The sequence below is a fragment of the Eptesicus fuscus genome, chromosome 16, assembly GCF_027574615.1.
Source record: "Eptesicus fuscus isolate TK198812 chromosome 16, DD_ASM_mEF_20220401, whole genome shotgun sequence".
NCBI lineage: Eukaryota > Metazoa > Chordata > Mammalia > Chiroptera > Vespertilionidae > Eptesicus > Eptesicus fuscus.
This window is the reverse complement of record NC_072488.1, coordinates 2,771,649-2,899,868: the sequence shown is the minus strand read 5'-3', so window position 1 is coordinate 2,899,868 and position 128,220 is coordinate 2,771,649. Positions and strand designations below refer to the sequence as shown.

Below are 128,220 nucleotides of genomic sequence, written 5' to 3'. Positions count from 1 at the left end.
CTCCACAGGCGCATGTCTCAGGTTCAAGGGGCATGGGGTGTAGCAGGTTGTATGATGTCGCGGATGCTAAAAGTCTGGCTCCAGGGCCGGGCGCATGCCCAGGAGAGAGGAGCTGGCTATGTGGGCTGGGACCACTGAGGGGCTCCAGCGAATACCCCTCCCATGCAACGGAGGCTCAGACAGGCAGACCGTGAGGAGAGTCTAGAAGCTGGGACGGGCGTGAGGGGGTGGGCGTGGCCCCTGGGCTGCTGTACTTGGGGTCTAGGGAGATCCCAAAAGATAGCGTCCGTGGGCAAAGCAGAGATCAAAGCCCCCAGCACAGTCACAGAGACGACCCTCAGGGCCTGGCTCAGGCTTGGGGACCGGCCCCGGGCAGTGAGAGTGAGGCAGGAGGAACCAGTGGCTACAGGAGGCAGAGGCGGGATCTGCCGAAGGACCTTGAGGGGCTGTGGGCGGCTGCACGCATCTTATCAGATACACGTGACGGTACACGGCGAGGCAGCAGCGTCCTGGGCACTGATATGAGCCCCTCATGTTGGCCGGACCCATGCCTGGGGGAGGACGGATCGCAGGGAGAGAGACCAGAAACGGACTGAAATGCCCTGGGCTCCGTCTGGGGCTGACCACCCCCTGAGAAAAGCGCTGCAGACCAACTCGGCCCCCGGAGCTGGATGGCCGGGTCCTGGCGGGGCCTGCATCTGCCCGTGGCCATACCCACAGTGTGTCTAAGAGTCTTTCCTCTCCTCTCGAAATGTCACGATATCATTAGGACGTTCACAGCAGCTTCACTTACGTTAATGTTTGAGGACCACACACTCCGAATCCATCCGGGGTCTCTCATCATGGGAATCTGAAAAACGGAAACGCGGGCAATGAGTGAATGAAGACGTTCTGGAATTCCATGGCGGTAAGGGTCGCACACAGCCTTGTAAATATCCTAAACACCACTTTAAAAATATATATATATGTGTATGTGTATGTGTGTGTGTGTGTGTGTGTGTGTGTGTGTGTATCTTTTTATTGATTTTAGAGAGAGAGGAAGGGAGAGGGATAGAGAGCAAGAAACACTGACGGGAGAGAGAATCATTGGTTGGCCACTTCCACGGAATCCACGGCTGTGGAAGTGGCCAAGTTGAGACCCGACCAGGTCTGTCCCACCCCAAGGCCTTCGCTCTCCTCCTCTGTCCGATTTGCCTGCAGAGGGGCAGGGAGGAGGCACTGCGGTTCCTGCCGCAGCCCATGAGGAGGGCCTGAAGGGGTGGCCGCGGGCCAGGACGGAGAGAGAGCACAATGGGACAGAGGGCAGGATGGCAGAGGCCGCGAGGGCCACGCACGCCAGGATTCCGGGCAGCCCTGAGACTCAGCCTACCCACAATGCCCCGGGCATCGTGCACCTGACCGAGGCCCGTCCAGCTCTGGCGGCAGGGCTGTGCTTCTGCACTTGGGCAGACTCCCGGGGATCCCGAACCCTTGACTGCAGGTGACGATGAGCCCTGGACACCACGCGCCCAGCCCCCCGGTCACCCCTGATGCGTGGTGGCCGTGAGAAGCTGCAATTGGAGGGATTTCACCCTGCGCATCTTCCTCGGTGTGGAGTAATAACGCACACCTACTATGGGCCAGACACATAGTCAGCGCCTATCCTTCTTCTCTAAATGTCGTGGGTATTGCCATCTTCTTTTGACTGGAGAAGCTGAATTTCAGAAAGCCTGAGTGATTTCCCAAGGCCACACAGCGGGCATGCACGCGCCTTCCCCTGGGAATGGCACGGCCCCCCTCTGCCCAGCCGGCCAGCCCCTGCCCAGCCTCCCCCGCAGCTCCCAAGACGGCAGGCCCAGCGTTGGGCAACGCAGAAGCCAGGCCCCGACCCCTGAACTCACAAGGAGGCGGGTTCCACCCACCCAGACCCGGAGAACTCCCGCTGCCTCCGAGGACGGGAGAGCCACGTGCTTGTTCCTGCGTTTCTGAGAAGGGGCGGGTGGCCCGGGGGCCAGTCCGGGCAGCCCTGGCTCCGGGGAGGACTTTTACGTAAAGAACCCAGCGAGAGCCCTTTGGCCTCCGGTACATCCAGTTCCTTCTACGAACGCTGGTCTCCTGAGGCAGCCGCGGGGAAGCTGGGCCCGGGCCAGGCGGCGGAGCCGGGCAGGCGGGAGGGGGGGTGGCCCAGGAGCCGGGACTCTGCAGGACACGGTGTGCCCCGTCCTCCAGGCTCGCCCCGTGCCCGCCAGCTGAGCCAGCGGAGACAACAGACCCCACCCCCTGGGGAGTTGGCACCTGGCTGGGGGGGCGGGGGAGGCACTGGAGGAAAAGGTTGTCCCTTATTTGAGAGGAAAGGACAACACAGACAGCCCTGAACCAGGGACACCGTTGGCCACCACTGGCCCGCTCCCAGCCCAGGCAGGTCCACAAACAAGGCTGGGACCCGCTGGGAAACCGGCCAACAGCCAGCGCTGAGGAAGGCGGGAGGGGTTGGGCCTGCCCTCTCTGCCCCCCCTCCCCATTGCTGCAGGGACCTGGGGGTGGGGCTTGCTCCCGAGCAAGGCTGATGGATTAGATGTGAGGCAGGTGTTCAGCCTCAAAGGCAGCCGACCCAGCTCTCCTCCACGCCCCCTCCATGAGGGGTGCCTCTCCTGTCCTGGCCAGGCAGAGCCACTACCAAGGGCAGGCGAGGAAGGAGCCAGGGAGCCCCCAAAGCTGGGAGGCAACCGAATTCCCGAGTCGTGGTTCAGGACCGCAGGCTTTCAGGCCAACGCAGGGGAGCAGAGGCCAACGCCCACCCCTGGGTGAGCCCGGCGTGGCCGGAGGGGGCTCCTTCCCGTCCCGGCCCCGGGCCCAGGCCCCCAGGCGCGCAGCTCCAGCCCACAGACTCGGGGCTGCTGCACATGCAGGAGCTGGGCTAGGCTTCCGGAAGGTGCCGTTCTTTCCAGAAGCAGCGGGGAGGCGGGCCTGGGGAGCACACAGAAGCAGCGGGGAGGCGGGCCTGGGGAGCACACGGGGCCTGAGTCGGGGGCACTGGTTAACAACGCAGGTTCCGGGCGGGGCCTGGGCACCTGCATTTCTGATTGGCTCCCAGGCTGTGCTGACGCTGCTGCTCGGCGGAGGACCGCACGCTGAATAGCACAGGACTCCAGGTTCAGACCTGCTCAGACGGCGGCCCGTCGCTCCGTGGAGCGCCTGGGTCACCTCTGGGTCATCCTAGAATCCCTGCATCCGCCTGTCCCACAGCCGCACCCCAGAGTCACACTGGCCACTGGCTGACCGTGCCCACGGCTCCGGGCCAGAGATCTGACTCCGTGGGGATAGGATCTGGGGTTCCATGGAATTTACAAAAGGAAACGGTGCTCAGGGATCCTGATGCAGAGCCCTTTGCAAAGACCACTGCCCACCTGACCTTCCTGACCCTCCCACCGCCCCCCCTAAGGAGCTCTCTGCCTTTTCTACCTCTGACTCTCTAGCTCCACCTACCGGGTGTATCTGTCACAACAACCTGTCCACAGCGGGACAGAGGTACCGAGAAAGCCCGGGAGGGTGACTTGAAGGACATGAGGAAGGCTGGCCTCTGACCCAAGATAAAACTGCGCTTCCGCGTTAGCTGGTCTCGATCCCGTCCGTCTCTCAGGCTGCAACGCAAGCCCAGGATCTCAGGGGCAGGGCGCGAAACCTTTCCCTCTCTCCATCACGGGGCTCAAGAAAGAGGGGGAGCCTATAGCCTCTGTAAGTGACGGTAAAATTTAAGTGAACACTGAGCTAAGCATTGCCCTTTCTTTTCTTTTTCTCACAGAAAAGCCTCCTGGGAAGAGCAACTTAAATGAGAGGCATCTGTGGGACCCTCCCCATGGACACAAACTGAGCAGCATGAGGGCTCCGCGCGGGGGGGGGGGGGAGCGAGTCCGAGGCTCCCCCCACAGCGCACTTGCTAGGCCTCCGGGGCTGTTTGCTAAGCACGTTGCAGACATTACTGCTCGGGATGCACAGCTGCTGGCCTCTCGGGGTCAGCAGGAGAGCTCGCCGGCACTGCCCATGCTCGGGCCCCACGCGAACCTGCGGAGGCCGGACCTTTAGCGGCCTGGCATGTGGGATGCACCGTGTCACCTCGCTGAACCCTCGCGGCAGCCCGTGTGACCGATGAGGCCCCTCCCAGGAACTCACGCAGGCCAGGGCCAAAGCAAGCAGACAACGGGCCGGACTGGCCCCCGGCCTTGTCACCAGGAGTGAAACGATTCGGAATCCCGGGCGAGTGACGACGCCAGCGTCCCCTGGGGATGCCCCGGAAGGCGAGGTTCCATGGGGGGCAGGGTCACCACGTGAACTCAACCCCGCACGCCCCCCCCCCCCCGCAGGTATGGCTCCTAGCGTTGGAAAGCCGGGGACACGGGCAGCTGCCAGAAAGGGGCAGGCACCCAAATGCCGAAGGAACAACCCTGGCCAAGGAAACCCATTCGTCGTCATAGAAGAATCAGGTTCTCGGTCAGAGGAATTCCGGGCACACGCACGCGTGCCCAGGCACGAGGCGCGCCCAGACATGCGCCCGTGCTGGTGTCGACAAGGCCTTTGATAAAATCTCTCAGCGTGCCCTAGAGCCCTGGCTGGGCAGCGTGGGCTGGGTAATTTTGTAGTAAGTTCAGCCAGTGAAGCGAACATTCCTGCAGGGTGTGGAAATGGGCTTGGGCGGGCGATTTCCTGCCGCTGGCTCTGTTCTAGCTCTTTCCTTCTCACCTATTTTATCCATGTTGGGCTGACATAGAAAGATGTTCATGCCCTGGCCGGCGTGGCTCAGTGGATAGAGCGTCGGCCTGCGGACTGAAGGGTCCCAGGTTCGATTCCGGTCAAGGGCATGTACCTGGGTTGCGGGCACATCCCCAGTAGGCGCTGTGCAGGAGGCAGCTGATCGATGTTTCTCTCTCATCGGTGGTTCTAACTCTCTATCCCTCTCCCTTCCTCTCTCTGTAAAAAAATCAATAAAATATATTTTTTTAAAAAAAAAAGACGTTCATGAGTTATGGTCAGATTTCCAGATGTAACACAATCAATATACTGGATCCCAGAATTGCAGGAGCAGAGGGTTCGGCCAGGTCTGCCGGTGGAGGGACGTCTAAGACAGGGACACTAGGGCTCAGAGAGGGAACCGTATGCCTCCTGGTAGGGCCGTGACTGCTGCCTGCATAGCTTGCATCGCTTGGAAACTGCGTGACTGATTCTGATGTTGGGGGCTGAGAGCGACGATGAGGGCTCCCCCAGGACCAACTCTGAGTGCGAGGCCCATGACACGGCCAGCCCAAGGCCCCTTCCAACCCCGCAGTAAGGATCCCATATACCTGTGGTCGGCAAACTCATGAGTCAACAGAGCCAAATATCAACAGCACAACGATTGAAATTTCTTTGGAGAGCCAAATTTTTTAAACGTAAACTTCTTCTAATGCCACTTCTTCAAAATAGACTCGCCAGGCCGTGGTGTTTTGTGGAAGAGCCACACTCAAGGGGCCAAAGAGCCGCATGTGGCTCGTGAGCCGCAGTTTGCCGACCACTGCCATATACCATCAAGTCCTCCTGCATTCAAAAAGTTTGCAGGGGCGGGACTCATGGAGAACAGTGTCTCTCCTGCCACGTCCACTCCCCGCCCCCCACCATCACTCTTAGAAGAGGCAGCGGGTACGGGGACCAGCTGGAAATGGCCATCATCCAAGTGGGACGGGCCCTGCTGGGGACCCAAGTCCCTGCCCCTGAGCAGCAGGGCTAAGCAGACGCAGGCAGGCTGCGAGAAGCGGCTCCCGGAAAGGCTCGCGGGCACCCCTGCACACGCTCCGGGCAGCGTTTCCGTACGAAGAGCAAGGCTTTGGGAAGCAGGAGGGCGGTGCGGGGACCATGGCTTCATCGCTGCTCAGGAGCCCTCCGGCCAGTGAGGTGCGCTCTCTGCGCGCCTCTGTGTGTGCCTGGGGCTGACCCTCCACTCCCACGGCTCTCGGAGGACGGAGCAGACCCCCGGGCCAGTGCGTCCCGGGCACCAGGCACCCAGAAAGCACCCAGGGAACAACACACATCCTCGTGAACCCGGACGCTTGTCATTTCTGAAAGCCCTTTGAACTGTCCATAAACTGGGACTCTCTCCTATGTTTGCAAAATACCGTTCCACGAGACGGCTGTGCGACGCTCAGCGAGCGAGACTGGCCTTTCCCTTCCCGCTGGTGACCTCTGCCCCACTGGGCGCTTCTGATGGGACCGAACCCAGAAACCTGACCCCATCTCGCTCCACCCAGAACGGGGACGCGTCGGCCAGATGGCTATTAATAAACTCGCTTTCTGCCTCGGTCAAGGCAGGGAAGACGTCTCTGTCCCTTTCTCTTGAACACCTTTGCGTCCCTGTCACCTTGTCCTTAGACTGAGAGGATCCCCTGGAGGGTGTCGACAGGACTGTCGGCTGAAGTGCTCCACGGATGAATTCACTTTTCATCTGCCCCCCACTTCCCTGCAGCGGAGGGGCGGGGTCCCGCCCAAGGGTGCCTGGTCCTGGGTCCCAGTGGGACAGCGCCCTCTAGGGGGTATTTCTGAGCACAGACCACAGGGGCCAAAGGACAGCAGCTCCAGGCTCCCCGCCCCCCCCCCAGCTCCCGCCCTCTCATGGGGTCAAGCAGGACATGGCCGGGCCTGCGGAGGTGGTGAGGTGTGGAAACAGGGTCCTCGCCGCCCCGCCCGCCGTGCCAAACAGAACGGCTCCGCCCACCCATCGGGGGCCTGGAGACGATCGCTCCATGTTGCTCCAAAGAGAAGTCCAGCCAGTGATTCCAGAGTTGAACGGCCTGAAGGAGGGTCCCCCCCGCCCCACCCCACAGGGGTTTCCAGCTCCACTGCCCGGGCCCTGGTGAAGGGGAGAGGGACGGGGGGTTGGCCAGGAGGTGGTTCATGTGGGAAAAGGAGGCTGGCAAAGGACGGCAGCACGCTCACCGTCTTGGCATCTTCACCAGCTGCCCCGTTGTTACGTCACCTACAGGGAGGCGTCTGCCTGTCTTCCTCGGTAGCAAGGTTCCGTGTTGGGGAGGGCGGGTGCCGAAAATCCTGGTCAGGGCCCCTCTGGGCACCTGGATGGACAGGTGCCGGAAGGATCCCCCCTCCGACCGTCCCAGCGGGCCTCCGTCCAGAGCCCAGGCGGCAGGGTGAGCAGAGCAAGGTCCGAGTTCCAGCCCAGGCCCCCCCTCAGCACCAGGGTCCACGTGAAATGATCCGATTCCTCCTCCCATTACATTACAGTCCCACCCGCACCAATGGGCTGGCTTTTTTTTTTTCTTTCTTTCTTTCAGGTTCAGTGCTTTTACTAATAATAGCTACCATTTACCGAGTTCCTGCCCGTGTGACAGCATCAGGGACTGCCAGCCCATTTTACAGAGCAGAACGCTAAGCCTCCAGGGGAGCAAAGCTTGCACGTGGCACAACGGGGGCGTGAGCCCAGGCCCGACCCTCCCTCAGGGGCCTCCACCTTTGGCCCAGGGCAAGTGGTCGGCAAACTCATGAGTCCACAGAGCCAAATAGCAACAGGACAACGACTGAAATTTCTTCTGAGAGCCACAATTTTTTAAACGTAAATTCCTTCCAACGCCACTTCTTCAAAACAGACTCGCCCAGGCCGTGGTGTTTTGTGGAAGAGCCACCCTCAAGGGGCCAAAGAGCCGCATGTGGCTCGCGAGCCGCGGTTTGCCGACCACGGGCCCAGGGTGTTGGCTTTCTGTCACAGGCTGGACGCCTGACCGCGGTGAATGTCGCCCTGCGGGCTCCAGCTCGGGAGAAATAAAATCCCAAGCAGCCGAGGAGCGAACCCCGCAGGCTTCACTCCCGGGGAACGGCCTGTCCCCTCGGAGCCACTCTGCTCAGGCTGCGGCCCCGCCTCGCAGGCCCCACCCGGGGACGCTGCTGAAACCCTGCCCTCCCCAAGGCGGCCTCCAACGCCGGCTTCCCGGACACGCCCTCCCTGGCCCGGCGGCCGGGTTCCTCCTGACCGCGCCCCCGTGAGCCTGGCAGCCGGCGGGGGGCAGGTCCACCCACTCACACTGTGCCTTGACCTCCCACAGGGGGGACCAGGTCTCCCCGTCTCTGCACACCCCACGGGGCTCTGCACACACGTAGGCTTGGAGGTCAAGCCCGCAGGCTCTTGGAACGGCGGTGGCCGATGTCACAGGTGACGGTGCCAACGTGACAGGTGCCTCCGAGGGCGCACGGTGCCGCCAGCTTCCCTCGCCCACGCCAGGACGAGGCACCCCACCGTGGCCCAGCCACTCTCCTCTTCCTGGAGGCAGCCAGCCCGCCGGCTCCTGGCACGGCCGCCGCAGCCTCCTCCCCGCTCTCCCGCACGGCAGTCCGTCCCTCTGGGCCTCTGCCTCAGTTTCCTGTGCTGTGTTCCGTGCCGTTGTGCTGGAGACCCCTCTGGGCCCGGCCCTCCTCTGTCCTCAAGGGCTGGTCCAGAGGCCGGCTCTCCCCCTGGAGCGGCCGGTCAGGCTCCCAGTATCCCCACTGTGCAGCTGCCTCCAGCACGACTGGTCAGATTCTCCCAGACATGGGCACAAGCCCCAGCCAGGCCCAAGGTCCCAGCCCCTGGGGGCCCCGTGCCCGGGGCAGATAGCCTCGGGGGCCAGCCCTGCAGCCCCAGCCTCTGCCTCCCCGGCACCCTCCCGCCACGGAGGCCTGCTCCCCGGGAAGAAGTCACCGGTCACAGCGGGGCATCGGGCCACGTGGGGCCGCACAGGGCCAGTGAAGGTCTTAACCTGGGACTCTGGGCGGCCCCCGGCTCCCCCGGCTCCCCCGGCGCCACAGGATCTCGGCCCGAGCACCGGCAGTAAGAGGCCCTGAGTGAAGGGACGGGGCCGCAGCCAGGAGGCTCCGTCTGCCCCGTGCGTGGCACACGCCTCACGCTGCCTCCCTGGGATGCCCCGGGCACTCTCTGCTCCTGGCACGTGACCCTCAGTGCCAGCCCAGCCTTCTGCCGAGGAGGCCCAGAGGCGGGGGGCCCATGGACCCAGGCACCCCTGGGGTGGGTTCCACACGTATGCTCACGCAGCCAAACCCCCGGCCGTGGGAAGAAACAGCACGGCCCGAGCTCCAGCCCAGGCCCCCCTCAGCACCCATGTCCACGCGTGTCACCTGAACACCCCCTGCTCCTGCGTTGGGGCTCACATGAAAACAACTCCTCCTGAACATCCTTCTCGCCCACCCCACCCAAGAGCCCCAGCGTCTAGGATGAGGGCGACACAGGCAGGAGGGCATGGCTGCTGGTTCGGAGTCCAGTGGAGCCCATGGCACATAGCACACAGCACTCAGCACACAGCACACATAACACACTCAGCACACACAGCACACAGCACACAGCACTCAGCACACACAGCACACACAGCACACACAGCACACACAGCACACACAGCACACAGCACACACAGCACTCAGCACACACAGCACACACAGCACTCAGCACACACAGCACACACAGCACACACAGCACACACAGCACACACAGCACTCAGCACACACAGCACACACAGCACATACAGCACACACAGCACATACAGCACTCAGCACACACAGCACACAGCACACACAGCACACACAGCACACACAGCACACACAGCACTCAGCACACACAGCACACACAGCACACACAGCACACAGCACACAGCACTCAGCACACACAGCACACAGCACTCAGCACACACAGCACTCAGCACACAGCACACACAGCACACACAGCACACAGCACACAGCACTCAGCACACACAGCACACACAGCACACAGCACACAGCACACACAGCACTCAGCACACACAGCACACACAGCACACACAGCACTCAGCACACACAGCATTCAGCACTCAGCACTCAGCACACACAGCACACACAACACACACAGCCCACACAGCACACACAGCACACACAGCACTCAGCACACAGCACTCAGCACACACAGCACACAGCACACACAGCACACACAGCACACACAGCACACAGCACACACAGCACACACAGCACACACAGCACACACAGCACACACAGCACACAGCACTCAGCACACACAGCATTCAGCACACACAGCACACACAGCACACACAGCACACAGCACTCACAGCATTCAGCACACACAGTACACACAGCACACTCAGCACACACAGCACACAGCACTCAGCACAGACAGCACACACAGCACACAGCACTCACAGCATTCAGCACACACAGTACACACAGCACACTCAGCACACACAGCACACACAGCACACAGTACTCAGCACACACAGCACACACAGCACACAGCACTCAGCACACACAGCATTCAGCACACACAGCATTCAGCACACACAGCACACACAGCACACACAGCACACAGCACACACAGCACACACAGCACTCAGCACACACAGCACACACAGCACACAGCACTCAGCACACACAGCATTCAGCACACACAGCACTCAGCACACACAGCACACACAGCACACACAGCACACACAGCACACACAGCACACAGCACTCAGCACACACAGCACACACAGCACTCAGCACACACAGCACACAGCACTCAGCACACACAGCACTCAGCACACACAGCACACAGCACTCAGCACACACAGCACACACAGCACTCAGCACACACAGCACACAGCACTCAGCACACACAGCACTCAGCACACACAGCACACAGCACTCAGCACACACAGCACTCAGCACACACAGCATTCAGCACACACAGTACACACAGCACACACAGCACACACAGCACACAGCACTCAGCACACACAGCACACACAGCACTCAGCACACACAGCACACAGCACTCAGCACACACAGCACTCAGCACACACAGCACACAGCACTCAGCACACACAGCACACACAGCACTCAGCACACACAGCATTCAGCACACACAGTACACACAGCACACACAGCACACACAGCACACAGCACTCAGCACACACAGCATTCAGCACACACAGCACTCAGCACACACAGCACACACAGCACACACAGCACACACAGCACACACAGCACACAGCACTCAGCACACACAGCACACACAGCACTCAGCACACACAGCACACAGCACTCAGCACACACAGCACTCAGCACACACAGCACACAGCACTCAGCACACACAGCACTCAGCACACACAGCATTCAGCACACACAGTACACACAGCACACACAGCACACACAGCACACACAGCACACACACACACACAGCACTCAGCACACACAGCATTCAGCACACACAGTACACACAGCACACACAGCACACACAGCACACAGCACTCAGCACACACAGCACACACAGGACTCAGCACACACAGCACACAGCACACAGCACTCAGCACACACAGCACACAGCACTCAGCACACACAGCACACACAGCACTCAGCACACACAGCATTCAGCACACACAGTACACACAGCACACACAGCACACACAGCACACAGCACTCAGCACACACAGCACACACAGCACTCAGCACACACAGCACACAGCACTCAGCACACACAGCACACAGCACTCAGCACACACAGCACTCAGCACACACAGCACTCAGCACACACAGCACTCAGCACACACAGCACTCAGCACACATAACACACTCAGCACACACAGCACTCAGCACACACAGCACTCAGCACACACAGCACTCAGCACACAGCACTCAGCACACTCAGCACACACAGCACTCAGCACACACAGCACACACAGCACACACAGCACACACAGCACTCAGCACACACAGCACTCAGCACACACAGCACACACAGCACACACAGCACACACAGCACACAGCACACAGCACTCAGCACACACAGCACACACAGCACACACAGCACTCAGCACACAGCACTCAGCACACACAGCACACAGCACACAGCACTCAGCACACACAGCACACACAGGACTCAGCACACACAGCACACACAGCACACACAGCACACACAGCACACAGCACACACAGCACACACAGCACTCAGCACACACAGCACACACAGCACACACAGCACACACAGCACTCAGAGACACTCCGCCCCGAGCCCCTCCTCCGCCCGCGCAGACAATGCGAGGTCCCAGCACAGGCCTGGGAGCCGGAGGCCTCGGGGGCCAAAGCGGCACCTTGTATTTTCCGTCCAAAGCGAAGAAAAGCATCCCTGACGCCTGACCAGGTCTCAAACCCCTGTAAACGCAGCCTCCGGAACAGGGCCCGGGGAGCAGCTGTCCCCCACTTACGGACCCTAAAGGACACCTGTCAGCACAGACGGTCCCGCCGGCCCACGGGCACCCCTCTGGGGGGACGGCAGCTCGCAGGGGCCGCGCCGCCCTTACCCACGACCACGGCGAGTCCGAGTCCGGGGGGCTCTTGTCGGGCGGGGACTCCGAGCTGGAGCCGCTGGCGTCGCCCTGCTCCTCCATGGCCGGCCCTCGGGACAGCCGCCCCCTCACCACCACTCGGAGCTCTGGGGGGGACGCTGCTTTGCGGTGGCGGGCCCCTCGGGGAGCAGGAGCCGGGGAGACACTGCCCGGGGAGGCGCTCCCGGACGCCCAGGAGCCCCGCCAAGTCACAAGGCCAGGAGGGAGCAGCGTGTTGGATTGCAGGCCTCGCCCCCCTGGGACGGGCTAGCTCACAGCACGGAGACACCCCAGGCCCCAACGCGTGCAGGGGCCGCGGGGCCAGTGTCCGTGGGCGAGGGGCGAGGAGGCAGGCGGGCATGACCCCTGCTGGCCGGGATCGGTCCGTCCTCGCGGGCTGGAGGGGGTACTCTGCGTCAGACTCGGAGACTGAGGACTCCCCAAGGTCACGCAGCCCTGAAGGTCAGAGCTGGGATTCAGACCAGAGGGGATCTGATGGGAGAAGGGGAGACAGGACACCTCCCAAAAGGCTGTGCGGAGAGCACTCCAGGGCTTTGGGGGAGCCTCCCTGTCCCTCCGAGCTGCCTCCACCCCCTGGGAAGTCAGGAACTCGCGGGTCAGTGGGCCACCACCGGCGCTCAGCTGCCTGGTCATCACGCAGCTCTGGGTTTCCAGGCTCCCCGCACCCGGGAGCTCAGCAGTTAAGCCGGTGCTGGCATCTAAGGCGCCCAGCAGCGCTCTAAGGTTACCTCTAAGGTTACGGGTCAGAAATAGGAGCTTGAAGAACCGGCCCTGGGTCCCAACGCGGGAAGCGGCGACGCGGGGCCAGGCTGGCTTCCGCAGCTGTGCAGGCGGGCGGTGGGACTCAGGGTGAGGAGCCGGGGTGCCGGGGTGTGGAGGGACCGGCCGCCGGTGGGAGGGAGGCACATAGCTGGGCAGTTTCTACGAGGCCGAGGGCAGAGGCCCCTGCCAGAGGGGGTGCAGCGGCCCCGATCTCGTTGGACAGGGACAGAGCGGGGGAGGCTTTGCAATCTCACCCAGAGAGAGCAAGGGTGGTCCCCGGAGCACATGGCGGGGAAGGAAGGGGCTCTGGAATATTGGACTCTAAGCCTGGGGGCGGGTGAAGCCATGGGCCGGGCCGTGGAAGGAGGAGGGGCCAGAGAGAGGGCAGGGGGAGTGACAGGTCAGCTCCCTGACAGCTCTCACCACGGAGACCCGCCCCAGCTCGAGTCCCTGCTAACTGGGACGGGGACTGCCCTCTGAGGTCCTCCAATGCCACCCGCTACCCGCTACCCGCTGGCTCAGAGAAGCCCCCTCCCGGGGTCCCCAAACCCTCCCCAGCCGGGCCTTCCCAGGTTTCACCGCGGGTGCTTCCTCCCTCCAGAGGGGCCCTGACCACATATCCCACAGGCACCCTCTCCCCCGCCCAGACGGTGAGAGAAGTGCCGGACAACATGAGCAACGTCGGTGTGTCACTCACACAATGGCTCTGACTCCCTCCCTGAGCAGGAGCGGGGCCAGTGGCTTCCCGGGTCCTGCATCCAGTGAGGGGCACAGAAGTACTTGATCCCCGGCCTCCGTCACGATGCCACGGTCCTGGCCACACAGGCGTCCCGCCTTCCTCACCTGGAGAAGCGCCGAGAGTGCCAGGAGGGACCAACATGCACAGCCTCGCAGCTGGGTGCCCACCCCACCCCTGGACCAGCTCCCACAGTCGGACGCCCCGCTCGGCCTGAGGTGCCAGGGAGAACACGGCACACGAAGACACTTCTGCTGAGCAGTGTCACCACCACTCTTGCTGTTCTTAATTCGTCCTGTCGAGATATTTTAAGAACCTCATGACCAGCCAGTGACAGGACCGAGTGGTGATACCCTGCCGCGCTCAGCGTTCAGCCAGAAACCGGGTGGAGGCCAGGACGGGCACAGGGGTAGCTGCTCTGATCGCGGCAGAGCCAGTGTCTCTGTGCAGCCGGGAGGGGGACAGAGGGGGCGCAGAGCTCGGAGTCCTGGGCTGGCAGTGGTTTCACAGCCCTGAGGGCAACGTGTGCTGGAGATGGGGCAGGAGATGGGGCAGGAGATGGGGCAGGAGATGGGACAGGAGATGGGGCTGGAGATGGGGCTGGAGATGGGGCTGGAGATGGGGCAGGAGATGGGGCAGGAGATGGGGCAGGAGATGGGGCAGGAGATGGGGCAGGAGATGGGACAGGAGATGGGGCAGGCGGGCGGGCGGTTGGCTGGCCCGCCTCCTGCCTTTACGCAGGGCTGCCGAGAGCCGGCACCAGGCGCCTGGGACACACCGGGACGGGATGTGAGCGATGACAGGCTCCCAGAAGCTGCCCGATGAGTGAACCTCTGAGTCCGAGTCACACAGGCCTGGGCTCTCGGTCTGACTCTGACCTTTAGAAGCCGTCCTGACTCGGGGCAGGTCACTCAGCCTCAGGAGCCCTGGCCTCCTTATCTGGGAAACACGGGATAAAAATAGGCTCCCTCTCAGCGGGGTGTGGTGGGGGCGCTTGAGGCCTTGCACCTCGGCCCGATGCCTGGCGCCTATCAGACCTTCACGAAACGGTAGCAGCCAGGAATCCTCGCAGTCACCTTGAGGCAGGCTGTAGCAGCTCCATTTCACAGACAGCAAAACTGAGCCTCCGTTTTACTTTGGGTTTCCATCAGCTGCAGGCTCCCCACCTTCTCCTACAACAGGGCTCCCGGGGAGTCCGTCCCCGCCCCGGAGGACCGCGGGGCCAGGCTGACCTTCCCCTGAAACACTCCCGCCCTGTGTCCCCGGCCCCCCAGGCTCCCAGCACAGAGCCTGGGAGTCCCCTGGGAGCCCCCAAGAGCACTTTGGGGTTTGCCCTTTCTAAACCTTCGCTCATGCGATGACCTCTTCCCAGAATGCCTCTCCCGCCTCGCTTCCTTTTCCCACGTGCCCGCTCCCTGGGCCCAGGTGAGTCCTCCCGAGCCTTCCCTGACCTCTGCATCCGTGATGGCTGCGCCACCCTCCGGCCTTTCAGGGAGAGGACACGGTTGGCCGGACGTTTCTGATCCCTTCCACGTGCCAGTGCTTTCCCGCTCTCATTCTCAAGGTTAGGGCCATCATTCCCCAGAAGCGGAAACAGGCTCAGAGAGGCTCGCCTGGCCGGAGGGGTGGAACGTGAGGGTCAGTGGGCCATGCTGTGTCCTCCCCTTAGCGGACACGGAGCGACGGGGAGAGCCCTGAGTTCATGACTCAGCATCCCTGAGGGAGTTCCCTGAGTTCATGACTCAGCATCCCAGAGGGGAGCTCCCTGAGTTCATGACTCAGCATCCCTGAGGGAGTTCCCTGAGTTCATGACTCAGCATCCCAGAGGGGAGCTCCCTGGGTTCATGACTCAGCATCCCAGCCGCCTCAGGGGCTCTCGGAACAGGTTCCAGGCCCGACTCACCCTCAGTTCCAACAGTGCCCCACACCGTGGGGAGGACACAGCATGGAAAACAGTCACATCAGGTTCTTTTTCAATTAATAAACTAAATGTCTTGTGTGTTTACTAGTGGCTTTTTTGGAGCAGTTTAGGTTCACAGAAAAATTGAGCTGTAAGGAGAGTTCCCCTATGTCCCTGTTCCCACACCTAGACAACCTTCCCCACCATCAACATCCCACACCAGAGTGGCCCGTTTGTTACAACCGACGAACTGACATTGACACGTCGCTATCACCCCAAGCCCTAGGGCTCGTGCTGTACACTCCATGGCCTTCTAAAAAATACATTTTTATTGATTTCAGAGAGGAAGGGAGAGGGAGAAGAGATAGAAACATCAATGATGAGAGAGAATCATGGATCGGCTGCCTCCTGCACGCCCCCTACGGGAGATCAAGCCCGCAACCCGGGCCTGTGCCCTGACCGGGAATCGAACAGTGACCTCCTGGTTCATAGGTAGATGCTCAACCACTGAGCCACCTGGCCGGGCCATTCTATGGTTTTGACAACTGTCTAATGACATAGATCCATCACTGGAGTACCTTACAGAGTAGCTTCACTGCCCTGAAAATCCTGTGCTCACCTCGCCACCTGCCCCAGCTCCATGTCTTTTCATGGCTCAATAGCTCATTTCTTTTCGGCACAGAACCATCTTCCATTGCGTGGAAGGACCACAGTGCATTTATCCATCCACCTGCCGAAGGACATCTTGGCTGCCTTCAGGTTTTGGCAATTGTAAACAAGTCTGCTGCAAACATCTGTGTGATCTTGCGTTTGCTCGGGGCACCCTCGGGGAGCTCCCCAGTCTCCAGACCCTGAGAAGGGAGCGTAGGCTGAGGCAGGGGGATGGAGACCAGCAGCCCGAGGGGGGCCCAACCCCAGCCCAGCCCAGCCCAGCCCAGCGATGAACCTGGACTTCCAGCTGATGTGGGCACGCCCTCTGGGCACGGAGCTCCATTTGCTCATCTTGGCTCTAGGCTGGGAGCAATGCGCTGTCCACACCCCTAGTGCTGAAGCCATGGACACGGCTCCAAGGCAGCTGAGCCACCTCATGCTCAGCCCTGCTCTCTCTACACTGCTGCTGCTGCTGATGATGATGATGGCGATGATAGTGATGATGGCAACAATGATGATGATAGTGATGGTGATGATGATGATGGTGATGGTGATGATGGCGACAATGATGATAGTGATGGAGATGATGATGGTGGTGATGATGATGGCGATAGTGATAGTGATGATGGTGACAATGATGATGATAGTGATGGCGATGGTGATGGTGATAATAATGGTGGTGATGATGATATGATGGCAATGATAGTGATGGTGATGATGGTGATGGCACTGATGATGGCGATGATGATGATGGTTATGGCACTGATGGCGATGATGATGATGGTGATGATGATGATGGTAATGATGATGATGATGGTGATGGTGATAGTGATGGTGATGGTAATGATGGTGATGATGATGGCAATAATGGTGAAAATGGAGATGATGATGATGGTGATAATGATGATGATGATGGTGATAATGATGCTGGTGATGGTGGTGATGATGGTGATGATAATGATGATGGAGATGGTGGTGATGATGTGATGGCAATGATGATGATGATGGTGATGGTCAGCGTGCCCATGGAACTACAACCTCATGTGGTTACACTACCCTTGGGTCTCTGGAGACCTGGGCTGCTGCACCTACTGCTTCATGGTGTGCACCTATGCCCTGTGTGGCTGGCACAAGCACTAAGTGCTGCCTGGCCCTGTGCCAGCCCCTGCGTGCCAGCCACCTGCTGACATCAGACAGGACCTGCCCCCTGCTGTCCTCCTCCAGGCGCCTCACTAGGCCTGGCCTGGCCCCACCCATGGCTGTCAGTGCGGGGCAGAAGCAGGAGCTGAAGGCTGTGGATGGGATGCCACAGCCTGCCTCCTGCTTGCACCCCATGCTAGTGACTCCCGCCATGGTCCAGGTTTCCATCCAGATTAGGGGGAGAAGGGAGCAGACGGCCTATGTTTTCACCTCTAATCCTCAGGACACCCAGAAAACTGGGCCTCCGTTTTCCAGGCGAGGGGAAGTGTCGTCAGAAGTCCAGAATTTAAAATGAACTCAGTCTGTGCTCTTCCCACTCTCGCGGGAGTGGTGGCCAAACGTTACTGGGTGTAAGAATGACCTGGGGAGCCCTAGCCGGTGTGGCTCAGTGGCTAGAGCGTCGGCCTGAAGGGCCCAGGGTTCAATTTGGGTCAAGGGCAGGCTCCTCCCTGGCCCGGGCCCTGGTCGGGGAGCATGCAGGAGGCAACCAATCGATGTGTTTCTCTCACAACGATGTTTCTCTCTTTCTTCCCTCTCTCTTCCACTCTCCCTAAAAATCAATGAAAAAATATCCTTGGGTAAGGATTAAAAAAAAAAAAAAAAGGAATTACCTGGGGAGCCTGTAAAGATATAGATTTTATAAAGTCAAAAAATATTAAATACAAAGCTTGTCATGGAAAACGGCTGTCTCCTCCCTGAGTTATGTTCTCTAGTCTAGACACCCCTCTGGCCACGCTCTGCCTCAGCCGGCGGAGTGCGGGGAGTGTGGCAGGAAGAGCCGGGAGGAATCGACTCCTGTATTTCCCATGAACCTCCTAACAGAAGCCGCGGGTCCCCTTTCAGCTTTAGCCACAGGGGAGCTCAGAGCACCCCGAAAGCCACCGTCCTGCGTGGCACGCTCCTTCATACATGTTCAGCCACGGTTCCCTCCATGTCCACCTGTTTGCCTTCTCTCTCTCTGTGACTTCCTCATGTTACTCTGCCCCACCTGCGTGGGGTCAGTCTTATTTCCTTTCCAAAACTCTCTTTTCCGTCATGCTGTTCGGTTATGAAGCTGGCAGCCCTGGAAAGCAGTGGCCCCACAGCTTCCTCGCAAAAGGATGTCCATAGCCCCCGCCCCCAAAGGAACAAACGCGTACGTTTTATCTGCAAGACTGGAACCAACAAGGATATTCGTTTGGGGTGGTTTTTTGGGTTTTAGTTTAAATTAATAAAATGGGGAGAACAGCACAACATTGCCTATGTACAAAAGACAAATGTAACTAAAGAAGGTATGTTTTTATTCCAAAATAGGAATAATGACATGTACAAGGGGGTGGTTTCATAAATGTTGTTCTAAGTCTCTTATACTCATGGGCTTTTTATTTCCTAGGGGAGAAAGGGCTGGCATTCATTCTTTGGCATCATCTTGTAAAACAGCGTCTTCTCGCACGTTATCCATGAGAGTGCTTATAAGAGCCTAAGACGGGCAGATGACAACGCCTTCTAGGATCGGCTTTCCAGCATCGTCATGCGTCTCCTGCGGCGACAGGCGGCTCCAAGGGCGGGGTGGTGCGGGGAAGACGGGCTCTGGGCACCCGAGTCCAGCAGGGGGGCTCGCGCTCCTCTCCAGCGCTGTGCACTCTCCGCACCTCAACCTTCTCATCTTTCAAATGGGAGAGTCATTCCACCCACCCACACCGGCTGTGGGAAGGACCCATCAAGATCATCCGGGTGGTCCAACGCCCGGCCTGGAGGCAGGGCTCCACGACTCTGGTGTAAAAGCATCTGGCCCTGGCCTGCGGGGCCCAGCTGGTGGGGCACCATCCCACGCAGCGAAAGGTTGCCGGTTCAATTCCCGGTCAGGGCACAGGCCCAGGTTGCAGGCTCGATACCTGCTCTCACATCGATGTTTCTCTCTCCCCTACTGTTGGAAGCCGCCCATTGCCTTCACCAGCAGAGGTGTGGACCAGGAACCAGGAAGGCTGGTCAACCTTGAAGCTCTGAAAGGTCAGAGCCAACCACCCACTGTCTAGTTGAGACAAAGGGAGCGGAAGCTACTTCCACCTTCTAGGTTTATGTAAATCCTTGCTGATTGGCTATTATTGGAATTGCCTGCCTAAGGGCTATGGGTGGATCCCATAGTCTTAATAAAAGGGATAGCAAGGCCAGAGCGGGGTGGAGTCCTTCCCCTTGAGTTGGGCTCCTGCCTGGCTCCCAATATTCCCAAATTGATATTTTCTAGTCTCTTTCTTTGTGTGCGGCCTCCTCCAGAGCCCGAACCCTGAACCTGAACCCTGAACCCTGAACCACGCAGGTCGTGGGGGGTGGGGGGAGACGACACACGCACCCTACTCCCTGCCTCTCTCTCTAAAAATCGAAGTATTTTTTTAAAAACATTCTGGCAGGTAAGTGAAAGTGTATCATGGAACATCCCTACTGTCATCTGTCTGCCCCCCTGCCTCTCGGGTCAGCGACCCAGCATTCGTGAGAAAAGTCAAGCTGTTTAGGAACTAAAAACTGAGCTTTAAAAAATTGTGGTCAGAAGTCTAGTTCTTACCAAGCCGAGGACATATCCCTTTGGTTGTTTTTACTGTTTGTTTCAAGTAAACCATTGGTCCTCTTTCCTTTGTAAGGCAGATCCTGTGTCTTAAGGTCAGCCCACCTCTGTATCCCGGTTTCCTTCCTGCAATCTTTTCAAGAAAAGAGTTTCTCCTCCCTTTCGCCCTTTCTAAGAGGTAGGGTGTCTACCCTATACTATCTGAATAGACTCGTATTTGCTCTGAAGTAAAACCATTTGTTTTACTTGATTCAAGTTGATACCTTTGGGCTTTTTAGAAAGCAAACTTCTAGGCAAGGACACAATTCTTATTCAGTGACCCACTGTTTTGTTTTTTCTTGCCTCCAGCCTTTACGGCGAAAGCGTTCTTTTTTAAAATATTGCTTTGTAGTAGACGGTGAGGAAACCTACGCGGCTCGCATCATCCCCATCGTCTGGAACACTGGCATCCTTGTGAGATGATCCGAGCGATTTGGAACTAAGAAAAGTCAGGTTTGTCCCTGGAAGCATACGGATGGCACGACAGGAGGCGGAACTTTGTTCTTCGTGAGATGGACTTGGGCGTGGCCCAGGGCGATGCCACTGGCCCGGGCCCGGGAGGGCGGGTGTGCGTGGCCGCCGCTCGCCACCCACAGATGCCCGTCCCTCTCGTGGGTCTCCATCATGCCTGGGCGTTGGGCGCGCCACGAGGGACTTGCCAGACAGTGTCTGGGGCGCATTTCTGTTCCAACACCCCATGGCTCCAATTCTCCCTTTCGCCTCAACAGCATGAGGTGCCGAAGGCTCCCCTCTTCCCGGAAACCCCGCGGGGTCCCCCTCAGATGTGCCGGCCGGTCAGAAGGAAGAGCGGCCGGTCCTCCTTGGCATTGGCGGTCTGGAACTCGTCGCGCAGGCGGAACTGCCACTCGTCTTCCAGCTCCAGGCGGACCACGGTCTGGCGCAGGGAGTTCCGGTCCTGACAGATCACGCACAAGGTCGCCCCTGCACGGACAACGGCAGAGGGAGGCGTGTGAAGACAAGGGGCGCGTTTATCCCGCGCACACCTACCGCCTGGGCCCTGCCGGCTCGCAGAAAGAAAGAGGCAGCTCTAACCGGTGTGGCTCAGTGGACAGAGCGTCGTCCTGCGGACTGAAGGGTCCCGGGTTCGATTCCGGTCAAGGGCATGCACCTTGGTTGCGGGCACGTCCCCAGTAGGGGGTGTGCAGGAGGCAGCTGATCGATGTTTCTCTCCCATCGATGTTTCTAACTCTCTATCCCTCTCCCTTCCTCTCTGTAAAAAATCAATAAAAATATATTTAAAAAGAAAGAGGCTGCGCTTGGAAGGGGGGGGCGGGGGGCAGATGTACAAGGGCCTCGCTTCTTTGGGAATGCTTCCCAATCTCAGCCAGAAAGACTCGGCGAGGCGATCGGCCAGTGAGATAGATAACATGGAGGCGGAGGAAACGTTGGCGAAGAGGGGAAGAGAGAAGGAGAGAGACTGGTCGGATGCAAACCAAGCTCTCTCCGCTGCAGCCCTACAAGGCCCACACCACCTTCTTCTCCCACTCGAGGCGACCAGCTCCCACCTGCCCCCACCTGCCCACCAGGTGAGTTTTCCCTCCTCTCGAATCCGAGCACAATCAAGACATCTTTCATGCCCACTCATTCCGTAGCTCTGGCTGTGTCCCTCTACCACCTACCTGTCTACCTTCCTCCCTTCCTCCTACATGGCCTGCCCTCCCTTAGACAAACTGTTCCCCCAGGGCCGTGGTCGGCAAACTGCGGCTCGCGAGCCACATGCGGCTCTTTGGCCCCTTGAGTGTGGCTCTTCCACAAAGTACCACGGCCTGGGCGAGTCTATGTTGAAGAAGTGGCGTTAGAAGAAGTTTAAAAAATTTGGCTCTCAAAAGAAATTTCAATCGTTGTCCTGTTGATATTTGGCTCTGTTGATGAATGAGTTTGCTGACCACTGCCCCAGGGCAGAGATGTCTGTAAGCCCCTGGCTACCCAGGGCTCAGCCTGTGCGGGGCTCAGGGAACACCTGCTGGACAAGGTCAGCGTGAAGGGCAACTGAGTGAAAGCACATCGGTCAGGGCCCTCCGCTGAGCTGGGTGTCGTCTTAAAGTCACACGGAATGAACGGCTGCCACTCCGAACACTCTCACAAGAAACCAACTGCAGCAGGAGAAAGATTCGCATAAAAGTCCAGAAGCATCCATATCCCAAGATGACGAGGAGGAACTCGCCTTCCCAGAGGAGGAGACATCTGTGGGGACCTGGGGCGGGTGTTAGGGATCTGCACTGAGCCCGGCCCTGTGGCTCCGTGGTTGAGCATCGCCCTATGAACCAGGAGGTCACGGTTCCATTCCCGGTCAGGGCACAGGCCCGGGTTGTGGGCTTGATCCCCAGTGTGGGGAGTGCAGGAGGCAGCAGACCCATGATTCTCTCTCATCACTGATGTTTCTTTTTCTCTCCCTCTCCTTTCCTCTCTGAAATCAATGAAAATATATATATATTTTTAAAAAGAATATACACTGAAAAGAAACATCTCTGCCTTTTGCCTAAAAGAAAGGATACGTCTCATCTCCACCTAAACAGGCCAGGGTGGGGGCGGCGGGGAGAGCGCGCCCCAGAACCCCGCCCCCACCTTCCCGGACGTTCCTGGAGGTTTCGGTCCCTCTCTGAGCCTCCGGCACCCACTGGGGAAGGAGGACTACGACCAGGAGCCACCTCCTCAGAGGCCGCAGGTGACAAGCACTGAAGTCAGGGCCAGGGTCAGCGGAGGGTGGGAACTTACCTTTCAGGAAATGGAACTTTTTCAGGAAGCCGGCCCCCACGAAGGAGTCGCAGAGGTAGAGCAGGAGCCCGCTGAAGGTGGAGTCGGAGCAGCTGACGTTCAGGGAGTGGGGCCTGGAGCTCACGTAGCACACGGAGATCTGGAAAACGGCCGAGGGGACACGGCTCTCCGTGACCGGCTCAGCCACGCCACGCCACGGCTTCGCAGCTAACGTGCCAACCGCTCGGCCAAGCTCAAGGTTTTGGGGGACCAGAAACCATATTGTTTGTATTATTTCCAAATTGAGCCTAAAACTCAATTCCCAGAGATTTATCCCGGTTTATCTATGCATTAACTCATCGGAGAATCGGAAATGTTTTGACACCCAGCCAGTACGGCTCAGTGGTTGAGGATAGACCAGGAGGTCATGGCTGGATTCCCAGACAAGGCCCAGGCCCGGGTTGTGGGTTTGATACCCAGTAGGGGGCATACAGGAGGCAGCTGATCCATGATTCTCTCTCATCACTAATGTTTCTCTCTCTCTCCCTTTCCTTTCCTCTCTGAAATCAATAAATATATATATATATATATATATATATATAGATTTTTTTTAAAAGAAATGTTTTGGCATCAGCGTTGGGTTTGATTCCTAGCATATAATATTGGGTTAAACCATTCACATGCTCTCCTGGGGATACATGAACACACGTGTACCAGATCTGAGACGGACTGACGTGATTTGAAACGGCTGCACCTGCCGTGTAAAACGCGGGTGAGCACTGGAGGACCTGAAACTTAGCACAAGAGAGAAAAGGACTCGACGGGACCAATTCCTTCAGCTGCTAATCCTGGGTGCAGAGCGCCTGGAAGATGGGAGGGGCCGGCTGGCGAGACAACCCGCTCACCTTCCCCGCGAAACCGATGGAAGGCTCCTGATGCGAGTACCTGGTGCAGAGGCCCCTGTGCTGTGCAATCCCTGTTCTTACTGCGATGGGACTGGTCAGGCTGCCCATGGGGAATGGACACTCCTGATTTTTTTTAAAATATATTTTATTGATTTTTTTACAGAGAGGAAGGAAGAGGGATAGAGAGTTAGAAACATCGATGAGAGAGAAACATCGACCAGCTGCCTCCTGCACACCTCCCACTGGGGATGTGCCCGCAACCAAGGTACATGCCCTTGACCGGAATCGAACCTGGGACCTTTCAGTCCGCAGGCCGACGCTCTATCCACTGAGCCATACCGGTTTTGGCCTCCTGATTCTAATAAGATTAGCTTTTACTGGTTGTGAAACAAAAACACCCTCTCAGCCTGTTTCACCCGCTGTGCAGGGGGTACCCCCGAGACGCAGGAGCCGAGTGCATCCCGAGCCCTCGGTCCCGGCGCCTCTGTCGGAGCCGCTTCCCGGGTGGCCGGGGCCGCGGCGCGCCGAGGGTTACCTGGGACCCCAGGTTCAGGTAGCAGTCGACCAGCAGCACGGGGTGGCCGTGGTTCCGCAGGGACAGCGGGAAGAAGCGGTGGCTGTGGTGCTGCAGGAACCGCTCCAGCAGGAGCTGCGCGGGGGCCGCCAGCGACGGGTGCTTGCTGTCGGGCGCGCAGATGTACTGGGCGGGCACGACGGCCACGGGGCTGTCGGACACCTGCGTGGGGAGGAGGGGCGTCAGCACCCCCAGCCGCCCCGGCAGAGAAGGCCCTCCCGAGGCTGCCAGGCTGGGGGGACGCGGGCCGGCGGCCCCGCCACGGAAGAGGGGCCCCACGGCAGTGCTGCGAGCTGAGAGCCCACCGACTCGGACAATCACCAGGTTTCACCCAAGGGGGGCAGGTGACGACCGACCGATGCGATCAGTAAAAATCGTCGACCTGGACCTTGCCACGTAGGACGCTGGCTGTCTGGTCGAGGAAAAAGTTTTTCCAAATCCAGGGATCAAACCTCGGGGCACGGCCAGCCTCCCCGGACCCCCAGGTCCCACCCACCCCCACTGCCCTTCCTCCCGACTGCCCGTCGAGCCCATGTCTTCCTTCCTCGCCAGCAGGTCCTCCCTGCCCGAGAGGCCGGGGACAGGAAGAAAACCCGTGGATGAGCTGTCACTGCCCCTCCAGACAGGGGAGTCTGGAGGTTCCCGCGGCAGGGCCCTGCCCACGTCTCCAGCTCCTCTCCGCCGCACTCCCCTCTGGCCTTGGCGCTTCCCCCGCGCCGACCTCCCTGCTCCTCCCCCTCCGCCTGGTCACCCGGGCCCTCCCTGAGCCGGGACACACCCCTCTCTCCTCCTCCAGGTCTCCGCCTTAACGTCCCCTCCCCAGGGACACGCACACAGATGTCACCCCCACCCCCAGCGAGGTGAGGTCTCCCCGTGACACAGGTGTCACCCCGGGGTGCTCATCACATGGGCACTTCACCCCACATTTACTTAACATCCCTCTCGGCCCGAGGCGACCTGCTCCCAACCAGCCAACACTGAATGAGTCAACCATGAAAACGAGTATTCCATTCTGAGGAAATGTTAAAAAGCACAACTAGCTTTCCTCGCTATACTGAGTGGCCGGATTATCATGATCTCTGAACCCATAGTAATCTGGCCAGAGTGAGTGAGTGAGTGAGTGAGTGAGTGTGTGTGTGTGTGTGTGTCTGTGTATTAGAGGCCCGGTGCATGAATTTGTGCATGGGTGGGTTCCGGCCAGCCTGGCCAGGGGGAGGGGACATGGGCGGTTGGCCGGCCTGCCTGCTGGTCGAACTCCTGGTCGAGGGAACAATTTGCATATTAGCCTTTTATTCTATAGCATATACACTGAGTGGCCAGATTATTATGCGTTCAGAGATCATCATAATCTGGCCACTCAGTGTATAATCACCATTAAACCTAAAGGGGGTAAATAAGACTGCGCTCAGAAGAGGAATAAAAACACCTAGTAGTTAAAGAATGCTCCTGAGGGAATGAAAGGAAAAAATGGTTTCCAAAGCGCCCGGCCCACGCCCACGGCCACGCCCACGGCCACGCACCTTGGCGGTGATGTGGAAGGACCGGTGCCCGCCCACCGCGATCTGCTTCTTCATGACGCTGAAGCGGTTGAAGCGGCACAGCAGGAGGCCGGCGCTGTGCACCCGCAGGTTGAAGTCCACGTCGTCACACAGGAACCTGCTCAGAGCCAGGGGAGGAGGCAGGTCGCACTGGGGGGCCCTCACGCCCCGGGCCGTGGCACGTGTGCCTGCTACCAGGGCGACAGGGGGGGCAGGCTCAGCCCTCCCTACAGACCCTCCTCCCGGAGGGCAGAGGCCAACAAACAGGGACCCGCCGGCTGCGACGTGTGGGCACAGGAGCGGCGGGCGTCCCTCCGGCGTACACTACAGAGGGCCCGGGGGCACCTGCAAACCCTTCCGTCCGTTTGTTGAAAAGAACAAACCTCCCCCGACCAAAAAAAAAAAAAAAGAGCCACGTTTTCAGCTGAGGAAAACGAGGCTCATGCAAAGCCAGCAAGTGGCAGAACCGAGACCCCTAGCAGGGCGTCCGGCCCCCAAACCCCTCCTACACGGCGCCTCAGGATGTGCCCCCCGCCCGGCCCAGGGACACTCGACACGGTGACTGGGTGACTGGGCTCCGCTGAGTGCCTCTGTGGCGGGACACGTGGAAGCCACGTAAGGAAAGGACATCACGCTTCCTTCGGTGCCAAGGCTCCTGAATGCTGTGTCCGAGGAAGCCAGACAGCAGGAGGAAGGACACACAGCACACGGCGAGTCCCTAAGTAAAGCGCCGTGGGAATCCACGGAGGAAGCTGAACGGCGTATGCAAGTCTCCCCGCCACAGAATTACACAACGGGAGGGAGGGAGGGAGGGAGGGAGACAGGCAGGAAGGCAGGAAGGGAAGAGAGAGAAAAAAAGAAAAAGGAAGGAAAGAAAAAGAAAAAAGAACAGGACAGGGAAGGGAAAGGGAAAGGGGGAAGGAAGGAAGGAAGGAAGGAAGGAAGGAAGGAAGGAAGGAAGGAAGGAAGGAAGGAAGGAGTGTCAACCTAGGAACCAGGTGGTCCCGGTTTGATTCCTGGTCAGGGCACATGCCCGGTTGCAGGCTGGATCCCCAGTGTGGGGCTCATTGATGTTTCTCTCTCTCTCCCTCCCTCTCCCTTCCTCTCTGAAATCAATAAAAATACATAAAGCTGACAGCAGGGGCCAGGCTGGTGCTATGGGCGGGAGACCTCTGGCTCCGTGGCCTCCAGGGCAGCGGAGAAGCGGCTATCGGCCAGGCCTCGGCTGCCCCTCCAGGAGGGAGGAGGGAGGGGACCTGTGGGTGGAGCTGGGCGGCAGCCGTGCAGGCGCTCACCGGTTCTGGTTGTACTGCACGTTCTGGGTCAGGTCCACGTTCAGGACGATGAAGTCGTGGACGTGGCAGCGGGAGAAGGGCTCGCGCACGGCGCGGCCGCCGGCCTTGCTGGACCACTTGCGCATGCCGATGAGGGCGTAGTGGGTGATGTTGGGGGCCGCCTCGATGTGCTGCATGATGTGCTTCAGAGAGACGTTCCTTTCCGACCAGGCGAACTCCCTGCTCGGAGGGAGAGGGACGTCCCGGGGCTGACGGGCACACACGGCAAGGCCCTCTGGACGGCCCGCCAGGACATGCTCTCCCGCTGCCGACACCCCGCGCGGGGCTGGTGCAGGTGGAACCCACCAGGGTCACGCGGAGGGCCGGCACCAGGCTAAGCACCACCTTCCTCGTCTCCCATCCTCCCAGCAACCCTGTGGCCTGGGTAAGCCCCCGCCCATTTCACAGATGAGGACAAGGAGGCTCCGAGCGACGGGCACGGGGTCACGCCACAGAGCCTGGATTTGAACAGCGTCTCCCAAGCCCACACGCTCCCCATCCTGCGAACCACCCCGCCTCCCAGTTTGCAGGTCTGACGGGACGATGGGGGAAAGAGCGGGTTCCACGGTGGTTGCATGAGAGAGTGGGGAGGAGGCAGCTTGTCCACCTCCCACCCCCAGGGGGTGTCCGAGGCCTGTGAGGGCAGCGAGAGGAGCCAGTGCCCGGGGGTGGCTCCAGGGCTGAGAGTCAGGGACGCAAGTCATGCCCACGAGGGCCCAGGCGAGTTGCCCAACTCTCTGCGCCTCAGCTTTCTACTCGCCACCTGCGGGGCTTACCCTGAACTCGCCAAGGGCCCCGCTGGGTCTGCCGCTCTGGGACGTGAACCGCGGCGTCCGAGTGAAACCCAGGAGGGCAGAAGGAACGCTTGGCTCTCCCCATCCCGGCCCCCGGCCCAGCTCCTGCCCGTGGGAGAGCGATGGCGAGAATGTTGAAAGCAAAGCACGTCACCCTTCTCCTAGGTTCCATGCCGTCCCGTCACACAGAGAACATTCCTTCCAGAACAGCGGCCGCCAACCCTTCGGACCTCACGGACCACCAGTGGTCCCCGGGCCTCCGGTTGGCGACGGCTGTTCCAGGAAACAGCGATTGAAGGCGTTACATTAGGATGTCACACGAAGGAGGCGAACTGACCTAACGTTGGCCAAAGATCATCAGAAGGGCTCTAGCCGGTTTGGCTCAGTGGACAGAGCGTCGGCCTGCGGATGGTCCCGGGTTCAATTCTGGACAGGGCACATGCCCAGGTTGTGGGCTTGATCCCCAGTGTGTGTGTGTGGGGGGGGAGGGGGAGGTGTAGGAGGCAGTCCATCAATGATTCTCTCTCATCGTGGATGTTTCTATCTCCCTCTCCCCTTCTCTTCCTCTCTGAAATCAATAAAAGTGTATTTTTTAAAAATACTACAGGCGTGAGGAGTTAGGCTGGGGGAGGGAGGGGGGCCTGGGAGACCCCCGGAGGGGTTCTGGGGCCGGAGAAGGTCCCCTTGCTCACAGGGGAGCTGGTTCAATGCACGTGTTCAGCTTGTGAAAGTGTCTGCACGTGTATGTTTTTCTTTCTGTTCACATTTTATATTGAATATATATGGTGTGGTTTCCTGTGTGTATTATACGTCAATGACGCTTTTTACAAACTTTCTGAACTCAAAGTAAAGCTTAGAACGGGAGTCGGCTGCGTCCAGGGCTCTGCCCCCTACACGCCAGGCTCTCTGACCGGAGTACCCTCCGGGTCCTCGCGGGGTGGAGGGGGGATCCCCACTGGAGAGCGCGCATCGGTCTCACTGTAGGCGCGGGAGGCGCTCACCTGCTTCTCTCCCCGCCGCCGTCCACGTCCACCACGTTCCACATGACGCAGGAGTCGTCGGAAATCACGATGAAGGGCCAGATGTCCTGCGGCTTGATGCCCAGCTCCTCCTGCCGGTTCCGCTCCAGCTCCAGGTTGTGGTAGGACAGCTCCTTGATCAGGAAGTGGGCGGCGCCTGCAACGGCAAAGCCACCGCTGACCCCCCCCCACCCTGGTCCCGCCGGACACCCACCCAGCACAGGCCTGGGCAGAGGGAGCGCTGCTCACCGAGGCCCCACCCCCAGACCAGCCAGACCCCACGGTCCTCGCCCGCATCCCTCGTCCACTCCTCTTAGCTGTTGATTTGGGAGAGGAAATTCTAGGGGAGAAAACACACCTCCCCCATTTGCACATACATCTGTCTGTTTATCCTTGCTTTTCTTTCTTATTTTTACTTTAATTTTATTTTTGTATTTATCTATTTTTTAATATATTTTTATTTCAGAGGGGAGAGAAAGAGAGAGAGAGAAACATCAATGATGAGAGAGAATTGTTGATGAGCCCAAAACCTGGGCATGTGCCCTTGACCAGAATCGAACCTGGGACCCTTCAGTCCACAGGCCTATGCTCTATCCACTGAGCAAAACCGGCTAGGGCTCTTTCTCTTTTTAAATCTTTATTGTTGAAAGTATTAAATATGTCCTCTTTTATCTCCCATCGACCCCATCCAGCCCACCCCCACCCCCGCCCCAGGCCCTCAGCACCCACAGCCGATCAATGATCCTCTCTCATCATTGATGTTTCTCTCTCTCCCTCTCCCCACCTCTCTGAAGTCAATCTATATATATATATACACACACACACACACACACACACATATACATATATATATATTATTATTATTCATTTTTTTAAGCCAACAGGCTTGGTGAAAAATGCTGAACTCTGTCAGTTCTAGAACATTCTCTCGGGTCTCGGTTCCCGGGACGCCAGCGAGGGGGGCGCGAGAGGAGCCTACCCACGCCGGCGCTGTTGAAGATGCTCGGCAGCACCAGCATGATGTGGTTGGGCCAGTACTTCTTATACACGGGCATCTCGTACTCCTTGACGACCAGCACGTGCAAGTGGCTGGCGCCATCCATGGCGTGGTACAGGTTGAAGAGTCCGTGCTCGTGGCGGCCGGTGGTCGGGGTGAAGGTCGGGCTTTTTATGCACTCGTGACTCTGGGGCGTAGAAGCAGGAGGGAACGTGTTTCTACACGTGGTCACCGTCATTCCCCTCCCTCTGAAACGTCCGTCCCGTCCTCCTTGAATCCAGCTCAGCCCTGGGACTCGCTTTTACGGATAAAGCGCAGTAAAAACGATGGTGCACCAGCCCCGTTGGCGTGGCTCAGTGGTTGAGCGTCAACCTTTGAACCAGGAGGTCACGGTTCGATTTCCAGTCAGGGCACAGGCCTAGGTTGTGGGCTCAGTCACCAGTAGGGGGCGTGCAGGAGGCAGCCGATCAATGGTTCTCTCTCATCATTGGTGTTTCTCTCTCTCTCCCCCTCTCCCTTCCTCTCTGACATCAATGAAAAAATAAAAATTTTTTTAAAATATATTTTATTGATTTTTTTACAGAGAGGAAGGGAGAAGAGATAGAGAGCTAGAAACATCGATGAGAGAGAAACATCGACCAGCTGCCTCCTGCACACCCCCCACCGGGGATGTGCCCACAACCAATGTACATGCCCTTGACCGGAATCGAACCCGGGACCTTTCAGTCCGCAGACCTACGCTCTATCCACTGAGCCAAACCGGTTTCGGCGAAAAAATAAAAATTTTTAAGTGATGGGGCACCAGCTGGGCCTGGCTGCAAAGGCGGGCCCATTCCGCCCTCTCTGACCCTCCCAGGAACAAGCCAGGGCCAGCCTGCTGCAGGGGCAGCGGCCACATGGAGCAGAGGGCGGCCACCGAGGCCCTCCTGGGAGCCAACGCAGACACACGAGCGAGCTCAGCCCAGCGGAACCCGCACGGAGCCGATTCCCAGCCCACGGGCTCACAGCTACTAGTGAGTAAACGTGGTTTGGAATCGGTTAGGCTGCCCAAACTAACTGGCATCCGTCAGCTGCCTCCATGCCTTCCCCTCTCCCTGGGGCATCGCACGTGGTGCTTGGAGCCGAGGCTGTTCCTGAGTGACCTCAGTCCCCATCACCCGCCCACACCGCCGGGCTGGTTACACCCTCGGCTGCGCATCTCGCTACAGAGAACCAGGGGTCTCCGCCTTCCCCTGGCAGGAGCTCTGCTCCCGCGGAAGTCCTCTCAGCACCGCCATGAGCTGTGACGGCGCGGTGCTCACGGCTGTGCTCATGGCTGTGCTCAGTGAACTCTGTCAGTTCTAGAACATTCTCTCAGGTCTAGAACGTTCTCCACGGACGGAAGTCGGTGGAAACAGGGGTGTAAATAAATCCTTGCCCACTGCACGCCCGACCCCAGCCCCCGGGGCGGGAGGCTCCACGCAATGAAGGCCTCTTGGGTGCTTTACAGATGCTTTCAGTGCTTGCTACGAGGGTCGGAAGGCTGGGTTCAGCCCCGGGTCCGGCCCTCGGCATCCACACCCAGCTCGTAGCGGTGACTGGGCCGTGAAAGGGCAGCAGGGCTGCTGAGATTGACAGTTGGAACTGGCCAATCACCCCTGGAGGAGCGGCTCCAGGAGGGCGGTCCCAGAGAGGATGGGTAAGAGCCATCGCATCACAAGAGGCAACGCAGCCTTCAGAGACACCCACTGAAGGATTATGGGTGCAAGGAGGCGATGTCTGCGCTTGGCTTCCAGATAACACAGGAAGGCGGAAGAGAAGGACGGATGGCGACACGGGACCGGCCATGAGTCAGTAACTGTTGGAGCTGGTAATGGGGGGCCCTGTTCTCCTACCACCTGGCCTGGCTGGGTGCGCCCTCGCGGAGAGCACTGAAGGACAGAGCGGGCGCCACCACCGCCTGCTCAGCACCTCTTCCAGCCGGGCCGGCGCCTTACGACCGTGACGCCTGTAACGCTCACCACAAGCTTTTGCAAGAGTTACGGTCGCCTGGGTCAGTGGTCGGCAAACCGCGGCTCGCGAGCCACAGGCGGCTCTTTGGCCCCTTGAGTGTGGCTCTTCTACAAAATACCACGGCCTGGGCGAGTCTATTTGGAAGAAGTGGCGTTAGAAGAAGTTTAAGTTTAAAAAATGTGGCTCTCAAAAGGAATTTCAATCGTTGCCCTGTTGGTATTTGGCTCTGTGGACTCATGAGTTTGCCGACCGCGGGCCTGGGTGAATGGATGGGGAAGCGGAGGCTCAGAGACCTCGACAACGGCAGAGCAAGGCTCCAACTTGACTCTGGGGGACCCCGAAGCCCTGGCGTTCCCAGCCTCCTCCTCCAAGGCCAGTGACCGCTCCGGGTCCCTCCACCAGGCCCCACCTGCCCTGGGCTCATCGGGCAGCTACGGCCTCTGGGTCTCCCGCTCAGCGGCCCCCGGCAGCCACACCGATCGGACGCCCGGGCCGAGGCCGGTACCTGGTCGGTGACGAGGGGCAGCCGCATGCTCTCCAGCTGGCCCCCGGGCTGGCTGAAGACGAAGTGGTGCTCCTTGGACTTGGGGATGATGAAGTGCAGCTGGATCTCCTCTCCTAGCATGGAGTAAGAGAAGGCAAAGGCGTGCAGGGTGGACTCATAGAGCTGGGGTGCGGGGGAGAGGACAGAGCCCGGCGTCAGCGTCCGGCGGAACCTCCCCGAAGACCCCAGGCCCGCCGTGGCCGCGCCGACGCGGGTCACGGCCACCTCTGCCCCGCAGCACGAGAGGCCCGCGCCCGGTGCCACACCCGTACGAGGTGAGGACACCCAGGTCTTGCTGCCGGAGGCCACGCCCACTTGGCCGAAGCCGGACCCCGTCGCTAATTCTGGTCTCGCTTCACCCAGGGACCTCTGGATCTGACCCGGGGGCTAGGTTATCTGCTTAGCACTCACCCTGGAGACCCATGTTCTATGCTAACAAACGTGTTTTTCCATCCTATGTAACTACACGTGTCATCGAGTGTCCATGAAACAGTAAGAAATGCGCACACCTGTACACCCCGGTCTCCCTACGCCCACCCCTCGGCCTCTCTGTACTATAATTAACGATTGCAGGAAGCAGGCCCAGCTCAGGGCTGTAAAAACTGGCACTCAGAGGTCTTCGGCTCACTCCCGGCCCCACGTCTAGTCTCCCCTCGTCACCTGGGCCAAAGAGCCCTCCCCTCCCGCCACAGCTGTGCCCGCGGTTCTCTGGCCTGACCTCCCAGCCCGGCTCTGCCCAGCCATGCGATGCCTCCTTCGGGCCTCAGCTCCGGCACCCACAGAGGGGCCTCCCCGACCCCTCCCCTGCCCGCCAGTGCGCGCCGTGCACTCCCGGCAAGGACAGGCCGAGGGGGCAGACGCAGGCCGGGCACACCAGCTCTCGACTCCTCCTGTGGTTCCTCTAGACCAGGGGTCCTCAAACTTTTTAAACAGGGGGCCAGTTCACTGTCCCTCAGACCGTCGGAGGGCCGGACTATAGTTTAAAATAAAACTATGAACAAATTCCTATGCACATGCACATATCTTATTTTGAAGTAAAAAAGCAAAACGGCAAAAACGCCCGCATGTGGCCTGCGGGCCGCAGTTTGAGGACGCCTGCGAACCACAAAGCGCTCTGGGAGCAGAGAAGAGGGAGCGATTGAGGCCTGGGAGGGAGCACGGAGGGATGCACCTGAGGAAACGTCAGGAACGGGCCCAGGGAGCCGTGCGAGGCGAGCGAAAGAGCAGAGGGAGCCAGCGTCCGCGCCCCCTGCCCGCCTGGCCCTCGGCAGACCTCCCTCCTCCTCTCCGTGCTCCCGCCCAGGACAGGAGCCTCATTCCCTAGGACAGCGGGGTCGGCAGCGGCGGTGCGTGGACCACTGGTGGGCCGTGAGGTTGAGAGGTTTATAGAACCGTGAAATACTGCCTCAGGGGTTTCAGTGAGAATTAAGTAAGAAGCTGGCCCTAGCCGGTGTGGCTCAATGGATAGAGCGTCAACCTGCGGACTGAAGGGCCCCGGGTTCGATTCCGGTCAAGGGCACATGCCTGGGTTGTGGGCTCGGTCCCCGGTAGGGGGCGTGCAGGAGGCAGTGCTCAATGATTCTCTCTCATCATTGATGTTTCTATCTCTCTCCCTCTCCCTTCCTCTCTGAAATCAATAAAAATATATTTAAAAAAATAAGAAGAAGCTAGACAGGACAGTTTCCTAACCCACGCACTTTGAATGGACAGGTGTGGCATGTATCCATTCAGGTGACCAGCCAGGGCTTGGGCCAGGGGCCTTATCCATGTACCCCGTGTCCAGGACAAAGGACGTTTTCCACCACATGGAAAGGCTGGGAAGGCCCTGGCCAGGTGGCTCGGTCATGACTGGAGCATCATCCCGCACACCAAAAGGTTGTGGGTTCTGGTCAGGGCACATACCTAGGTTGTGGGTCCCATCACTACTTGGGGTGCATATGGGAGGCAACAGATCAATGTTTCTCTCTCATCAGTGTTTCTCTCTCTCTCTCCCTTCCTCTCTCTCTAAAACCAATAAAAACATAGCCGCGACTGAGAATTAAAAAAAAAAAAAAGTAAATAAATAAAAGGTTGGGCAGTACTGAGCTATAACAATGCCCTGCAGATTGCCTGGCGCACAGTAGGTGCTCGTGACGTGCACGTTCCGCTCTACATAATTTCTGTGTTTGACCACACTGCTCTCCTTGCCGGCTTCCCGCTGCTCAGTGCTGCTCACGTGCATCTCCGTCCCACACCCCGAGTCTTGCGTATGGAGACACGGGGCGCGCTCAGGGAGTCTGCCGCCCTGAACGGCGGAAGCTGCTAGGACGCAGGCAGATTCGGACCCCTGCAGCCAGCTCGCCTTGCCGCTAGAACCCGTGTAACCTGGAGATGCCTGGTCTGCAGGGGGTCGGCAGCCGCTTCACAGATTACAGATGGGCACTGAAGACGCCAGCAGACCAGGAAGCAAGGCTTCCAGAACTTTCCACCTCCCACTCCGGAATGGAAACATAACCAGGGAAACAATGGCGCTAGCCCGGGGAGCAGGGCGTGCCCGGCGCCCGCCTACCTGGTAGCGGGGGTGGAAGCCCATGTACTGGTGGCACTGCTCGCAGTGGTGGTAGGTGTTGTGGGCCGCGTACTTGGACAGCCGCATCCGCGCCGTCTGGCGCCGCACGAACAGGTCCTCGGGCTTCCGGGGCGGCGCCCTGTCTGCAGGGAAGCCAGCGTCACGGAGCCGCACGGGCAGGTGAGCCCCTCCCGCCACTCACACGGACACGAGCCGAAATGCCACTGTGGGATGGGAGATGGCGGGCGAGGGTGGCCCCGGCTCATCCGGGACCCCAGGGGCCTCAGCGGCTCAGACACGACAGTCTCCGTGGGACACACTACAGACTGTCCACCCGTCATGTTACACGTGAGCCTGTGAATGTCGGATCAACGTTTACTCAAGGCCTCGCTACCTGACAACTGATTGCCAGCGCAACACGCAAACACTGCAATGCGGGGAAGCGCCCATCTTTCCAGTGACTTAGCGGGAGTGAGGCCAGCACTGGCCTTCCTTAGAGACGCCTCCGTGAGGGCCCCCAGGGACTGAGAGTGAGGGCCCCCAGGGACATGAGGGCCCCCAGGGACTGAGAGTGGCCTCCCTGAGAACCATGGAGAGAACATTCTCGTCCGATGGCCACTGGTGACGATTCTCCTCTCACTCCGCATCCCCCAGCTTTCCCGTCAGTGTTTGTCATCACACCGGCCACTAACACTGTGTCGGCTGATGGGGACCCTGAACTGTGGGGAGCCGGCACGGCCATGGCATCCTCAGCCCCAGGCGCCTTATGTGCCGCGCCAGCTCAGCCAGGTTCGGTGAGCCTGAGAGGGGGCGGTGACGGATGGAGGAAAGACAGAGAATGAAAGCTGGGTCTCTGTGGGACGCTGTCTTCTCTGATGGAGAGCTAGCGACAGTGCCACGGACTACAAGCCGTGTCTTTATTTTACAGCAGATGCCACGAGGCAAAGTGAGGGCGAGGTCAAGATGTTTACAACATTCTCGTGGGTTTCGATCCTACTCAACTACATGCACCTGAACTCTATCAAGCCCACGTCACTCAGGCACGTGGGGCCACGTGTTCGGACCACAGGTTCAAGCTCACAACCACAGCTGTTGGCTATCATTGTGCTGGGAGGGCTTGCACGTGGCCACGAGAGGACTGTGCCCTCTCATCAGTCTGCGGTTTGAACCTGTCCACACACTGTGGCCGCGCTCCACACTGAACCACCGCAGGTGACAACACGGTGACTGTCAGAGATCCCTGCAGCAGGAGGGGAGAACAAGAGACCGAGGGGGCAGAGGGACGACGAGCATTTTGTCACAATCCCAATTCACAAAGATACGTGTCGCCCTGGCCAGTTTGGCTCAGTGGATGGAGCGTCGGCCTACAGACTGAAGGGTCTGGGGTTTGATTCCGGGCAAGGGCACGTACCTCGGTTGCAGGCGCGATGCCCGGCCCTGGTCAGGGCGCCTGCGGGAGACAACCCGTCGATGTGTCTCTCTCACATCAATGTTTCTGTCTCTCCCCCTCCCTTCCATTCTCTCTAAAACTAACGGAAAAATATCCTCAGTGAGGATTAACCACAAAAAGATACACGTCTTTTATCCGCTCTTAACCAAGAGCTTTAGGACATCCTGACCGGACACAGCCCAGCCCGTGTCCTCGGCGTTCCCAGCGCTCGCGGAGCAGTACGCCGTCCTCCCTGGTCCCCTAAGAGGCCCGCCTGCCCGGGAGGTGCCGCCGATCCGCTCAGGGTCCCCAGGCGACGGAGCGCATCCCTCACGCGTGCGGCTCCTCCCGGTCAGAGGCCACTCCCACGGCCCTGGGAGCCGCGCGGAGCCTGACCTTCGCCCCTGGCGCTCTGGTGGTGAGAGCAGATGAGGCTGGCGTCTTCGTACTTGGGGTCGTGGACCGTGTAGTCGAAAGGCAGCTTCCTGAAGAGCTCCAGGTCCGGCCAGGGGTCGCTGCGCTGGAGGTAGCGCCACTCGGCTTCCTCTCGGAGGTCTAGGGGGTCGGGAGAGACCCGGGGGACACGTGACAAAAGGGGGACAGAGAGCGGCTTCAAGCCCCGGCTCCGTTCCCGGTCTCCCCAAGAAAGGCGGCGGCAGAAACGCCACGGAAACACGGAGGGTTTTCACGGGAACAACGGTCCACCCTGCGGGGACCGCGGGAAACCCAGAGGCGGGAGAGGAGACCCGGCTGCACCGGCTTCCGTGGTTCCGAACTCCCCCACACGGAGGCACGGGCGAGAGCACCCGCAGAAGTGCTGCGTGAGGACACGGGGGACCCCCTCTCCTAAGGCCGAGGGATCCTCGACGGCACGTGTTAGGACCACAGGCAATCGGATCCCTAACGGCCACTCGTCAGCTTCCCGCCACCGGAGAGCAAAGAGCCGCGGGGAAGAGCCAGCCGGACACCAGGAGTCAGAGCCCGTAGGAACGGGAACCGCTGAAGGCCCCGCTCGCCCGCCTGCGTCGCATCCGCATCCCAGGCCACCAGCCCCGCCCGGACCCACCGAGGACCGGGGCGCCCCGCCCGTGACTGCGCGAGGCGGGAACTCACCGACGTTGATCTCCTCCTCGTCGTACACGTCCACCTCCGTCAGCCGGATGAGCATCCGGGACAGGATGCCGAGGAACTGCAGGTAGGCGCCCGTCTTCCCGATCTGCGGGCACGAGGGGGTGGCGCCCCAGTCAGTGCACCCCGTCTCCGCGCCAGGGGCACCCGCCACGCCTCATGGCACCTCCCTCTTTTATGATAACTTTGTTTAAATCCTGAGGATATTTTCCCATTGATTTTGAGAGAGAGGGAAAGACAGAAACGTCGATGTGAGAGAAACACATCGACTGGCTGCCTCGGGCACGCGCCCCAACCAGGGTCCGGGCCGGGAAGGAGCCTGCAACCGAGGTACGTGCCCTTGACCGGAATCGAACCCGGGACCCTTCAATCATAGGCCAACGCTCTATCCACTGAGCCACACCGGCCGAGGAGGCGCCTCCCCCTTTTAAAGATCTCGCCTAATTAAAGCGAGAGCCGAGCCTGCGCAGAGATCGTCGAGGGGCAATGGGGCTAACGAAGGGGCAGGTGGGCGGGGGGGGGGGGGGGCAGGTGGACTCCCCAGCAGAGGCCTGCCTGCGTATAAACCATGGCAAAGGTGTCTCCGGCTTTAACAGCGGCATTTTTTAAGCTGCTGGAAATAGGACTTGGGCCTAAGCTGAAGAAAGGTTGCGCCCTAGCCCGTTTGGCTCAGTGGATAGAGCGTCGGCCTGCAGACTGAAGGGTCCCAGGTTCGATTCCGGTCAAGGGGCATGTACCTTGGTTGCGGGCACATCCCCAGTAGGGGCATGTGCAGGAGGCAGCTGATCGATGTTTCTCTCTCATCGATGTTTCTGACTCTCTATCCCTCTCCCTTCCTCTCTGTAAAAAATCAATAAGATATATTTAAAAAGAAAGAAAGAAAGGTTGCTTCGGAGAAAAGGAACTGCCAATATAAAACATCGTTTCTTCCGTCTTGCACAACTGCAAACTCTACGATACGTCTACGGCAAGAAAACAGAATCCGTCCCGCGAGACCTCGCAAGTCCGCATCCCCCCTGAGCCCGGGAAGAGAAGGCCAGCGAGTCTCCTCTCCTTCCTGCTCCTTCTTGTCGCGTCACGGAGTCCCCGCCCCTCAGGCGAGCGCCGGGCGAGTGCGCGACTGGCCGTGGGTTTGTGTGGGTCACAGCTGGTTCAACGGGCGCCTGTCGGGTCCCCTACAGGGCGGGGACCCTGACAACCTCCTGCCTCCCGGTTCCGCGTCCCCCACATCCTCCCATGTGAGAGCGCAGATCCCACAGACAGGCCACAGGGCCCAGGGAAGGGACGTGGTTAATGCCGAACCGCCGTCTGAAGGCCCGAGAGGCACCCCGAGAACCCGTCCGCCCCCCGCATCCTGTGGAGGAAACGGAGGTGAGAGGACGGAAGTCGCCGGGCCCTGACCCCCGTCCACTGCCCCCGTGGGGCCATCACAGAAGCTTCCGCCGCGAGAATGGCAAGATGTGCGTAAGGGGGTGCTGTCAGCCCTACGCCGCCGCTGGGCCTGAGCACAGACCCCCCCCCACCACCCCCGAGTCCAGGCCGCGGGGGTGCCCTCACCTGCGGGGGCCCGCTGAGCAGCAGCCTGCGCGGGTGGAAGCCGCCCACGCAGCCCTCGGCGCGGTTCCCGTAGTCCATGTGGCCGGGCCGCGGCGCCGTCCACTGCCGGTAGTACAGGGACTGCTCCGTGGACGTCATGGTCTTGCTGAGCAGCGGCCGGAAGGAGCTGGCCCACACGACCGAGGGCGCGGGCAGGAGCGAGGCGGCCTTGGGCAGGCCGCTGCCGTCGGTGGACGTGACCATGTCGTACACCAGCTTCGGCAGGAAGACGACGGGCGGCTGCCGGCGGGCCTTGGCCAGGGAGCACGGGGACGCCTGCCCCACGAGCGCCGCGGCCCGCCCCGCGGGCGAGGAGGACGCCCCCGCGGCCGGGAGCCGGCGCGGCGAGGGGACCGCCACCTGGACGCTCCTCTGGCTGGTCTGGGGGGCCGGCCCGGGGCTGTGCCTGCTGAGGGCCGAGGCCGGCCCCTGGCCGGCCCGGAGCCTCTGTGTGTCCTCGGAAGGGCCGCAGGGCTGCGGGGATCGGGTCTGCTCCCCCTGAGGGGGGCCCCCGGGCGGAGCCGAGGTCTCGCCACCGAGCGCCGAGCCTGGGGAGAGATGACCCCGTCGGCCACCCCGGGAATGACCCTCCCCGAGACCGGCCGGCCGCCTGCGGCTGCCGCACGCACTCCCTCCACTTGACAATCACGGGGAATTTTTGTCAACGAGACTCCGCCTCTGGTTAGACATAAGCCTTCTGTCCTCGACAAACCCAAGGTCTGCAGGGAGACAGCTGGGGTCCCCGCCGGGTGGGAGCTGGCCCGCAGCCCCCAGGCCACCCTCCCCCCCCATGTCAGAGGCCTTTCCAGCCCCTGCCTCGCCCGGTCCAGCTGCAAAGCCCTCACCCTCAGCGCTCAACCCAGGCCCATGCCCCACACGGCTGCTCCCAGCTGGAGTGGCAGCAAGTCGCACGGGACTCAGCAGGCTCTCTCTCTCTCTCTCTCTCTCTCTCTCTCTCTCTCTCTCCCCGCGCCCCCCCCCCCCCCCCCCCCACTCCCTCCCTCCCTCTCTAAAAAACACAGCATGGCTGACAGGAACCGGGGATTCTTCGGGAGCACCTACGTACTAGTAGAACCTATTTTTAATGCCCGGATTCAGGCATCAGCAGGCTCTCGGGAAACACTTGTGCTGTGTGTGGGTCCCGCCTGCTCCCAGAGACTCAGATAACAGAGGGCAGAGACTTTGGGGGTTTTATCCACACTCCCCTCCCTCCGCCCATGTGCACCTGGCCCCCTCGGTCTGAGACGCCCCGGGCCAGCCGGCGTCTCCCAGCGAGTCCGAGTCTCCCTCCCTGCACTCCGGACTCCACCTCGCTCCTCGCTCCCAATTATCCAAACCTGGAGCCCGAGGGCGGGCCCTCTGCCACCACCCACAGGGGCCCTCGCTGGGGACAGGCCACAGCGTCCGGGCAAGGAGCCACGGAGCCACCGAGCCTCGACCTGCCCAACTCCTCCCAGCCCCAGGCCCCGCCCAGAAAGCCCGGTTCTTCCAAGTCTCCCCTTCCCGGTTCCAGGGAAGATCCAGGCTCTCTCCGTCCACGTCTGAAACCTCCAAACCGCCCAGCGGCGGGCTCTCCCGCCGGGACTTACCGGACGCCTTGGAGGAGCGGCCGGAGGAGGCCGAGTCCCGGGAGCCGGACCGCTCCCTCTTCACGGGGCTCCTCTTCTCCGCGGCGGAGCCTGTGACCAAACACACACACTGAACACGCCTGTCGTTGTTGTCCCACACGGCCCCCCAGCGCTTTACACAGTCCATCACCCCTCCCCTCTCCCCCCACCCACGTCCCCATCCACCCGTCCGCCCACCACCTTCCCCGCCGCCTCTGACCGCGCGGAGAGGACGGGAGGCGGGAGGGCGGGCAGCTACAGGAGGGCGTAGACGGGCAGGGACAGGGGCTGAGAGCCCCGGCCAGGCTCCCACGCAGGACAGAGGCAGGAGGGGAGTGGATGGGAGGGGCGGCCCCGCCCCGAGTCCTGCAGGGCCAGCAGGGTCTCCAGGGAAAGCAGAGGAGAGGGAACTCTGAGCAGCCGGGAAAGCGCCTGTGTGGCCTCGGGGGACAAGGGCAGAGCACAGCCGGGGAGCCCCGAAGGCTGGGTGTGGCGCGTGGGCTGGAGGGTGGAGAGGAGGGCGCAGGGGAACTGACGCTGGGCGTGGGGGGTGCCAGGGACGCATCGCAGGGAGGTCGAGGCACCGCAGTGGAGGGTCACGCTCCTGCGTGTGAGTCTGCCACCGCACAGGGAGGCCGGCTGCCGGGCGGCTCTCTCAACGCCCATCGTACCGATGAGCACACGGAGGCCAGGACAGGCCACAGGCCCTGTCCAAGGTCACGCAGGTCGCAGGTGGAGGAGGACGAGGAGGCCCGGTCTCCGACCCCACCCCGTCCCTCCCCGACACCACCCCCGCCAGCGCTCTGCACTTCTTAGGAACAGCTCTGTGCTTGTTCTCGCGACCCTGTGGGCTGCAGCCGAATGCCCTGCTCTGACCGTGTCCTCTGCAATGCTGGGGTCAGGCGTTCACGTGTGCCCAGGACACCGGCCCGTGTTCGTCAGTCTCAGTCACGGGACGTGCTGTCAGGTTGGCCCACAGAGGAAATAAGCGAGTGAACCCTAAGACACCTCAATTCTTCTTCCCACTCTAACAATTCTAGAGCTAGGGCTAGGGCCAGGCCAGTGTGGCTCAGTGGCTGAGCATCGACCTATGAACCAGGAGGTCACGGTTCGATTCCCAGTCAGGGCACATGCCCGGGTTACAGACTCGATCCCTAGTGTGGGGCGTGCAGGAGGCAGCCGATCCATGATTCTCTCTCATCACTGATGTTTCTATCCTTCTCTCCCTCTCCTTTCTCTCTGAAATAGTGAACTTTTTTAAAAATATATTTTTATTGATTTCAGAGAGCGAGGGAGAGAGAGGGAGAGAGAAACATCATCGATGGGAGAGAATCATGGATCAGCCGCCTCCTGCATGTCCCCTAATGGGGATCAAGCATGCGACCCAGGCATGTGCCCTTGACCAGAATCGAACCGGGGACCCTTCGGTCCACAGGCCGATGCTCTATCCACTGAGCCAAACCGGCCAGGGTGTGAACTTCTTTAAAAAAAAAATTCTAGAGCTAGGAAGAACCTATTTGGACTTCTATTTCCTTACAACACCAAAAAGTGGGGGGGAGCTGAATTCATTTCCTTCTCTAGGTAGCTCCCCCAGGGCTGCTGGCCAGCGGACGGGCCCCAGGGCCACGAGGAATGGGGGCAGCTGTCTAGACCAGCGCAGGCCGCCCCCGAGGGTAGACGCAGGGGCCGACCTTCCGTCACCAGCTCCTCATCCTCGTTGTCTGTGCTGCTCGGCTTCTCCGCGTCGCTCTCCAAGCCCTCGCCCCGCGGCCCCTTCTCCAGGGGCCCCTCGCTGCTCACGAAGTACGCGGCCAGGCCCAGCTCCTGCTCCAGCGCCGTGCGCACCAAGCAGGAGGAGTTGATCAGGCGCAGGTCACAGTACCTCAGAGACCTGGGGGCAACACGAGGGGTCCATGCAGGGCCTCTGCAGGCAGGCACTGCACGCGCCTCGGAGGGAATCGGCGCACGGGGCCAGCACGGGAGCACCCGGAAAGGCATGGCATTCCTGCGAGCCTTCGCCGCCACGACGGTGCGGCTGCAAGGGTCCGGGGCACCTGCTGTGTAGTGGCCCGGGCTGCAGCTCCTACGGCTGTTCCACAAGCAAAGATGTGCAAGGCCCCGAGCATGACCCCCTGCCCTGCCCTGTGGGTGTGAAGTACGTCTTTAAAAGCCAACCTGGCCCTGGCCGGTGTGGCTCAGTGGATAGAGCATTGGCCTGAACGCGGACCGAAGGGTCCCGCGTCCAATTCTGGTCGAGGGCAAATGCCCGAGTTGTGGGTTCGATCCCCAGTATGGGCATGCAGGAGGCAGCCGATCCATGATTTTTCTCTCTCTTCCTCTCCCTTCCTCTCTGACATCAATAAAGATATATTTGGAGGGAAAAAAAGCCAGTCAGCCTGTCACCACCCATTCCAGCAACTGCCTTCCTGAAGGCGGTGCCCTCTGCCCCGAGTGCCTGCCCGTCTGTGTGGAGACCCGGGAGACGCCCAGTGGGCTTGCGGCCGCCATCTGCTCGGCGGTGATGGCCGGGCACCACAGCCTGAGACAGTCAGCCCTGGGGGCCGGAAGAACGGCTCCTCCCCTTTCCCAGGACACCTCCTGGATCAGGAGGGACCCGCGATCCCTGCAGCCTAGACACAGCGGGAGAGGTCACCCCGGCCCCCGAGATGACCCCATCCTGCCCTCAATGGACCGGCCATCCCTAACAGACGGTGACCGCCCTCCCCCTGCCATAGGGAGAGACCGAGAGGCATTAAATCCCGTCTCCAGCTGCAGGCCCCACCCGGCGCCCCGCCCCGCCCGCCCCCACAGGCACAGATGGTGCTGTCAGAGAACCAGGTCGAGTGCCCCCGGGCCCAGACCCACGGCAAGGCTCCCCCACTCACCTGGGCAAGGACTCGCCGTGCGGGTCCATCCCGCTGAAGATGAGGATGCAGGGCAGGCCCTCCAGCTCCAGGTACGTCTGAGGCCTCCACTCGGCATCCTCGATGTTCTGCCACACCTGCAGACCACTCAGAGGAAACGGAGCCTGAGACCCCGCCCCCCCGCCCAGCCGAGGGGCACCCCGACGGCCGCCTGCGGGTGTCAAGCCCTCGCATTGTGTCCTCTGGTAGCAAGGGACGCTCCTTGTACTGCCAAGTGGTGGGTCACCTCCCCTCACCGTGCTCCCGCCGCGGCGCGCTGCCTGGCACGCACGCGAGCTGCCGAGAAACACCTGCTCCGAGTCCCGGGGCGGCGGCACGACCCTGTGTGTCTACGGCCGCTACTGGTTCTCGGCCGTGGGGCTGCGCCTCTCACGCCTAGTCCCCGCTCGCTCCTGTCCCCATATGCTTTCTAACGCCTGTTCTGCCATTTCCATCGCCTGTCGGTTCAGTGAGAAGCTACCATAAGCCCGACACCGTGCCAGGTTTGGGAGACTGCGGCCTTTGGGGGTGCCCTCCATCGCCTGGGGGAAGAGCCAGATGACAGACAGGGAACACCAAGCAGCCCCAAGTGTGGGGGGAGGGCCCCATGTACGGGGGGGATGCCCCAGGTATGGGGAGAGGGCCCCAGGTATGGGGTGGGGGGATGCCCCAGGTATGGGGAGAGGGCCCCAGGTACGGGGTGGGGGGATGCCCCAGGTATGGGGGGGATGCCCCAGGTATGGGGGGGATGCCCCAGGTATGGGGGGGAGGGCACCAGGTATGGGGGGGATGCACTAGGTATGGGGGGGATGCCCCAGGTATGGGGGGGAGGGTGGAAAAGATGCCGATTGAGTCCCGCCGGCGACAGACACTAGCTAAGCAAACGAGAAGTGCCGTCCAGGAAGAAAGAAGGGCAGGCCACAGTCTGGAAGCTTAAAACAGCCATACTGTGTTTTGGGGGAGCAGGGAGGGGGTGGCCCTGATAATCTGGTGCCTCTGGACTGAAGGATGCAGGGAGGGAGGGAGCTGGAGGGGAGGCAGGTGCGGAGAGGCCCGACGGGCTCGTGCTAAGGAGCTGGTCCCCACGCGGCCTCCCGCCCCTCGGACCCCAGGCCCCCGCCCACCGCCCCCCCGCGCTCCCAGCGCCGCCGCCCCTCCGCCCCCGACAGAGCGCCACCTTGAGCTGCTTCACGAAGTGCTTCCCGACGGTGAGGCCGGAGCTGGGGCTGCCCAGGATGATCTCGAAGCGCTGCTCCAGCGCCAGCCGCGCCCGCACGTGCGCCAGGCGCTCGTAGGCCACGGCGGCCAGCGGCGAGCAGGGCACGCGCAGCAGGACCATGAGCCCGTGGCCGCAGGGGCACTGCTGGGGCGCGTTGAGGAGGTTCTGGGTGATCTCCAGCGTCTCCACCGACGTGTAGTTCTTCATCTGCGAGAGGCCGCGCACGGCCATCATGGCGGCCGCGTAGTGCTGCACCAGCACGAAGGTGCGGATCACGGCGCTGTGCAGGCGCGGGAACCTGCGGAGACCGCCGCGTGAGCCGCCCGCAGCCACCGGCCACGCAGGGCGCAGCGGCCACGGGCCACGCAGGGCACAGCGGCCACCGGCCACGCAGGGCGCAGCGGCCACCAGCCACCGGCCACGCAGGGCGCAGCGGCCACCAGCCACCGGCCACGCAGGGCACAGCGGCCACCGGCCACGCAGGGCGCAGCGGCCACACAGGGCGGCCAGGTGGCGCCGGGCTGGGCCGCCCTCGCACGGCACGCTAGCACCCGGCCCCCACCCGGCCCCCGCAGCGCCCAGGCTCCACACAGGCGGGCGGCCCTGGGCGGCGGCGGCGGAGGAGCCGGGCCCAGCGCCTCGCTTAGGGGCGCGATCCTGAGCTGCTCTGCGTGTCCAGTGGAGACGCCGGCTCAGGGAAGGGGTCAAGTAAATGCCTGTTCGTCTCGCATCAGCGTGCTTTAGTCTCCTCGGTTAGGTCACTTGCCCCAGGTTCCCACTGGAAGTGGGAGAACCACCGGCCATCAAATCCGTGTGTGAGCGCAGCTCCCACGTGCCCCCGATTTGGGGGGACCGTCCTGAAGGCACGTCAGTACATCCCCTTCAGGCACAGTGAGTCCACAGTTCACAGAAATGCAACGAAACAGGACCCGTTAGAGAGTGAATTACAAATCAGCACACACGCCCGGCTGGCGTGGCTCAGGGGTGGAGCGCTGACCCATGAACCAAGAGGTCCCCGGTTCGATTCCCGGTCAGGGGCACATGCCCAGGTCGCAGGCTCGATCCCCAGTGTGGGGCGGGAGGCAGCCAATCCATGTTTCTTTCTCATTGATACTTCCATCTCTCTATCCCTCTCCTCTCTCTAAAAATAAAAAATAGACCACACACACACACACACAAAAAAAAAAACAAATCAGAACACATCCCATCAGACCAGGAACCCCAGTCTTGCTTCAGAAGCCACGGTTACCACGTGAGTCTCCACACAAAGAGGTGAGCCCTCCTCCCACAACGAAATGCACCCAGAGCCCCTGTCCCCGTCTCAACAGGAGCAGAGACGGACACGCAGTTTACACGGATGCACATACGAGTCCACTTAGCTGGACTGAGCCCCCTGACGGAGGGCCTTGGGAGCAAAGATAAACTTCCCGACCCACCAAGTCAGGCTCCTCGACGTGGCCAGGCCACGCCACGCCACGCGCCCACAAGGCGGGCAGCTCGCCTGCAGCGGCATCGCTGGTGGCCTCCCTGCCCATCGCTCCCCTTTTCCTCCTCCTTTCTCCTCAGCGAGACACACACCACTGGCCCCGAACGCAGGACAAGACGTAACCCAGGGCCCTTTGCCAGAGGCCCTGGGTCACCGGAACGGCAGGAGGCGGACCCCCTCCCTGGGACGCCCTGGCTGCTCCCGCCTCCACGCGCCCTTGCCGACCGACCGGGCGTCTGAGGAACGTGGAGACGGTACCTTTTCCCCAGGGCGGTGACCATGGCCTCGAAGGAGCTGTCGTATCGCAGCAAGGGCAGGCTGTGCCCCGACAGGGTCGACTCGATGAACTCCGACAGCCCGAAGTACTTCCTGTCCTCAGGATACAAGTCCGCGCCCTGAGACGGAGAGGAGCCGTCACGCAGACATCACACGTGGAAGACGGAGGGTCACGGGCTGGGAGCACAGACCGCCTGGCCAGGCACCTGACTCTCCCCGGGGCTCACTCACAGCCCCGGGTGAGACTTTATTGCTTTCCTCCCCCTGCACCCCGGAGCCCAGGGCACTCCCCGCCTGAAGGACAGAGCGGCCCGTCGCTCGGGACTTTCCATTCATTCGGCCCCCGCGTGCGTGTCAAGAAGGAACCAGCCTTCCTGTGTAACATGCAACTCTCATTGTTAAGACTGCTTGCCGAAACCGGTTTGGCTCAGTGGATAGAGCGTCGGCCTGCGGACTGAAAGGTCCCAGGTTTGATTCCGGTCAAGGGCATGGACCTTGGTTGCGGGCACATCCCCAGTAGCGGTTGTGCAAGAGGCAGCTGATCGATGTTTCTCTCTCATCATTGTTTCTAGCTCTCTATCCCTCTCTCTTCCTCTCTATAAAAAAATCAATAAAATATATATAAAAAAAAAAAAAAGACTGCTTCTTTCCCACAATTTAAACTGGTTTTAGGAAGTTAACGCTCTTGCTTTCCACTGCTACTGAAACCAACAGAAGAAAGGTCCTGACCTAACCACTTTGACTCACACGGGCGTAAACTCCTCCCAAACCAACATCAGCGCTTCTCCAACTTCAGAGCAGAGCAATGTTGGGGAGGTTGTTCAAGCGACAAAGTAGTTCGCCCTGGCTGAGCATCGACCCATGAACCAGGAGGTCACGGTTCAATTCCCGGTCAGGGCACAGGCCCGGGTTGTGGGCTCCATCCCCAGCAGGGGGCGTGCAGGAGGCAGCGGATAGATGTTTCTCTCTCATGGATGTTTCTCTCGCTCTTCCTCTCCGATATCAATTAAGACATTTTTTTTTAAAAAAAAAAGATTCAAGGAGCTGGGATCCACGTGACCCCAGGCAGCCCAGGTCATCAAGATCTTTACTGAAGAGACGTCCTCCCCACGCCAGGGTCCCCGCGAGCGAGCCCGGGCCGCGGCCGGCACTCACGGCGCTGTAGGCGGCGGGCCAGTGGATCTCGTTGTAGGGGCTGATGAGGGTGTGCTGCGTCTGCAGCGCGTACGGGAAGGACGTCACGTGCAGGGTCACGATGTTGGGGGCCTCCTTCACCTCCCTGCAGTTGAGCAGTCTGTCCACCAGGCCCACCGACGGGTCGCCCGGGGAGTAGAGATTATGGACGGCGCTGCTGAGGGAGGACAGGAGACGGGGCAGTCAGCGGAACGGCCGGGGCTGACCCCTAACTGTGCCAGGATCGAGCAGTGGGGTGAACTTATAACTAGCCCCCCAACGCTGCCTGCAGTCAAAGCGTATGGCTCCGCCCAGACCAGGAAACAAACGTTTTCAATGACTGGCGTGCGAGGGCCTCCGTTCCAGGCCGGCTCTGCCGCAAGCACCGCCCGCCGCCCCCCGGCCCCTCGACGCTGAGCGGACGCTCCCCTCTCTGGCCTGTTTCCATAATGGCCCCTTTCGGAGGCTGCACGGCATGCCCCCGGGGTAACGTCCAGCTCTGAGGTGCTGAGACAGCCATGCACCTGCCTACGGGGGCCGAGCCCCGGCAGCGCTCATGTTTGGAAGGCCGTGCCCACCGCCCCGTGTCAGCCACGTGTCACCCCAGAGGAGGAACGCGTCAGCCCGGAGCCCCCCTCACCTCACGGTCCCAGTGCCACCCCTGCCATGCGCCAGAGCCCCCCTCACCTCACGAGGTCCCAGTGGGCGTGGTCGTGGATGAGGACGAAGAGCGTGTGCGGGTTCTGGAAGGAGTTCTGCAGGAAGACCTTGAACCGCGCCTGCGCCTCGGCGTCCAGCTTCAGGACGTACTGCTCCGCCCGCTGCCTGGTCACGTGCTCCTTGTCCAGGCCGAGCTCCAGCAGCACCCCTGCACCCGGCGAGCACACGGTGAGCACACGGCGAGCACACGGTGAGCACACGCCAGGACACGGGTCACCAACGCTGTCCCAGGCTCCACGCCCTCAGCAGCCAGCCATGAGCGCCGCTGGCCCTGTGCTCGGCCCCGAGGCCACGGGGTGCCCGAGACATGGGGGGCGGCTCCTCCACGAATGACTGCGGTGAAGCCGCCTGTGCAGGGCGGGGCCCAGAGACGGCCGGCCGACAGCCCGGTGTGCCCAGCAGCCGCCCGGGGCCCAGCAGAGCCGCTTCCTGGCGCAGCGGCTCCAGGCCCCATCACGGGAGCCGGAGGGAGGGGAAGAGAGGCCCCACCCCCACAAAACCAGCCCCCGCCGCCTGGCTGTCCCGGCCCTGGGGCCACCACCGTGACTCTCCGTGTATCTCATGTTCCGCTCCCTCGAAAGCACAGGGGAAGCACATTCAGGCAGGACACTGACACGCAGGTCACGGGCCAGCGTGGGGCAGGGTGAAAACCCGTCCTGCTTCTCCCTTTCCCCGAGTATAAACACTCGGGCGAGTCATTCTCTCTCAGCCTCGGTTTCATGACCTACAAAACGGGGTGATACCTCCTGCCCTGTCCGCTTTCGGCGCCAAGGCCGGTGTCAGACTCCAACCTGAGCTTACGCAGGTCGCAGCTTCCCCACGCAGACACCCAGCTCCCCCCGAGAGGCCCCGTACCCGAGTGCCAGACGTGGAACAGGGTCTGCTGGTAGGTCACCTCCGAGGGCGGGATGCAGATCAGGAAGTCCACCTTCTCGAAGGACCCCAAGTCCAGGTTCTGGGTGCTGGAGTCCGCGATGGAGCACACGTGCGAGAGGAGCTTCTGGGCCACGGCCAGCTGGAAGGGCCGGATGCGCGGCGGCTCCCGCCTGGAACCTGGAACCCGAGCCCTGAAAGGTGAGGGGCCCGGGAGCCGACAGCCACGGCCCGGGACCGCTGCAGGGAGCGGACATCGCGCCCGTCCGGAGCGCACGGTCACGGTCACGGGGCGGGCAGCACCCCCACGGAGCGCGCGCCTGCTCGGGGCGTTCACCGCCAGGTGCGCGAGCAGGTGACCTGCCCCGGCTTCATCGTCCGAGGACGAACAGCCCGGGGCACGGGGGCCGGGACCCCTCCACCTGGAGGGCAGGGCAGCACCTAGGGAAGCGGTTTGGGCTTTGGAAGAGGCTGCAAGTTTGCAGGAAGAAGAGATGGCGGCTCCTCGGGACGTAACAAGAATGAATATTTTAGCCATCATGGATCAGGGGAGGCTCAACGGGGAAAGGGGCCGTCTCAGGGTAAGTGGCCTCCATCACTAAGAACTAACATTAAAGCTCGGTATTAGGTCTACTTCAGGCGTCCTCAAACTACGGCCCCCGGGCCACATGTGGGTGTTTTTGCCGTTTTGTTTTTTTACTTCAAAATAAGGTGTGCAGTGTGCATAGAAATTTATTCATAGTCTTTTTTAAACTATAGTCCGGCCCTCCCACGGTCTGAGGGACAGTGAACTGGCCCCCTGTTTAAAAAGTGTGAGGACCTGGCCTGGGAGATGGGGGGGAGGGGGAGGAAGGGGGGCCCTGGCCGTCAGCTCCCCCTCCCACACTCACTCGCACACGCCGGGACCCCGCCGACGTCCAGGGACATGGCTTTGGTGACAGAGGCGGCAGTGGGCGAGGAAGAAACGCGGCCTTGATGTTCCTGATGAAATTTGTCCAGCAAAATGTCAATGTCGCCCTCTGCCCAAAACAGAAGGAACAACAGGCGTGGGTTTTCCATCGTGGGACACTCGGCCCACACCCAGGGACGCCGGTGATGGCCCAGGCGCCGCCCTGGGCCTCGGGGAGCAGGGAGGAGGGAGGCAGGAGGGTCCCGTCGCGTCCAAGCCTAGAAAGGAAATTACACAGGAACACGTAGCTGCTGGGACAGAGGGACGACGACGGGAGGACAGAGGGAAGGGGCCAAGCCCATCCTGGAGGAGGGGCCCGTGAGGGATTCCGGGACTCTGGGGGGCCCTGAGCGGGGAGCAGCCAGGCAAAGGACAGAGAAGGGCACACACGGCACAGAACCCGCGGCGTGTGGCACAGGGGACACCCGGCTCCTGTGAGAGGCTGCAAGCAATGGGGGCGGGGGGGGGGATGGTAGGAGCGGTGCAGAGACAGGCAGAGAGCTACAGGCTCAAGGCCCTCCTGCACCCCCAAAAGACAGGAACCACAATGCCCAGGAGAACCCACAGCCAGTGAGGAAGATGCCGGCCGGGACCACGCCAGGAACCACGCCAGCCGAGGCCAGCAGTGTGGGTGCACAAGCCAGAGGCCCCACCTCCATGTCTGGATCAAGGGACGCCCCGGCAGGCAGGTCAGGAGGGGCGGGCTCCCCGATGACCCCCCCCCCACCCCGTGTCTTTGTTTAATCTGTCTGATCCCCTCGTGCCTGGCCCCTGCCTCCCCACAAGCCCACCTGGACAGAGGGAGCTGAAGAAGGCGCCCAGGGAGTCCACCTTCCCCGTGACCAGCGCGTAGCTGACCTCCTTCTGGTACTCGGCCGGGGTGAGGAGGCTCTCGGACAGCACCCGGGCTTGGTACTTCCCTGGAAAACAGCAGCGCTCGTGGCCCCTCCGCTCCGCATCCGCGCGGGAGGTCCCGGGCGGGTCGGGGCCTGTGTCTCTATCCCTCGTCCCCAAGCCCGCCCGGCTAAGGGCCCGAGTTCCCGCCCAGCCGCTGGGCGTCCGGGCCCGAGCGCACCGAGGGCGGGAGGGCCTCACCGGTGACGGCGATGCAGGAGTCGATGGCGGCGCTCCGGCAGGCGCAGATGATGACCACGTAGTTGGTCTTGGCCAGCCTGCCCTCGACCAGCAGCCGGAACATCTCGGCGAGGCCCTCGGCCAGGGAGTAGGCGCACTCGATGATGTGCACGCTGTCGTTGCAGGAGCTGGCGGCCAGGCCGGCCAGCCAGGGCAGCTGCGCCGACGTGACGGGCGCCGCGGGGCCGGGCGCGGGCGGGCAGGGCTGCGGCGGCGCCGGCTGGTACTGCCGGATCTCCGTCAGGTGCGACTCGCGCCACGAGCGCAGGAAGATCTGCTCCAGGTCCTCCATCAGGGGCACCTGGTCCGCAGCTGGCAACATGGGCGGAACAGGCTTCAGCGCCGCCCCACGTGGAGGTCCTGTTCGCGCCCGCCCACACGCCCCACGTGGAGGTCTGTTCAGCGCCCGCCCCACGTGGAGGTCCCGTTCAGCGCCCGCCCCACGCGCCCCACGTGGAGGTCCCGTTCAGCGCCCGCCCCACGTGGAGGTCCTGATCAGCGCCCGCCCCACACGCCCCACGTGGAGGTCCTGATCAGCGCCCGCCCCACACGCCCCACGTGGAGGTCCTGATCAGCGCCCGCCCCACGCGCCCCACGCGCCCCACGCAGATATTTCAGACAAATACAGGGCAATTCTAAGCTCATGTAAAAACAATACAATCTGAGTTATTTCTGCTGCATCGTATTGCAGACAGCTGGGAAACGGGGAGAGAGGAGCAGCCATAACCTCACCATCCGAACAGAACCACAGCTATTCCTGTATGTTTCTCAGTACGTTCCCTCCGCGGGCAGTTTAAACCGCTGTGAGGGCTGTGGGCGTACAACCTCAGAGCTGGACCCCTTTCCCTCCCATCCCACCGGAATCCCGTCCACGCTGCTGACCATCTTCAGAAAGAGCACTGGCAGTGGGCAGGTGACGGTGGGCAGGTGACAGTGGGCAGCTGACAGTGGGCAGCTGACAGTGGGCAGGTGACCGTGGCAGGTGACGGTGGGCAGGTGACTGTGGGCAGCTGACAGTGGGCAGGTGACAATGGGCAGCTGACAGTGGGCAGGTGACAGTGGGCAGGTGACTGTGGGCAGGTGACAGTGGGCAGGTGACAGTGGGCAGGTGACAGTGGGCAGGTGACTGTGGGCAGGTGACAGTGGGCAGGTGACCGTGGGCAGGTGCTAATGGGCAGGTGACAGTGGGCAGGTGCTGTTCCATGACAGGGAGGCACCTGCACCTACTTAGCAACGCCTCTACTGTCCGTCCTGTCATTGCCTCCAGAGAATCGCCTTCACAGACAAGTCTGCAGTGAGCACCTGCCTGCAGAGAGCAGTGGTTCCCAGCCTTCTGGCCACGCCCACCTGAGCATCTCTAACATCCGGATGCCCCCCTCCGTGACACCTTATTCTTATTATTCAAAAAGTGACTCCTATTCACGTGGAGGAAGCCTAACAGGCTGTGAACTTGGGCGCGTCCCCCCTGTAGCGATCGCCCCTCAGAGGTCCCCGCGGGCGGGCGGGCGGGGAGGGACTCACCCAGCTGGACCAGGTAGTAGACGGTGAGCAGCAGCTGCATCTCCTCCGAGATGGGCTGCATGGCGGGGGCCCCGTACTGCTCGTAGGCTCTGGAGATGGACTGGGAGTTCTGGTAGCACGTGTACAGGAGCGGGCTCACCACCACGTCGTTCAGGTTCCCGCAGAGGTAGGGGAAGTTCCCGTGGCCTGTGGAGGAGGACCCCGCCGGTCAGCGGGCCTCGGGCACAGTCTGGGCCCCCGCCCCCAGCCCTGCCCACACCACCACGCCCCGCGCCTGCCTTGCTCCGTTTCCCTGTCAGGGTGTCCTCGGGGCCACCACGGACACACACGGCCAGGCAGAGACCACGGCCATGCAGAGAACACGGCCAGGCACAGAACACGGCCAGGCAGAGAACACGGCCAGGCAGAGAACACGGCCAGGCAGAGAACACGGCCAGGCAGAGAACACAGCCAGGCAGAGAACACGGCCATGCAGAGACCACGGCCATGCAGAGAACACGGCCAGGCAGAGAACACAGCCAGGCACAGAGCACGGCCAGGCAGAGACCACATACAGAGAACACGGCCAGGCACAGAACACGGCCATGCAGAAAACACGGCCAGGCAGAGAACACGGCCAGGCACAGAACACGGCCATGCAGAAAACACGGCCAGGCAGAGAACACGGCCAGGCAGAGAACACGGCCACGCACAGAACACGGCCAGGCAGAGAACACGGCCATGCAGAGACCACGGCCATGCAGAGACCACGGCCAGGCAGAGAACACAGCCAGGCAGAGAACACGGCCAGGAACAGAGCACGGCCATGCAGAGACCACGGCCACGCATAGAACACGGCCATGCAGAGAACACGGCCATGCAGAGAACACGGCCAGGCAGAGAACACGGCCAGGCAGAGAACACAGCCAGGCACAGAGCACGGCCAGGCAGAGAACACGGCCAGGCACAGACCACGGCCATGCAGAGAACACAGCCAGGCACAGAACACGGCCAGGCAGAGAACACGGCCAGGCAGAGAACACGGCCATGCAGAGAACACGGCCATGCAGAGACCACGGCCAGGCAGAGAACACGGCCAGGCAGAGAACACGGCCATGCAGAAAACACGGCCAGGCAGAGAACACAGCCAGGCACAGAGCACGGCCAGGCAGAGAACACGGCCAGGCAGAGAACACGGCCATGCAGAGAACACGGCCATGCAGAGACCACGGCCATGCAGAGAACACGGCCAGGCAGAGAACACAGCCAGGCAGAGAACACGGCCATGCAGAGAACACGGCCAGGCAGAGAACACGGCCAGGCAGAGAACACGGCCATGCACAGACCACGGCCAGGCAGAGAACACGACCAGGAACAGAGCACGGCCAGGCAGAGAACACAGCCAGGCAGAGAACAAGGCAAGGAACAGAGCACGGCCAGGCAGAGATCACGGCCAGGCAGAGATCACGGCCAGGCAGAGAACACGGCCAGGCAGAGAACACGGCCATGCACAGAACACGGCCAGGCACAGAACACGGCCACGCACAGAACACGGCCAGGCAGAGAACACGGCCAGGCAGAGAACACGGCCAGGCAGAGAACACGGCCATGCACAGAACACGGCCATGCACAGAACACGGCCAGGCAGAGAACACGGCCAGGCAGAGAACACAGCCAGGCACAGAACACGGCCAGGCACAGAGCACGGCCATGCACAGAACACGGCCAGGCACAGAACACGGCCAGGCACAGAACACGGCCAGGCGACGAAATGCGGGCCTGCATTTGGTTGGCCAACGGGGCCCCGTTCGAAACCCACACGTGCCCTCTCCTTCCTGCATACCCTGGCCACCTTCAGTTTTCAGGAGGAAGACCGGAATGCCCGCTCTGATTTCTTAGCTGTAAGATACCCCTCCCACCCCCTCCCACCCCCTCTCCTCTCTTCCTGCGAGCATGACACCACATACAGTAGTAACGCACTGAAGAAGGACCTGCCTGTGCACATGTGCATGCGTGTGGGGGTATGTGTGCACATGAGTGGATGTGCATGCATGTGTTCACAGATGCCAGCAGTGGGTGCCACCATCAAACAAGTCCTCACACTTCCAGGCCTCCCACTTCATTAGAAAAAGGGGTTTCTTCAGGTGCGCCCCGAATCGGCCTCCACGTGGCAGCCATCCATTAGCCCAGAGACACAAAACAGATGAAATCTAGTGTGGTGCCACGCTCCCCCTGGTGACCGTGGCTGTCCTTGCCCAGCGGAGTCAGACTTCACGGTCAGAAACACCAGCGGCCTCGGGCACCCACGGACCATCCCAGGCCGGGCCCCTGGTCCCTTCCATCAGCAGAGGCCGAGGTCCACCTCTAACCGGACGCTCATCACGCGGCAGGAGCTCAGGGAGGTCGCGGGAGCGAAGGAAGGAGAGGACAAGGGGACAAGCAAGTGGACCCCCCGGAGCGGAGCAGGGCGCTGGCCTGTGGTGGAAACTGAGGCATGCGCTCCCGGCTGGCACCTGGCGGGAGTGTCCGCTGATCTCGGGAGGACCCCCGGGATGTGACCTGTTCCTCGTGCCTCCCTCCAGCCGCCCCACCCCCGCCCCACCCCCGCTGCACTTGCCTTTAAATATCACCGGCTTGGCTTTGCATATTTTCAGCAAGTTGTCGGGAACGGACACCGGTTCCCCGGAGGCCACGACGGGAAAGGTGACGGAGGCTGGTCCCACCAAGCCGACCGGGGGCACGCAGGCCACGCCCGCGCTCTCTGGAAGCACACCGAGGATTAGGAAGACACAGACAAGGCATCCACCCCCCCACCCCCCCCAGACCAAGGTCAGGCCGGCCACCACATCTGCTACAGCCTGACCTTTACCCGCCCCCTCCACCCACGGGAGCACCCAAGTCTTGGAACCCCAAATTTCTGGGGCCAAAAGCACCTTGAAGGTCACTTGGTCCAACCTTTCCCACCCAATGACCCCACCTCCTCTTCGATATCCCTGACAGGTGACCGGCAAGCTCCTCTGAAAATTCCTTTGGGATCAGGGAACTCGCTACCGTGCAGGGATCCCAGGCTTTGTTAGCGACTCAGGTACACGGCAGGAGAGCCTTTGGCTGTACCAGAGTCAGCCTCACCAACACACAACAACACAGACCCACACGCACTCACACGCCACCGGCTGGTACCCGAGCCTTGATCTGGGGCAAGGCTCCTGTCACTCACCATACTTAGCTCTGTTCCCCCCACCCTGGGGGTAGCCGCCGTCCGCAGCTGAGGGAGACTCCGGAGACCACCCTCTGTGGCGCTTTTTGGGGGGCCCGGAGTTTGAGAAGATACCTAGACAACATTCAGAGGGAGGGTTAGGCTGTCACGGGCGGGGGGCGGGGGGCGGGGAGGGAGCTTCAATAAAACAGCCCCGACTCGCATGCAGAACACTCACTGATATTTCTTATTGATTTTTTACAGAGAGGAAGGGAGAGGGATAGAGAGTTAGAAACATCGATGAGAGAGAAACATCGATCAGCTGCCTCCTGCGCACCCCCCACTGGGGATGTGCCCGCAACCAAGGTAGATGCCCTTGACCAGAATCGAACCTGGGACCCTTTCAGTCCGCAGGCCGACGCTCTATCCACTGGGCCAAACCGGTTAGGGCTATATTTCTTAAAGTCATAGTTTGCAATGGGTTTTGGCCTCTATTGGCATCACTAGGCCTCAGGACACATCCTGTGAATGTTTCACTCCAAAGCTGTGCGGGTGCGTGAACTTGAACCTGGAGCCGGAGCTCCTTCGCCTTTAAAAGGGGAGATAAAACCTATCCTGCAAGGTGCTTTGATCAGGACTAAAGAGGATCTATGTGGCCCAGCCGAGGTGGCTCAGTGGTTGAGCGTCGACCTATGAACCAGGAGGTCACAGTTGGATTTCCAGTCAGGGCACATACCAAGTGTGGGCTTGATCCCCAATCAAGCAGGAGGCAACCAATTACTGATTCTCTCCCATCATTGATGTTTCTATCTCTCTCTCCCTCTCATTTCCTCTCTGAAAGCAATAAAAATATTTTTTTTTAAAAGAGAATATATGTAAAGCACAGAGTCTGGGCCCAATCAATGGTGGCCTGGGAGACCCACTTCGCAGCCTCTCACACGAGGAGCGGCCGCACATTCAAGCCACCACCACCCTTCACCACGTGGGGGCGGTACCGATCCACCGGTCTCCTCTCCCCCGCCCAGTCTAGAAAGCGAATTTCAGACTAAAAAAATCAAGGGCAGCAGAGGCCGGGACCCACTGCTGGCAATGAGTCACGCTGCCCACACCTGGTGACAGCACGCCCGTGACTCACGCTCTGTTCGTGGGTTATTCCCAATATCAAGAATTTTCGGAGGCAAAATTCCCCCTACCTTTACAGCTGCACATTCAATCCTGCCTGCATATTAAACGCACCTGGGAAACTTCTAGAATCCTCCACACCTGTTGCAGCCCCACCCCAAGGAAACCAGACCCCAGCACCTGGGTGGGGAGGGGGCCAGGTAGGCGGCTAAGCTGCCTGGTGAGTCTAAGGCAGTGGTCGGCAAACTCATTCGTCCACAGAGCCAAATACCAACAGTACAACGATTGAAATTTCTCTTAAGAGCCAAATTTTTTAAACTTAAACTTCTTCTAACGCCACTTCTTCAACATAGACTCGCCCAGGCCATGGTATTTTGTGGAAGAGCCACACTCAAGGGGCCAAAGAGCCGCATGTGGCTCGCGAGCCGCAGTTTGCCGACCACGGGTCTAAGGCATCTCCGGGGGAGAGGAACCGCTGTTCAGAGCACCGCTCCTCTACGCGTGCCCTGAGGAGCGGGCAGACCAGCTGGGGCCAGTTCAATCTGCCCGCACCTGGGCCCCACCTAGGCCGGCGCCTGGTCCCCGCCAAGAATCCTGTCTGGAAAGATCTCCGGAGAGCGAGGAAACGCCTCCTTCACAAGCGGCCGCCCGAGCTCACGGCAGCTGGAGACGGATTGCTTTCCAGTCTCAGAAAAGGGGTCCGAAATGCCTCTCACCCCTTCTGCAGACGGACAGGAAACGTGTTTTTAAAAGCGAGTGAAGAGTCCACGGCTGTGGCTCAGCAGCTGAGGCCGGCCCACCAACCAGGAGGCCACGGTGCCACTCCCGGTCGGGGCACGGGCTCGAGCCCCAGTAGGAGGGGTGCAGAAGGCAGCCAATCGGTGATTCTCTCTCTCTTTCTCCCTGCCTCCCTCTCTAAAAATCAAGAAAACATTTCTTAAAAAGTGAATAAAGAGTTAAAAACATAAAGTCCTCTGTTTACAAGGGGCTTTCCAACAGGGGGCTCCTTGCACGCTGCAGCCTCCGAGGCAGCTCCGGGTCTCGCTGTGTTGAGGCCACAGCGCCGGCTCCCGACCTCTGTCCTCCCGTGTCAAGGACAGAGCTCCCACGAAGACCCAGGAGCCAGCGCCGCTAAAAACGGCACTGAGCCCTGGCCGGTGTGGCTCAGTGGTTGGAGCGTCGGCCCAAGGACTGAAGGGTCCCGGGGTCGATTCCGGTCAAGGTCATGGACCTCAGTTGCAGGCTCGATCCCCGGCCCCAGTCAGGGTGCATGTGGGAGGCAATCCATCCACGTGTCTCTCCTGCATCCGTGTTTCTCTCTGTCTCTCCCTCGCCCTTCCACTCTCTCTAAAAATCAGCGGGAAACAGCCTGGGCTGAGGGTTAACAAACCACAGGGCGGCCTGCACCCAACTGCGAGGGGCTGGGCTGGGGGTCCGGGCTCGGGGCTCGGGGCGGAGGACTGCAGACACTCCCCCTTGGGCCTCACACCCAACAGGCTCCAGCCCATCAGTCTCCCCAGGGACGTCCCCAGCAGCTGTCCCCTGGTACTCAGTGTCTCCGGTGGAGGAGGGGAGGACCATGGGGTGTAACTTGGCATTCTGGGTGACACAGTTCTTCACCCCCCAAAGCCCTGACCCCGAGAAGGGCAGGCCCCCGGGCGGGCACCGCTACCTAGTGCCGAGGGCCGGGGCCCGGCCGGCAGCTTGCCCTTCGCCAGCTGCTGCTGCTGCTGCGGGGAGTCCTTGCCGTTGAACACCGCGGGGCCCGCCGCTGCGGGCAGGGAGGGGGGGTCGGAGCCCGGGCCTGCGAGAGAGAGAGAGAGAGAGAGAGAGAGAGAGAGAGAGAGAGAGAGAGAGAAGCACAGGTTAGCCCACCCACGCTCGGCGCGCCCAGCGCGCTGGAAATCACTGTCCTTCCATTTTCTCAAACTAGCTTTTCATCGGGAGGTCTGACTCCCGACACAGTGATTCTGTCCCTCTGAGAGAACACACACACATACACGTGCACACACGTGCACACACAGGCACACGCTCCTGCAGTGAGCACTCCCTGCTGGAAGGGCCGGAGGGACAGGGGTGGCCCGTGGGGCTCCGGGAACCCAGGGCTGGGCCGGAGACCGTCCAGCTTCCTCCCCCCTCTCCTTCCCCCCTCCTTCCCCCTCTCCTCCCTCCTCTCCTCCCCCCTCTCCTCCCCCCCTCCTCCCCCCTCTCCTTCCCCCTCTCCTCCCCCCTCTCCTTCCCCCTCTCCTTCCCCCTCCAGCGTCAGGTGTGCAGCAAACAGGCTCAGGGGAGCACAGGCGTGCGGGTGCCGAGGTCCAGGGGCTCGGGGCCTGGGGCTCCCGGGTGTGAGGACAATTCCGGAGGCCATCGTGGGTCCTGCTCCCCGAGGCTCACAGCACTCCCCGGGAGCCCCCCTCCACCTGCCTGGGTGTCGACTTCCCCACGCGTAAGATGGGGTCACCGCAGAGCCGCGTGAGGGTGACGGGAGTCTACAGACATCGCGTCCGCGAGGAGAGCCTGGCGGGCGGCGAGCGCTAACCCGCACCTGCTGGCCCTGCAGCCTGGCTAACTCTCACGGCCACCCTGCGGATGAGACGGCCACGACGCCCCCGACTTCGCAGATGGGGAAACAGAGGCGCCAAGGCTTGAAACGAGTCGCCCCCAGTCGCCCAGGGAGGAGGGAGCTGCCTGGCTCTGACACGGGGTGTTCGGATGCCCAACCCAACCAGATCACCTGCTGCCAGTCCTCACCTCACTCTGCCCCCTGCTGCCCGGGAGGTCCCAGGCCAGCACCGAGGAGCCTCGACTGCCCAGCCAGCACGGCGGGGAACAGAAGCCTGCGCGCCGGGGCTGGCTGGGGTTCGAGGAGCTACGTGCGGAGCCGGGGCACACTGGGCACACGCCAAAGGGCGCCGTCTGGTCTCGCCTGCCCCTCCCAGGTCCAGCACCGGCTCAGTGCCCGGGACACAGCCAGTCTATGCTGCAAACGGGGTGCAGAGGGGTCCCTCCACCCACCAACAGGGGGTCCGGTGACATGGCTGACAGGCACGCAGACCGCCTCACCCAGGGAAACGCAGAGCAGTCCGTGCTGAAAACGATTCCCAGTTCAAGGCGTTGCCGAGAAAGGGAACACAGCGGCCCGATGCACCCGGAAGGGCCGGCTGCACAACCAGCAGCCACGCGGGGGCTCCTCTGGGGCCGCTCCGTCGCCTCACCTGCCGGCTGGGCCCCCCTGGGGGCGCTGGGGTTCGTCCCGGGACTGGGCTCGCTGGAGAAGGCAGCTGGGGGCGCAGAGCTGTCCGGCGGCGGGCAGAGGGAGCTGGAGCCAGGGCCGGCGGGAGTCTGCCGGCCTCGGAACTCTACGGGACAAGACAGGGCGGTGACCCCCAGCTGAGGGACAGTGACGGTCAGGGGAGGACAAGGGTGAGCGTTTGGGGAAGAGAGAGACACACGACACAGGTTCTCTCTAGTCCACATAACCCTGTTTTTTAAATTTACTGTAAATGGCCCACACAGGCCAGTGGTCGGCAAACTCATTAGTCAACAGAGCCAAATACCAACAGGACACGACTGAAATTTCTTTGGAGAGCCACATTTTTTAAACTTAAACTTCTTCTAACGCCACTTCTTCAAAACAGACTCGCCCAGGCCGTGGTATTTTGTGGAAGAGCCACACTCAAGGGGCCAAAGAGCCGCATGTGGCTCGCGAGCCGCAGTTTGCCGACCACGGCGGGAGGCTGACAGTGTACACTGACTACCCGTCATGCTAAGTGGCGTTTTCATTCCACCAACCGCCCTCTCGCCCGCGATCGTGCCCGCTATAGAGCTGCCTCTGCCAGGTCCTGCTGACAGGCACCGAGGCCCGCCCGGAGGGCACCCCCCCCCCCGCCCCTCCCCTCGCTCACCGGAGCCTTTCCAGCAGATGAGGGGTCCCTGGGTCAGCGCCCCCTGTGCGTTGCGGACCAGGTAACACTTCAGGTGCTTCTGCTTCTTGGGCTGCGTGGTCAGCTTCAGGTTGATGTGGTTGGAGAACTCGGTGAAGTAGCAGAAGCCTTTCTTGCCACAGCCAACACAATTCCCAGAGAACCCTGGAGGGAGGGAGACACGGTGAGCCTCCCCCACGGCCCTGCAGAGTCCTCCTCACATCACACACCGTTCCCGCACATCCTCACATCACAGTCCTCCTCACATCACACATCACAGTCCTCCTCACATCACACACCGTTCCCGCACATCACACATCACAGTCCTCCTCACATCACACACCGTTCCCGCACATCACACATCACAGTCCTCCTCACATCACACATCACAGTCCTCCTCACATCACACATCACAGTCCTCCTCACATCACACACCGTTCCCTCACATCACACATCACAGTCCTCACATCACACACCGTTCCCTCACATCACACATCACAGTCCTCCTCACATCACACACTCTGACCAGCCACCAGAGCATCCCACAGGGCCAAGGTCCCCGTCCTCGTGGGCTGCCCCCACTCCGACCGACTCCCCCTGCCCACTCCCCCCACGCACCTGCCTCCGGGCGCCTGCTCTTCCTCCGTTAAGCGCCCCCTGCGTGCCCTCTGCCCATCACTCAACACTCCTCTCGAACGCCCCCTCCTCCAGGCATCGCCCCTGTCCCACAGCTGCCTCCCTGCTCTCCGGACCCCACGGCCTCCGACGCCTTCCGTAGTGGGGTAGTTACTGCGACCCCTGCCTTTTTCCCCGTAACCACCCCATGGGTCACAGTGTGACCGCGCGGGGGTGTGAGTTGCGTCTGTGTACGTAAGTGTCTGTGCACAGACGCGTGCTCGGCCTGCGGCGGATCGTCAGTAAACACCGGAGGAAGGAAGGAAACTGGAAACAAGGTAACTCTACGCGCGCACCCTGGCCGATTTCTGCACGCACGCTCACGTAACCGTCGAACACGGGCATTGAGCCTTTTGTCTCCAACGTGGGAACCCTGAGACGCACAGCTCGGCTGCCAACGCAGACGAAGGCCCTGCGAAACCTTCCACGCTCCCTGGGAGGGATTCTGACCCGAGTGTTGAAGCGATGGCTGAACGAGACACAGAGCCGCGAGACGGAGGACGCCGAGAGCCATTGGCCGAGGCCAGCACCGCCTTCCCGTCCAGAGACGGACGGAGGCCTCGGTCCCAGGAGGGATGTGGGCTGCGGGCCATTCCGGAAGCAGGGATGGAACCACAGGCCACAAGCGCGCCTCTGTGGTCCCGAAATGAAAGTGGGAGCCTCCGTCTTCCTGGTACGGGAAGCGTCTAGGGAGGCGGCAGGGAGGCGGCCCCCCGGCGCGGGCAGGCGCTTTCTGGTCGGGAGAATCCGCGGCTCTTCTGAGAGATGACCCTGGGCCGGGGAGGGCCCACCAGAACCACAGGCCGGCTTACCACCCGGGCCCAGGAGACGGGACGTGGTTTAAACCACCCCGGCTGAACACACGCCAGCATTCTAATCTTTCAAGGAACTGTCTGAAAGGCAGTACACGTGTTCATGAGGAAGAATACAGCTCGCCCTCTCTTTGGGACTCTCCCTTCGGACCCGGAGGTCTATGATAACCTCAGAAGACAGGTCTAGAAAGCATGCCGTAGAACCCGAGCCCCCAAATTCCTGCCCGGCACCAATGCCCAGGAGGAGAGAAATCAGTCCTTCCGTGTACTGCCCATGGGAAATAGCCCAGAACCGTGGTCGGCAAACTGCGGCTCGAGAGCCACCTGCGGCTCTCTGGCCCCTTGAGTGTGGCTCTTCCACAAAACACCACGGCCTGGGTGAGTCTGTGTTGAAGAAGTGGCGTTAGAAGTTTAAGTTTAAAAAATTTGGCTCTCCAAAGAAATTTCAATCGTTGTCCTGTTGATCTTTGGCTCTGCTGACTCATGAGTTTGCCGACCACAGGCCCAGAACAAAGAACCGTTCGTGGCCACACACGGCGGCACGCCGCGATCTTCCCGCGGGTCCGCTGTTGCTGTGGGCGGCATCTGTTTAACAGGCAGACCCTGCACGGGTGCCTGTGTGTGCGGCCACCAAGCCAGGCTCTCCCTTCTGCTGGAGAGAAAGCGTCTGTCCTCGCCCCCTTCGCTGCTGTGGAGCATGAGCCGGGGTGCGAATCCTGCCTCCCCGCTCCCGTGACTGTGGGCAGGTTAACGTCTCTGAGCTCTGGGTCTCTCGTCTGTAAACAAGATGAGAACAGCCAACATTTATCGCACGCTGACCAGGTGCCGCGCACTGAGCCAAGCCCTGGGCATGATAAATGTTCTCACGTAAACCCCCAGAAGCACTATCGAACGATTCTCAGGTTCCCCAGTTTACAGACGAGGAAATCCGGCAGAGAGAGGAAGTTAACTCACCCATGGCGGGTGGGGGAGGGGTAGGACAGGTATGAGAGTTAGGATTGAACCATTCTGCTATGGCACGTCCCCACAAAAATTCATCTTGAAGAGCATGAGGAGGGCAAAGTGCCTACTATGTGTTCAGCACCCAGTAGGTGCTCAGCAAAGTGTCATTCCTTCTCTCTCTCTTTCTCTCTCTCTCTCTCTTGGACAGGCACAGCTGTATTAGAGAGCAGAGCTCAGATGCGTCAGGTCAGGAGACTCAAGTCTGACCCACCGTAGGCCCTCACAGTGCCAAGGGATATGGGGGAAGTGGCTCGCTCTCTCCCGGTCCCAATTTCCCAGCCATAAAAGGGAAGGTGAGGGCTCCACGAACCCCGTGCTTCCTTCCAGAACCACAGTTACAGGATTCTTCTTTGAAGCATCCACAGTGGCTTCCTTCTGACGCGGAGGGCGGTCTCTGAGCACACGGCTAACGGCAGGAGGCCCGCCTGGGACAAACCCAGAGGGCTTGGTGGTAGCACACGCGGAGGCTCCAACCATCAGGAATGACCTGGAATCCTGCCACAGGCTCATCACCAGCACCCCGGCCTCCGTTCCTCTTTTAATGAACATCAACTGTTCGTGTGACCGCCAAGAGATCTTTCTAAAATGCAAATTTAAAACACGGTCATCGCCCGATTCGAACCCTCCCGGTGTTTCTTCGCCAGATAAACTGTGCGGGGAAAACGGGGAAGGAAGGGTGTATAAACGAGGAGAGAAAATAAACCCGAGGGACCTGAGCGACAGCCACCGCGTGCTTTGGGAGACTCTCGTTTGGATCCTCGTGGTAAAAACCAACTGTGAAAAAGACTATAAAATGACATTCGAGCACACTGGTGATTTGAGATTATTAAGGAATCAATGTCAAATTGGGGAGTGAGGGGGGGAGTCTGAGGATGTTACTGGATTTCCAACAAAAAAAAAAGCCCTTATTGCCCTTGCCCATTTGGCTCAGTGGATAGAGCATCGGTCTGCGGACTGAAGGGTCCCAGGTTCGTTTCCAGCCAAGGGCACATGCCCGTGGGGGAAGGGATATGGGGGAAGTGGCTCGCTCTCTCCCAGTCCCAATTTCCCAGCCATAAAAGGGAAGGTGAGGGCTCAACGAACCCTGTGCTTCCTTCCAGAACCACAGTTACAGGATTCTTCTTTGAATCCACAACATGGATTGAGCCCGTGTTGTGGGCTCAATCCCCGCCAGTAGGGGCATGCAGGAGGCAGCCAATCAGTGGTTCTCTCTCATCACTGATGTTTCTCTCTCTCTCCCTTCCTCTCTGAAATCAGTAAAAACATATATTTAAAAAAAAAAAAAAGCCCTTATCTGTTAGAGGTCCGTATTGAACCGTGTACAGATGGAATGGCACAGTGTCTGGGATTTGCCTCCGATAACTTGGAAAGTCGAGAGGAAGGAAGAGTTGGACGTGAAACCGGGCTGGCCGTGTGCGAGGAGCTGCTAACGACGCAAGACAGACACATTCGACGGTTCCCTCCCCCGTCCAACCCTCTAGTTTGGAAACGGCTGCCTGGGTACCTCTCCTAGCAGGACCCCCTGACCTCACGCAGCAGCCCCCGCCGGGGCCACCAGTGTCCGCCCCATCCCTCAGGCAGCCACGCTCCTTCACGCACCGCGTCCCTCCGCCCGACGTGCCCTTTGCCCGCTAGGACGTGCTTAAACCTCCAGAAGCAAGGTCATCTGGGTTCAAAGTCGGGGCAGCCATTTACTAGCTGGGTGGCCCTGAGCAAATCGGTTAACCTCTCTGTGCCTTTGTTTCGTCACAAATACAGGCTGGATAAGAGCGCTCCCACCCGCTGGGCTCCTGGCACAGGGTAAGTCGCCATCAAGTAGCTGCTGTTAGTATTCTTCTCCGGTCGGCAAAATTTGATTCTCTTTTCTTTAAAATACGTTTTTATTGAGTTTTTAGAGAAAGGGAGAGAGAGATAGAAACATCAATGATAAGATAATCATCTACCGGCTGCCTTCTGCACGCCCCCTAATGGGGATCAAGCCCACAACCCGGGCATGTGCTCTGACCGGGAATCGAACCCGAGACCTCTTGGTTCCTGGGTTGACGCTCCACTGCTGAGCCACACCCATCGGGCAAAATCTGACTCATTGCTCAGGGCCCAGCTCCAACACCACATCCCCGAGGCGGCTTTCCCAGCACGGGGCGCTGTGCGCCCTTGGCGGTCCCCGCCACGCTGCAACCCTGGCTCGAGTCCTGCCGAGATCTGGGTGAGCTGTGCCTCCGTGGGGGGTGCGGGCCCCGGAGTCCGGCTGCCTGGGGTCTCCCACCAGGTGCCGAGCCCCCAGAGAAGGACCCCGGAGAAGGACCGGGTCTGACTTGGCTCTGCGGCCCAGGCTGAGCGTCAGGCCCACCTTCCGTTCGGGGTTACACATTCCGAAAAGGCTTAATGACCTGCCTGCTGGGTGAACACAAAACTCGCTTACCCCCATCTAAAAAATGAGCACTCTTCTTACAGTGTTCTCTCTACACTGCCTCAGCCATCGGCCAATTTAGATGAGTTACCGTCAAAAAAAAAACCAACAAAAACTGAAATAGACACCTGGACTGTAATCTCTCCACTTTCTCAGACAAAATCCCTGTGGATCCGGTCACTAAAACAGACGCTCTCCGTTATCAATGACGGGCGGGGGAGGGGTGCCTAGCCGTTGCTTCCCCCCGGATGACCTGCAGTTCCGTTTTACAGCCACTACAAAGCCCGGAGCCCCGTGCAGACATCGGGGCTAATTGCAGGAAACCTGCACAGTGTGGAGTGTGCAAGCTGAGAGCATAAAGTTCCTTTACAAGAAGAAAGCCTAGGTTACTGCCCACCGGCCCGGGACCCACCTCCGAGGGCTTTTTGGCGAGCAATTAACAAAGACACCACTTCCTCCGCTCACCGCCTGAGGAGCGGGAACTGTTCCGGGGCCGGCGGTGAACGGACTGAAAGATCCTGGTCTCCACCTGGCAGGCCCTCCGGGGTTTACTGCCCTCGCAGTTCCTTTCCGGTCGCAGAGCGGTGGGGTCCGGGCGAGTCGCCACCCCCGGATCAAACGCAGGCCCCCCACGCCGGGCGGGCTCCCCGCACGTTCCATCCCCAGTGGCCTCAGAAGCAATGAAATCTGGGACGCCATCAACCACCCCGGAGCGGCTTTGGAAGAGGGAATTCCCCGGGGTTTCTCTTGTTTCCGAGAACTAGTTACCACAGGCCCATGAACCTGCCCAAGAAGAGAGTTGGCTTCAACTTTCCCTCTCCCTGGCGTCCACTGTCCCAGGGCCGTCTGTCCCTCCAGTCAGCATTCATCGGCCTGGCTTCAGCGTTCACAGGGGGCCGTGTCCCCCCACCCCCGCCCTCCGGGCAGGAGCTATTGCGTTTCCTTCTCTGGGTCGATCCTCCCTCTCCCCTCCCCACCCTTCTGTCCGCAGCACAGGCCTCAGACAGAAGATGTGCTCAGCAGATATCCCCTGCAGTGCAATCACCCGCCCTGCACAAACGGGACGTTTAAATGCTGTGCACACGGGAGGTACAGAAGAAACTGAGAAAGGAATTAACCCAGACGTTTTTCCCATAAACTCCCACAATCCAGCTGGCTCCTCCAGTGAAGCCGTCCCCGAGGCTATGTCTGGAATAGACAGATCATTACCAAGCTTCTCCTCCGGGGAAACCCAGGGCCGGGAGAAGGGGTCAGGAGAGGAGTGGGCATCCCCTCCCCCTTATGGGGGAGGACACTGAGGCCCGGCCACCACAAGCAAGCTGTGGTCACACGCAGGACTGGAACCCAGCTCCCTGGGCTCGGTCTCCCCTGATGGGGGAGTGTGCTGAGCGCAGAGCCGGGCACACCGTCAGAGCTCCGTCAACGTGGGAACCAAGAGAGCCAGGCTGGGTCAGCCTGGCCTCCACTCTGCCCGGGCAGCGGGGTCTCCGTGAGCCAGTGGTTGGTTGGAAGATCAAAGCCCCAGTGTCCCCCCTGCGGACCCAGACCAGGAGGCGGGACCGGGAGGTGTGGTGGTTCACGAAAGGGTAGACTTTGGAGCCAGGAAGAGCGCGTTCGAATCCTGCCCCTGTTGCTTTTCTCATGTGCCCCGGGGCAAGTTCATGAACAGGTCCAAGCCGACCCCCAAAACCAGGATGAGCGGGACACCTGTTGAGAGGTGCGAGGTAGGCCAGAGGAGCGCTGGGCGGGGGGGTGCCCCGCAGTTACTGGGATATGCAGGTTCTGGAGGCAGGAACACACTCAGCCTTGTTCTCCTGCCTCACGCCGATCGCTTCGGGGAGGGCCTAGGACAGAGTTCGGGTCCCACTCCTGACACAGGTAAGCACTCGGGAGGTTTCACGAATACAGGTTTTTTTGAAAAAAAAAAAAAGGAAACTAAATGATGGAGTTTCCACAGGAAGGTAGTCACATTTTAAAACAAACCTCGCCTGCCGGCGTGGCTCAGGGGTTGAGCATCACCCGGTGAACCAGGAGGCCATGGTTCAACGCCCAGTCAGGGCACACGCCCGGGTTTTGGGCTCCATCCTTGGTGGGGGGCGTGCAGGAGGCAGCCGATCCATGATTCTCTCCTCATTGATGTTTCTATGTCTCTCACTCTCCCTTCTACTCTCTCTGAAATCAATAAAAATAAATAATACATAAATAAAACAAATCTCACTTCCACTCCATTCCACAGAGATCGTCCACTGGAAGACGTACGTGGTGTGTGACATGCTGACGAGTCCCAAAGGTGGCCCATCCGCCACCACCGAGGCCCCCTGTGCCCGCCCGCCGTGCGGACGGAGCCGGAGCCGGAGCGAGGAGGAGGAGGGCAGAGGAGGAGCTTACCGAGGAGCGCGTTGTGCCCGCTGTCGTCCGGCAGGAACCTCCTGTCCACGGCGCACACCAGCAGGTGGCCCGGCAGGCTGGGCGCCTTGGCCCCCACGAGGAGGAAGCCCGCAGGGACGTCGATGGGCTCGCTGCCGATGGAGACGAGGCGCAGGTCCTTCCCCGCCTGGCAGAACCCTAGGGGGAAGGGACAGGTGTGCCGAGGGCTCCGGGGCCAGGACCGCCCGGACAGAGGGAGGAGGGCATGCTGGGCCTTGTGGGGACCCGCCTCCACCTCTGGGGGTGGTCGGCTTTGAGATCCACCCCGAGAGATGGAATTAGCCCCCTGGTTCCGGAGGACACTTAGCCCCATGCTCTCATGACCGTCGGTGTCACCATATAATCACGGCACAAGGGAAGCTCAATGGGAAACACTGCAGACAAACGACGGTAAAGTAACATGTACACAAGAGCGGGTTGGGCTCCGTGGACAGGGCCTCAGGTTCGATTCCAGTCAAGGGCACGTACCTGGGTCGCAGGCTCCATCCCCGGCCCCGGTCAGGGGGCGTGCACAAGGCAACCCATCAATGTGTCTCTCTCACATCGATGTTTCTCTCTCTGTCTCTCCCCGTCCCTTCCACTCTCTCTGAAAATTAATGAGAGAAAAAAAATATGTCCCCGGGTGAGGATTAACAACAACAAAAAATAAAACGGTGTCGGATGCACCCAGATGGGGTATTATTATGTTTTAAATGTATACAAGATAAACCCGCAAGAAATGGCGAGTGATCTGATATTTTCACACCCTGCATGTTACGGGTGTGAGGACAGGCGAGAGGCAGGAATAAGGGGTGAGGTCCTGGGGTCCTTGGTGGCCTCGGGGGACAGATCCGGGGGCCCGGGACCCAGGGGACACTCAGCGTTGACTTTTACTCTACACCCTTGGAACATCTTGTGCGTAAGAGCTTCTAAACACAGGGGTGGGCGGAAGTGGTAAGGCAAGAATGAAGAAATAACACAAAAATCAACTGTTTCGCATACTCACAACTGGAAACCCACTTCTGCCCACCCCTGCATCGCTCCTATTTAATAACTAAGTGTCCAAAATTGTCTGGGGGAAAGGGAAGGAGGAGGAACCAGCTGAGTTTTCTGGAGGGGCCTCCTCCTGGGGCGTCCTCGCTCCGCTTGTCCACCCTGATCCCAGATGCTGCTTCTATCGCTGGTTTCCGAGCGAGACGATGAGACCCCCGGCGACGCCACAACACCGCAGCGCTCTGGGAACGCTCTCCCCGGCGCACCTGCTTCGCCGTTTACAACGCACCGTCTCCGAGGGCTCCCTCTGCCCCGGGCGGGAGGCAGCGTCGGGACATCTGCGGGCCTACTGTGTGTGGCACCCGCCGGTAAGCGGCAAAGCTGCCGTGGGCCCCCGGGGGGACGTGCTTCTGCCCCAGTGTGAGGAGCTGGACATCGAGGCTCAGGGAGCCTACATGGTTGGCTCAAGGCTGCTGGGAGGTGGGCCCTGGGGCCGGGTCGGACCCTCAGGCTGGGGTAGTTCCCTTCATCCTCGTGGGGAAGCCCCGAGACTGAGGCCGAGCGCCCAGCGGGTCTTCACCCCCAGGCCCTGGGCCGCTCCTGCAGAGCTGGGGGACCGGCTGTGGGCAGTCGGGGTGTTCACTGCATGTTCCTGGGAATTCTCTGAACATCACCCTCATGACCTCCAATGGGGAGTCCACCGTTTTCTTCCTTACTCGCCGGCCTCTGAGCGCCTGGACGCTGGACGTGCTACTTCTTGAACAGCCAAGGGGTTGGCCTCCCTTTCCCTGGAGGAGCTGCCCCCGGGAGGGCCGATTCCCCCCCCCACCCCCTGTGGGCCATCCTGTACCCACAGGCCCGCAGGCAGGCTGTGCGGGGCCTGCACAACCCACCCAGTCACTCCTCCAGCCCTGCCTGCCCGCAGGCTCCTAGGCAAACACACTGCTAGCAGCTCCCCGAGCTGGCTATCTGCTCACCCTGCTGGGCCTTTGCACATGCTGTTCCTCTGTCTGGAAGGTCCCCGCTGCCCCCACACCGATTACAGCCTCCCGGCTAACTCCTGCGCATCCTCCAAAACCCAGAGGGAGGGCCACCTCCTGCAGGAAGCCCGCCCTGCCTGTGTCAGGAACCTCTCCTCTGCCCCCACGCACCCCACCCCGGCTTGCCCAGCCCACCCTACCAGCACCTTCCACGTCACGTGTGAAGTGGCTGCCTCCTGGGACGCTCCGTCAACGAGGGAGCTCTCGTACCTTCATTTCCGTATTTGCAGAGCAGGGCTCAGCGGTTTTAACGAATGAACTGACTAATCCCTAACTAGCGACAGCTCTTGACTGTCTGAGGCTCGGACGGATGAGCTCACAGGGGGTCTGGCCAGTGGCAGAGCCGGGAGCTTATCCGGGTGTCCCTGAGCCCCAAGCGGTCCCCCACCCGGCATCCCCGAGCCACAGCGCCCCCCAGCGGCAGGGATCACGTCGCTGGGTTTACAGGGCTCCTCAGATGACGCATGTCTGCTTTTTCAACAGTAAAATACCAATAGATGTGAGTTTATTCCTACCGATCAGTGCCTGGCCAAGCACCTCAGTGGGGGAGATATATGTTCATTTTAAAAAAAAACGAATGTAGAAAAATGACCTCCGGGATCTGAATCCACCTGTAACTTAGTCCCAACAGCGGCTGAGAGGCTGTGAGCGTGGCCGAGCCCACAGGGCCTGGGGTAGCCAATGCTGCAGGTACCGGAGGGAGGGCCCCCAGCCACTGCCCGCTGGGGGCCGTGGGCACGGGGACAGCCACGGACGCGGGGCAGCGGGCACCGCCGGGCAGGGCGGGCAGCTCACCGTCCGTGGTGCAGCATCCTTCGGGAGGAGGGTGCATCTGGTAGGGGTTTGGGGGACAGCTCGGCTCCAGGGCCCCGTCCCCCTCTTCTTCTTCTTCCTCATTGTCAGCTCGGCTCCCACCTGGAAGGGGAGAGAGGAGGGGGACAGGCAGAGGAGGTGAGTACCCAGCAGGTGACCGGCCCTCACCCCGCACCGCGGGCCTGACCGCCACTGTCTGAAGACGGAGAGCGGAGGCTCGCTCAGGTCCGTGACGATCCCAGGGTCACAGACTCAGGCCGGGGCCTGGTGTCGTGACCTCCGATTCAGGGTCACGTCTCTTCCCACCCACGAGGGTTACACGCGTCTGCACACGCACCGGGGTTCAGCCCGTATATAAAGAGTTGAAAAGGACAGAGCGGGAAACCTGTACATAGCAGGCACCCCAAGAATATCCGAGTGGGAGGCGCAGTGGTGTTAAAACAGACCATTTTAGCCCGGCCGGCGTGGCTCTGTGGTTGAGCATCAACCTATGAACCAGGAGGTTAAGGTTTGATTCCCGGCCAAGGCACACCCCAGTGGAGGGTGTGCAAGGCAGCCGATAGCCGATCAATGACTCTCTCTCTCTCTCTCCCCCTTTCTCTCTGAAATCAATAAAAATATACTTTTAAAAAGCCACACAGCCGGAACCGGTTTGGCTCAGTGGATAGAGCATCGGTCTGCGGACTGAAGGGTCCCAGGTTCGATTTCGGTCAAGGGCATGTACCTTGGTTGCGGGCACATCCCCAGTAGGGGGTGTGCAGGAGGCAGCTGGTCAATGTTTCTCTCTCATCGATGTTTCTAGCTCTCTATCCCTCTCCCTTCCTCTCTGTAAAAGATCAATAAAATATATTTTTTAAAAAAGCCACACAAACAGACCATTTTACAGACAAGGCCACTGAGGCTCAGAGACCCGCACTGGCCCACAGCTGCTCAGTGACGCGCTGAGCCGGGCGGCTGTCCCCAGGCGTCGGACGCCCACGCGGAGCCGTCAGCAGCTGCACTCGGCGGGGTGCAGGCCAGCGTGACCCGCCGCCCGGCAGGCGCGGGTGACAGGTGTCAGTGTTTACCCAGGGCGAGCGCAGGCATGGCCACAGAAACACAAACACCACCGGCCACGCCCACACGGTGCCACGCGGCTCAGGACGCCCGCCAGGCGCAGGCGGCTCTGTGTAAGGAGCTGGTGTTTGGGCAGGAATGTCAGGAGGAACTGCCCGGGGAGCCAGGAATCAGCCAGGAAATGCCGCGGCTCCCGGCTCCCGGCTCCCTGCGCGTGAGCCGTCACGCAGCATCTTGTCCCTCCCCACGGACTCTCGGCTCCTGGAGGGCGGGGGGCCCCTTCCTCACCTGTGACCCGGGCGGGGTGGGCACCCAGCCTCAGCGGCACCTCCCTCCCGCTCTGAGCGGGCACGGCGACGCCGCACTGACCAAAGCGTCGCGAAAGAAAGGGGCGCGTCCCAGTCCGTGAAGGACCGTTGAAATACAGTCCTTCTCACGTCTCTTAACAGACATTTTGGGTAAAACAAATATTTCTCGACTCGTCTTGAAACATCACTTAAGAGAGAGCACACCGATTGCTCCTGAAGCGGGGTCCGTGCGAACGCCCGTCCGTGCCCCACACCCGGAGACGCGGTTCCTCCTTCGCGGTGTCACGTCCGCTTTTCCCGCTGGTTCTCGGTGGCCATTTCTCCTGCTTTTATCTGCTTGGCCCTCACACCCTCCAGCCAGGCAGGGGGTTCGGCGGATTTAGGTCAGTGATGAACGCGTGTGCAGCGGGAAGAGATGGGGCTGGGAGTCGGGAAACTCCAGTGAGAGGAGTTGGGTTTGCCCCCGTCTGTGTGGCTGCAGGAAAGTTACTTAACCTCTCTGTGCGTGGGAGCCTGCAACCCCAAAGTGAGGTCCCTGGGAGCTGGGAGCGGCTCCGTGGGGAAATGAGGCCCTCGGAATCCTCGAGGTGTGATGTAATCGCACAGGTACCGGCAACAGCGCCTCCCCGTGGCCACTACTTTATTTTATTTTTTAAATACATTTTATTGATTTTAGAGAAGAGAGAAACATCAATGATGAAAGAGAATCATTGATTGGCTGCCTCCTGCATGCCCCCTGCTGGGGACCAAGCCTGCAACCCAGGCATGTGTCCTTGGCCAGAATCGAACCTGGGACCCTTCAGTCCGCAGGCTGACGCTCTATCCATTGAGCCACACCGGCCAGGGCTGGCCACCATTTTGAAGGTGCCTGAGGGACGAGAGGCAAGCCAGCTCCGACCCGTGGCCTTGGGACGGTCCCAGCAGGAGTGCAGCAAGACCCCTGGTGTCGCTGAGAGGACACGGAGGTGGCGAGAAGAGTGTGGAAGGCTGACCCGGGGGGGACGCAGGGGGCAGGACTCCCTGATGTTTCCTTCCTGCCATTAAATGCAGGCGGGGGGAGGGAGGGGGAGGAAAGTGGGGGGATGCCTGAGCAGAAGGTATCGTCACACCCAGACCCCAGGCGCCGGCCTCGCAGCCCAGCCCACCGTGGGCACTCTCACAGGCCTTCACCACCCACGGGCGGGTGGCAGAGAGCGCACGCCCTAGTGCCAAACCCAGACCACGCTGAGCCGGTGACCCCGAGGCGGGGGGAGGGGCTGCACGGAGCGGAGGGCCGGGGTGAAAGGGGGAGAACGTCTTGGGGGCGGAGGGCGCCCAGGAGTCTGCACGATGCCGCTCAGCCGGAAAGCACAGGAATGCAGACCCCGGAAAGCAGGCGGGAGGAGGTCTTAAGCCGCAGACGGTGGAAGAAAGCGCTCCAAATCCAGCCTCCAGGGAAGCGGGATTAAGGGTCAAAGGTCCACGCGAGGCGTCCCGGGCCTTTGATGGGGTGAGTCAGCCAGGGACCAGCCGAGGAGCCCTCCTAAGCGGAGGGAGAGCCCAGACTGTTTACCCAGGTCTCCGGGAGCGGGCGGGGGAGGGGGGCTCGAATGGCGCCAGACGCAGCCAAGGGGAGGGGACCTTCGCACGGGAACTGCGACAGGCCGCCCTGGGCTCCTGGGGCCCTGCTGTTCCAGTGAGCACCCCAATACTGTTCTCGTGCCACGAGAAAACCTGCACGGCATTCAGGGCGGGGGGCGGGGGGGGGGGGCTATAGAAATGTACCTGCATTCTCTTTAACAAATGCTTTCCTCAAAATGCTGGGTGGGGTGTCTTTAGCTTGGTTGGTCTTTCTGTTTAAAAAATAAATAACGCCCTGGCTGGTTTGGCTCAGTGGATGGAGCCTCGCCTGAAGGGTCCCGGGTTCGATTCCGGTCAGGGGCACATGCCCGGGTTGTGGGCTCAATCCCCAGTGGGGGGCGTGCAGGAGGCAGCTGGATGAATGATTCTCATCATTGATATCTCTATCTCTCTCTCTCTTCTCCCTGCCTCTCTGAAATTAATAATAATATTAAAAAATAAAAATAAATAAGTAACACATCAAGGTATTTCCCCTAGAACCGTGGTCGGCAAACTGCGGCTCGCGAGCCACAGGCGGCTCTTTGGCCCCTTGAGTGTGGCTCTTCCACAAAACACCATGGCATGGGCGAGTCTATGTTGAAGAAGTGGCGTTAGAAGAAGTTCAAGTTTAAAAAATTCGGCTCTCCAAAGAAATTCCAATCGTCGTCCTGTTGGTATTTGGCTCTGTGGACTGATGAGTTTGCCGACCACGGGGCTAGAAGGAGGCGGTAAGACCCCTCCCTGGAGAACCAAGCACCCACCGAATCACCGGCACAAACCGGAGACGCTGCCCGAGCGAGGGGGTCACAACGCTGTCGCTGAGGAAGGCCGGCGACAAGACCAGAGGCCTGCCCGGAGCCAGGCAGACCGAACAAGACGCGGCCCGCAGCCGGTTTATGGGCAGGAGCCGGGCCGCACGGTTTATGGCGACAGTGAGCAGACCGGAGAGAGGACCCTGCCCACCTCCGCGGCCGCTAGGAAAACAGAGCCTCCCAAGCCGTCTCTCTCCCGTCGGCCGGGCAGACGGGGAAAGCAGGAGGCCGCTCTGGTCTTCATGCCCGCAGGAGGGCAGAACCAGGGCCACAGCTGGTGGGAGCCGTCAGCACTCACCACGGGGCACTGAGGGGCGTGGGGGGGGGGCCCTCGAAACCGTCCCTGGACAGTGTCACCTGCCCAGCGCCCAGTGGGCAGGCGGGGCGCCCCGAGCGGTTAGAACGTTCGGGAGGCGGCCTCCCGTTAGAGGCCACGAGGGTCGGTGGAGGTCTTAGACGTAAAGGAAGCTGAGGGGACCCTCCTCTCTCCCCCCACGTGAGCATCCTCCAAAACATCAAGCAAACCATCCTGCCGTCTCCCCAAATCCTGGGACTCAGTCCCTCCCGCTGGTGGAGGTGAAGGTGCCAGTCCAAGGAGCCACGTTACTGGTCATTATTGCTCTCATCAGCTCATCGTTAGCAGCTAAGCCTCCCGCGGCTGCGAGGAGCTAAGGGCGACTGACCACTTCCCGCGTGTGTCCCCAGCCTTTCCGCTAGCCAAGCGCAGTCTGTCGGGCATTCTCCCGTGACGTCCCGTCTCCCACAGGTCCCAGGAGGGCGTCCCCTGCCGGACACTGGCCGTGCTTCCCATGGGAACAGGAGGGAACTCTCGGTTCTCCTACTTCAAGCTCCTGACCACCATCCGGTCTCTCTCAGACCCGGGTCCAGTTCCCGCGGGCGCATAGCTGCTCCCCACAAGGCGAATCCAGTGAGGACGCGTTAAAGGGGGACACGGGAACCCCTCCCGCCAGGCCAAGGAGGCCTCAGGGATCACAGCAGATCCCTGCCCCACCGCTCCCTACATCAGTGGTCGGCAAACAGCGGCTCGAGAGCCACATGCGGCTCTTTGGCCCCTTGAGTGTTTAGCAAAGGCCAGCTTAGGAGTACCCTCATTAAGTTAATAACAATGTACCTACCTATATAGTTTAAGTTTAGAAAATGTGGCTCTCCAAAGGAATTTCAATCGTTGTACTGTTGATATTTGGCTCTGTTGACTAATGAGTTTGCCGACCACTGCCCTACATGCAGCCCTCCATCTGCCTGCCCCCGCCCCCCCCGACACACACACCCACACATTCACGTGCACACATACGCACACATTCGCACACAGGTCCACATGCACACTGACACACACACACACACACACACACACACACACACACGTCACGACCAGCCCGACACAGGACCTGGCCCACGGCACGCTTTCTTATCCAATCAGCTCCCTGATGGTGGTTTTAAACCACAGCCCCGTGTCACGTCAGTCGCTCCGGGAAGTCTGCAGGGAACTTCAGGTGAAGGACATAAATGACAGAAAGAACTTCCATTACAGGAACCGTCTCGCGCTACGGATTGCTGTGGGGTCCCTCTGGCCGTAACAACACCCGAGAAAATGCAAACCCAAGACGGGAAAATGCCACCCCTTCATTCTCTGGGCAGCGCTGTCGGCGGGCCTGGAGATGATGCCGTTATTCCTGGCACACGTGACACCCATGAAGGTGTGTCCTCGGTTTTCACGCTTCCAGCGGACTCGCTCCTCCCTGCTATCGCCCGAGAAACCGCCTGGACGGCTTTGCAGGGAGACGGCCTCGCCTCGCCACAGGGGAGCGCAGCGGAGGGTCAGAAGCACGTTGAAGTTTCCGACCCAAACCTTTTCCTAAGTCCCCCCAAGGCGAACGCGCCCTCTTCCCCTCTCCGCTCGGCCCCCATGCCCCTCGCTGCAACCTCGGGCCGCCGCCTCCTTCAGCGTGAGCCGATGAGGACGCCCGCGCCACGGCCCTCCCCAGCCGTGCTTTCTGCCAGACCCCGCGTGTCCCGCCCGGAGCGGAGGGGAGGGGGCACAGCCCCCCGGAGCCCCGCGGGCCTACCTTCCAGGGCGGAGAGCTGCTGCTCGGCCTCCAGGTAGAGCTGCGAGAAGACGGGCCGCGGCTCCAGGCTGCTGGAGCGCAGCGAGGCCTCGATGGAGCTGTGCAGCGCCTCCTCGAACCGCGTGCTCCTCAGCTGCCCCGCGTACGAGTTCCCCATCCTCCCGGAGAGCGGGCGGCGGCTGTTCAGAACGGCAGTGCAGCTTCGGTTAGACACGCTGGCCGGGCCCACCAGGCCCCAAAGCAGGAGGCCACCCCCCACCTCCCCCCCACCCCATCCCACCCCCACCCGCTCAGCAAAGAGGAGGAGCCGGTGGGTCTCGGGCCTCAGCCACAGCCGCCCTGGGGCAATTACAGGAAGTTATATAAGTCACAGCTCTGGCTAATTTAGCACGAGGGGCGGGGGGCGGGGCCCCCCCGCACAGGCAGCCTCCAACACCGCTTAGGATTTGCCTGGAAAGGGGCTCCCAGACCCCAGCTTTTCCCCGAGTGGGGACCCTGCCCCTGAGAGACCCCAGACCAACGAGGCTTTATTCTCCTGGACTCGCAGAGGCAAGGCCCGTGCCACTGCGTGTGAGGGCGGCTGGCCATCGGTGACCGTCGGTGATCCGTGACCACCGGCCCGGGGCTGCGGGATGACTCAGCCCACCCTGGCTGCCCAGGAGGCGGCCACAGACTTCCTGGCATTGTCTTGGCGGCTAACGGGCCGATGATGATTCACGTTCCTCCTCTAGAATGGAATGGCGTTGGGTGTTTGGCTTATGGTTTATTACACCAGTGACACACCAGTGACGCAGGATTCTACCTGGAACTCTGGGAGTCACAAAGGAGGGTGGAAAGCAAGGAAAGTCGCAGGTATTTCCATCTCCCGAGGTACGCACTGTGATCTGCGGGTGGTTGTTTCTTTCTTTATTTTGGGTAGCGGCTGAGTTCAGATATAATTCACGTATCATGCCATCCACCCCTGCCTGGGCACAGGTCTCAGGTCCATCTCTCGTTCTCAGCGCAGCCATCGCGTCATCCATTTTATTTCCTTATTCATTTACTTAATCCTCCCCCGAGGGTAGTTTCCCAAGGATGTTCAGGGAGAGGGGGGGAGAGGAGGCAAGACCGAGAGAAACCTCGATGTGAGAGAAACACATCACCGGTTGTCTCCTGCATGAGCCCTGACCAGGGCCCGGGCTGTGGAGGAGCCTGCAACCAAGATAGGTGCCCTCGACCGGAATCGAACCCGGGACCCTTTTTATTTATGTTGGGTGTTTGGTTTTATGGCTGGGGGTCACCACAACATGAGGAACTGTATTAAAGGGGCACCGAGCCGAACCGGCCGGGGCCGCATCGTCAGTTTTAGACCATCTCATCGCTCCAAACAGAAGCCCCGTGCCCTTTGCTGTCATCCCAAACTCCCCGTCCCTCACCCCGCAGCCCCAGGCGGCTGCTACTTTCCTCTGTCTCTGCAGCCGCACCTGCTCCGGAGAGCGCGGTCTCCCGTGACGGGCTTCCCTCTGTCAGCACCTGTACTCGAGGGCCCCTGCCTTGTGGCAAGCGTCAGTCTGTCCTTCCTGTCCTGATGTGTTCTCCCCAGACTGAACTCCCTTCAGAACTGGGGGAGGGGGGGAGGGGGCCATCGCTGGTGCTCACACGGCCATGGTCGCTCCACACCACGATGTTCGATGCTTTCTTAGCTGGACGCAAGCATCTCGCCCCGTCCTCTTACCAACCGCTCGGAAACGGCTTTAACGGCTGCATCCGATTCCACCGCGGGAAGGGGCAGGTGTTTGCGCACACATTCCTCCGGGGCCAGGCGTACGGACAGAGCTCTCACCGTCGGTCCTGGCCAAGAGCTGCCGCTGAAACCTACGCTCCGCCCTAAGGTTCCCGCTGTGGGGAAATCCCGGGTCATGAAATCCAGCTGTTTGTGTCCCTCACCCTCTCTCTCCAGTTCCTTTTGGTGGAATTTCTTGTACTTTTTGCAAACTTCTTGAGATAATGACTTTATCGTCGTCTTTATTTTCCATCTTCCTTCTTTAGCCATGAAGGCGTTTACAGCTGCCCATTTCCCCGGGGGGGGGGGGACGGGGGGACGCGTTTTGCTACGGCCTGGAGGGTTAGTGCGAAGTACTCTCCGTCTCCCTGCTTCTCAGACACGGTGATCTCCGTTCCGGTTCCCTCTTGGATCTGATCGTGATCCAGAGCATTTATTTAATTTCTGAGCAGTCAAGTCCTGGGGAGGAGGGGGCCAGCCTCGTACTGTTTCTCTCTCATTTGTGTTGGATTATAATCAGGATTGTCGTCTTAGGAATTCTTTAAGTGTGCCAAGGGTTTCTTTCAGGGGGACACGTGATGGATTTTTACCAATACGCCACCAATAGGAGAAGAGAGCCCGGCCGGCGTGGCTCAGGGGCTAAGCATTGACCCACGCACCAAGAGGCCCCTGTTCGATCCCGGTCAGGGCACGTGCCGGGGTTGCGGGCTCCATCCCCAGCAGAAGGCGTGCAGGTGGCAGCCAACCCATGACTCTCTCTCATCATGGATGCTTCTCTCTCTCTCTCCCTCTCCCTCCCTCTCTGAAATCAATAAACAGATATTTCAATAAATAAATAAATATATAGAAGAGATGTATAAACCCTCTTCAAGGATGGAAGCAGCTACATTATTCAAATCTCCTATGGCCGTGGTCGGCAAACGGCGGCTCGCGAGCCACAGGCGGCTCTCTGGCCCCTTGAGCGTGGCTCTTCCACAAAATACCACGGCCTGGGCGAGTCTATTTTGAAGAAGTGGCGTTAGAAGAAGTTTAAGTTTAAAAAATTTGGCTCTCAGAAGAAATTTCAATTGTACTGTTGGTATTTGGCTCTGTGGACTAAGAGTTTGCCGACCACTGGCCTGTGGGAAACAGACGGCCTTGTATATTTGTCCACTTGACCGCTGACTTTCTAAGCAGCATTTGACTTAAACAGCGGCCCAGGAGGCCAGCTCCGATGTGACCACAAGAGAAGCTTCCGGTTCGTTGACAGCGAGCCAGGCGCTCTCTTGCACGTCCCTTAGACTCAAGCGCAGGGGAGAAATTCCCCGTCCTGGTTCGGCTGGGGGCAGAGCAATTTCAGGACGGGGCGGCTGGCGCCCTCCGGAGCGCTGCGTCCCTCCCGGAGGCGCACGGGCTGGCCTCCCTCCCCCGGACTCTCTGCCTCTACTGCACCCGAGCCTTCCCTCTTCCAACGGAAGCCAACGGGAACCATGATACGCTCCCGCCCGGCGCAGTCATTCCCGAGCTGGCCCCCGGTCGGCCCCCCTCCTCCCTCCGCGCAGCCTCGGGGACCGCGCTGTGGGAGGATTGCTCCAGGAATGAGCCCCAACAGAAAGGAGGTGCTCCCGAGAGAGGCCAGCTGCCCAGCACCTCACAGCTGACAGAAGGGGCTGCTGCTTTTCATCTTAAATCATAGAATAGCATAGCATAGCATACAATAACACGGAATGGAATGGAATGGAATGGAATGGAGTGGAGTGGAGTGGAGTGGAGTGGAGTGGAGTGGAATGGAATGGAATGGAATGGAATGGAATGGAATGGAATGGAATGGAATGGAATAGCATCAATGGAATGTAATCAAATAACATAGAATGGAATGGGATGGGATGGGGTGGGGTGGGGTGGGATGGGATGGGATGGAATGGAATGGAATGGAATGGAATGGAATGGAATGGAATGGCATAGAATAGCATCAATGGAATGGAATCGAATAACAGAATGGAATGGGATGGGATGGGGTGGGGTGGGATGGGATGGGATGGGATGGAATGGAATGGAATAGAATAGAATAGAATAGAATAGAATAGAATAGAATAGAATAGAATAGAATAGAATAGAATACAATAGAATAGAATAGAATAGAATAGAATAGAATAGAATAGAATAGAATAGAATAGAAGTAAAATAGAATACAATAGAATAGAATAGCATGTCTTTTTAGACAGTGCATGTTTACATTTATTAAGAACTGAAGGTTGCGGTTTAAAATAAATGAAATGCAGGATAAAAACGAACGATGGACAGACAGAATCTCAGGAGCATGGCGACCGGAGGTCGTGGAGAACCTCAGCCTCGGAGCACAGGACGGCCCCCTGCGGAGCGTGTCCACACCTCCTCTCCCTTAACCCGCAGCAATCCTGTCTGCGTGACTTCTACCCCCGCCGTTACCCCTGTGTTACGGATGAAGAACCTAAAGCTCAGAGAGGTTGTGGGCCTCCCTAATGACACACAGCAGTGCCTGGTCTGGCATTGAAAGCTCATCCCCAAAGAATCTCTCCCCTGAAAAGTGAGGTTCGGAAGCCTACACGAGCAGATACAACCGCTCAGCCGCCCTCCGGTGAAGGGTTATACATCGGTATCACCATTCCCTTCTCCTTGGCGAGGCACTGCCATCGCACAGAGCGCGGGGCGTTCACCTTCCGAAGGCAGCGCCCGGAGCTGCCTCTGAGCCCGAGCCAGCGCGCACAGCCGCCTCTCACAGCCGCCACGGGCCTGCCTCGTGGGCAGGGTCCTCGTCGTGTCTCTGGGAGCCCCTAAAATCCTGCGATCACTGTGGAAGGTTCTGCCTGGACGCACAGAACCACATCACCCGGCAGGCCTACTCCAGGACTCACAGAGCACAGATCCGTCCAAAGTGAGCCCCAAAGAGCAAGTACCAAAACCTCTGTTCAGACCTACGTTCGCGAATCAGTTTCATTATTTTTCAGTACGTGTTTTATTGTAAAGACGTATATTCTAGCCGAAACCGGTTTGGCTCAGTGGATAGAGCGTCGGCCTGCGGACTGAAAGGTCCCAGGTTCGATTCCGGTCAGGGGCATGTACCTTGGTTGCGGGCACATCCCCAGTAGGAGGTGTGTAAGAGGCAGCTGATCAATGTTTCTCTATCATCGATGTTTCTAACTCTCTATCCCTCTCTCTTCCTCTCTGTGAAAAATCAATAAAATATATATTTTTTTAAAAAGACGTATATTCTACACTGTGGTCCCCGCGTACCATGTATAAATCAATAAACATACAGAGCCCCCGCTGATTTGGCTCAGTGGATAGAGCGTCAGCCTGTGGACCGAAGGGTCACGGGTTCGATTCCAGTCCAGGGCACATGCCCAGGTTGTGGGCTCCATCCCCAGTTGGGGGCATCTAATCATTGATGTTTCTCTCTCCCTCTCCCTTCCTCTCTGAAATGAATATACTTTTAACCTTTTGCACTCGGATGTCGAGTGTGACTCGACACGGTTAGCATCGGTAGCAGCTCGTCTGTCGAATTGTATCGAATGTATCAATAATTTGAAATATAAACAAATCCAAATAAACAAGTTTGTATGAAAAGAAACTCCAGTTTTTTATTCTACTGCCGCGCTTTGTAAAATCTGGGGTATTTAAAAAATTAAATCCCGCGTAGAATAAAGGAATCGAGAAAAAAAGCAAGCGAGTGCAAAGGGTTAAAGATGAATAAAAATGAAATAAATACACATAGATAGAGAAGACCGGAGCTTGAACGAAAAGCTAAGAACCCCGGTCACTGCTCGGTACGTACTACGCGCCCGGGGACTGCGGGCGAAGAGCGGAGTGTGGGGTGCAATAGCACTGGTCCCCCATCTTCATTACCCCCGTCAGCCACAGAGGGCGCGGAGCCGGCTAAGTGCCAGCACGAAGCAGCTCCCAGTCCCCAGGGCCTCTGGGGCGGTGGCTGTTTGTCACTTTATTTCGCTTTCACCACAGCACTAACGCCACGGCATGGCTCTCATTGCACACACCGGGACCGAGAGGGGGGGCCTGCCTGAGGTCGCCCATCGGGGTGCCGTTTTAGAACGTCCAGTGATGACCCTGAGGCGGGGGGGGGGGGCTTTGCTCTCGGGGACGCCGCTGGCTTCGGAAAGGGGGCGCGCGTGAAGGGGGTGGCTGTCTGCGTGACGCCCGCGTGTCTGGCCAAGCTGCGACCTTCGCTCAGAAGAAGGGTTCCTTCGGTTCTTTCCTAACGGGGCTTTACCAAGGGGGGCCGCGGGGTGAGGACAGGACGCCTCGGTAATGAAAGGCAGAGCCCAGGTAAAAGGGCGTTTCCAGACAACAAGGAAAGCCGGGAGCATGCCGAGAATGTCCCTGAAGAGCCGGAGGGAGGGGAGGGAGCCGCAAATACACCAGCAGGGGCTGGGCCGGGCCGGCCTGGACAGTGTCGCCCCATCGGCCCCGCGGCCCGCCCCCTCCCCCGAGATTAAAGCGGAGACTGCGGCTCCAGCCCGTTCCCAGAGATACCCCCGAGCTGCCGCCTCTCCTGGGAGCGACTCCCCGCCCCTTTCTGTCTTTCTGTTCTTAAGACCAGGATATCAAAAGGGTTGCCCGAGATCCCTCTTATCTTAACAGGCGGCAGACACTCACAGCCGTGATGTGTCCGGGTCACTCTGAGCCGCGACTCCTTTCCTGTCCTTTCATCAGGCAGCCAGGCTCCTCCGTCTAAACCAAACCAAGGCCCGGTCTGTCAACAGCAGCCACTGAGTTCCCGAAAGGGGCTGGAGCCCACTTCCTGAGATCACGCCCCGCTGCGGACCCCACAGTATTCTGCTCATAAAAATAAAGCGGTCCCCTCCCCCTCCCCCAGTGCCCACAGGGATCTCAGCCACTTCCCGGGCAGTCCCCAGCACCCCATTTCCTCCACAGTCCCCCCGCTAGGTGGTAAACAGCATGGACTGCGGATGAGGCCAATAGGGGCTTAATTCAGGGCGACTGTCCTTCTCTCGCGCTGTGTGGCCTTAGGCAAGTTACCTAACCTCTCTGTGCTGCCGTCTCCTCATCTGTAAGACCAGACTAGTAAGAACGGCCTTCCAGAGCTGCAGTGAGGGGGAAAGGAAGGAACGCATGGAGGGCGGCTGGCACGCAGGGACGTCGATCAACCCTAGCCTCCCCTCTAAAAGTGGGGCTACCTGCTCCTAATTCCAGCGTCTGAATGCGAGCCAGGGGTCTTGACTGAATGCCAGTCGTTGTACCCCAGGGGAAATAACTAAACTCCCAGCTGCCTTAAGGAGTGCACCGGAAAGCGGATTCGCGGACGCCACCCTGCCCCGGGACCCCCTGAACTCACCTGTGGCTTCCAGTCCAAACCAGGTCTGGGGGTTGGGGGGTTGGGCGTCCCTTCTACGAGCGTCTGGGTACAACATGTGCCCTTGTGCTCTTTCCCCGTGGACACCTGCTCCACCATGGCCCTCGGTGCCTGCCCCTCTCCTGCCTGACCTCAAGGAAAACTCACGGCCCACTCTTCGCCCCGAACCCCAGCACCCTGCTGGCACCTCACGGGGCTCGGCGGCGTCCACCCTCAGGCCACAGACCGTGTCCGTGTCTCCCACCTCCTGGCGGCGGGTGAACTGCCGGACGCGCCACCGAGCCCCCTCGTGTCTCCGTTCCCCACGGAGCCCGGGACGGTTCCTCGTGGACAGCGGATCTGGCGGGGACGGCCAATGACCCCGCCGGTGACCTCCCATGGACCACCCCTGGGCCACCCCAGGCTGGAAGAGAAGGCGCGCCTGGGCCTTCAGGGTCTCAGGGCCAAGGTCACCCAGCGGGGTCTGCCCTGAGCCACAGAGAGACCAGGTCTGGCCCGCACTGGGCCTCCTCTGTGCAAAGCAGAGACTCCCTCCTCCAGGCTCCCGGTTCCGCCTTGAACAAAGGTAAGGAATCTAATTTGGACGCACGGCAGAGATTTCGCCCCTGCTTGGAGCTAAGGGTGAGAGTGAGACAGACAGGTCCCTGAGCTGAAGAAACCCGCAGGCAGGTGGGAAGGCAGGTGATCGAGGCAGCGCCCAGTCAAGTGTGGTCACTGTCTGAGCCGGCAAGAGGCAGGCGGCCTCCGATAGAGACAGGAGTTGGGGGGAGGTGAGGGCGGGGGGGGGGGGGAAGATCCTGCCTCAGGGCAATCTCGGAGGGCCTCCGGGAGGAGGTGAATCTGGGAGCATGCGTTTGCAGCTGGAAAGAAGAAAGGGTCTTCGGGGCAGAAGGGGGACGGAGCACAGGGCCCTGCCGAGGCCGGAGCCCAGGTGGATGTGGGGGAGCGGGGACAGCACAGTGACAGGGGCCAGTTCAGACTCCCCGTGGAGCCAGGAGGGCTTGGAGCAGGCCGGCGGCGATGGCACGGGGCAGGTCACCTAACTTCCGAAGGAGGGCCTGTCGGGGACCCTGCGAGGCATGTGACCCAAGGGGACACAGCAGCCCAGGACGAAGGTCCGACACAGCGGCCGGCCGAGGAGCTCAGGGCACAGCGTCCGCCCTCCAGCCACTGCCTCTGGCTGAGCCCTCCTGGGGCGACGCCTCGCCTGCTCGCTCCCTCGGGTCCCCGCTGGTCTGATCCTGTCCTCTCGCCCTCGCCTGGGGAAGTGGCCGTGCAGAGAAGGAGGGGGGGACTCCGGAGTCAAAGGCTGGAGCTCAAGTCCCTGAGAGAGAAACCCTCCCCTCCCGATGGCCATCTGCCTCCTGAATATCGTCCAAAACACCCCTGTCCTCCATCCTCCCAGCGCCCCCCTCTCTCTCTGGAAGACGGGCCCTTCCCGGGCCGCCCTCACCTTCCAGGGCCTCACAGGCAGGTACCTGACCTTCCCGGCCACGGCCATGGCGACACGGCCCCACCCGAGCGCCCCACACCCCCTCCGATCGGAGCCGCCACTAACCCCGCTCCTTCCTCCTCAGCGTCCCTACAGCGCAACCCGAGGACCCTCCAGCCAGCACCCCAGTGTGGAGACGTGTTTCTGAGGAGGAGTCCAGAGTTTTGGAAAACAAAAGCCACGCCCGCTGAAGGCAGCGTTTTCTGCCTCCAACTCAACTTCAGCGGGAGGGGGCGGGGGGGGGGGGGTGCTGGTCCCGGGCGGTCGGCCTGAATATACGATGTGGCCATAAACACATCCAGCGGCAGGAGGGTCCCCTATAAACCCTGTGATGGCCCCGGGCAGGAAGCGGCTTTCTCATGTAGATTCCGCCCAGGTTCCCCCCGGAACTCATAAACTCACCGGAGGGAGGAGGGAGGGAGGGAGGGAGGGAGCACAGCCAGGCCGAGGGCTGGACTTCAGTCTAACCCGCTTCTCTCCAACGGAGCCGGCCCTGCCTGTGGTCACCCCCAGACAGCTGTTCCTGCCTGTGGGCACCCCCAGACAGCTGTTCCTGCCTGTGGTCACCCCCAGACAGCTGTCCCTGCCTGTGGTCACCCCCAGACACAAAGCGTGTCTGGGTCACTCTCCCCACGGCGGCCTCGCAGGGTGGGACAGTGAGCGGAGGGCCGAGCACCCTCAGGAGGAAGCCGGGGCGACGTCCGGGGAGAAACACCTCCTGAGAAGCTCCCTCCGGAACCAGCCAGCAGGACCCCGCGCGCTGTCCCTCTCCTCCGCACATCACGTATGACGATGCCACGGCCGCGCGTGTTCGCCCTTCCCAACCCCCTCGGATACACCGCAACCCCGAGCAGAACGGACACTCACTCCCTGGGTGGAGTCCCTCGGCCGGCTGCCCCGGCCCCTTCCTAAAAGCAGGGGCTTTGCGGTTATTCCGCGTCGCGCAGGCCGGCGCCGTCCTCGTAATGAAGCAAAAGCCGGCACGCACCTCCCCACCCAACACGGTGCCCGCGGCCCAGGCCCAGGCTCGGCACCTGGTCATTGCAGGCAGCCATGCCCCCGCCAGCCGCGAGCCGGCGGCGCGGGAGCGTGGGCAGAGGTGGCCCTCCAGCACGCGGGAGCCTCGTGCCCCTGAGAAAGGTGCCGAGTGCTCGGCCGGCCTGGCCCCCCGGCTGCCCAGCCCGTGCCTGGGGAAGCAGAGGCCGCCACGCCGCCTGGCGAAAGGCTTCGAAGCCGGTGTCTGCAACCGAGGCTACGACAACCAGGAAAGAAAAAAGCAAAAAGAGGTCATGGGCGGACCGTCCACATCAGATGGCAAAGGCCACCGTTCCCACCCGGTCAGCACCGAAGCGCTTTGCCGGGTCAGAGTGCTCCCCACGCAGGTACATCGCGATCCGTCCGTCTAACCGCCAGCAATCACAGCGAGTCTCTGCGAGCGGGAAAGTTCCGTGCCTGGAGGGGGCTGTGCACTCCGGGCGGAGAACAAAGGGCCCGGCCAGAGCAGGGCTTTGCACAGGACACGGCAGCCGCTCCGCTGCCCCCGGAGGCCTGCCCCCTGAAGGGATCCCCCTCCGTGAATGCCCAGGGACACGCCCCTGAGAGCCACAGATGCCCGTTCCTGCACTCGTTTCACTTAAATCACTTCCACGATGGGAACCAGGCAGGCACAGCGTGGTCCGGCGCGTCCTACTCGTCCCTGTTGCCGTTAGCGCTTACAAATCCAGGGACCCTGCTCAAATCCCGGGGGGAAAGGAAAGAAAATAGCAGGGGCCCACTGGCTCCTATTAACTCTGATTGGCACCTTCTCGCCAGGGTCTTGTCTTTGCCTGCAAAGATGACGTGGCTAGGACCCAGGGGTGTCCATGTCATCTACCCCTTGTGACAAAAGTCAACGGCTGGGTTATACTTTTTTTTTTCCAGAGAGGAAGGGGGAGAGAGAGAGAGAGAGAGATAGAAACATCCATGATGAGAGAGAATCATGGATCGGCTGCCTCCTGCACCCCCCACACTGGGGATCGAGCCCACAACCCGGGCACGTGACCTCCTGGTTCATCAGTCAACGCTCAACCCCTGAGCCACGCTGGGTGGGCCACCAACAGCTTTTAAATGACACAGACTTAGGATATCACGTTCAGCTGGGAAAAGACTGCAAATTATTATAGAACCATAGAGCTAAAAATACACCAGTATACGTATATGTGATGTGGTATATGATGCTTTATTATACAGTACACAGATGTACATGTAAAGAGAGAGGGAGGAGAGAGAGCAGCTGAGTTTTTAAGAGAATGGGCTCTGGACCCAGGCTTGGGTTCGAATTCTGGCTTACTGGATGTCTGACCTTCAGCAACTTACTTAATCCTGATGTGCCTCAGTTTCCCCAGTCTGTAAAGAGGGGTCCAAGGATCTGTTTGCGAGGGTTGCTGTGTGAATTCCATGAATTACTTACTATGCAGAGGGCGCTTGGTCCAGTGAATGGCACACACACAGTATTTACTACACAGGTCACGGTAACAGTAACAACCATCACTACTAAACGTCCAACCTGCACATGAATAAACATATTGTCTAAAGGAGATGGAAACGCTGCCTACGGTGATTGGCTCTAAGTAAAAGAACTCAAGATTTTGTTCCTGCTTCTTTTATCTTCCCTATAATTCGCTAGCTTTTCAAATTGACACAAGTTGTCCTCGGCCGGAGGAGAAAATTGGCCAAGAAGGACCCGAGGGAGATCTGGTGACAAATGCCGGCGAAGTGCCCAGAAGAAGCCGAGAGGCCCGACAGTGCACCTCCATCACCCCAAGAATGTTATTTCTGGTGACCCCCCAATTTTCCTCCCCTGCTTGGCCTTCTCGCTGCACGGGCCGAGCCGGACTCTCCTTCGGGGACAGGGCCCAGGGCCCGTTGGCAAAGAATGAGATCTCCATCCCTGGCTTTTCCTCACTAGGAAGCAGCGGAGGCCGAGGGAAGCCACGGGGCTGGTGCCCGGAGTACCATCCCGGCCCCGCACCCACCTGTCGGCTGTGGGAGGTTTTACGGGCATCCCCGTCGTGCGGGCCATGACGGAGCCCCAGCCCCGCGCCAAGGAGGCTTGAGCCCCGACAACTCGGATCCCCCCTTCCCACGGCGCTGGGTCAGGCACCCCGACTCTCGGAGCTTTAGCCTCCTCCTCCATAACCAGGGACAGCAAGGCTTTCTCTCAGGGGGTTTGTGACAATGAAATACGACCAGGTAGTAGAGCAGTTAGCACAGGAGCTAGCACTTCATATGTGTTTTTCCATTTGCCTTTTTCTTCCTCTTCTTCTTTTTATAATATATTTTATTGATTTTTACAAAGAGGAAGGGAGAGGGATAGAGAGTTAGAAACATCGATCAGCTGCCTCCTGCACACCCCCTACTGGGGATGTGCCCGCAACCAAGGTCATGCCCTTGACCGGAATCGAACCTGGGACCTTTCAGTCCGCAGGCCGACGCTCCATCCACTGAGCCACACTGGTTAGGGCCTTCTTTTTTTTTTTTTTTTTTTTTGAGGACCAGTCAGGCTGATCTCTGCGCTGCTCACACACCTACTCCCTCGGCTGAGTCTTGTGTTATTTGCCTACATTGACATCCCCTCCCCCATTGCCATGTGAGTTTGGAGCTTAAAAACTGCAAATGTGAGACCTGGCTGGTGTTGCTCAGTGGTTAGAGCGCCAGCCCGTGCACGGAAGGATCACGGGTTCAATTCCTGGTGAAAGGCACACATCTGGGTTGCGGGTTTGCTCCCTGCCCCCCATTGGGGCGCGTGCAATGTGTCTCTCTCAAGACTCATCCATGTTCCTCTCTCCCCCTCCCTCCCTCCCTCCCACTCTCTCGGGAAAGCAGTGGGGAAAATTTTCCTCCGGTGAGGACTGACGACAGCAAAAGTTACAAAACTGAACCACGGGGAGACACAACACCTCTTCCTTTTGGGGCCCACTCCGGGGGCCCCTCCTGGCCAGGTTCTCTCCTGCCGCCTCCCCCGCCCCCTGGCTGGGCGTTGGCACGCCCTGGCTCACTCAGCCTTGGCGGGTGCCCTCTGCACCCTGGGTATGTGGGCGACGGAGCTGCCCAGAGCCTCCCTCCCCTCAGCAGAAGGCAGATAACAATGCTGATTCCACAAGGCTGCTGGGAGGCGTACAGACAGACACCAGGACCAGACAGCGGCTCTCACACGGCCCGGCCCACGGCAGGCCCGCGGCCAAGGGCAGGTTTTACGGGCATCCCCGTCGTGCTGGCCATGACGGAGCCCCAGTCCCGCGCCAAGGAGGCTTGAGCCCCGACAACTCGGATCTCCCCTTCCCACGGCGCTGGCACGGCCCAGCAGACCCTCCCCGCCCCCTCCCCCTCCGAACCCAAACACGCTGAGCAAACGCCTGGCTGGCGCCCGCACAATGAGTCCGGTTACAAACACAGCCGAGGGCCGGGCAGCGGCTGGCCGAGCATGATTCATCGCTGGCGGCTCCGGTAATTAGAAGTATTTTGGTTGGTTTCTGGGTCAGAATGACCCAGTTCCTGCATTTTTTTTTTTTTTCCCTCTGCGCTGCTAACGTTTGCGGTGAACCTTAAAACAAAAACAAAGGCTTCGGAGAAGATAAGGACCGTGGCTCTGGCCCAGAGCGGGGCCGTTATCAGCTCTGCCCTTCGGAAGCAAGGCCGTCCAGCAGGCCATTAGCGCCCCGTCTCTCATTGACGAGACAGACACACGGCGGGGTTTTCGTGCCCACCCCCCCAAGACCGAGCTCCAGAAGCCTCTCTCGCCATCTGCTGCCCCCGGGACCTCGACCTCGTACAAAAATAAGTAGCGTGAGAGTGTTTATCGGCAGAGTGCTCGCGGGTCAGGCTCATTTTGAAGAAGCAAGAAATTAAAGAGAAGGAATGAGCCAACCCCACCGGGCTGTGCTCAGTTCTCCAGGAATAAGTGAGCGTTCCTGACCGTATTCCCGCTAAGGCTGACTCATTCTCGAGGACAGCGTCTACGTATTTAGTACGACCCGTTCCCACAGCAAAACGCACGGCCATCGTCAGGGAAGGGGGGGACAGAAAGTTGTGTCCCTCACGTCCTCAGCACCCAACATGACTGTAACTTCTGTAACGGCACTGAAAAAAGACTGGCGGGAAATACACTCCAATGTGAACAGGGGGTGTTTGGGGAAATGGAATTAGAGACCTTTTTTTTTTTTTCTTTCTTTCTAAGTTCCTGTATTTTCCTATATATTTTTACAAGTGGCCACCTGCAGCCCGGCCGGTGTGGCTCAGGGGTGGAGTGTCAACCTATGAACCAGGAGATCACGGTTCGATCCCTGTCAGGACACAGGCGGCCTCGATCCCCAGGGTGGGGCGTGCAGGAGGCAGCCAACCGATGATTCTCTCTCACCCTTGATGTTTCTGTCTCTCCCTCTCCCTGCCTCTCTGAAATCAATAAAAATAAAAAAATTTTTTTTAAATGGGCACAATTTGTAGGAATGAATGGGGGGCGGGGGGTATAATCATGACATTCCATCAAACTCGAGTCCACGCAGGGCAGCGCGATACAGAACAGATGGAAGGACCAGGGCCCGGGAGTCGCACAGACCGAGTCCGCCACGCCCTGGCGGGCAGGGCACCCATCCAACCCAGCGCAGGGCGAGGTGGGCTCTTCAGCAGCCCTCAGCTCCCGCAGGGGAGAGCACTCCCGGGGGTGGTGAAAACCCCACTGGGGGCCGAATGGGGAGCCCGTGTCCCCCGAGCTGCGCTCCGGCCGAGGGCCGAGCCACTGTCTCCACTGTCACGTCCCGCCTGAATGCCTGAGCCACGGAAACGCCCCGGCAGAGACGTGCCGAGCGTCCAGCCGGCCAGCTTCCCGAGGTTCCCCTGGGGAGAGGGTCCCGCGTAAACGGACGGAGCCGTGTCGGTGTGAGCTCACCTCATCCATCGATAATCACCGGTGGTTGCGTGTTACAGAAACCCAGCCCTAGCCCTAACCGGTGTGGCTCAGTGGATAGAGCATCAGCCTGCGGACTCAAGGGTCCCAGGTTGATTCCGGTCAAGGGCATGTACCTTGGTGGCGGGCACATCCCCAGTGGGGGGCGTGCAGGAGGCAGCTGATCGATGTTTCTCTCCCATCGATGTTTCTAACTCTCTATGCTTCTCCCTTCCTGTCTGTAAAAAAAATCAATAAAAATATTTTTTTTAAAAAAAAAGAAAAGAAACCCAGCCCTGTGCTTCAGCCTGAGAGGGACTCATCCCTCCCAGGTAACAAGCCTGCAGGGAGGAGCCCAGGGCCCGGGAGCCACCTTGACCTTGACATCCAGGACCCAAGCTCCCTACTCCAGACTGGAGGAGGCGGACGGCAGAGGCCATCGGGGCACGGCCCCCCTCTACCAGGGGCCATGGGTGGCTGGGCAACTGTTCTCCCAGAAGCCCCCCCGAAATGACTTCTGCTTACGAAACACTGGCCAGAACGTGGTCTGAGGGTTCCCTCTGCTCCAGAGGAGCCCGGGAAACCGAGGGCTCCGCCTGGCACGTTGCTCTCCTGAACAAGAGCCGGGTTCTGTCCGTCAGGGGTCAAGGAGGGGCCGCACCGAGCGCGGGGTCGGTTCGGCCAGTGCCGAGACGAGGGACGTGCTCTGGAAGGCACAGCATGAAAAGTGATGATAAGACCAAAGCACACCAAGGCCAAATCCGCCCCAGACGGCGAGGTCATGCTGACCTTCTGGGGAGAAGAGGATGTGCAGGCCGGACATGGTACACTCACTGCGAGGCAGATGCAAAAATATCAAAGTGCTGTTTCACAGCCCTCGGAGGGTGCTCCCCCCCCGGGGAGGGTGGCACAGGCCCGCCCGCGAGGCTACGTCTGCTGGGCCTTCTACACGCCGCTCCGTGTCGCCCTCACGCAGCGCCGTGAGCTCACGGGAGAGGGAAGGGGAAGGCCAGAGAGACGGGGTCTGCTTGCCCAAGGACACTGGTGAGAGGGGGAGACGGGATTTGACCCCACGCCTGGGACCTCTCACCTGTCTCCATGTCCCGTCTAGTCTTCTGGACGCTGGACACTGGCCTGAGGAGATGGGCAAGGTGGCCTCTTTCTGCTCAACCCAGACCCCTGGCTCCTGAGCCAGACCAGACCTGCATGCCACAGCCACCTCCCTCTGAGGCGTCTGCCGGACCCACAGGCTGACCTTGGCTTTGTCCTCAAGAGTCAGAGCCTCCGCTCTGCCTGTGCTGCCACCCAGCCTCCCGTGATCTGTTGCTGACGCCGCTCAGGCTGCTGGGCTGTGACACCCCCCTCTGACCCTGACCTTGGGCAGCCCACCCCCTACAGACCCGGCAACCAGCTCTTTCCTTCTGTGGGTCTTCGCCAAGCCTCGTCAGTCACGCCCAAATTGCCTTCCACCGCTAACACCTTCTACTGAGAGGACGGAGAAGAGAGAAGGGTGGATTTCATATTTGGGTGTTTACTTATTAGGAGTACAAATTTCCATTGGCAAATTTTTTTTTTTTTAACCCTCACCCGGGGATATCCTTCCACTGATTTTTAGAGAGAGTGGAAGAGAGAGGGAAAGACAGAGAGAGGAAAACATCAATGTGAGAGAAACACATCGATTAGTTGCCTCCTGCACAAGCCCCGACCAGGGCCCAGGCCGGGGAGGAGCCTGCAACCAAGGTACCTGCCCTTCACCGGAATCGAACCCGGGACCCTTCAGTCCACAGGCCAACACTCTACCCACTGAGCCACACTGGCTAGGGCTCCACTGGCAAATTTAAATGCAATGTTATCGGGGGGGGGGGAGGGTCCCTCAGATACACTAAATTGCTATCCTTTTCTGTGAATAAAGAGTTCTTGGGCTGAGCCTGCATGAACCCCAAGAAAAGACTTGCCCGAGTACCTACTCACTGAGCCTCCAATCTGTGCCAGGCACTTTGAACCAGACAAGGTGGGACCGGGGCGAGTGACAGAGACCCCGAAACACAGTGGGGTCGTGCACAGCCGGGCCTCCTGGGGGCGTGTGGAGGGGGCGCCCGGTGCGTCCTCCGGGAGAAGCAGCAGGCGGGAGAGTGACCGCCGCCGCCCCAGGGCTATTCCCGGTCCTCGGGCCTCCCGGCTGGAGTGTGAATCAGCACCTTGGGGTCCCTGCCTGGGACGCTCCTGCCAAACACTTACGCTGAGGAATGTCCCTCCGGCCCCAGGACTGCACGGCCTCTGAGTCCCGGAAAAGATGCCGCGGGCTGTGCCGCAGGAAAACACTCACTCCAGAGGCCCACCTGCGTGAAGGCTCCGAGCGGTCCACGCTCCGCGCCCGCGGAGCCCGCTGGGGCATCCCAAGGCCAAACAGCCCTTCGACTCGGACAGACGGCACAGAGCAGCGAACGAGACGCGGTCCGCGTCACTGGCATTTTATACGACTGTCAAATAAATTTGCAGGGAGGCTTGCTTACAGGTTAACGTTTATTTTGAATAAGATCAAGTTCCATCTGATGAAGACAATGAAAGCTGGGCCTCCGGTAGCTGCGGTTGCTTTCCGTGCCCTCGCTATTTTACGGAGAAACCCGAGCAGACGTGAAATGGTTGAGTCTATCGCGAGGGAGCGTTTCCAATCAAGGTAAACATGCAAAGACAGATGGCTGATTAGGACACAATGGCTTCATCGTTCCAAATCGTAGGGTCTCAGAGAGTCCACACTTTTCTTCCCCGTGAATAGCATCAGTTATCTTCTAGGAAGACCCACATGAGTCCGCCCCTCGCTGGGTACGTGTGGGGGGCTCCACGGTGCACCCAGCACTCAGCTCAGCTGCTGCTCAGAGGAGGGGGCAGGCCGAATGCTTAAGAACGCCAGCACCAGCCCGGCCCCGTGGCTCCGTGGTTGAGCGTCGACCTAGGAACCAGGAGGTCACAGTTCGATTCCCGGTCAGGGCACATGCCGGGGGTTGCAGGCTCGATCCCCAGTGCGGGGCGTGCAGGAGGCAGCCGATCCGTGACTCTCTCTCATCATGGATGCTCCTATCTCTCTCTCCCCTCCCTTCCTCTCTGAAATCAATAAAAATATACTGGGTCCACGCATAGATTTTTATTCCGGTCAAGGGTATGTACATTGGCTGCGGGCACATCCCTGGTAGGGGGTGTGCAGGAGGCAGCTGGTCGATGATTCTCTCTCATCATGGATGCTCCTATCTCTCTCTCCCCTCCCTTCCTCTCTGAAATCAATAAAAATATACTGGGTCCACGCATAGATTTTTATTCGTAGGATACATTCTCGCAAAAGGAAGTCACCTCGGCTGCTGGAGAAGGTGAATGAGTGAACGCTGCCCCTCAGGGGTCTGAAGCGTGTCACAAAACTGAATGGAGAATAACGTCAACGGAATGAGCCTCCGCTCGCAGGTCCACGTGCCGTCACCCCTGCTCCGGAGGAGGGGCTGCTGGAGGACGGCTCTGCCCAGAGAACATCTGCTGGGTCCTTCCAGGCAGCGTTCCTCCTGGGGAGACGCAGGCGGGGACCACGGGCCACCTGGGAGCCACCAGGTCAGTGCCCCCTGCCCTGCCCTCCGCACGCAGCCCCGTGGGGAGCCTCCCGCCTCAAAGGGCTCCCGCAGAGGAAGCGCCAGACGGTGCCAGGGAATCTCAGAGGGCCGAGACATAGCGAAGGGGAGGCAGCCACGGGCTCCGCAGAGAGGGGGGCTGTACAGACTGGCTCATCAGACTCCCACGGGTCCCCGGTCCCTGGACTCAGCGGGTGACCGCCCACACCTGAGTGGCATTCCTGTAGCCCCGTGGCATCTCCATGGACAGAGCGAGGTTGCCTCGTTCAGATCCACTTCGTTTAAGATAAAGAAACAAACAAGTATCTTCTTAGAGTCACGGGCTTGGGGACAGTAATTTTTCATTCGGTTATTCTTTTTATTGACCACATTTTCCTCTCATTGCTCCTAGCTTCGGAGCGGTCGGGAGCCGGGTCTGCATCTGACTCGATCTCTGTGTCTGCGGCACTGGCCCTAACACCAGGCCCGCGGTGCTGCTCGGAGAGGGCCTCACGGAGGCCCGAGTGCGCAGATGGGGAGGAGGACGGAGGAGAAGGCGGGTGGTGGGTGAAGGGATGGATAGACAGGTGGGTGGATGGATGGATGAGTGGGGGATAGATGGGTGGATGGATGGTGGATAAATGGATGGATGAAGGTTTGGATGGGTGGATGGATAGATAGACAGATGGTGGATAAATGGATGGATGGATAGTTGGACAGATAAATGGATGGATGGATGGATGGATGGTAGATAAATGGATGGATGAAGGTTTCGATGGGTGGATGGATAGATAGATAGACAGACAGATGGTGGATAAATGGATGGATGGATGGACAGATGGATGGATGGATGGATGGATGGATGGATGGACAAATGGATGGATGGATAGATGGATGGAGAATAAATGGATGGTCAGATGGATGGACTGGTAGGTGGTTGGGCAGGTAGATGGAGGATTCAACCAACATCTCTTAAGTACCCACTCTGTGCCAAGCACAGTGCTAGGCATGGGGATACGGAGCTGGAGGGCACCTGCTCTCAGCTTCAGAGGAACTCACGGTCTAGCAGGGCGAAGTGCCAGTCACTGAGTCAGCACATGGCAAGTGCCATAACGAAGGGGAGGCAGCCACGGGCTCCGCACAGAGGGGGGCTGTACAGACTGGCTCATCAGACTCCCGCGGGTCCCCGGTCCCTGGACTCAGCGGGTGACCGCCCACACCTGAGTGGCATTCCTGTAGCCCCGTGGCATCTCCAGAGTTCATTCCAGCTCTTTCCCTCCAGGGGCCCTCTGCAGTCAGCAGCCCCCTCTTCCTAGACAAGCATTGTGGGGGCCCATCCCCTCCCCCGGAGTGGTTAAGTAGCACCAGCGCCGAAGACACAACACTCACAGCAGATGACAGAAATAAGGAGGTGGCCCGTGGTGCACGTTAGCAAGGGCGTGTAGTGAGACGGGGGTAGGTTTGGAGTCAGAGTGCCCGACGGGTGAATTCCAAGTTCAACAACACAGTCGCTGACTGGGAAAGTACCTGTTTTCACTGAGCCCTGGTTCGCCCGAATGTAAACGGGAACATGGGAATAGCCACACCTGAGGAGCATTTGGGTCAAATGAGAACTGCAGGCGAACACGCCTCGCATGGTCTCTGGCCCACGGACATCCCGCCCTCAGTAGCGATCGCTCGCCTCCCAATCCCTAGGGCCTGGGGACACCAGCTACTTCCCATCATCTTCTGTTGGATAAACCCAACTCTCTACCCCCTGGCTCAGGCTCCCGATCAAAAAGATTCCTTTCTCCACCCATCCCCACCCATCCCCACCCATCCCCACCCATCCCCACTCATCCCACCCATCCCCACCCATCCCCACCCATCCCCACTCATCCCACCCTTCCCCACTCATCCCAACCCATCCCCACTCATCCCACCCATCCCCACCCATCCCACCCATCCCCACTCATCCCACCCATCCCCACTCATCCCACCCATCCCCACCCATCCCCACCCATCCCCACTCATCCCACCCATCCCCACCCATCCCCACCCATCCCCACCCATCCCCACTCATCCCACCCATCCCCACCCATCCCCACCCATCCCCACTCATCCCACCCTTCCCCACTCATCCCACCCATCCCCACCCATCCCATACTAGTGAACTATTCGTATGCACCCACCTCACAGCCTTGAGAAGACCCAGTGCCCAGAGATCAAGCCCCCGTCACTCACCTCTGCCCTCTCTCAGGGGCCGAGAAGGTGGCCCCCACCTCCACCCGCCCACCACACACACATACATGCACACGAACACACATGCAGAGGGAGGAAGAAGACGGGGCTCTTCCGGCGAATGAATGGAGAACCAGAAAATCTCAACTGCGTTGCAGCCCCTGTGAATGCCTGACCCTCTCGCTCGGTCCCTTGACTCGAGGACGGAGCTGAAGCCAGAGCCCTGGGGGTCCCCACAGCAAAGGAAGAGGGGGCGCTGGTCTCTCTCCAGCTGCCACGGAACACGGCGGGCGCCTGTCAGGCGCTTCGGGCCACCGAGCGCGGCGCTGGGGCGCGGAGTGCATGCCCCCTACTCTGCCACCAAGGCCTTAGGGCCTGCTGCGTCCATGGTGCCCACACGTAACGCCCTCTCTCCCCCAGTGTTGCAGCGTGGACAGTGAGTTTCACGCGGGGGAGAGGGCAGGGGTCAGAGAGCCTCGTGGACAGAGGGAGGGTTCTTGGCCGGACTTCCCAGGGGGCAGGGTGTGGATAGGGGAGAGGAGGGAGGTCGCCCCATCCCTGGTCCTCAGCACCTCGAATTCTTGCAAGTTGCTTTGGGGAAGGCACCGTGGCGATACCAATCACGGCCGCTGCCGGGAAAAGCGCACAACTGGCGCCCAGTCCCCGGGCTGCATCTGGACCGGAGGCCCCGGCGGGCACCCGAGCGCCCGCGCAGGAAGCTCGAGGCCACGGTCCGGCCGCCAGCTCCACCCGCTTTGCCTTCAGGGCTGACGGCGGCGGCGCAGAAACATCACGTTTTCAGAGGCAGCTTGAAAAGACTGCGTTGGGAGGCAGCCTGCTGACCTGACCTGACCACACCCCACTCCCACCCCCACCCCCAAACGGCTGCCCACCAGCCCGCACACGTCCAGACCCCCCCTCCCCAAGGCGCTCGCCACACGCCCTGAGCCCACGATGCTCAGGCGGGGACCGGGTCGGGGCAAACCTCCCCCCCCACAGCCTTGCAGCCCCCACCCACTCATCCTCAGCTCAAGCTCCAGGCCAGGAAGGAACCGTCTCTGACTTAAATGACACTTTTGGAAGGTTCCTGTTAGCAGGCCGGTGACTTTGCTGACCACGGCTTTAGTTGGCTCAGTAAGAACTCCTGGCAATGCCCTCCCGGTCCCGGGTCTGTCTCTTGCTGCAGCAGAGATTGCCTCGGGCCCCTGTCCCGCGTGGCGTCCAGTCCCACCTGCAGGACCACCTCCGGGACCAGCCAACACCAGGACTCCTTTCTGGACTCCTTTCTGCCGACCACCAGGAGCTCCCCAACCCGTCAGAACCATCCCCCAGGTGGAGGCTGCGGTCCCCGCCTGGCCACCTGCTCTGCGGCCCCCACGCCTACCTCTCCCTGGGCTTCTGGCTCCCCCGGGACGATGTGGCTCTCAGGGCAGGCGGGCCACTTCCTCTCGAGGTGGCAGAGAGGCGTGAGGGCCTGAGCGTCTCTTAAACCCGCATCCTCTCCGGGGCGGGCGGAGCCCCCAAGGTGAGTGGGCAAAGCTCAGGACGCCGTGGAGGCCCCTGGCCTTGGAGAGGAGCCTGACCCAGGCCCTGGTGGAGCTGCAGGCCCAGGTTCCACCCGCGCAGACCCTCAGCTCTGCGACTTCCTGGGGAACCACTTCCGGGGCGAGGAGGTGACACGCATCCAGAAGATGGGGGACACCGGCCTCACCCCCGCAGGCTGGGCCCGGGCTGGGCGGGGCCAGTGTCGCTTCGAAAGGCTCGCCCTCCAGCGCCACCAGGAGCCTGTGGGGCCCCTCTGCACCCCTGGGGTCTGGCTCTTACCTGAGCCTCTCCCCGGAACTACTAGCCGTTCTTTTAACCTCCCGAAGCCCCGTCCCATGCATCGGACCAAATGAAACAATAGAGCTTTTTGCAGAAAAAAATAAATAAATAAAATTCTTTACTAACCAGGAAAGGCAACAATACCATTTTGGTTTGTTAAAAAGAAACAGTTGTGCCCTGGCTGGTTTGGCTCAGTGGATGGAGCGTCGGCCTGCGGACTGAGGGGTCCCGGGTTCGATTCCGGTCAAGGGCATGTACCTTGGTTGCGGGCACATCCCCAGTGGGGGGTGTGCAGGAGGCGGCTGATCGATGTTTCTCTCTCATCGGTGTTTCTAACTCTCTATCCCTCTCCCTTCCTCTCTGTAAGAAATCAATAAAATATATTTATTAAAAAAAAGAAAAAGAAAAAAAGAAACAGTTGTGCCCTGGCCATGTGGCTCAGCTGGTTAGAGTGTGGTCTATACACCAGAAGGTTGTGGGTTTGATTTCTGGTCAGGGTACATAACTAGGTTGTGGGTTCGACCCCGTTGGGGCACATACAGGAGGCAACCGATCAACGTTTCTCTCTCACTTTGATGTTTCTCTCTCTCTCTCTAGCGGTCAATGAAAGCGTGTCCTCGGGTGAGAATTTTTTTAAAAAAGGTTAACAATTCTATATTGTAAAGAAATTGCGTAGAGGATGTAAGATATCGAACTTTGTGTAGTCCAGTTCTGAGAGGAACGGCGTGGATAAAGGTTCCTGGCACACCCACAGGGAAACAGGGTGCCAGGATGATCGTATGTTTTTATAAGTCAAGAAGCACTCCCGCCAAATGCTTCAACGGTTATTTCTAGGTAGAGGAATTACAGTCTTTTGTTTTGAGTTTTTCTGTGTTGTATGTTTTCTGCAGTTAACACATGTAATGTTTTACCTTGGGGAAAAAAAAAATGCTTCCTAATCTTTTTTATCAGATAAGGAAATAAATTTTCCCCGGAAGAAAACAGGGGACTGGTGTAAATGGTTAATGCAAATGTTATTGATTGGCTCTTGCCCGGCGTGAATAGCATGATGGGAGCTCTGCTCTCCAGGGTTCCCTGTGGGGAGACCCTGACTGACACCGTCAGGGCAAAGGACGGGGCCAGATAACAGTGTTTGGACACGTCTGTGATGTCCTCAGCCATCAGCCCGGACAGCGGGAGTGGAAACAAAAGCTCGACCCGGCGGGCCTGGCCCAGCCCTGCGGGGTTTCCCAGGCTGACCCCTGGGCCCACACGGCCTCGGGCCTCCTCAGCCTCCCCGCCTGGTCAGTGGGCCAGAGCCTCTCTCCACACTCGGCCAGTGAGAGAACCTTCATTTTCAAACCAGCTCTGGGTCTTCCCGGCCCAGCTCAAGTGAGAATGAAGTGTTTACAGGGATTGTCTCAGGCTACGGGGATTCCAGGTCAATTTTAACTGTGCTATCTGCTTTTTCTCCAAGACACGTGTTTGTGTAAAACAAACACCTTTTAAAACAATGATAACGTTAAAAAGGTAAGCCCACACTCCAGCATCGCGCCGGAGTCCTGTGTGCTCTGTGCACAGGGTGTAGCCCGGCCGGCCGGGCGCGGGAAGCCGCGTGGCGGGGGGCGGGGCGGGGCGGGGGCCTCGCAGGGCTGACAGCTGCCATCAGCCAGAGGTCAGCAGGGCCGCAGCTGCCGGGAGACAAAGTGGGAGCCTGACCAGGTCAGGCCTATGCCCACCGCAAGGTCAACGCCACCCAAGGTCAGTGTGCCCCAGCCTGACCCGGGCGCCCACTGTCCCCACCCCTGCCTGGAGAGGAAGGCTGCCCAGCTGCAGAGCAGCCGGAAAAGGCCGCAGGAACTCAGGAACTCCGCCTCCCACCCCCCAGGCCCCCTGAGCCCCGGCCTGCACCCCCACCTCGCTGCCACCCGGTCCTGACCTTCAGCATCGGCAGCTGAACGGTCTATGGGCCTCCTGGTGCCTAGAATTGGCTATATGGCAACTCCAGTCTACTGTGCAAACCTGAGGCACTTTTATTTCTTTTAATCCTCACCCGAGGATATTTTTTCCATTGATTTTTAGAGAGAGTGGAAGAGAAAGGGGAAGACAGAGAGAAATGTTGATGTGAGAGAAGCACATCGATGGGTTGTCTCCTGCACGCACCCTGACCAGGGCCCAGGCCAGGGAGGAGCCTGACACTGAAGTGCGTGCCCTTGACTGGAATCGAACCCGGGACCCTTGGGTCTGGAGGCCGACGCTCTGTCCACTGAGCCAAACCGGCCAGGGCTTAGACACGTTTATGGCCCAATGTATTTGACTCACACCCATGAGCTCCTTGTTTTACCCGTGTTAATAAAAAGCACCAATTCTTAAAATCTTCTAAGAAATCAATGCAAAAGCAATTCGATGGAGGGAGGGTCGCCTTCTTGGTGCTGGAACAATTGAACACCCACAGGCAAAGAAATGGACCGTGACTTAAATTTTACACTTTATGCAAAAGTCAACTCCAAATGGATCCCAGGCTCAAACGCAAAGCATAACACTATAGAACTTTCCAGAAAGGACACACACACAGTGGAAAATGCTCGCGATCTAGGTGCTCCTTGCTCTGTTCACCAGGCATCCGAGTGGGGACAGGGCTGGGGAAGGCTCGCGGCTGCCCCTCGCCCTTGTGTCCTGGGAGAAACCCCCTGGGAACTGGCCAGCTTCATACAACACTAACGGAGATTAGCAGGGAGCACCCAAGAGCCTGGTCTGAGCCTGTTCCACGTAAATGACCTCAGATAAATATAAACCGAGGGGTTAAAAATCCCAACGAGGCCCTGGCCGGTTCCACTCGGTGGATAGAGCGTCGGCCTGCAGACCAAAGGGTCTCGGGTTCGATTCCAGTCAAGAACGCGTACCTTGGTTGCAGGCTCCTCCCGGGCCCGGGCCCTGGTCAGGGCTCGTGCAGGAGGCAACCAATCAATATGTTTCTCTCTGTCTCTCTCTCTCTCTTCCACTCTCCCCAAAAATCAATGGGAAAATATCCTCGGGTGAAGATTAACAAAAATAAAAATAAAAATCCCAATGAGGCTTTTTTTTTTTAGTTGTTTTTTTTTTTTTAAGTTCATCTTTTTTTTTTTAATATATATATTTTATTGATTACAGAGAGGAAGGGAGAGGGAGAGAGAGACAGAAACATCAATGATGAGAGAGAATCATTGACTGACTGCCTCCTGCACACCCCACTACTGGGGATTGAGCCCACAACCCAGGTACGTGCCCTTGACCGGAATCGAACCAGGGACCTTTCAGTCCGCAGGCCAACGCTCTATCCACTGAGCCACGCCGGCTAGGGCCCAACAAGGCATTTTTGTTCCCTTCCACGGTGACCAAATCGTTGACAGAAGGCCCCATTGGCGACACGAGTCCCAACCCAGGACAGGCTTTGCTCATCTGTGAAACGGGGCCACCGTTCCGTGCTCCCCAGGGCCCCTGTGAGAAGCAGAGGGCAGGCTGCACCGAGCGCAGAGGCACAGGAAAGACCTTCCTGCGGGGAAGGCCCCGGCCGCGGTGGCTGTCATCATTCCCGCGCGGCGATCGCTTGGACCTGAAAACCGTGGAACGAAAGGCGGGCGTGAAGCCACGGAAAACGCACCAGGTTGCGCGCCTCGCTTCATTCTCCTCCCGCATTTCCTTCTGTACTTCCCCCCGGAGTCTGAGGCATGGCTCGGCGCGAAACAGATGCTCTTCTTGGGCAGACGCAAAACTAGCTGACCTCTTGGCTCCGAGTCTCCTCCATTTGGAGTCAAGACCTCAAAATAGAACCCTTAATTGTCCTCTAATGGTTTCCACCAGCGTGAGGCGTGGCTCTCTAGCCAGAGTTCTGTCCGTTCCCTAACGAACAAAAGCTCATTCATCCCTCAGATACTTACTGAGCACATACTATGGGCCAGCCCTTGTGCTGGTGGGTGGGAGGGGAGGCCCAATGGTGAACACAGGCCCTCGATCCCTCCAGCCCCTGCCGTGCACCAGGGGCACATCAGACCTCCAACGAATAAACATGCAGTTACAACTGCGGCGTGTCACACGACGTGTTCTCAACCGACCTCTCCAATGAACATTCCCTCTCCATATCCCTCCCTATTCAGAAGTAGTTTATCGCACAATTTCTCTCCACAAATCTTCTTTCAGCCACCCCCACCCCACCCCCAACAGCTGTCAGTCTGTTCTCTGTATCTACGAATCTGTTTCTATTTTGTTTGTTTATTTTGTTCTTTAGATTCCACGTATAAGTGAAATCACATGGCATTTGTCATTCTCTGTCTGACTTACACTGAGTGGCCGGATGATGATGATCTCTGAACACATAATCATCTGGCCACTCCGTGTATTTGTGTCTCAAATGGGCACCAAAAGTATTCTGGACTTTTGCTGGAGATCAACCACCTGTTTGCCCTGAGCTTTCTACCAGCCAGTGCAAAGGGGAAACTGATCAGGTGCACGATTTATAGTATCTTTGATATCAAATAAATGAGGTACTCAAGAGAAGCACACTGAGTGGCCAGATGATTATGCGTTCAGAGATCATCATAATCTGGCCGCTCAGTGTATTTCCCTTGGCTTCATACCCTCTAGGTCCATCCACGCTGTGACAAATGGTAAGATCTGTTGGAGTCAAGAACATGTAACTAGTCATCAGGGTTCCTGATCGACCAAAGATCCCAGTCACCCCACAGTTAACACCAGCCTGCACGCAGGGAAGAAGTCTGCCATTGATCAAGACTTACAGACCGGTGCTGGGTCAACGCACCATTTCCAGCAGGCTTTCGTTTCTGGGTTTGTTTTAAGAGTTTACAGACCTCCTGGCTACCCTCACACGTTAGTGGTTGTCAAGCTCGGCTGCTCCTCAGAGGTACCTGGAGGACGGGTTCAACGGCAGAGCCCTGGCCCTCCGGCCCCGCACGCTGCTGAGCCGGGCTGGAGGGAGCCTGAGGATCTGCACGGTGTAAAGTTCCCTGGTGATGCTGACAGGTAGACCTAGACTGACAGGTAGACCTTCTGCTTGGACAACGTCACAGTAAGAAGGAAGCTAGTCGCTTACCTAGGCCACCCTCTCAGGTGCGCAGATAACCTGCGCCCAGAGGTGAGAAACTAGCCCCTCAAGGTCAAAACGCAGGCGTGAGGCAGGTTCGCCTAACTCACTCTCCGGTCACACAGCCTCCAGGCAAACCCACCTCCTGCTGAGCCCCCTCCCCTCCCCCCCAAGACACGCCCTTCTCATCGATTCCGAGGTAAACTCACGGTCAAAAACTAAGGGGTATGGAATACTATGCCTTGAATTTACAAAGAAACCCAGTACAGCTGCAGCGAGGAGAGGCAGAAGTTCGAAGAAACAAAAACTGACAAAACGCTGACAATTTCTGAAGCTGAGGGACGATGGCAAAGAAGTTCGTTATAATATTTTTCTACTTGGGTAGATGTTCCCACAGTTTTCCATATTAAATTAGTAGGAACCTGTTGGGTCAAGTTTGAGGACTGGGCTTTCCCACACAGTCCTGGAAATAGGCTGCCCCCCGAAAAAGAAGATTTTAAACATCTGTGACGTGCCAAGCCTCGGCTGGGCACTAGCGGAATTCAGACAAAATTAAGGCACAAACGTCTGTCCTCATTTGGCGGGGTAAAGAACACCCTGGATTCTCTAATTCAAATATTTTTTAAAATATTTTTTATTGATTTTTTCAGAGAGGAAGGGAGAAGGATAGAGAGTTAGAAACCGATGAGAGAGAAACATCGACCAGCTGCCTCCTGCACACCCCCCACTGGGGATGTGCGCAACCAAGGTACATGCCCCTGACAGGTATCGAACCCGGGACCCTTCAGTCCGCAGGCTGACGCTCCATCCACTGAGCCAAACAGGTCAGGGCTCTAATTCAAATACCGAATCCACCAACCGGACACAGTTTTCTTTAAAGGGGGGTTTCTAGCGTCCAGGAACGTGGTAATACGAGAGCGGACATCTACCGCGCCAGAGGCCAGTACATCGCTTACGAAATGAAAGAGTGACCAGCTTCATACTAAGCACGAAATTTTTGGACAGATTATAAACTCTCCTATTAAAAAAAAAAAAAAAAGGGAGCATTATCTCAATTCATTGAGGTTCTGCTTCCCGGCATATGTCGACAGTTTGGCTCCAATAAACTCACTAAAATTCTTAAAAAAAAAAAAAAAAAGGGGGCACAACAAAAATTCAGATATTGAACGTGTCGCTGCCAAGTACCCACCCAGTAGAAGATTACAGGTGTTGGTCCAACCGGCTATTTTCATCAACTAAGACCGTTTCCAGCCACAAACACGTCGTCTAAAAACCACCTGCAATAACCAGGAAGGCCAGGATGGCATTTCGGCTTACCCCGCGCTGCTTCTTACTCCGCGCTGCTTCTTACTCCGTAAAGGAGGCTGGTGCTGGCGGGAACAGCACAGGCCCTCGTCCCCGGCGGTGCGGACGGAAAACACCCCATTTCACACCGTCCACGCGAGGGAACCCGGAGTTCGGCACGAAAGGACCCGCAGGTACGTCTCCTCGCCGGTGGTGGTTTGTTTCATTGTTTCACTTTTGAAATTTCGTTTTTGTTTCCTAGAAACCAACTTTTCTGGAAAAGCCGGAGGAACGGTCCTCCGGAAGCAATAGCTGGGCGAGCAAGAACCCCTCAAAGCTGCCCGGAGATTTAAGACGTTCTAGGAAGCTAGTTAGCGCCAACTCTACTCTACACAGAGCTTGACACTCCAGAGTGAAATTTAAAAAAAAAAAATAGAGGTGGGATTTGAATTGGCCTTTAAAACTTCCAAAACCTTTTTCCTACGAAGTGGTGCTCACCGGGCGACATTATCACAACATTTCTATAGGGTGTCCTCCCCCCAAAGGTATACACACTTCACAGCTGACAGCTGGATGGATGGTTCTTGCTTCTCAGATTTAACCCCTTGGAATTAATCATTATTCAAAGTGTGTGTACATTTTGGGGGGACACCCTGGGTAAGATGAAGCTCAGGGCCCTCCTCCTCCCAGTATTAACTGCACAAATCAGAATGATCTCACCGGGAACACAAGTTTTTACTCAAGTTCAGTGTACACATCTCTTGTTTCACAGAGATGCCAAGAAACCGCTCAAGCTCCGAAGCGCACTGACCTTCCCAGTAAAAGTTTATAAAGGAAAGTGTCAGCGTGCAAACCAGCAGCTCCTCTGCGGGTCCTCAGACCCGGGCTGACCGCCCCGGGGCCCAGCATCCGCCAGGAACCCGGCGCCCGGCGGCCACGCGCACACGCGCGCTCCCTCCAGGACCAGGGAAGAGCCTTTGTTCCCAGATCCCAACCCTGGGGTGCAGTTTCTCAGCTCCCGCCGCCCTGCAGCCGCCGGTCCAAAGGAAGGCGCCCCTCCAAGGCGGTCCCCGGGGCGCCCTGGGCAGAAGCCCACGTCCTCCCGGGCCCCAAATGCTAGGAGATGGAGCTGCCACCTCCGGCTGCAGGGCACACAGAGGCGCACGCGTGCACGCGCACCCTCCCAACAGTGATCACTGCTGTCATTGTCATTGTGTTAGCTCTCACCAATGGAGCGCCGCTTCCCATGTGCCAGGCGCTCCTCTCTCCCCCTCTCTCTCTCTCTCTCCCTCTCTCCTTTCTCACGCGCGCGCACACTCACACTCACGCACGAGGCAGCAGCACCCAGGTCCGCAGGCATCCACGGGGCTGAACCCTGAAACTTGCGCGCCTCCCTCACGGGTCCGGCCCGGGAAGTGCTCACGTCCCGCGCGCCCCGCGTTCGGGCTCCTCAGTCCGGCGGGCTGGGCAGGGCGAGCCCCCCCCCCCCGCCCCCCGGCCCCGCTCCGGAGCCGGCCGCCCAGCGCGCCCAGCGCCCCCGGAGCAGCCCCGCGCCCCCGCCCGCCGGCGGCCCCGCACCTACCTGGGCCCTTTGTCCGAGCGCCCTGCCCGCTGCGTGCGCCCCGCGCCGTCGGAGGGGGAGGCCCGCCCAGCCTCGCCGCCCGCACACCCCGGCTCCGGGCTCGGCCGAGGGGGGCGCCCGGCAAACCCGGATCTGCGGAGCGCGCCCGCGCCAGGAACCGACCCCTGACACCGCCGCCCCGAAGTCCGCCTCTCCGGGTCTTCGGGATGGCCGCGGAGGAGGGGCGGGGGGCTCGGCGGCGGAGGAGGGGCGGGGGGCTCGGCCGCCCGGGACCGGCGTTGGGGACCGATCTGGGTGGTGGCGGCGGCGCGGGCCCGGGACCCGCGCGGGGGGCGGGCGAAGGAGGCGGGGGGCCGGGGGCGGGCGAAGGAGCCGAGCCCCCACGCCCTCTCCCTGGGGTGGCGCCCCAGGGTGACCCTGTCCCGCGCTGGCCCCACCCCGTCCCCGGGTCTCCGCGCCCCAGCCAAGGCCGGTCTGCGGTCAGCCGGCGGCCCCTGGCGCTGTCCGTGCGCCCACCTCGAGGAAATGCCCAACTCCGCACCCGAGGTGCCAGGTGTCCTTTCCTTCCCGTTCTGCGCGAAGGGCCCCTCTCCCGCCCCCTCCCCCAGGGTCCCGTACCCCCCCCCCGGGCCTCGTGCCGCCCCGGTGCACACCCCACACACGTTCCCGCGGGGCGCAGCTGGGAGCCCCTCCAGCCGCAGGGACTCAGGGGCGGAGGGAGTGTGGGCAGAAGTTGGAAGAACCTCGGAGAACAGGGGTCGTTTTGCCGTTGGGACCCAGACGCCCAGAGGGGACACCAGGTCTGGGAGGCACCGGAGAGGAGCCCACGCCAGGGGTCCCGGCCGCCCGCCCGCCGTGCCGGGCGCCCCCGCAGGACCCGGCAGCCCGCGCCCACTGCCTCCCGGCTGAGGACCGGCTCCGCGGGCGCGGGCTGGGGAACCGGGTCCCCAGCTGCCCAGGTCCGGGAGCGGCCCGCAAAGGAGCCTGCGTGAGGCTGGCAGAGGAGGAGGAAGATTCTGGAAACACGGGCACCTGGGTATGGGACCCAGGCAAATAGCCCTGGACCTAGTGTTGATCAGAAGAACCAACGAAGGAAGGAAGGAGCGAAGAGGAACAACCTCAAAGAAGGGTTTGCAGACCTCGCTGGCGACTGGTGCTGAGGTGGTCGGAGCCGTGAGCACGGGCAGCTGTAAAACTCAGAGACGTCTGTCTGTCTTTCTCTAAGGAAAGCCCCGTGGTGGTTTCAGGAACCTGCAGGAGGTGCAGAACTAGTCAGTGGGCCAACCTGTCCGCTCGCAGCCACTCCCTCCCACGACCCGCGGGTGTCCACGGACCTAGCAGTGTCCCTGGAGACCCTCAGGGTGAATGAGGGGAATGAGGGTATAGCCCCCGGCAAGTGCCAACGCACAAGTCCTCGGGGCAAATAGTGCCCGAAGGAACCTCTGCATGTCTCCCGTGCTATGATCGGCAACACCAGCATTTTCCTTTTCTTCTAATGAAATACTCCAAACACACCTGAGCAGGGAGAGTCACAGCATGCGCCCATGTGTGCCCCAGAACCAGCCAGTCCTGACACGCAGCCATGCTTGCTTGAGATGTTCGTGTAAGAAATGAATCTCAATACGGTCACGGTCCCTGGACAGACCTCCCTGATCCCAATTCTTTGCCCCCGCTCCCCCCTCCCCAGTATTCTTCCAAAACATCCCATCCACGTTTTGATGCCATTACTACGTAACGTGTTCATAAACTACATACAGCATTGTCACCAGCTTGACAACTTCCTGTGTGTTATCATCCTCTGTGTTTTGTTCTGTAGCCAGTCCTTTTGTTTCGCTCAGTACAATGTGAGATCCATCCAATCGTACACATAGTTCCCCTTGATGCACTCTCACTGCCAACTAGCATTCCAATTGGGTGAATATGGCCCGATGTCTAGGTACGTTCGTCTGATGGACCCTTGAGTTGATCCAGTTTCTCATGGTGACAAACCTGACTACAGCGAACACTCTTGAAACTGCACTCGTGTTTCTAGGGCATAGCCCATTTTTTTCCAACAGCTCCTGTGAACACATGTCGAGGGTAGCTATGTTGAGTTAACATTCACTCATCTGTTCGTTCTGTGGATTAAGTTCGTGCAACTGCTATACCAGTATTCACTGTAAGAAATGCTCTTACCCCCCCCCTCACATTTTGACAGCTGACATTTTATCAAATTATAAAATTCTACAGAACATGGGTTATTTCTTTCCTTGAAACCAACACTAAAAAGGAAGTCACTGTTAATAAAGACAAAAATATAATTGTGCTCAACCTAAGAGTCAAAGTGAGTATAATGTTACTACTAGGGAAACAATTCTAGGAAGATGCCCTCTACCTTAGCTACTTAATACCATGGCTTTTGGGAAGTCATTTAATTCTGTTTTTTTAATATCTATAATAAATCTGAGAAATGAATGGACTCCTACCAATTAAGAATTAACTAGACAAGAAATGAGATTCAACTTCTAAAAGTTGTGTACTTTTTCCTGCTTAATGAATCATCCTTTTGCTTCTAGCCATTGATTTAAGCATGAGCACACGTATATAATGATTAGATTTGCCTTTCCTGCACTGAAGCTGACCCACTAATTTTGTCTTTTTTTAAAGACTTTATTTATTTATTTATTTATTTATTTTAATATATTTTATTGATATTTTTTACAGAGAGGAAGGGAGAGGGATAGAGAGTTAGAAACATCGATGAAAGAGAAGATGAAAGAGAAACATCGATTAGCTGCCTCCTGCACACCCCCTACTGGGGATGTGCCCGCAACCAAGGTACATGCCCCTGACTGGAATCGAACCTGGGACCTTTCAGTCCTCAGGCCGACGCTCTATCCACTGAGCCAAACCAGGTAGGGCTTTTTTATTTATTTTCATTGGTTTCAGAGAGGAAGGGAGAGGGAGAGAGATAGACACATCAATGATGAGAGAGAATCATTGATCGGCTGCCTCCTGCACGCCCCCTACTGGGGATCGAGCCCACACCCCGGCATGTGCCTTTGACCAGAATCGAACCCGGGATGCTCTATCAACCGTGCCAAACCAGCGAGGGCTTATTTTATGTCTCGATTGAACTTGAACCAAAACTTGAAAAAGTAACTTCAAGGTATGTGCTTAAATGAGGAAAATCAACCTAGTTTAAATGTTGACGGGAATGGGAGCAAACTGGACGTAGCAGGCGCTGTCGCTCTCCGCCCACTCGTGCAGGACCCCGGGCTCCGGAAGGGGCCTCGGGGCAGGCAGGCGATCGGATATGGCTCCTGGGCGCGTCTGTGTCTTTGACCGGCATGATTCTAAAGACTCATACACATGCCCTTGTCCTCATACACGTTTCCCCTTCCGTGTCTATGTGTGTGCTTCACACATGTATTCCTTCCACTGGTCGGCAAACTCATCAGTCAGCAGAGCCAAATATCAACAGTACAACGATTGAAATTTCTTTGGAGAGCCAAATGTTTTAAACTTAAACTTCTTCTACCGCCACTTCTTCAAAATAGACTCGCCCAGGCCGTGGTATTTTGTGGAAGAGCCACACTCAAGGGGCCAAAGAGCCGCCTGTGGCTCGCGAGCCGCAGTTTGCCGACCACGGCCTTACACATATATCTGCTTCCTTAATTGCAGACAGCATACATGCTTAAACACCCATATGGCTTTTTCACATGTATATGCCTCTCACATGCTTTCCACAGACACCAATTCTCTCTCTCTCTCTCTCTCTCTCTCATACACACACACACACAGACACACACTTTGTCACACCGACATTTCTCCCCTTCACACACACATGCCCCCCTGCACCCATGTTTCTGTTTCTGGCAGGCACAACTCTACTCCTACTGTTTTCTTCGTAACATGCACGCGTTTTCCACACGACTACACCCAGACACAAACTCCTCTCCCACGTTTGCATATGTATGTGTGTTTGCTTTACCCAGTCACACATGTTCCTACATGTGCACAGTCTCCTTCCTTTCCTTCCGGGCACAGACCGTGTCCTCTGGCAGTCACATGCATCACAACCACCCACGTAACATGCCCCAGGGTGGCCTGGGATGAAGCCTTGAGGAGCTGCTTAAGTCATCCCCAAAGGTGATCGGGTGGGTGTATTAGCTTGCTCCGGCTGCCGTAATAAAGAACCACAAACTGGGTGGCCAGAACAACAGACATTTCTTGTCTCTGAGGTCTGCAGGCTAGGAGCCCCCAACCCAAAGGTCAGCAGGGTGGGGTCCACCTGTGGGCACGAGGGAAGGTCTGTCCAGGCTTCTTTCTTCCCTTGAGTGGTAGGCGCTGTCTCCTCCCCGTGTCGCTCCCCATCGCCTTCCCTCTGCGCACCTGTGTCCAAGTTTCCTCTTCTTATGAGCATGCCAGTTGCACCGGCCCCGAGCCCAAGCTCAGGCCTCGCAGCAGCAGCATCTAGGCTTGTTGCTGCACGTGGTGTAGACTAGTCACTAACCTCCACCTTGATCAATAGCAACTCCGTGGCTAAAGACGCGGGGATTCCTCACCCGGAACCTTACACTGAAATCTGACGGCACCCCCTCTGCACCCGATCCACCTCCCTCCGCTCTACCAGGAATGCTGGCCACCCCAAATCCAGCGGCTCTATTTGATCCAGACCTCCCTGAAGTGAAACTGCTCCACCTGGTGGGCAGTCCAGGCACTGTGACTTCAGCCAATGAGAGACCAGCTTGTACCTGCCCTGCTAATGCCACCTTGGCGGGTATCAAGTCCTGGAGTAGATAAACAAAGGCAAGAGCCGGAGGGCAGAACAGATTTAGTGCAACAGGTAGATTCCATGGGGTGGTTCACGGGAGGTGAACATACACGTCGAACATTCAACAATCAACAGGACAGGAGCGAACAAACTAAATTCTGCGTGTATAGAATTCACGTGGACTGAACGTGAGAATTCAACTTCGGTGGAACTCTTTAAAAACATAGTGGATAGAGAGGATCAATGGTGATGGGAAAATAAAGCAAACATTATATATATTCTATGTATGTTTATATAGTGGCAGCATAGTCACACCCTGACGGTTGAGCACTGCCCCCACCCCAACGAGGAAAGATGGGAGGTATATGAACGTTTGATTGGGAAGGTGCTCTGTTCATATTTATTATGTGTACAGACATAAATCCCCGGTATTTTCCCAAAACATCCCATCCATGTTTCTATGCTGAAAGATGGGGATGAGATGGGGGACTTTTCAATGTTTATGTAAACGTATCTATTCAAAAAAAAATGAACTAAAATGCTTTTGTTTGTATCCTTTTCTTTGACCAAAATTTCTCAAAGGTCTAAAAACATTAAATTTTTTAAAAGTCTAAGTCTGAAACCAATGTGATTCTTGTCTAATACTTGGCCACTTCCTTTTCTTTTTTTATTTAAATATATTTCATTGATTTTTCACAGAGAGGAAGAGAGAGGGACAGAGAGCCAGAAACATCGATGAGAGAGAAACATGATCAGCTGCCTCCCGCACACCCCCCACCGGGGATGTGCCCACAACCAAGGCACACGCCCTTGACCGGAATTGAACCTGGGACCCTTGAGTCCGCAGGCCGACGCTCTATCCACTGAGCCAAACCGGTTTCGGCCACTTCCTTTTCTTTTAGGAGAGGGTGTGACAGTTTAACTTCACATTTAAGTCAACGATATGTTTAACTAGCTAACAAAACAGAAGATTTCAAGTTTGCTGACTATTTCTTTTTTTCCCCCAACACAATTCAAATGAATTTTAATCATACCCCTACATACAGGAAATACAAAAGACCATATTCAAACGGCTCACCTGAATTATTACCCATGGAGCTTTGCTGTGATAAAATCTTTAACAAATTAAACTCGAGCCCTTCGCATCTGTGTCAGGTGGATGGTCAAGCCTCGGACGCTCTGAGCGCAAGTTTTCCGAAGTGTGTCCCCTATCAACTAAACTCCTGGGAATTCCCAATGCTGGCTCTATAGCACCCTTCCTCCCAGGTAGAACGACTTTAAACCTACACTATTTAAAACAAACGAACAACAAAAAAAACACAACTAAGAAAAATGAGTATCACCCAGCCTAAAATTCAAACAGGAGGAAAGATAGAAGTTGCTAAACTTAGCAGCCATTTGATAACGCTGAATCCAAACAGAATCCATTGCAGGGTACGCTTAGCAGCCCTGATACAAAATGTTGCCTTTTTATCTGGTGTTGTCGGGTTCTGCCCTAGACGTCACACTGCAAGGTTAGCCGTAGTAGAGATGTTCCTTTTTTTTCGAATTCTGTTTTGTTATTTATAATGTCACATAGCTATTGACGATGACATGTTATTAAGGACATCCATCCAGGGGCTCAGCAGACCCCACTGGGGAGGAGGCTGGGGGATAAAGCCAGGAGTTTGCTAGAGGAAATATCAGGGGAAGAATGTTCTGGGCAAAGAAAACAGCCTGTGAGAAGACTGCAGTGAAGCAAAGATTTTAAGGGATTGAAGGAAGATCCGTGTGACCGGACCAGGGAGAAGGACCTGACCCGTGTCCCCCTGAGAAGGTGGTCAGGGGCTCCTGATGGCTGGGGACTCAACCCCTGACCTCCTGAAGTGTGAGGGGGCGGCAGGCAGGCAGGCGAGTGACCAGGGTCCAGGGGGGTAGACTGCAAAGCACCCGGACAGATTTTACTCGTAAGCAGGGGAGCAGTGAGGTCACGTCTGTGCTTCAGAGTTACCCAAGCCCTAGCCGGTTTTGCTCAGTGGTCAGAGCGTCGGCCCACAGATCGAAGGGTCTCGGGTTCGATTCCTGGTCAAAGGCATGGACTTCGGTTGTAGATTCGATCCCCAGCCCCGGTCAGGGCGCCTGTGGAAGGCAACCAATTGATGTGTCTCTCTCACCTCTCTCTCTCTCTCTCTCTCTCTCTCTCTCTCTCTCTCTCTCCCTCTCCCTCCCTCTCTCTCTCCTCCCTCCCTTCCACTCTCTCTAAAAATCAATGGGAAAAATATCCTCAGGTGAGGATTAAAAAAAAAAAAAGTGACCCAAATGTTTCCTTTGACAGTGACAGTGTGAGTCCGGACAGTGACGGCGGCGGAGATGCAGGAAGGAAGGAATTAGGAAGCAGCCCGGGGACAATGGGCACAGGGGGAGGGGGGGTGCTGAAAGCCCCTCTGGAAATGGAGCCGACAGCCTTTGTGGCGTGGCATTGGGGTTCACTGAGGCGGACGTGGCAGCCTCCCGCAGGCCGTGGGGGACAGCTTGCCGGGGTTTGCCCTGGCGGCGCCTGTGGCTGCAGGAGCACTTTGTGTGTGTGTGTGTGTGTGTGTCTGTGTGTGTGTGTGTGTGTGTGTTTGTTTCATCCCAAGCAGGAGGCGAATCTTGCTGCCACGTGGAGAGCCTGGGTCCGTGCGCCTGGACCAACGAAAACTTCCCGGCGAGCATCCTCCCCCAGCTCCCGGGAAAGCTGGCCGGGCTCTGGACAAAACCTCGGAACAGAGGGTTGACTGCCCTGCTTTGTTCCGTTTGATGTCATTTTACAACCAGAGACGTGGGTAGAAAACGGCCCCCGTGAAATCGTGCCGCTCCCGCCACCGTGGAAGATGGACGGTACACCAGGCTGGACGTGCCTTGTCTCTAGCACACGCATGTGCGTGTTCACAAACACAGACCCCGGGTCCAGAAGGTGAAGACACTGGCCAGTGTGGACACAGGCCTGGCTCTGGCAGGGTTTATCCCTTCCTTCATCCAGGCCCCCTCCGCTCTCAGCATCCTCCCTCTCTCCCACACTCCTCTCCCGCTAGTGTTTGTCCTCTCCGTTTATAAAAAGTGTGCTGATCCGGCCCTAGCTGGTGTGGCTCAGTGGATAGAGCAACAGCCTGTGGGCTGAAGGGTCCCAGGTTCCATTCTGGTCAAGGGCACACGCCCCGGGGTGCGGGCTCGATCCCCAGTCGGGGGCGTGCAGGAGGCAGCCGATCAATGATTCTCTCTCATCATGGATGTTTCTCTCTCCCCCTCTCCCTTCCTCTCTGAAATCAATACAAATATATGTTTGTTTGTTTGTTTGTTTGTTTTAAGGGTACCGATCCGGCAAGGAAAAGACCGTCCTTTCTATCTGAGGCGAGTCACCTCCCTCCCTTCTGGGTTTGACTAAATGGCCTCCAGCACCTCTTCCTGCCCCCGGTTCCCTGACCCAGACAGCTCCCCACAGAAAACTAACGGGGAGCAGTCCCGCTGCCACCCTTCTCCTCGGCCATCTTCCACGCACGCCTCTTCTTCCTCCCGCTCCCGGGGGAGGATGTGTGCGCTGCAGCCACTGTGAGACAGCCACGGGCCAGCAGGTGATGAATGTCCAGTGTGACCCCTCAATCGTACGTTCCCCAAGTCAGCCTCCTCTGCTGTCCCCCGTCCATACCACCGTCACCGTACACATATGTGCTGAGCGCCTGCTTGGGCTCCCAAATCTTGCACTCTACCATGCCCCTTCCTCTCAGCAGGTGGCCGTGGCTTTACAGGGCGTGAACTCACTCAACTTCCTGCCACGTCACAGGTACTGTAAGTGCCCTGACTCCCCACCCCCATCCTGACCCACACCCCACTTTCACTCACCCGACCCCGTTTCTGGCTGCACACAATCTAGTCACCTCTCAGGAGCCTTCTCAAGGATCGGCACAGCAAATCAATCTGCTGCCGTGTCAAATCCTGCCTCTGCCGCTTCCTGGCCAGGATTTGGAATAATTTTTGTAATCTTCCTGATCTGTAAATTGGGCAAAGAAAACCACACCCCTCTTTCAGTTCTGATATAAGAATTGAATGAGAAAAATGCACGCAGAACATTCAGCAGAATCCGGATGCTGAATTCACACCTCACTTATTCCAAGTAGCCACTCCTGGTCTGCAGAGCTTGCCTTCTCCCAAACTCTGGTTGGTAAAAGCATCTTTTTCTTTTTTTTATATTTTTATTGAATTTTCAGAGAGGTAAGGAGAGGGAGAGAGAGATTGAAAAATCAATGATGAGAGAGAATCATTGACTGGCTGCCTCCTGCACACTCCACACTGGGGATCGAGCCCTAACCCAGGCATGTGCCCTGACCAGACCAACTCTCAACTGCTGAGTCACGCTGGCCGGGCGGTAAAAGCATATATATTTTTTTAATATATTTTATTGATTCTTTACAGAGAGGAAGGGAGAGGGACAGAGAGTTAGAAACATCGATGGGAGAGAAACATTGATCTGCTGCCTCCTGCACCACCCCCCACTGGGGATGTGCCCGCAACCCAGGTACATGCCCTTGACCGGAACCGAACCCGGGACCCTTCAGTCCGCAGGCCCACGCTCTATCCACTGAGCCAAACCGGTTAGAGCTAAAAGCATCTTTAACTGCTCTGGGAAAGTCTCCATTCTGCAACAAAACCCAACCTTCTAGAGACTTCCCCTAGGGCCGTGGTCGGCAAACTGCAGCTCGAGAGCCACATGCGGCTCTTTGGCCCCTTGAGTGTGGCTCTTCCACAAAATACCATGGCCTGGGTGAGTCTATTTTGAAGAAGTGGCGTTAGAAGAAGTTTAAGTTTAAAAAATGTGGCTCTCAAAAGAAATTTCAATCATTGTCCTGTTGATATTTGGCTCTGCTGACTAATGAGTTTGCCGACCACGGCCCTAAGGTATCCTTTATTTCAAGTCATCCATTTAGCAAACTGAGCACTTTTATTTGCCAGACACTGTGCTGTGTGCTGGAGATGTGAAAATTAGAGAATGCCTCTGACCTCGAGAAGTTTATGGTCTAGTGGGGAGACGGCTTCCCCCAGAAGCTCCCTGCCCCACCCCAGGCGACGTGAGTGAAACCTCTGCGAATCCCCTGGCTCAGATGCTGCCCTCCACCCTGTGCCTACCGCATCCCATGCCTTTCTGTTTCAAACGTGTGCTGGTTCCTGCTCTAAGTAATCTGTAGTCATTAATTCATGTAATCCTCACAACAACCCTAGAGGTAAGTACTGTCATTATTCCCATTTAGCAGAGGAGGAAACTGAGGCACAGGGCAATTAAGTAACTTGCTTCAGGTCTTGTACATTTAGAAGGGGCCAGGATTTGAAAACACATCTTAAGGGTTCTCTTTACCCATCTCCTCCCCTGGAATTTGAGATTGAGTCAAATTGTGCCAACTTCAGATAAATATCTCCTGTGCTGGGTGGAGGTGGGTAAAGGCAGGGGCGGGGGATGGGGGACATTCAACAATACAAAAAATTTTGTTTAAATCCTATATAATAAAAGCCTAATATGCAAATCGACCGAATGGCGGAATGACCAGTGGAACGACTGGTCACTATGATGTGCACGACTGGTCACTAAGACACTCAACGCAGGAGCTGGCCCAGCCCAAAAGGCCCCAGGCCAGCCAAGGTGGGTGCCAGCAGGGGTCCCCCGATCGCTCTGCCAGTCGCCCCACAGATCGGCCCTGATCGCTGGCCAGGCCTAGGAACCCTACCTGTGCACGAATTTCGTGCACTGGGGCTCTAGTAATAATAGTAAATTAACATCCCTGCCCCACTCAGAATTTTCAGTTCCTATTGTCCTTAGTGTCAAGAATTCCAAGGAACTGCCCTAGCCAGTGTTGCTCAATGGATAGAGCATTGGCCTGCAGATTGAAGGGCCCCAGGTTCGATTCCAGTCAAGGTCAAGGGCATACATACCTGGGTTGCAGGCTCGATCTGGGAGACAACCAATCGATATGACTCTCTCATATCGATGTTTCTCTGTGTGTCTCCCCCTCCCTTCCACACTCTCTAAAAATCAATGGAAAGCCCTAACCGGTTTGGCTCAGTGGATAGAGCGTCGGCCTGCGGACTGAAAGGTCCCAGGTTCGATTCCGGTCAAGGGCATGTACCTTGGTTGCGGGCACGTCCCCAGTAGGGGGGTGTGCAGGAGGCAGCTGATCGATGTTTCTCTCTCATCAGTGTTTCTAGCTCTCTATCCCTCTCCCTTCCTCTCTGTAAAAAGCCAATAAAATACATTTAAAAATAAATAAAAAATAAATGGAAAAATATCCTTAGGTGAGGATTAACAAAAAAATAAAATAATTCTGAGGAACAACTGCAGTGTCCCGGCCCCTGTGTGCTCCCCCACCCCCACCCCTTTCACCCTCCACCCCCTGCCCGGTTCCCTTCCCCTGGATCCCAGCTCCACCTCTTCCTTTGCCCTCGCCATCCTCTCCTGGATTCCGCCGCCGGGTTTTCGCGGGCTCCGGCCTCTGGGAGAGGATTGGCGCGCGGGGCGTTCCGGCGGCGGCGCGCCTGCGCACTGGGGGCGGCGCACTGCGCATGCGGGGAGATGGCGGCTGGGCGCCCAGGGAGCCGTGGGTGACCCTGCTCTCCTCCAACCCGCGTTGTGACTCCGCGGCCGTGGGCAGTGCGGGTCCGTCCGCGGCCCGGCCCGGCGCGCCTCGGGACAGCCCGCGGCGCTGCTCCAGCTTGGCTCCGGGGCCGGCGCGTGGGGGCGGCGGGCGGCCCGCCCCGGAGAAGGCGGGAGACTCGCGGGGGGCGCGGGCGCGGGGCGGCCGCGGGGCAGCATGAGTCAGCAGCGGCCGGCGCGCAAGCTGCCCAGCGAGCTGGTGGACCCGGCCGAGGAGACGGTGCGCCGCCGGTGCCGAGACCCCATCAACGTGGAGGGCCTGCTGGTGAGTCCGCGGGACGGCCGAGTCCCGAGCGCCTGGGGCTCCGCGCGGGGAGGGAGGGCGGGGGGCGTCGGGTCCCAGGCTCGGCCGCCTCCGTCCCTCCGCGGGGAAGCTGGTCTGAGCGTCTCCTGGATCGGGAGCCGCCCCCCCCCCCCCCGGGGCCGGGCCCGCGGCTGCACCCCGGTCCCCTCTGCTTCCCGCCCGTGACAGACTGTGCACCAAACCGGCCCTTCGCCAGACCCCGTCGCCTCCTTTGAGCACGAACTCTCCAAAGTGCTCTCGGCCCCCTTGGCACTCACTTCGGGGTGCAGAGCAGTGGCGGGGACAATGGCCCAACTTTGCGTTAGAAAGCCTTGCTTTCCTGCTTGCCCCGCACCTCGGTGCACCCCTGCCAGCTCTCGTGTTTGTCTCCCGCCGCCTCTCCCCTCTCCTGCTGGACTGCAACCCCTCAACAGCCTGACGACCTGTTTCTGCTGGAAACTCCCACCTTTCCCACCCCACCTTCAGCACATTCTCTCCGTCCTGTCAGGCCGAGAAAAAGGGGCGCCTCTCCTGCAGAAGGTTAATTCCCTTTCTTCTTGCTCTAGACTAGACGCGATGTGTTTTTCTCTCCTTGGTTCTCAGGGTTGGGGTGAACCCTTCATTTTCCATTTCCTCCCATGTTTCCTATTTCTCTGCTGATTTCTCCCCAGAACTGGTCGGTAGGCCCAGTCCCCAGGGGGACTCCGTGCACGGAAGTAGTTGAAGGACATTCATTCTGACTTCATTTCTCACAGCAGCCCTAGGAGGTGATGGTTCCTGTCTTACAGTTGCCAGAGTAGACCTGGAGGTGTGCCGTGGCTTGCCCAGGGTAAGGCCGTAGGTAGGAGAGCCTGGGTTTGACCTCACTGTGTCTGATTCCAGGTGATAAACTCCTGACTGCTCCTTTAGAGATCCTTCCCATAATTCCATCCATCCTCCCATCTTCTGCATCTCTTCCCCTTCATGGCCAGACCTGCTGGGAAAGAAATGATTTGCATTCACTGCGCCCACCCGCTCTGTCTCTCATTACCACCTTCACCAGCTGCCGGGGCTCCGCCCTCCGCCCGGCTCTCGGGCTGTTCTCACCAAGGTTGCAGACAACATTGTTAGTTCCGGAGGATGTAGCCCTCCGTAGCTCTGCCGTTTTGATATGATGGACGACTTGTTTCTGTTGGAAACTCTCCAACTGTTGAATGGCTTCTTGAACACCACGTACCTCGGTGCCCCATCGACTGCTGGCCCGTGCTCCTTTGCACACTGCGCTGCCCATTCCTTCCGTGCTGGTGTCATTCAGGGCTGTCTTCTACCCTCTGCAGACTCCTGGCGTGGGAAGTCATTCCCCACCGCTCCCGTGACGTGATGGGACGTGATGTCTGTTGCCCTCTATGATCTTCGTCTTTGAGACTCTGATAAAAGCTCTGCGCTCTCACTATAGATAAACCACTTGATTTTTGCATTTAATATCAGAAGGTACGCACACCCCTGAAGTCTTAGATATTCTTCCCCGCTGTTCATTTCCGTTACCAGGTCACAGTAACTCCCGGATCTACAGAGCCCGCTGGCTCACAGCCTCTCAGCTGTCTCCTAGAGATCTCGACTCAGATTTGAAACTCTCATATCTAACATTTAACTCACCGTCTTCTTGCTGAGCAGGCAGCAGGTTTGCTATATCCTGTCTAATCCTGTCTAATCGGTAAATGGCAGCACACTCGCCGTATTGCCCACGCTCCCACGCTCCTGACCTAAGCGTCGTCCTTGCCTTTTCCAAACAGGCCCTCCACCTTCCAGTCTGGTTAAAGGAATCACCACTACTTGCCCCTCCTGGCCATCATCGGTTTCTCAGACAGTTGCAGCGCCTTCCTAACCAGCGTTCCTGCTGGTGTTGCCAGTTTTCATCCATCTCCTTATGCTTCTGGACCCTCACATGGCCACATCCCCCTTCCAAAAAGCTGTTGTTTTTCTTCCGAACACACGTTTCCTTGTTAGGTCCCACCGTTCTTCGGGTCTAGATTTATAGGTCCCTGTCTGAGGCTCCCCTGGCCGCTCAGCACCGGGTGAGCGCGGCTCCCGGCTTGCTCCCCCTTTGAAATGTGTGCTCTCGGGCCTGGGTGCGGTGACTGTCCATTCGCCGTTAATGTCCAGCACGTTTGGTGCCTCACCAACAGGTCCGGGAAATAGCCGCTGAGTGAGTGCAGCAGGGACTCTGTGAATGGCAAATGCCTGATGTGTGTGTGTTTATTTTCCTGTCCGTAAGATGCTGATTCACACTCCTGTCCCAGTGCCTTTCAGCTGCCTAAGGACCGGCAGTATTTAATAATTCAACGCACAGAAGCGTGTTGCTGTGAAAGGTTCGTGGTGTGTCTGGCTGCGTGTTTGATGTGCTCCGGGTACATGGCTTGGACACGGGGTTTTGAGGAGGGAGACAATAGTGTTGTTGGAGGTGGAACTTAGTCCACACGTTGGAAAACAGGGGAAATTTAAGAGAGGGAGGGAAACAGTTGCCTTGGAGAAAGGCATATTTCAAAGGGCTCTTAAAGGGATATTCCCCAACAGGCAGCCGGTACAAAGGAAAAGCTGTGTCGAGAAACTTTTAACCAATTTGGAGGCAATGCTTAAGATGTTAGCCCCTAAAACTCACCTTTTATTTATTTGTTTTTTCTTTGAGATCTCAGATTTGTAAGGTAGGTCTTTCGATGTGGGACTTGGGCCGCAGTGAAGCAGCTCGGAATGGGCAGGCTCGCCCCCAGGAGGTGCGGGTCCCGGAGAGCTGTGTGCACGGTCATCCTCAGTGATTCTCAGATGGCGGCCTCGGCCTCCTCGTTCATTTCCCACCTCGGACGCTCCCAGGCGAGACGATAGGCCGGACCGATAGGCCGGACCGAGGCGAGAGGGGTCGGGGTGGGAGGGCAGTTCTTAGGCAGTCAGTCATGGGGTGTGGCTACTGCTGGCTCTGCCTTGGCATCCCGTCTGGGGGTCACCTCGGAGTAAGCTCTCAGTGGGACTTCCTTAAAAGCGTAGAACCGGATGCTGCCCCACAGTGGTGGGTTGCCAGGACTAGAAGCAACATCTGTGGTGGCACCTGGGCAGGCTCCATGGAGATCTGAGGGAGCATTCCTCTGAGGCTGCCTTCTAAAGGTACTGGGAAGGTAAAGATAGCGGGTTTTAGACTGCCCGTGAAACGCAAGGCACAGGCATCTGACCCGCACCCCGGACAGAGGACAGCTGCTCGGCCTCCCGTCCATGAGGAAGATGGCGTCACAGAGCAGGAACTGGTCCGCCTCCTGTCAGAATTGTGGGGTCCGGTTTTCATTTGAACCATCTCTGCCTTTTCAGTCCACGCTGGCAGTGTTTTGTTCTGTCAAAAACTGAAACTTGTGGTTCACTCAGTAGATCAGCGTCCCACCCACAGATTTCTTCAAGACAAACCTTTACTTTGGGGGGTGGGGTCTGTGAGGCCCCCCTGGAACTCTCAAGGACCTTAGTGTGACAGGCGCGCCCTGGGGCGTTAACCAGGAGGCGTGCAGGCCTGCCCGCGCCTTCCCCTTCAGGCTGTTCTGGCAGCGCCTTAGGTTCGCTCTTTCTCGGAAGTCATGAATTTTAGCTTCTGGAGACGCTCAAAATGTTTAAAGTCACTACCTTTTAGTTTAACGGGTCTTCCCTCCGTACATGTCACTGTGAACTGCAGGTGCCACCGCCCACCCTTTGCCCGGCAGTCTCCTTAGTGAGATGGCCGCGGTCACCTGCTGTCACGGAGGCTCTGGCTCAGCACAGCCAGGACCCCGCCGCCGCTCCCGCTGCCCGCAGCATGCCCCTCCCGCAGCAGCGCGTCCAGGTTCCCTGCCGCTCTTTCCCAAGGCGGCTTGGTCTTGAGCAGACTTGTCGGTGATGGCACTGGGTGTGTACGGGAACGATGCCCCTGAGCGGCAACGGAATTCCTTAGGCAGCTGCAGCGTGCCCTCAGACGGTTCCGAGAAAAAAGCACGATAAAGTCAGTGTGAAAAAATGAGTATTTGGGTGAAAGGGCTGTGGCTTTTTATTTTTTATCTACTTATTTCTTGGGGTCAATCCTCATATGAGAATACGTTTTCCATTGATTTTTAGGGGTGGGGGGAGAGAGAGACAGAGAGAGACATTGATGTGAGAGAGACACATCGATGGGTTGCCTCCCGGTCGAACCTGGACTGGAACCAGGGATTGAACCTGCAACCCTAGTACGAGCCCTTGGCTGGGAATTGAGCCCTCGAGCATTCAGTGCTGGGGCTGACGCTCTACCCGCTGAGCGCACCGGCCAGGGCGGGAGGTGGCAGTTCTTAGCACTATTGCTGCACCTCTTCTGAAGGCCGAGACGGTTTCAAAATAAAAAGGGAACGGGTGACCCAGAGGGGCCTCTCTTATTCCTCAGCTCCAGCGGCAGCCCCTCACCGCTCCGCCTCGTCACCGTTTTTCCTTCCTTACAAGGGCCTTTCGGGGTGTGGAGCGCCAGTCTCCCCCGGGTGAGGTGCATGCTGTGATCTGGGGCTAAGTGACTGGTGATGAGGAGGGATTTTGCGCACCCCAGCAGGTCTGCATTTTTCTGTAAACGCTAACACTCAGTTACTTTTACAGCATAATTCTGTCTCAGTGGAATTACCCCGTATCGAGCTAACTAGTTAGTAGAGGCTGTCATCTGTCATAGACAGCATGGAAGCCCTGGTGCCCGGAACTGGTAACACGTCAGCAGAGAGCTTTGCAGCCGCTCACCTTCAGGCCCCCGGCCCCCGTCTGGTGCTTCTCCTCCCATACTTAGTCCCAGACCATGAGCTGAGTATGTCCTGTTACTGTTCAGAAGTCCGCGATGACCTCCACTGCTTGTAACGGGAAGTCTAAACTCCTTAGCCTGCTTTCCTGGTCTCCCATGTTAAGCCTGGTGCTAGCATCCCTTCAGGGCTCCGCCCGGGGTCCCCTGCCCTGGGAATCCTGTCCCTCGGGGAGCACCTCGTAGAACTACCTCGGCTTCGCTGGGCCTCTTGGGGGCCAGTTTTTCCGCGGAGACGAGAGCTACCCCTGGGTGATCGCAGCCTGACTGGAGCCACCTCCTGGTACTCGGTTCCAAGCATGCGGCTTACGTGGGCTCCTGCGCGCGGCGTTGTCTGAGGGTTATGTGAACCCTCACGGTCTCTCAATAGCGATAAAACGCGACGCGGCGATGTGGAGCCCCCACTTCCTGGCTGTTCAGGAATCACAGGAAGGAAGCCTTGGTTCATCCGCACACAGCGTAGTGCCGGGCCGCGCAGTGGTGCCCGTCGGGGGAAGTGCTGCTCCTTGTACGCTGCCTGGGAAAGGCCTGGGTGGTCTGTGGGAGCCCCTCACGGGGAGCACTCACTGCCAGACGTGCCTTCACCTCGGCCAGCCCTCCAGCCTCAGCAGCGTCCTGGTGGTTCTGCTGTTTCTTTCTTCCGCAGCATCTGATGAGTCCGCAAATTGATGTCCGCTCAGTAACGTGTTCTCATATCCGTACTTCCTCTCCCTCATCCTCTCTCCTCCTTCCTCTCTTGAACCACTTTACAAAGTTAAATCTACGACACTGTCAGATGTGGTTACAGTTAGACTAGATAGAATTTGGAAGAAGCAACAAGTTATAGGTGTTAACTAATGTCTGGTTTTCTCACACCCAATTATTACCCCAGAGTGAAAAAAACCTGTATATTTTCCAGTAAAATGCGGCTCATGTGCATTGTTGTCTTTAAGTTACTGAGTTAAATTTCTCTGTTTCTTTTTTCCAGCCATCAAAAATAATGATTAATTTGGAAGATAATGTACAGTATGTATCCATGAGAAGTAAGTTGATTCTTGAATCGGATTTAGGCTTTGAAGTTTGAACTGTGATTTAAGTGTTTCTTTTTAAATGTACATGAGTGGAGAGACTAACTAAGATGTATGATTTGTGCACTGAAACGTGACCTCGGCGTTTCCTGAGGATGTGGGCGGAGGGCTGCCCGGTGCCCCGTGCAGGCTCTGCTCGCTTCCCACAGGCCCTTCCTCCTGGCTCCTGTCCTTCCTGTCCTTCCTGTCCCTCCTCTGGCCCCTGCCCTGGGCGGTCGGTCAGGGGAAGGGCGGGCCTGCCGGTGCCCTCGCTCCCGTCCCGGAAACAGTATGAGTGCCCACTGCTCGCTGCCCCTTCACGTGTGCTGTTGTCACTGGATGCACAGTGCGGACCTGACGCCCGGGCAGAAACCCTCACGCCAGGGTTTCCTAGAGGGGGAGCTGGGAAGCCTCTAACAGGGAGATGTGGGAGCAGAGACCAGAAAGACGGGGAAGGGGACACACAGGGCAGAGGACAGAGCAGCGTCTGCGGACACAGCGCAGTGGCGTCGGCGATGGGCGAGCCGCAGGGCGCTGGGCAGGGGAGCGAGAGGCGGCCTCCCCGGGCCTGGCCGTCCCCCTGTCCATCCCTCCTGCCTCGTTCCTTCTAGGGAGTGAGGTGGCTATAAACTTCACACAAACGAGTAAACCAAGTGGATGGGGAGTCGGGGCCTTCTCTGGAGGTAACGGAGCATCAGCGAGGGGTCAGGCTGAGGGACACCGCGGTCCCCTTTCTGCCCTAGAAAACCCCGGCAGCAGGGGCTGAGCCTGGGAGTCCCTGACGTCTTCCTCAGCCCCGTCATCTCGCCATCTTGGTCTCGGGTCTTACCTTGGGGGCGCCCCCCTCTGCCCACACCGCCAGCTTCGGAGCGTCTGGCATTCCTTGAGCTCCACCAGACCGGCCCGGGTGAGCTCTGCAAGGACGGTCACAGCAACCCTCCCAGTGAGGTGTGGGTTGTTCCTCATTGTGGAGACGGTAAACTGAGGCCCAGCGGGGTTAAGGAGCTGGCTCAGCCCCACGTGGCCTCTGACTGAAGCCCACAGTCTAACCACCGCGCTGCCCTGCTGCCTGCAGCTCAGGTCCTCCCGAACGGACGTGGGGAGAGCCGCCTCCTAGGTCCCGCTCCCAGGCTCAGCCCCTGCTGCCGGGGTTTTCTAGGGCAGAAAGGGGACTGCGGTGTCACTCAGCCTGACCCCTCGCTGATGCTCTGTTACCTCCAGAGAAGGCCCCGACTCCCCATCCACTTGGTTTACTCGTTTGTGTGAAGTTTATAGCCACCTCACACCCTGGAAGGAACGAGGCAGGAGGGATGGACAGGGGGACGGCCAGGCCCGGGGAGGCCGCCTCTCGCTCCCCTGCCCAGCGCCCTGCGGCTCGCCCAGCGCCGACGCCACTGCGCTGTGTCCGCAGACGCTGCTCTGTCCTCTGCCCTGTGTGTCCCCTTCCCCGTCTTTCTGGTCTCTGCTCCCACATCTCCCTGTTAGGAGGCTTCCCCGCTCCCCCTCCAGGCACGGCTCTATTGCACCCTAAGGAACTGATGCCTCGCTAGCACTTCCTCAGGCATTGCCATCGAGTTCTGTACTAGACGACGGAAAGCTTTCCGTGTGGAGATCTTTTTAATCATCATCTCCCGTCAGCCACGATCAGGTTATAGGTGTTAACTAATGTCTGTTCTTTATAAAAGGACTAACATGATAGGAAACTTGTCCTGAGCTTATAATACTATGTCTTGCTAGTAATCTAGTTTAATTAAATGCATGGTTTTTATTTTATTTCTTTTAGTTTATTTTTTATTGACTTTAGAGATAGAGAGAGAAACATCAATGTGAGAGAGAAACATTGATCAGTTGCCTCTTGTATGCACCCTAAGGATCGAACCCACAACCTTTTAGTATTGTACCTGCAACTGGCCAGGGCGAAATGTATGATTTTAAAGTTAGAATTTCTAATTTGTAATCTTCCAAGGTTCATTGTGGAATTGTGACTTTCTTCTAGTTATACTTAAATTTTTTTTAAGCCTGTTTAATCTCAAGTATAGGCATGGCCTGCACAAAGGAGACATTTATGTTATAAAATAGGTGTTTTTGTTCTTGGAATAACCACATGCTCTTTAAGCTGCGTGCGCCATTGCAGCGGTTCTGGATGGGGCGCTTCTGATTGAGTTGGTATGAATATTTCTTTTGAGGCACGCTGACTGGTGTGCTATGGAAGGAGAGAAACAGAAAACTCATATACTCCACACTAGAACAGCTACGTGATTTGTAAATTTATTTCCTCTGCACACCAAACCGTAAGAACTTTTTTTCAGTATCAAATTGGGAAAGATGAAGAGAATTATAACATTCAGTTCTGGCAAGTCTTCACACACTGCCTTCAGTAGGTAAAATCCACAGCCTTCCTAGCAGGTTTATCAGTACATATCAAAATTCCTTTAAAAACGCCCTTTTATGCAGCAGTTTCACATCTTGTAATTTATCTAAAGGAAAGATGCATCTAAAAGTTTAGCTACAGGGAGATATTGTACAAAATCATCAAGTTGTAGACAATCTGAATTTCCAGTGTTGGGATTAGTAAGTGAATATTCCATGCAGTTAAATATGATCCAGCCATAAAGAATTAAATATCATGCAGTCATTAATAGAAAATACCCTTTCAAGTTTTATTGAAAATAATTGGCATCGTCACTGCATAAGTTTAAAGTGTGGAGCATGATGGTTTGATTTCCCTGCATTGAAATGATTGTGCAGTCGGATTATTTAACATTCACCATCTCACATAGATGTAATTAAAAGAAAATAAAGAAATTTCTCCTTGTGATGAGAACGCTTAGGATCACTCTCTAACAGCTGACTGTGTGAGCCCCACAGCAGTGGTGCCGAGTCCTCCTGCTGCTCATGGCCTTCGGGCAGAAAGGCATTGGTCCCCAGGCAGGAGGTCACGGCTGAGTTAGAGAGCGTGCTGAAAAACTGTGTTCCCATGTGTGTTCTTAGAAGCTATATATATATATCGGCACACTCGTGTGTGTAGGTATGTGGAAGGACAGGTGTGTATGAAAAACTAAAAACATTAGGTAGGTAAGTGAGAGAATTAAAGAGATTCCCCCCCCCCCCTTTACTTATCTGTTAATATGGGGCAGTGAATATTATAAAAAAAGACAGGTCTGCCACTTTTCCTCAAGGTGTAGCGTAATTATCCTAATAGA

The 128,220-nt window shown here is 58.7% G+C and overlaps 2 protein-coding genes across 4 annotated transcripts in view; one reads left to right on the top strand and one right to left on the bottom strand.

Annotated features, from left to right (window-relative positions):
- Positions 1-20,547: 20,547 nt before the first annotated feature.
- GREB1 (growth regulating estrogen receptor binding 1) lies at positions 20,548-77,559 on the bottom strand. The gene is made up of 32 exons (XM_054727913.1): positions 77,403-77,559; positions 71,526-71,645; positions 68,680-68,856; positions 61,375-61,557; positions 60,685-60,828; positions 59,142-59,273; positions 56,369-56,482; positions 55,769-55,912; positions 53,173-53,358; positions 51,613-51,963; positions 51,309-51,437; positions 50,459-50,587; positions 49,551-49,748; positions 48,663-48,843; positions 47,958-48,153; positions 46,785-46,921; positions 44,999-45,338; positions 43,804-43,919; positions 42,610-42,809; positions 40,901-40,990; positions 39,273-39,859; positions 37,701-37,803; positions 36,984-37,142; positions 35,159-35,301; positions 32,572-32,733; positions 30,057-30,261; positions 29,060-29,234; positions 27,226-27,444; positions 25,913-26,048; positions 24,354-24,554; positions 22,935-23,073; positions 20,548-21,140 (listed from the first exon to the last, which is right to left on the bottom strand). The coding sequence occupies exons 1-32, from the start codon at positions 77,557-77,559 to the stop codon at positions 20,977-20,979; spliced, it is 5,817 nt and encodes a 1,938-aa protein (XP_054583888.1). The 3' UTR covers positions 20,548-20,976.
- Positions 77,560-118,846: 41,287 nt separating this feature from the next.
- E2F6 (E2F transcription factor 6) overlaps positions 118,847-128,220 on the top strand; it is a 17,878-nt gene continuing 8,504 nt past the window's right edge. For 2 of the 3 annotated variants that reach the window (XM_054727916.1, XM_054727917.1), the window contains exons 1-2: positions 118,991-119,158; positions 124,939-124,993. In XM_054727916.1, the coding sequence (XP_054583891.1) occupies positions 119,051-119,158; positions 124,939-124,993 (163 nt within the window). In that variant the 5' untranslated portion in view covers positions 118,991-119,050. Of the gene's footprint in view, positions 119,159-119,931; positions 120,006-124,938; positions 124,994-128,220 lie in introns of all 3 variants that reach the window. The other variant, XM_054727918.1, reaches the window with a different exon arrangement.

Coding starts and splice junctions, on each gene's coding strand:
- GREB1 (XM_054727913.1), bottom strand. CDS start 77,559: ATGGGGAACTCGTACGCGGGGCAGCTGAGGAGCACGCGGTTCGAGGAG. Junction 39,860..40,900: donor CCGCTCCTCCAAGGCGTCCG/GTAAGTCCCGGC, acceptor ATCTCTCCCCAG/GCTCGGCGCTCGGTGGCGAG. Junction 27,445..29,059: donor GGCGGCGGGGAGAGAAGCAG/GTGAGCGCCTCC, acceptor CCCTCCGAGCAG/GGAGTTCGCCTGGTCGGAAA.